Source organism: Dermacentor albipictus, chromosome 4 (genome assembly GCF_038994185.2).
Source record: "Dermacentor albipictus isolate Rhodes 1998 colony chromosome 4, USDA_Dalb.pri_finalv2, whole genome shotgun sequence".
NCBI classification, from domain to species: Eukaryota; Metazoa; Arthropoda; class Arachnida; order Ixodida; family Ixodidae; genus Dermacentor; species Dermacentor albipictus.
Genome location: NC_091824.1, coordinates 143532043 through 143676221, shown reverse-complemented (window position 1 = coordinate 143676221; position 144179 = coordinate 143532043). Strand labels below are relative to the sequence as shown.

At 44.5% G+C, this 144179-nt stretch overlaps 2 protein-coding genes across 2 annotated transcripts; both read right to left on the bottom strand.

Annotated features, from left to right (window-relative positions):
* Positions 1-69424: 69424 nt before the first annotated feature.
* Positions 69425-77936, bottom strand: LOC135915443 (uncharacterized). Its single transcript, XM_065448520.1, has 2 exons — positions 77781-77936; positions 69425-70533 (listed from the first exon to the last, which is right to left on the bottom strand). Exons 1-2 carry the CDS (start codon positions 77798-77800, stop codon positions 70290-70292), a joined length of 264 nt encoding a protein of 87 aa, XP_065304592.1. The 5' UTR covers positions 77801-77936; the 3' UTR covers positions 69425-70289.
* A 794-nt stretch (positions 77937-78730) lies between these two features.
* LOC135915438 (translation initiation factor IF-2) lies at positions 78731-142579 on the bottom strand. The gene is made up of 14 exons (XM_065448515.1): positions 142534-142579; positions 141127-141225; positions 120741-120748; positions 119623-119668; positions 109076-109168; positions 104589-104869; positions 96960-97052; positions 94055-94192; positions 89525-89809; positions 87316-87586; positions 85632-85733; positions 83645-83821; positions 82149-82211; positions 78731-80860 (listed from the first exon to the last, which is right to left on the bottom strand). The coding sequence occupies exons 1-13, from the start codon at positions 142577-142579 to the stop codon at positions 82150-82152; spliced, it is 1701 nt and encodes a 566-aa protein (XP_065304587.1). The 3' UTR covers positions 78731-80860; position 82149.
* Between the last annotated feature and the right edge of the window lie 1600 nt (positions 142580-144179).

Sequence of the window (144179 nt, the reverse complement as noted above, 5' to 3'; positions counted from 1 at the left end):
GAGACAGAATAATGTGCACGCGTGTCTTGAAAGGGTTCTTTTCTACTTGAAAGAGGCACCGCTTCTCTAATCCATGCTGAACTTGGCGGTAAATATATTGGACAAGAACAAGAAGTTTAATGGAGAATTCGAAACGCAAGTAGGCCATATAGGCAGCACACTACGACAGTATACGTTTTGAGAAAGAACGGAAAATGAACATCCTATATAGCTACTGATGTGCTATGCAGGCTTGCTCTTCCAATGTGTATGACATTCAAGTGCTTTATTTCGGCGCTGATCCTCAAGTTTGTGCAAATATGTAGCAAAGCCACCGCGGCGAATAATTTTCTAATTTGTTCTTTTTTCCTTTAGTATTTTTGTAACAGTGCGTGCAGTTGCAATATCGCAGACGGGGCATCACAATATGATAATTTTTTCTGTCTCTTAAATTCAGCTTCACGGAGCATGCAAGTAAATTTTCGAAGCTCTCTGTATGAGTCATTATTCATTGTTAGTGCTCAAAATGAAAGCGCTTGTAAATATTCTAGGACTGCATTTGGTACGATATTCCATGTTATATAGCGTTCAGAATAAAATATTCACCTTCGCAACCAAACGTAGAACTTGCGGATTCGTGAGTTCGCGGACTCGGCCGTGGTGCTGAAGAAGGGCACTGAGGCCGCGAACATCCAAGGTTTAACCGTCTTGCGAAACCAGGCCAGCTCTGACAGCATGATGTTCTGAGCGCACATCAGAGCTCGAACTGTACATCGCGCCTCGGGCAGTTGTTCCCCCATCAGCTGGCGAGAAGCGTCCCACAGACTTTTTCGCTTTCTAAAGACTCACATGCAAACCTTAAGCAGTTACGCGGTCGTACTAGGACCTGCGTAAGCCAGGGGGCTCCGGGTCAAAGTGTTTGAGCAATCTGGTTAGCCATTCTGAAACGATGTTGCGAAAACAACTTAAATTCAAATTAAGGCTGCGGGGGTGGATAACTTCTTCGTTTTGATGCCGGCTGCACGGTGGATTCAAGCGAACTTTCTTATTGCGGCGAGGCAGAAGGGCAAGGAAAACCGAGAGAAAAGCGCAAGCATGCATGAAACAGCGCGCTGTCGTGCTGTGGGCGCCTGCCCACGCATCGCAGAGACAATAGTACCACTTTTATTCGCAGCTGAGTGAACAACTCTTGCCGCGAATTCCAGATATAGAAAGTGTTAAAGAAACGAACACGAAACTCTAATTTATACAACGTCCAGCGCTTGCTACTTCAGAGGGTGACGAAACGTCGAGCATTTGAAATGAGTAATTGGAAATCACGTCAAAAACAAAAATAATTAAGAAAGCACTGACAACTGAGGTGTGTGTACAAATCTATTAGCGATCGTGTTGAGTGCAAATAGACAAGTAGAACGATGGTTACTCAGACACAGCGTGGTTCTTCAGCTGCTTGACGCTGGAATTCAGCTGCTTGACGCTCTCTCTCTCCACGTGTTCTAAGGCATCCTGATCTCGTTTCAAAAAGTAAGGAGCTTCCCTTTGAGTTTTTGTTTGTTGTTCTTATTTGTTTATTGACAAAACAACGCTCAACAGCGGTTTGTTTTGGTGCCAACGCAAAAGGCGGCATTAAAAGCCACCTGACTAAGCCTTTGACACCAGACAGCACGCGCAGCAGACAACCAAGTCGCCTTCCGTCAGCAAACGCGCAGCATCGCACTTAGAACCAGAATAACACAGATGCCAACCACTATGGATGTACAGGTGTGTAGGGTTTTCAGTCCATAGGTTTATCACGACAGTGAATATTTCGAATACACATGACGTTTCAACCTATCGAGCTACTATATCCCACCCAAGCAAGCTTCAAAAATATTTTTTAGGCTTCCTTGACGACACCTTACAAACGCTCTGTTATTTCTCAGGACGTGTGGCGCCGTCTCTGGGAATAAAAGGAAACATAGTGACGAGGTGTTGTGCCTGACCTTCACGTGGCGGGGCGAAGACACGAAATAAGAAAACGTTTTTTGAGCCATTAAAACGTAAGGCTTCCTCTCGCACGCGTGCAGTTTATGAAGAAAATAAAACAATGTTTCATTAAATCTGTAATTGCACATTAAAGTCAAAGAGCAGGTCGCTGTCTAGTATCAGACGGCCGTTTTTTTTTTCGTACACTGCTATGCGGCGTACCTCCCCTTGCAGACAACGCACTGAATAGGGATTTCAATATTCTCCCCCGTAGACGTAGTATCGAAGTGGGGCAATTGCATACTGCGGCGTCCTATATGATGCGCTTCTTCATTAATAATAAACACTACATCATGGCTGCTTGCCGGACTGTTATAGAATGTGAAGCTGCACTTGAGTGTGATCAGCTTCAACGCAGAGCTCGTGGTGGTCGTTTTCGCGTATCAGTGTTGGTTATTAGGGATGATCATGGGGCGGCAAGAATTCGGAGGAAAGAGAGCCCACTAGTTGGGGAAGTGGAGTGTTATCCAGAGCGTAAAATCTGCAAGCGAATAAGAGGAGAGGACAGAAAGAATGCATAAAAAAGCAGAGAGATTAGTCAGAAGCAGTTCTAGTTGGCCACACTCTACGTTGGGAAGGGAATAAAAAGAGATAAAGAAATGTGAGTGCCTAAAAACAACCCACTAGTTGGGGAAGTGGAGTGTTATCCAGAGCGTAAAATCTGCAAGCGAATAAGAGGAGAGGACAGAAAGAATGCATTAAAAAGCAGCGAGATTAGTCAGAAGCAGTTCTAGTTGGCCACACTCTACGTTGGGAAGGGAATAAAAAGAGATAAAGAAATGTGAGTGCCAAAAACAAAGTGAACTACTTACATTATCCAGCGGTATTAGGCAGCGTTTCTAAAGTAGGTTATTATGGCTGATACGGGGGCTTGAAGGAAATTGATCACGCTGGACGTAATAAAAAGTACGCACAAGAAAAAAGATGGTGAAAAGAAAACAATGGGACATATAGGGACAACCTGTTTTCGACAAAAAAATTCACCGGCGTTTACAATACTCTCTAATGCGAAACTTGAGCACAGCGTTATACGTGTTTTTATTTCGCAGGATGTGGACAGACATCTGCTCCATCTCTGGGATACTTGAAGAGGCCTGACCAAACGATGGAAGAGGGAGCGGCATAACCGTAGGCTGAAACAAAGAATCGCCCGGAACACAGCAGAAGCTGAACAATACGCCACAAGCCTCACTAATAACAACTGGCACAACCTCTGCGACCGCCTTATTGGCACACTGGGTACATCCAAAACGTGGCCCCTCCTCGGATCACTACTCAACCCAACGCACACGAAAACGCACACAACATCGTCCTTACTATCATCCATAAAGAACAAATGGTTGATGACGCTCTCCTTCAAACACTGCAACAGAGGTACAGTCGACCAAAAAAGTTTACGGACCAAGAGACCCGACAAAAAGCGGAATATCTCCGCAGCCTCCAAATGCAGCCTGGTATTCCCATTTCCAGCCTTTACTGGTATATGCGAACAACATTGCGATGTACGGTTTTACTGGCTACTTTTAAAGGCAGCTCGTATATTTAGCATTTTCTGAGACCCCATGGTCCGTAAACTTTTTTGGTCGACTGTACATTGCTACAGATCACCGACCTGAGTACAAAGACTATCCACACGAGGAGGAAACACAATTTGACGGTGATAATACAGAGACAGAAATAAGGGCAGCCCTATACCCCATAAGACGTACCACAGCGCCTGGAGCAGACTGCATTCACTATGCACTACTACGCAACCTCTACGATCAGGCCATACGGCAACTCACTGCATACTACAACGACAATTGGAAAAACGAAACGCTTCCACAGGAATGGCGACACACCGATATTAACTTAATTTCGAAACCCGGGAAACCATTGTCGCTCCAAAATCTCAGGCCCATTTCCCTGACTTCGTGTATCGGAAAACTCTTCGAGCACTCAGTTCCAATGCGCCTCAATCCTTGAAGCGAACCAATTCTTCCCCAATACCTCATTAGGCTATCGACCAGGTCTGTCTGCGCAGGACATATTCCTACAACTTAAGGAGGATGTTGTGGATGGTCCGAATTAAGCTTAAACAAGAGCCATTCTGGCGTTGAACTTAAGGGGGCCTTCGACAACGTCTCACATGACCTCATTCTAAACAATCTTGCATCCTCCCGGTGCGGAAAACGCATCTATGATTATGTGCATGCCTTTTTATCTGACCGCACAGCCACCGTCGGCCTAGATGATATTTGGTCAGATATCATAAAACTTTCCGGCAGAGGGACTCCCCAGGGTTCGGTCCTCTTACCCACCCTGTTCAACATGGTGATGGTAAAGCTACCTCCGCTCCTCGACAAACTTCCGATGGTCTACCCATGGCAGCAGCACTTACGCACGGAGTAGAGGAGGTGAGAGGTGTATCACCACGCCGGCTATTCCGTGCTTTTACTCGCCTGCGACGTCATGACTCCACCGCACGCGTGCTCTCGCAGGTGGTTGCTAGACAACGGGAGACGACGCACACCTGGCCTGAATTTTCTCGTAACGCTCCACGGCGGAACTAAAAGCTCCGCTGTTAAAAAAGCAAGCCTACAGCCTGTTACAATGTTGGCCCAGCCAGGTTGAGCCACTTCTCTGGAAAGGGTGGCCTGGCGCTTACAAGTCACTCCGCATGCTAATACACGTGCCATGCCAATTTATTTGATGAATAAACGCACATGCGCAGATTGGCTCTCGCGGAAAAAGGTAAGACTACAGCTCGTTACAATGTTGGCTAAGCTAGGTGCAACGACTTCTCCGGAAAGAGTGGCGGGTCGCATACAAGCCCTTCCAAATGCTAATACACGTGCCATGTCAATTTATATGTCGAATAAACGCACATGCGCAGACTGGCTGTCGCGGATAAAAAAGGTAAGTCTACAGCCCGTTACAACTCTGGCTCAGCAAGGTCGAACCACTTCTGCGGAATGGGTTGCCGGTCGCATGCAAGCCACTCCATATGCTAATGCACGTGCCATGCCAATCTAATTCATGAATAAACGCACATGCGCAGATTGGCTCTCACGGAAAAAGAAGGTAAGACTACAGCCCATTACAGTGTTCGCTCAGCCAGGTGGAACCACATCTCTGGAAAGGGTTGGCGGGTGCATACAAGCCACTCCACATGCTAATACACGTGCGATGCCAATCCAATCGATGAATAAACGCACATGCGCAGATTGGCTCTCATGGAAAAAAGGTAAGCCTACAGCGCGTTACAATGTTGGCTCACCGAGGTGGAACCACTTCTCTGGAAAGGGTGGCCGATTGCATACAAGCCACTCCACATCCGAATGCACGTGCCATGCCAATCTAATTGATGAATAAACGCACATGCGCAGATTGGCTCTCACGGAAAAAGAAGGTAAGACTACAGCCCATTACAGTGTTCGCTCAGCCAGGTGGAACCACTTCTCCGGAAAGGGTGGCCGATTGCATACAAGCCACTCCACATGCGAATACACGTGCCATGCCAATATAATAGATGAATAAACGCACATGCGCAGATTGGCTCTCACGGAAAAAGAAATAAGACTATAGCCCATTACAATGTTGGCTCGGCCAGGTGGAACCACTTCTCTGGAAAGGTTGGCCGGGTGCATACAAGCCACTCCACATGCTAATACACGTGCCATGCCAATATAGTTGATGAATAAACGCACATGCGCAGATTGGCTAACACGGAAAGCAAGGTAAGCCAACAGCGCGTTACAATGTTGGCCCAGCCATGTTGAACCACCTCACTGGAAACGGTGGCCGGACGCATACAACCACTACGGGGCTACTACGCATACAAGGTCGAACAAGTTATCTCTAAAGTGCTGGTGCGGCGCTTACAACACTCCCCACGCACGTTCTGAAGCCCATCTACGCGATCAATAAACGAATGGTCTCGTAATAATTTTCTCTGAAAAATATGTTTTTGAAATGGTGTTTCAGCCTTGTCAAATATGTTCTCTGGTTAAGTCGCATACATCACTCCCCACGCACGTTCTGAAGCCGATCTACGCGATAAATAAACGAATAGGCCCACAATAATTTTCTCTGAAAAATGGAAAAACGGTAAGGCTATAGCCCAGCAAATTACGGATTTAGGTAGGCCCAATAGGTTTTCTCTAAAGTGCTGGTGCGTCACATACAACGCTTCCCACGTACGTTCTGAAGCCGATCTACGCGATAAATAAACGAATAGGCCCATAATAATTCTCCTTCAAGAATGGAAAAACGGTAAGGCTATAGCCCAGTAAATTAGGGATTTAGGTAGGTACAATAAGTGTGCTCTAAAGTGCTGGTGCGTCACATACAACGCTTCCCACGCACGTTCTGAAACCGATCTACGGGATAAATAAACGAATAGGCCCACAATAATTTTCTCTGAAAAATGGAAAAACGGTAAGGCTATAGCCCAGCAAATTAGGGATTTAGGTAGGCCCAATAAGTTCTCTCTAAAGTGCTGGTGCGTCACATACAACGCTTCCCACGCACGTTCTGAAGCCGATCTACGCGATAAATAAACGAATAGGCCCATAATAATTTTCCTTGAAAAATGGAAAAACGGTAAGGCTATAGCCCAGTAAATTAGGGATTTAGGTAGGTACAATAAGTTTGCTCTGAAGTGCTGGTGCGTCACATACAACGCTTCCCACGCACGTTCTGAAGCCGATCTACTCGATAAATAAACGAATAGGCCCATAATATTTTCCATGAAAAATGGAAAAACGGTAAGGCTATAGCCCAGTAAATTAGGGATTTAGGTAGGTACAATAAGTGTGCTCTAAAGTGCTGGTGCGTCACATACAACGCTTCCCACGCACGTTCTGAAGCCGATCTACTCGATAAATAAACGAATAGGCCCATAATAATTTTCCTTGAAAAATGGAAAAACGGTAAGGCTATAGCCCAGCAAATTAGGGATTTAGGTAGGTCCAATAAGTTTGCTCTAAAGTGCTGGTGCGTCACATACAACGCTTCCCACGCACGTTCTGAAGCCGATCTACTCGATAAATAAACGAATAGGCCCATAATAATTTTCCTTGAAAAATGGAAAAACGGTAAGGCTATAGCCCAGTAAATTAGGGATTTAGGTGGGTACAATAAGTTTGCTCTAAAGTGCTGGTGCGTCCCATACAACGCTTCTCACGCACGTTCTGAAGCCGATCTACGCGATAAATAAACGAATAGGCCCATAATAATTTTCCTTGAAAAATGGAAAAACGGTAAGGCTATAGCCCAGCAAAATAGTAATTTAGGTATTTCCAATAAGTTCTCTCTAAAGTGCTGGTTCGTCGCATACAACGCTTCCCACGCACGTTCTGAAGCCGATCTACGCGATAAATAAACGAATAGGCCCACAATAATTTTCTCTGAAAAATGGAAAAACGGTAAGGCTATAGCCCAGCAAATTAGGGATTTAGGTAGGTCCAATAAGTTTGCTCTAAAGTGCTGGTGCGTCACATACAACGCTTCCCCCGCACGTTCTGAAGCCGATCTACGCGATAAATAAACGAATAGGCCCACAATAATTTTCTCTGAAAAATGGAAAAACGGTAAGGCTATAGCCCAGCAAATTAGGGATTTAGGTAGGCCCAATAGGTTCTCTCTAAAGTGCTGGTGCGTCGCATACAACGCTTCCCACGCACGTTCTGAAGCCGATCTACGCGATAAATAAACGAATAGGCCCACAATAATTTTCTCTGAAAAATGGAAAAACGGTAAGGCTATAGCCCAGCAAATTAGGGATTTAGGTAGGTCCAATAAGTTCTCTCTAAAGTGCTGGTGCGTCACATACAACGCTTCCCACGCACGTTCTGAAGCCGATCCACGCGATAAATAAACGAATAGTCCCACAATAATTTTCTCTGAAAAATGGAAAAACGGTAAGGCTATAGCCCAGCAAATTAGGGATTTAGGTAGGCCCAATAGGGTTTCTCTAAAGTGCTGGTGCGTCACATACAACGCTTCCCACGCAGGTTCTGAAGCCGATCTACTCGATCAATAAACGAATAGGCCCATAATAATTTTCCTTGAAAAATGGAAAAACGGTAAGGCTACCCAGTAAATTAGGGATTTAGGTAGGTACAATAAGTTTCCTCTAAAGTGCTGGTGCGTCACATACAACGCTTCCCACGCACGTTCTGAAGCCGATCTACGCGATAAATAAACGAATAGGCCCATAATAATTTTCCTTGAAAAATGGAAAAACGGTAAGGCTATAGCCCAGTAAATTAGGGATTTAGGTAGGTACAATACGTGTGCTCTAAAGTGCTGGTGCGTCACATACAACGCTTCCCACGCACGATCTGAAGCCGATCTACGCGATAAATAAACGAATAGGCCCATAATAATTCTCCTTCAAGAATGGAAAAACGGTAAGGCTATAGCCCAGTAAATTAGGGATTTAGGTAGGTACAATAAGTGTGCTCTAAAGTGCTGGTGCGTCACATACAACGCTTCCCACGCACGTTCTGAAACCGATCTACGGGATAAATAAACGAATAGGCCCACAATAATTTTCTCTGAAAAATGGAAAAACGGTAAGGCTATAGCCCAGCAAATTAGGGATTTAGGTAGGCCCAATAAGTTCTCTCTAAAGTGCTGGTGCGTCACATACAACGCTTCCCACGCACGTTCTGAAGCCGATCTACGCGATAAATAAACGAATAGGCCCATAATAATTTTCCTTGAAAAATGGAAAAACGGTAAGGCTATAGCCCAGTAAATTAGGGATTTAGGTAGGTACAATAAGTTTGCTCTGAAGTGCTGGTGCGTCACATACAACGCTTCCCACGCACGTTCTGAAGCCGATCTACTCGATAAATAAACGAATAGGCCCATAATAATTTTCCATGAAAAATGGAAAAACGGTAAGGCTATAGCCCAGTAAATTAGGGATTTAGGTAGGTACAATAAGTGTGCTCTAAAGTGCTGGTGCGTCACATACAACGCTTCCCACGCACGTTCTGAAGCCGATCTACTCGATAAATAAACGAATAGGCCCATAATAATTTTCCTTGAAAAATGGAAAAACGGTAAGGCTATAGCCCAGCAAATTAGGGATTTAGGTAGGTCCAATAAGTTTGCTCTAAAGTGCTGGTGCGTCACATACAACGCTTCCCACGCACGTTCTGAAGCCGATCTACTCGATAAATAAACGAATAGGCCCATAATAATTTTCCTTGAAAAATGGAAAAACGGTAAGGCTATAGCCCAGTAAATTAGGGATTTAGGTGGGTACAATAAGTTTGCTCTAAAGTGCTGGTGCGTCCCATACAACGCTTCTCACGCACGTTCTGAAGCCGATCTACGCGATAAATAAACGAATAGGCCCATAATAATTTTCCTTGAAAAATGGAAAAACGGTAAGGCTATAGCCCAGCAAAATAGTAATTTAGGTATTTCCAATAAGTTCTCTCTAAAGTGCTGGTTCGTCGCATACAACGCTTCCCACGCACGTTCTGAAGCCGATCTACGCGATAAATAAACGAATAGGCCCACAATAATTTTCTCTGAAAAATGGAAAAACGGTAAGGCTATAGCCCAGCAAATTAGGGATTTAGGTAGGTCCAATAAGTTTGCTCTAAAGTGCTGGTGCGTCACATACAACGCTTCCCCCGCACGTTCTGAAGCCGATCTACGCGATAAATAAACGAATAGGCCCACAATAATTTTCTCTGAAAAATGGAAAAACGGTAAGGCTATAGCCCAGCAAATTAGGGATTTAGGTAGGCCCAATAGGTTCTCTCTAAAGTGCTGGTGCGTCGCATACAACGCTTCCCACGCACGTTCTGAAGCCGATCTACGCGATAAATAAACGAATAGGCCCACAATAATTTTCTCTGAAAAATGGAAAAACGGTAAGGCTATAGCCCAGCAAATTAGGGATTTAGGTAGGTCCAATAAGTTCTCTCTAAAGTGCTGGTGCGTCACATACAACGCTTCCCACGCACGTTCTGAAGCCGATCCACGCGATAAATAAACGAATAGTCCCACAATAATTTTCTCTGAAAAATGGAAAAACGGTAAGGCTATAGCCCAGCAAATTAGGGATTTAGGTAGGCCCAATAGGGTTTCTCTAAAGTGCTGGTGCGTCACATACAACGCTTCCCACGCAGGTTCTGAAGCCGATCTACTCGATCAATAAACGAATAGGCCCATAATAATTTTCCTTGAAAAATGGAAAAACGGTAAGGCTACCCAGTAAATTAGGGATTTAGGTAGGTACAATAAGTTTCCTCTAAAGTGCTGGTGCGTCACATACAACGCTTCCCACGCACGTTCTGAAGCCGATCTACGCGATAAATAAACGAATAGGCCCATAATAATTTTCCTTGAAAAATGGAAAAACGGTAAGGCTATAGCCCAGTAAATTAGGGATTTAGGTAGGTACAATACGTGTGCTCTAAAGTGCTGGTGCGTCACATACAACGCTTCCCACGCACGATCTGAAGCCGATCTACGCGATAAATAAACGAATAGGCCCATAATAATTTTCCTTGAAAATGGAAAAACGGTAAGGCTATAGCCCAGCAAATTAGGGATTTAGGTAGGTCCAATAAGTTTGCTCTAAAGTGCTGGTGCGTCACATACAACGCTTCCCACGCACGTTCTGAAGCCGATCTACTCGATAAATAAACGAATAGGCCCATAATAATTTTCCTTGAAAAATGGAAAAACGGTAAGGCTATCCCAGTAAATTAGGGATTTAGGTAGGTACAATAAGTTTGCTCTAAAGTGCTGGTGCGTCCCATACAACGCTTCCCACGCACGTTCTGAAGCCGATCTACGCGATAAATAAACGAATAGGCCCATAATAATTTTCCTTGAAAAATGGAAAAACGGTAAGGCTATAGCCCAGCAAAATAGTAATTTAGGTATTTCCAATAAGTTCTCTCTAAAGTGCTGGTTCGTCGCATACAACGCTTCCCACGCACGTTCTGAAGCCGATCTACGCGATAAATAAACGAATAGGCCCACAATAATTTTCTCTGAAAAATGGAAAAACGGTAAGGCTATAGCCCAGCAAATTAGGGATTTAGGTAGGTCCAATAAGTTCTCTCTAAAGTGCTGGTGCGTCACATACAACGCTTCCCACGCACGTTCTGAAGCCGATCTACGCGATAAATAAACGAATAGGCCCACAATAATTTTCCTTGAAAAATGGAAAAATGGTAAGGCTAGCCCAGCAAAATAGTGATTTAGGTAGGTCCAATGAGTTTCCTCTAAAGTGCTGGTGCGTCACATACAACGCTTCCCACGCACGTTCTGAAGCCGATCTACTGGATAAATAAACGAATAGGCCCATAATAATTTTCCTTGAAAAATGGAAAAACGGTAAGGCTATAGCCCAGTAAATTAGGGATTTAGGTAGGTACAATAAGTTTCCTCTAAAGTGCTGGTGCGTCACATACAACGCTTCCCACGCACGTTCTGAAGCCGATCTACGCGATAAATAAACGAATAGGCCCACAATAATTTTCTCTGAAAAATGGAAAAACGGTAAGGCTATAGCCCAGCAAATTAGGGATTTAGGTAGGTCCAATAAGTTCTATCTAAAGTGCTGGTGCGTCACATACAACGCTTCCCACGCACGTTCTGAAGCCGATCTACGCGATAAATAAACGAATAGGCCCACAATAATTTTCTCTGAAAAATGGAAAAACGGTAAGGCTATAGCCCAGCAAATCAGGGATTTAGGTAGGCCCAATAGGTTCTCTCTAAAGTGCTGGTGCGTCGCATACAACGCTTCCCACGCACGTTCTGAAGCCGATCTACGCGATAAATAAACGAATAGGCCCACAATAATTTTCTCTGAAAAATGGAAAAACGGTAAGGCTATAGCCCAGCAAATTAGGGATTTAGGTAGGTCCAATAAGTTCTCTCTAAAGTGCTGGTGCGTCACATACAACGCTTCCCACGCACGTTCTGAAGCCGATCTACGCGATAAATAAACGAATAGACCCATAATAATTTTCCTTGAAAAATGGAAAAACGGTATAGCCCATTAAATTAGGGATTTAGGTAGGTCCAATAAGTTTGCTCTAAAGTGCTGGTGCGTCACATACAACGCTTCCCACGCACGTTCTGAAGCCGATCTACTCGATAAATAAACGAATAGGCCCATAATAATTTTCCTTGAAAAATGGAAAAACGGTAAGGCTATAGCCCAGTAAATTAGGGATTTAGGTAGGTACAATGAGTTTGCTCTAAAGTGCTGGTGCGTCCCATACAAAGCTTCCCACGCACGTTCTGAAGCCGATCTACGCGATAAATAAACGAATAGGCCCATAATAATTTTCCTTGAAAAATGGAAAAACGGTAAGGCTATAGCCCAGCAAAATAGTAATTTAGGTATTTCCAATAAGTTCTCTCTAAAGTGCTGGTTCGTCGCATACAACGCTTCCCACGCACGTTCTGAAGCCGATCTACGCGATAAATACACGAATAGGCCCACAATAATTTTCTCTGAAAAATGGAAAAACGGTAAGGCCCAGCAAATTAGGGATTTAGGTAGGTCCAATAAGTTCTCTCTAAAGTGCTGGTGCGTCACATACAACGCTTCCCACGCACGTTGTGAAGCCGATCTACGCGATAAATAAACGAATATGCCCACAATAATTTTCTCTGAAAAATGGAAAAACGGTAAGGCTATATATAGCCCAGCAAATTTGGGATTTAGGTAGGCCCAATAGGTTCTCTCTAAAGTGCTGGTGCGTCGCATACAACGCTTCCCACGCACGTTCTGAAGCCGATCTACGCGAAAAATAAACGAATAGGCCCACAATAATTTTCTCTGAAAAATGGAAAAACGGTAAGGCTATAGCCCAGCAAATTAGGGATTTAGGTAGGTCCAATAAGTTCTCTCCAAAGTGCTGGTGCGTCACATACAACGCTTCCCACGCACGTTCTGAAGCCGATCTACGCGATAAATAAACGAATTGGCCCATAATAATTTTCCTTGAAAAATGGAAAAACGGTAAGGCTATAGCCCAGTAAATTAGGGATTTAGGTAGGTACAATAAGTTTGCTCTAAAGTGCTGGTGCGTCACATACAACGCTTCCCACGCACGTTCTGAAGCCGATCTACTCGATAAATAAACGAATAGGCCCATAATAATTTTCCTTGAAGAATGGAAAAACGGTAAGGCTATAGCCCAGTAAATTAGGGATTTAGGTAGGTACAATAAGTGTGCTCTAAAGTGCTGGTGCGTCCCATACAACGCTTCCCACGCACGTTCTGAAGCCGATCTACGCGATAAATAAACGAATAGGCCCATAATAATTTTCCTTGAAAAATGGAAAAACGGTAAGGCTATAGCCCAGCAAAATAGTAATTTAGGTATTTCCAATAAGTTCTCTCTAAAGTGCTGGTTCGTCGCATACAACGCTTCCCACGCACGTTCTGAAGCCGATCTACGCGATAAATAAACGAATAGGCCCACAATAATTTTCTCTGAAAAATGGAAAAACGGTAAGGCTATAGCCCAGCAAATTAGGGATTTAGGTAGGTCCAATAAGTTCTCTCTAAAGTGCTGGTGCGTCACATACAACGCTTCCCACGCACGTTCTGAAGCCGATCTACGCGATAAATAAACGAATAGGCCCACAATTATTTTCTCTGAAAAATGGAAAAACGGTAAGGCTATAGCCCAGCAAATTAGGGATTTAGGTAGGTCCAATAAGTTCTCTCTAAAGTGCTGGTGCGTCACATACAACGCTTCCCACGCACGTTCTGAAGCCGATCTACTCGATAAATAAACGAATAGGCCCATAATAATTTTCCTTGAAAAATGGAAAAACGGTAAGGCTATAGCCCAGTAAATTAGGGATTTAGGTAGGTACAATAAGTTTCCTCTAAAGTGCTGGTGCGTCACATACAACGCTTCCCACGCATGTTCTGAAGCCGATCTACGCGATAAATAAACGAATAGGCCCATAATAATTTTCCTTGAAAAATGGAAAAACGGTAAGGCTATATATAGCCCAGTAAAATAGGGATTTAGGTAGGTACAATAAGTGTGCTCTAAAGTGCTGGTGCGTCACATACAACGCTTCCCACGCACGTTCTGAAGCCGATCTACGCGATAAATAAACGAATAGGCCCATAATAATTTTCCTTGAAAAATGGAAAAACGGTAAGGTGTATAGCCCAGCAAAATAATAATTTAGGTATTTCCAATGAGCTCTCTCTAAAGTGCTGGTTCGTCGCATACAACGCTTCCCACGCACGTTCTGAAGCCGATCTACGCGATAAATAAACGAATACGCCCACAATAATTTTCTCTGAAAAATGGAAAACGGTAAGGCTATAGCCCAGCAAATTAGGGATTTAGGAAGGCCCAATAGGTTTTCTCTAAAGTGCTGGTGCGTCACATACAACGCTTCCCACGTACGTTCTGAAGCCGATCTACGCGATAAATAAACGAATAGGCCCACAATAATTTTCTCTGAAAAATGGAAAAACGGTAAGGCTATAGCCCAGCAAATTAGGGATTTAGGTAGGTCCAATAAGTTCTATCTAAAGTGCTGGTGCGTCACATACAACGCTTCCCACGCACGTTCTGAAGCCGATCTACGCGATAAATAAACGAATAGGCCCACAATAATTTTCTCTGAAAAATGGAAAAACGGTAAGGCTATAGCCCAGCAAATCAGGGATTTAGGTAGGCCCAATAGGTTCTCTCTAAAGTGCTGGTGCGTCGCATACAACGCTTCCCACGCACGTTCTGAAGCCGATCTACGCGATAAATAAACGAATAGGCCCACAATAATTTTCTCTGAAAAATGGAAAAACGGTAAGGCTATAGCCCAGCAAATTAGGGATTTAGGTAGGTCCAATAAGTTCTCTCTAAAGTGCTGGTGCGTCACATACAACGCTTCCCACGCACGTTCTGAAGCCGATCTACGCGATAAATAAACGAATAGACCCATAATAATTTTCCTTGAAAAATGGAAAAACGGTATAGCCCATTAAATTAGGGATTTAGGTAGGTCCAATAAGTTTGCTCTAAAGTGCTGGTGCGTCACATACAACGCTTCCCACGCACGTTCTGAAGCCGATCTACTCGATAAATAAACGAATAGGCCCATAATAATTTTCCTTGAAAAATGGAAAAACGGTAAGGCTATAGCCCAGTAAATTAGGGATTTAGGTAGGTACAATGAGTTTGCTCTAAAGTGCTGGTGCGTCCCATACAAAGCTTCCCACGCACGTTCTGAAGCCGATCTACGCGATAAATAAACGAATAGGCCCATAATAATTTTCTTTGAAAAATGGAAAAACGGTAAGGCTATAGCCCAGCAAAATAGTAATTTAGGTATTTCCAATAAGTTCTCTCTAAAGTGCTGGTTCGTCGCATACAACGCTTCCCACGCACGTTCTGAAGCCGATCTACGCGATAAATACACGAATAGGCCCACAATAATTTTCCTTGAAAAATGGAAAAACGGTAAGGCTACCCAGTAAATTAGGGATTTAGGTAGGTACAATAAGTTTCCTCTAAAGTGCTGGTGCGTCACATACAACGCTTCCCACGCACGTTCTGAAGCCGATCTACGCGATAAATAAACGAATAGGCCCATAATAATTTTCCTTGAAAAATGGAAAAACGGTAAGCCTATAGCCCAGTAAATTAGGGATTTAGGTAGGTACAATACGTGTGCTCTAAAGTGCTGGTGCGTCACATACAACGCTTCCCACGCACGATCTGAAGCCGATCTACGCGATAAATAAACGAATAGGCCCATAATAATTTTCCTTGAAAATGGAAAAACGGTAAGGCTATAGCCCAGCAAATTAGGGATTTAGGTAGGTCCAATAAGTTTGCTCTAAAGTGCTGGTGCGTCACATACAACGCTTCCCACGCACGTTCTGAAGCCGATCTACTCGATAAATAAACGAATAGGCCCATAATAATTTTCCTTGAAAAATGGAAAAACGGTAAGGCTATAGCCCAGCAAATTAGGGATTTAGGTAGGTCCAATAAGTTCTCTCCAAAGTGCTGGTGCGTCACATACAACGCTTCCCACGCACGTTCTGAAGCCGATCTACGCGATAAATAAACGAATTGGCCCATAATAATTTTCCTTGAAAAATGGAAAAACGGTAAGGCTATAGCCCAGTAAATTAGGGATTTAGGTAGGTACAATAAGTTTGCTCTAAAGTGCTGGTGCGTCACATACAACGCTTCCCACGCACGTTCTGAAGCCGATCTACTCGATAAATAAACGAATAGGCCCATAATAATTTTCCTTGAAGAATGGAAAAACGGTAAGGCTATAGCCCAGTAAATTAGGGATTTAGGTAGGTACAATAAGTGTGCTCTAAAGTGCTGGTGCGTCCCATACAACGCTTCCCACGCACGTTCTGAAGCCGATCTACGCGATAAATAAACGAATAGGCCCATAATAATTTTCCTTGAAAAATGGAAAAACGGTAAGGCTATAGCCCAGCAAAATAGTAATTTAGGTATTTCCAATAAGTTCTCTCTAAAGTGCTGGTTCGTCGCATACAACGCTTCCCACGCACGTTTTGAAGCCGATCTTCGCGATAAATAAACGAATAGGCCCACAATAATTTTCTCTGAAAAATGGAAAAACGGTAAGGCTATAGCCCAGCAAATTAGGGATTTAGGTAGGTCCAATAAGTTCTCTCTAAAGTGCTGGTGCGTCACATACAACGCTTCCCACGCACGTTCTGAAGCCGATCTACGCGATAAATAAACGAATAGGGCCACAATAATTTTCCTTGAAAAATGGAAAAATGGTAAGGCTAGCCCAGCAAAATAGTGATTTAGGTAGGTCCAATGAGTTTCCTCTAAATGCTGGTGCGTCACATACAACGCTTCCCACGCACGTTCTGAAGCCGATCTACGCGATAAATAAACGAATAGGCCCACAATAATTTTCCTTGAAAAATGGAAAAACGGTAAGGCTATATATAGCCCAGTAAAATAGGGATTTAGGTAGGTACAATCAGTGTGCTCTAAAGTGCTGGTGCGTCACATACAACGCTTCCCACGCACGTTCTGAAGCCGATCTACGCGATAAATAAACGAATAGGCCCATAATAAGTTTCCTTGAAAAATGGAAAAACGGTAAGGCTATAGCCCAGCAAAATAATAATTTAGGTATTTCCAATGACTTCTCTCTAAAGTGCTGGTTCGTCGCATACAACGCTTCCCACGCACGTTCTGAAGCCGATCTACGCGATAAATAAACGAATACGCCCACAATAATTTTCTCTGAAAAATGGAAAACGGTAAGGCTATAGCCCAGCAAATTAGGGATTTAGGAAGGCCCAATAGGTTTTCTCTAAAGTGCTGGTGCGTCACATACAACGCTTCCCACGTACGTTCTGAAGCCGATCTACGCGATAAATAAACGAATAGGCCCACAATAATTTTCTCTGAAAAATGGAAAAACGGTAAGGCTATAGCCTAGCAAATTAGGGATTTAGGTAGGTCCAATGAGTTCTATCTAAAGTGCTGGTGCGTCACATACAACGCTTCCCACGCACGTTCTGAAGCCGATCTACGCGATAAATAAACGAATAGGCCCACAATAATTTTCTCTGAAAAATGGAAAAACGGTAAGGCTATAGCCCAGCAAATCAGGGATTTAGGTAGGCCCAATAGGTTCTCTCTAAAGTGCTGGTGCGTCGCATACAACGCTTCCCACGCACGTTCTGAAGCCGATCTACGCGATAAATAAACGAATAGGCCCACAATAATTTTCTCTGAAAAATGGAAAAACGGTAAGGCTATAGCCCAGCAAATTAGGGATTTAGGTAGGTCCAATAAGTTCTCTCTAAAGTGCTGGTGCGTCACATACAACGCTTCCCACGCACGTTCTGAAGCCGATCTACGCGATAAATAAACGAATAGACCCATAATAATTTTCCTTGAAAAATGGAAAAACGGTATAGCCCATTAAATTAGGGATTTTGGTAGGTCCAATAAGTTTGCTCTAAAGTGCTGGTGCGTCACATACAACGCTTCCCACGCACGTTCTGAAGCCGATCTACTCGATAAATAAACGAATAGGCCCATAATAATTTTCCTTGAAAAATGGAAAAACGGTAAGGCTATAGCCCAGTAAATTAGGGATTTAGGTAGGTACAATGAGTTTGCTCTAAAGTGCTGGTGCGTCCCATACAACGCTTCCCACGCACGTTCTGAAGCCGATCTACTCGATAAATAAACGAATAGGCCCATAATAATTTTCCTTGAAAAATGGAAAAACGGTAAGGCTATAGCCCAGTAAATTAGGGATTTAGGTAGGTACAATGAGTTCTCTCTAAAGTGCTGGTTCGTCGCATACAACGCTTCCCACGCACGTTCTGAAGCCGATCTACGCGATAAATACACGAATAGGCCCACAATAATTTTCTCTGAAAAATGGAAAAACGGTAAGGCCCAGCAAATTAGGGATTTAGGTAGGTCCAATAAGTTCTCTCTAAAGTGCTGGTGCGTCACATACAACGCTTCCCACGCACGTTCTGAAGCCGATCTACGCGATAAATAAACGAATAGGCCCACAATAATTTTCCTTGAAAAATGGAAAAATGGTAAGGCTAGCCCAGCAAAATAGTGATTTAGGTAGGTCCAATGAGTTTCCTCTAAAGTGCTGGTGCGTCACATACAACGCTTCCCACGCACGTTCTGAGGCCGATCTACGCGATAAATAAACGAATAGGCCCACAATAATTTTCTCTGAAAAATGGAAAAACGGTAAGGCTATAGCCCAGCAAATTAGGGATTTAGGTAGGTCCAATAAGTTCTCTCTAAAGTGCTGGTGCGTCACATACAACGCTTCCCACGCACGTTCTGAAGCCGATCTACTCGATAAATAAACGAATAGGCCCATAATAATTTTCCTTGAAAAATGGAAAAACGGTAAGGCTATAGCCCAGTAAATTAGGGATTTAGGTAGGTACAATAAGTTTCCTCTAAAGTGCTGGTGCGTCACATACAACGCTTCCCACGCATGTTCTGAAGCCGATCTACGCGATAAATAAACGAATAGGCCCATAATAATTTTCCTTGAAAAATGGAAAAACGGTAAGGCTATATATAGCCCAGTAAAATAGGGATTTAGGTAGGTACAATAAGTGTGCTCTAAAGTGCTGGTGCGTCACATACAACGCTTCCCACGCACGTTCTGAAGCCGATCTACGCGATAAATAAACGAATAGGCCCATAATAATTTTCCTTGAAAAATGGAAAAACGGTAAGGCTATAGCCCAGCAAAATAATAATTTAGGTATTTCCAATGACTTCTCTCTAAAGTGCTGGTTCGTCGCATACAACGCTTCCCACGCACGTTCTGAAGCCGATCTACGCGATAAATAAACGAATACGCCCACAATAATTTTCTCTGAAAAATGGAAAACGGTAAGGCTATAGCCCAGCAAATTAGGGATTTAGGAAGGCCCAATAGGTTTTCTCTAAAGTGCTGGTGCGTCACATACAACGCTTCCCACGTACGTTCTGAAGCCGATCTACGCGATAAATAAACGAATAGGCCCACAATAATTTTCTCTGAAAAATGGAAAAACGGTAAGGCTATACAGCAAATTAGGGATTTAGGTAGGTCCAATAAGTTCTATCTAAAGTGCTGGTGCGTCACATACAACGCTTCCAACGCACGTTCTGAAGCCGATCTACGCGATAAATAAACGAATAGGCCCACAATAATTTTCTCTGAAAAATGGAAAAACGGTAAGGCTATAGCCCAGCAAATCAGGGATTTAGGTAGGCCCAATAGGTTCTCTCTAAAGTGCTGGTGCGTCGCATACAACGCTTCCCACGCACGTTCTGAAGCCGATCTACGCGATAAATAAACGAATAGGCCCACAATAATTTTCTCTGAAAAATGGAAAAACGGTAAGGCTATAGCCCAGCAAATTAGGGATTTAGGTAGGTCCAATAAGTTCTCTCTAAAGTGCTGGTGCGTCACATACAACGCTTCCCACGCACGTTCTGAAGCCGATCTACGCGATAAATAAACGAATAGATCCATAATAATTTTCCTTGAAAAATGGAAAAACGGTATAGCCCATTAAATTAGGGATTTTGGTAGGTCCAATAAGTTTGCTCTAAAGTGCTGGTGCGTCACATACAACGCTTCCCACGCACGTTCTGAAGCCGATCTACTCGATAAATAAACGAATAGGCCCATAATAATTTTCCTTGAAAAATGGAAAAACGGTAAGGCTATAGCCCAGTAAATTAGGGATTTAGGTAGGCCCAATAGGTTCTCTCTAAAGTGCTGGTGCGTCGCATACAACGCTTCCCACGCACGTTCTGAAGCCGATCTACGCGATAAATAAACGAATAGGCCCACAATAATTTTCTCTGAAAAATGGAAAAACGGTAAGGCTATAGCCCAGCAAATTAGGGATTTAGGTAGGTCCAATAAGTTCTCTCCAAAGTGCTGGTGCGTCACATACAACGCTTCCCACGCACGTTCTGAAGCCGATCTACGCGATAAATAAACGAATTGGCCCATAATAATTTTCCTTGAAAAATGGAAAAACGGTAAGGCTATAGCCCAGTAAATTAGGGATTTAGGTAGGTACAATAAGTTTGCTCTAAAGTGCTGGTGCGTCACATACAACGCTTCCCACGCACGTTCTGAAGCCGATCTACGCGATAAATAAACGAATAGGCCCATAATAAGTTTCCTTGAAAAATGGAAAAACGGTAAGGCTTTAGCCCAGCAAAATAATAATTTAGGTATTTCCAATGACTTCTCTCTAAAGTGCTGGTTCGTCGCATACAACGCTTCCCACGCACGTTCTGAAGCCGATCTACGCGATAAATAAACGAATACGCCCACAATAATTTTCTCTGAAAAATGGAAAACGGTAAGGCTATAGCCCAGCAAATTAGGGATTTAGGAAGGCCCAATAGGTTTTCTCTAAAGTGCTGGTGCGTCACATACAACGCTTCCCACGTACGTTCTGAAGCCGATCTACGCGATAAATAAACGAATAGGCCCACAATAATTTTCTCTGAAAAATGGAAAAACGGTAAGGCTATAGCCCAGCAAATTAGGGATTTAGGTAGGTCCAATAAGTTCTCTCTAAAGTGCTGGTGCGTCACATACAACGCTTCCCACGCACGTTCTGAAGCCGATCTACGCGATAAATAAACGAATAGACCCATAATAATTTTCCTTGAAAAATGGAAAAACGGTATAGCCCGTTAAATTAGGGATTTTGGTAGGTCCAATAAGTTTGCTCTAAAGTGCTGGTGCGTCACATACAACGCTTCCCACGCACGTTCTGAAGCCGATCTACTCGATAAATAAACGAATAGGCCCATAATAATTTTCCTTGAAAAATGGAAAAACGGTAAGGCTATAGCCCAGTAAATTAGGGATTTAGGTAGGTACAATGAGTTTGCTCTAAAGTGCTGGTGCGTCCCATACAACGCTTCCCACGCACGTTCTGAAGCCGATCTACTCGATAAATAAACGAATAGGCCCATAATAATTTTCCTTGAAAAATGGAAAAACGGTAAGGCTATAGCCCAGTAAATTAGGGATTTAGGTAGGTACAATGAGTTCTCTCTAAAGTGCTGGTTCGTCGCATACAACGCTTCCCACGCACGTTCTGAAGCCGATCTACGCGATAAATACACGAATAGGCCCACAATAATTTTCTCTGAAAAATGGAAAAACGGTAAGGCCCAGCAAATTAGGGATTTAGGTAGGTCCAATAAGTTCTCTCTAAAGTGCTGGTGCGTCACATACAACGCTTCCCACGCACGTTCTGAAGCCGATCTACGCGATAAATAAACGAATAGGCCCACAATAATTTTCCTTGAAAAATGGAAAAATGGTAAGGCTAGCCCAGCAAAATAGTGATTTAGGTAGGTCCAATGAGTTTCCTCTAAAGTGCTGGTGCGTCACATACAACGCTTCCCACGCACGTTCTGAAGCCGATCTACGCGATAAATAAACGAATAGGCCCACAATAATTTTCTCTGAAAAATGGAAAAACGGTAAGGCTATAGCCCAGCAAATTAGGGATTTAGGTAGGTCCAATAAGTTCTCTCTAAAGTGCTGGTGCGTCACATACAACGCTTCCCACGCACGTTCTGAAGCCGATCTACTCGATAAATAAACGAATAGGCCCATAATAATTTTCCTTGAAAAATGGAAAAACGGTAAGGCTATAGCCCAGTAAATTAGGGATTTAGGTAGGTACAATAAGTTTCCTCTAAAGTGCTGGTGCGTCACATACAACGCTTCCCACGCATGTTCTGAAGCCGATCTACGCGATAAATAAACGAATAGGCCCATAATAATTTTCCTTGAAAAATGGAAAAACGGTAAGGCTATATATAGCCCAGTAAAAAAGGGATTTAGGTAGGTACAATAAGTGTGCTCTAAAGTGCTGGTGCGTCACATACAACGCTTCCCACGCACGTTCTGAAGCCGATCTACGCGATAAATAAACGAATAGGCCCATAATAATTTTCCTTGAAAAATGGAAAAACGGTAAGGCTATAGCCCAGCAAAATAATAATTTAGGTATTTCCAATGACTTCTCTCTAAAGTGCTGGTTCGTCGCATACAACGCTTCCCACGCACGTTCTGAAGCCGATCTACGCGATAAATAAACGAATACGCCCACAATAATTTTCTCTGAAAAATGGAAAACGGTAAGGCTATAGCCCAGCAAATTAGGGATTTAGGAAGGCCCAATAGGTTTTCTCTAAAGTGCTGGTGCGTCACATACAACGCTTCCCTCGTACGTTCTGAAGCCGATCTACGCGATAAATAAACGAATAGGCCCACAATAATTTTCTCTGAAAAATGGAAAAACGGTAAGGCTATAGCCCAGCAAATTAGGGATTTAGGTAGGTCCAATAAGTTCTATCTAAAGTGCTGGTGCGTCACATACAACGCTTCCCACGCACGTTCTGAAGCCGATCTACGCGATAAATAAACGAATAGGCCCACAATAATTTTCTCTGAAAAATGGAAAAACGGTAAGGCTATAGCCCAGCAAATCAGGGATTTAGGTAGGCCCAATAGGTTCTCTCTAAAGTGCTTGTGCGTCGCATACAACGCTTCCCACGCACGTTCTGAAGCCGATCTACGCGATAAATAAACGAATAGGCCCACAATAATTTTCTCTGAAAAATGGAAAAACGGTAAGGCTATAGCCCAGCAAATTAGGGATTTAGGTAGGTCCAATAAGTTCTCTCTAAAGTGCTGGTGCGTCACATACAACGCTTCCCACGCACGTTCTGAAGCCGATCTACGCGATAAATAAACGAATAGACCCATAATAATTTTCCTTGAAAAATGGAAAAACGGTATAGCCCATTAAATTAGGGATTTTGGTAGGTCCAATAAGTTTGCTCTAAAGTGCTGGTGCGTCACATACAACGCTTCCCACGCACGTTCTGAAGCCGATCTACTCGATAAATAAACGAATAGGCCCATAATAATTTTCCTTGAAAAATGGAAAAACGGTAAGGCTATAGCCCAGTAAATTAGGGATTTAGGTAGGCCCAATAGGTTCTCTCTAAAGTGCTGGTGCGTCGCATACAACGCTTCCCACGCACGTTCTGAAGCCGATCTACGCGATAAATAAACGAATAGGCCCACAATAATTTTCTCTGAAAAATGGAAAAACGGTAAGGCTATAGCCCAGCAAATTAGGGATTTAGGTAGGTCCAATAAGTTCTCTCCAAAGTGCTGGTGCGTCACATACAACGCTTCCCACGCACGTTCTGAAGCCGATCTACGCGATAAATAAACGAATTGGCCCATAATAATTTTCCTTGAAAAATGGAAAAACGGTAAGGCTATAGCCCAGTAAATTAGGGATTTAGGTAGGTACAATAAGTTTGCTCTAAAGTGCTGGTGCGTCACATACAACGCTTCCCACGCACGTTCTGAACCCGATCTACTCGATAAATAAACGAATAGGCCCATAATAATTTTCCTTGAAGAATGGAAAAACGGTAAGGCTATAGCCCAGTAAATTAGGGATTTAGGTAGGTACAATAAGTGTGCTCTAAAGTGCTGGTGCGTCCCATACAACGCTTCCCACGCACGTTCTGAAGCCGATCTACGCGATAAATAAACGAATAGGCCCATAATAATTTTCCTTGAAAAATGGAAAAACGGTAAGGCTATAGCCCAGCAAAATAGTAATTTAGGTATTTCCAATAAGTTCTCTCTAAAGTGCTGGTTCGTCGCATACAACGCTTCCCACGCACGTTCTGAAGCCGATCTACGCGATAAATAAACGAATAGGCCCACAATAATTTTCTCTGAAAAATGGAAAAACGTTAAGGCTATAGCCCAGCAAATTAGGGATTTAGGTAGGTCCAATAAGTTCTCTCTAAAGTGCTGGTGCGTCACATACAACGCTTCCCACGCACGTTCTGAAGCCGATCTACGCGATAAATAAACGAATAGGCCCACAATAATTTTCCTTGAAAAATGGAAAAATGGTAAGGCTAGCCCAGCAAAATAGTGATTTAGGTAGGTCCAATGAGTTTCCTCTAAAGTGCTGGTGCGTCACATACAACGCTTCCCACGCACGTTCTGAAGCCGATCTACGCGATAAATAAACGAATAGGCCCACAATTATTTTCTCTGAAAAATGGAAAAACGGTAAGGCTATAGCCCAGCAAATTAGGGATTTAGGTAGGTCCAATAAGTTCTCTCTAAAGTGCTGGTGCGTCACATACAACGCTTCCCACGCACGTTCTGAAGCCGATATACTCGATAAATAAACGAATAGGCCCATAATAATTTTCCTTGAAAAATGGAAAAACGGTAAGGCTATAGCCCAGTAAATTAGGGATTTAGGTAGGTACAATAGGTTTCCTCTAAAGTGCTGGTGCGTCACATACAACGCTTCCCACGCATGTTCTGAAGCCGATCTACGCGATAAATAAACGAATAGGCCCATAATAATTTTCCTTGAAAAATGGAAAAACGGTAAGGCTATATATAGCCCAGTAAAATAGGGATTTAGGTAGGTACAATAAGTGTGCTCTAAAGTGCTGGTGCGTCACATACAACGCTTCCCACGCACGTTCTGAAGCCGATCTACGCGATAAATAAACGAATAGGCCCATAATAATTTTCCTTGAAAAATGGAAAACGGTAAGGCTATAGCCCAGCAAAATAATAATTTAGGTATTTCCAATGACTTCTCTCTAAAGTGCTGGTTCGTCGCATACAACGCTTCCCACGCACGTTCTGAATCCGATCTACGCGATAAATAAACGAATACGCCCACAATAATTTTCTCTGAAAAATGGAAAACGGTAAGGCTATAGCCCAGCAAATTAGGGATTTAGGAAGGCCCAATAGGTTTTCTCTAAAGTGCTGGTGCGTCACATACAACGCTTCCCACGTACGTTCTGAAGCCGATCTACGCGATAAATAAACGAATAGGCCCACAATAATTTTCTCTGAAAAATGGAAAAACGGTAAGGCTATAGCCCAGCAAATTAGGGATTTAGGTAGGTCCAATAAGTTCTATCTAAAGTGCTGGTGCGTCACATACAACGCTTCCCACGCACGTTCTGAAGCCGATCTACGCGATAAATAAACGAATAGGCCCACAATAATTTTCTCTGAAAAATGGAAAAACGGTAAGGCTATAGCCCAGCAAATCAGGGATTTAGGTAGGCCCAATAGGTTCTCTCTAAAGTGCTGGTGCGTCGCATACAACGCTTCCCACGCACGTTCTGAAGCCGATCTACGCGATAAATAAACGAATAGGCCGACAATAATTTTCTCTGAAAAATGGAAAAACGGTAAGGCTATAGCCCAGCAAATTAGGGATTTAGGTAGGTCCAATAAGTTCTCTCTAAAGTGCTGGTGCGTCACATACAACGCTTCCCACGCACGTTCTGAAGCCGATCTACGCGATAAATAAACGAATAGACCCATAATAATTTTCCTTGAAAAATGGAAAAACGGTATAGCCCATTAAATTAGGGATTTAGGTAGGTCCAATAAGTTTGCTCTAAAGTGCTGGTGCGTCACATACAACGCTTCCCACGCACGTTCTGAAGCCGATCTACTCGATAAATAAACGAATAGGCCCATAATAATTTTCCTTGAAAAATGGAAAAACGGTAAGGCTATAGCCCAGTAAATTAGGGATTTAGGTAGGTACAATGAGTTTGCTCTAAAGTGCTGGTGCGTCCCATACAAAGCTTCCCACGCACGTTCTGAAGCCGATCTACGCGATAAATAAACGAATAGGCCCATAATAATTTTCCTTGAATAATGGAAAAACGGTAAGGCTATAGCCCAGCAAAATAGTAATTTAGGTATTTCCAATAAGTTCTCTCTAAAGTGCTGGTTCGTCGCATACAACGCTTCCCACGCACGTTCTGAAGCCGATCTACGCGATAAATACACGAATAGGCCCACAATAATTTTCCTTGAAAAATGGAAAAACGGTAAGGCTACCCAGTAAATTAGGGATTTAGGTAGGTACAATAAGTTTCCTCTAAAGTGCTGGTGCGTCACATACAACGCTTCCCACGCACGTTCTGAAGCCGATCTACGCGATAAATAAACGAATAGGCCCATAATAATTTTCCTTGAAAAATGGAAAAACGGTAAGCCTATAGCCCCGTAAATTAGGGATTTAGGTAGGTACAATACGTGTGCTCTAAAGTGCTGGTGCGTCACATACAACGCTTCCCACGCACGATCTGAAGCCGATCTACGCGATAAATAAACGAATAGGCCCATAATAATTTTCCTTGAAAATGGAAAAACGGTAAGGCTATAGCCCAGCAAAATAGTAATTTAGGTATTTCCAATAAGTTCTCTCTAAAGTGCTGGTTCGTCGCATACAACGCTTCCCACGCACGTTCTGAAGCCGATCTACGCGATAAATAAACGAATAGGCCCACAATAATTTTCTCTGAAAAATGGAAAAACGGTAAGGCTATAGCCCAGCAAATTAGGGATTTAGGTAGGTCCAATAAGTTCTCTCTAAAGTGCTGGTGCGTCACATACAACGCTTCCCACGCACGTTCTGAAGCCGATCTACGCGATAAATAAATGAATAGGCCCACAATAATTTTCCTTGAAAAATGGAAAAATGGTAAGGCTAGCCCAGCAAAATAGTGATTTAGGTAGGTCCAATGAGTTTCCTCTAAAGTGCTGGTGCGTCACATACAACGCTTCCCACGCACGTTCTGAAGCCGATCTACGCGATAAATAAACGAATAGGCCCACAATTATTTTCTCTGAAAAATGGAAAAACGGTAAGGCTATAGCCCAGCAAATTAGGGATTTAGGTAGGTCCAATAAGTTCTCTCTAAAGTGCTGGTGCGTCACATACAACGCTTCCCACGCACGTTCTGAAGCCGATCTACTCGATAAATAAACGAATAGGCCCATAATAATTTTCCTTGAAAAATGGAAAAACGGTAAGGCTATAGCCCAGTAAATTAGGGATTTAGGTAGGTACAATAAGTTTCCTCTAAAGTGCTGGTGCGTCACATACAACGCTTCCCACGCATGTTCTGAAGCCGATCTACGTGATAAATAAACGAATAGGCCCATAATAATTTTCCTTGAAAAATGGAAAAACGGTAAGGCTATATATAGCCCAGTAAAATAGGGATTTAGGTAGGTACAATAAGTGTGCTCTAAAGTGCTGGTGCGTCACATACAACGCTTCCCACGCACGTTCTGAAGCCGATCTACGCGATAAATAAACGAATAGGCCCATAATAATTTTCCTTGAAAAATGGAAAAACGGTAAGGCTATAGCCCAGCAAAATAATAATTTAGGTATTTCCAATGACTTCTCTCTAAAGTGCTGGTTCGTCGCATACAACGCTTCCCACGCACGTTCTGAAGCCGATCTACGCGATAAATAAACGAATACGCCCACAATAATTTTCTCTGAAAAATGGAAAACGGTAAGGCTATAGCCCAGCAAATTAGGGATTTAGGAAGGCCCAATAGGTTTTCTCTAAAGTGCTGGTGCGTCACATACAACGCTTCCCACGTACGTTCTGAAGCCGATCTACGCGATAAATAAACGAATAGGCCCACAATAATTTTCTCTGAAAAATGGAAAAACGGTAAGGCTATAGCCCAGCAAATTAGGGATTTAGGTAGGTCCAATAAGTTCTATCTAAAGTGCTGGTGCGTCACATACAACGCTTCCCACGCACGTTCTGAAGCCGATCTACGCGATAAATAAACGAATAGGCCCACAATAATTTTCTCTGAAAAATGGAAAAACGGTAAGGCTATAGCCCAGCAAATCAGGGATTTAGGTAGGCCCAATAGGTTCTCTCTAAAGTGCTGGTGCGTCGCATACAACGCTTCCCACGCACGTTCTGAAGCCGATCTACGCGATAAATAAACGAATAGGCCCACAATAATTTTCTCTGAAAAATGGAAAAACGGTAAGGCTATAGCCCAGCAAATCAGGGATTTAGGTAGGCCCAATAGGTTCTCTCTAAAGTGCTGGTGCGTCGCATACAACGCTTCCCACGCACGTTCTGAAGCCGATCTACGCGATAAATAAACGAATAGGCCCACAATAATTTTCTCTGAAAAATGGAAAAACGGTAAGGCTATAGCCCAGCAAATTAGGGATTTAGGTAGGTCCAATAAGTTCTCTCTAAAGTGCTGGTGCGTCACATACAACGCTTCCCACGCACGTTCTGAAGCCGATCTACGCGATAAATAAACGAATAGGCCCATAATAATTTTCCTTGAAAAATGGAAAAACGGTAAGCCTATAGCCCAGTAAATTAGGGATTTAGGTAGGTACAATACGTGTGCTCTAAAGTGCTGGTGCGTCACATACAACGCTTCCCACGCACGATCTGAAGCCGATCTACGCGATAAATAAACGAATAGGCCCATAATAATTTTCCTTGAAAATGGAAAAACGGTAAGGCTATAGCCCAGCAAATTAGGGATTTAGGTAGGTCCAATAAGTTTGCTCTAAAGTGCTGATGCGTCACATACAACGCTTCCCACGCACGTTCTGAAGCCGATCTACTCGATAAATAAACGAATAGGCCCATAATAATTTTCCTTGAAAAATGGAAAAACAGTAAGGCTATCCCAGTAAATTAGGGATTTAGGTAGGTACAATAAGTTTGCTCTAAAGTGCGGGTGCGTCCCATACAACGCTTCCCACGCACGTTCTGAAGCCGATCTACGCGATAAATAAACGAATAGGCCCAAATTAATTTTCCTTGAAAAATGGAAAAACGGTAAGGCTATAGCCCAGCAAAATAGTAATTTAGGTATTTCCAATAAGTTCTCTCTAAAGTGCTGGTTCGTCGCATACAACGCTTCCCACGCACGTTCTGAAGCCGATCTACGCGATAAACAAACGAATAGGCCCACAATAATTTTCTCTGAAAAATGGAAAAACGGTAAGGCTATAGCCCAGCAAATTAGGGATTTAGGTAGGTCCAATAAGTTCTCTCTAAAGTGCTGGTGCGTCACATACAACGCTTCCCACGCACGTTCTGAAGCCGATCTACGCGATAAATAAACGAATAGGCCCATAATAATTTTCCTTGAAAAATGGAAAAACGGTAAGCCTATAGCCCAGTAAATTAGGGATTTAGGTAGGTACAATAAGTTTCCTCTAAAGTGCTGGTGCGTCACCAACAACGCTTCCCACGCACGTTCTGAAGGCGATCTACGCGATAAATAAACGAATAGGCCCACAATGATTTTCTCTGAAAAATGGAAAAACGGTAAGGCTATAGCCCAGCAAATTAGGGATTTAGGTAGGTCCAATAAGTTCTCTCTAAAGTGCTGGTGCGTCACATACAACGCTTCCCACGCACGTTCTGAAGCCGATCTACTCGATAAATAAACGAATAGGCCCATAATAATTTTCCTTGAAAAATGGAAAAACGGTAAGGCTATAGCCCAGTAAATTAGGGATTTAGGTAGGTACAATAAGTTTCCTCTAAAGTGCTGGTGCGTCACATACAACGCTTCCCACGCATGTTCTGAGGCCGATCTACGCGATAAATAAACGAATAGGCCCATAATAATTTTCCTTGAAAAATGGAAAAACGGTAAGGCTATATATAGCCCAGTAAAATAGGGATTTAGGTAGGTACAATAAGTGTGCTCTAAAGTGCTGGTGCGTCACATACAACGCTTCCCACGCACGTTCTGAAGCCGATCTACGCGATAAATAAACGAATAGGCCCATAATAAATTTCCTTGAAAAATGGAAAAACGGTAAGGCTATAGCCCAGCAAAATTTTAATTTAGGTATTTCCAATGACTTCTCTCTAAAGTGCTGGTTCGTCGCATACAACGCTTCCCACGCACGTTCTGAAGCCGATCTACGCGATAAATAAACGAATACGCCCACAATAATTTTCTCTGAAAAATGGAAAACGGTAAGGCTATAGCCCAGCAAATTAGGGATTTAGGAAGGCCCAATAGGTTTTCTCTAAAGTGCTGGTGCGTCACATACAACGCTTCCCACGTACGTTCTGAAGCCGATCTACGCGATAAATAAACGAATAGGCCCACAATAATTTTCTCTGAAAAATGGAAAAACGGTAAGGCTATAGCCCAGCAAATTAGGGATTTAGGTAGGTCCAATAAGTTCTATCTAAAGTGCTGGTGCGTCACATACAACGCTTCCCACGCACGTTCTGAAGCCGATCTACGCGATAAATAAACGAATAGGCCCACAATAATTTTCTCTGAAAAATGGAAAAACGGTAAGGCTATAGCCCAGCAAATCAGGGATTTAGGTAGGCCCAATAGGTTCTCTCTAAAGTGCTGGTGCGTCGCATACAACGCTTCCCACGCACGTTCTGAAGCCGATCTACGCGATAAATAAACGAATAGGCCCACAATAATTTTCTCTGAAAAATGGAAAAACGGTAAGGCTATAGCCCAGCAAATTAGGGATTTAGGTAGGTCCAATAAGTTCTCTCTAAAGTGCTGGTGCGTCACATACAACGCTTCCCACGCACGTTCTGAAGCCGATCTACGCGATAAATAAACGAATAGACCCATAATAATTTTCCTTGAAAAATGGAAAAACGGTATAGCCCATTAAATTAGGGATTTTGGTAGGTTCAATAAGTTTGCTCTAAAGTGCTGGTGCGTCACATACAACGCTTCCCACGCACGTTCTGAAGCCGATCTACTCGATAAATAAACCAATAGGCCCATAATAATTTTCCTTGAAAAATGGAAAAACGGTAAGGCTATAGCCCAGTAAATTAGGGATTTAGGTAGGTACAATGAGTTTGCTCTAAAGTGCTGGTGCGTCCCATACAACGCTTCCCACGCACGTTCTGAAGCCGATCTACTCGATAAATAAACGAATAGGCCCATAATAATTTTCCTTGAAAAATGGAAAAACGGTAAGGCTATAGCCCAGTAAATTAGGGATTTAGGTAGGTACAATGAGTTCTCTCTAAAGTGCTGGTTCGTCGCATACAACGCTTCCCACGCACGTTCTGAAGCCGATCTACGCGATAAATACACGAATAGGCCCACAATAATTTTCTCTGAAAAATGGAAAAACGGTAAGGCCCAGCAAATTAGGGATTTAGGTAGGTCCAATAAGTTCTCTCTAAAGTGCTGGTGCGTCACATACAACGCTTCCCACGCACGTTGTGAAGCCGATCTACGCGATAAATAAACGAATATGCCCACAATAATTTTCTCTGAAAAATGGAAAAACGGTAAGGCTATAGCCCAGCAAATTTGGGATTTAGGTAGGCCCAATAGGTTCTCTCTAAAGTGCTGGTGCGTCGCATACAACGCTTCCCACGCACGTTCTGAAGCCGATCTACGCGATAAATAAACGAATAGGCCCACAATAATTTTCTCTGAAAAATGGAAAAACGGTAAGGCTATAGCCCAGCAAATTAGGGATTTAGGTAGGTCCAATAAGTTCTCTCCAAAGTGCTGGTGCGTCACATACAACGCTTCCCACGCACGTTCTGAAGCCGATCTACGCGATAAATAAACGAATAGGCCCATAATAATTTTCCTTGAAAAATGGAAAAACGGTAAGGCTATAGCCCAGTAAATTAGGGATTTAGGTAGGTACAATAAGTTTGCTCTAAAGTGCTGGTGCGTCACATACAACGCTTCCCACGCACGTTCTGAAGCCGATCTACTCGATAAATAAACGAATAGGCCCACAATAATTTTCCTTGAAGAATGGAAAAACGGTAAGGCTATAGCCCAGTAAATTAGGGATTTAGGTAGGTACAATAAGTTTCCTCTAAAGTGCTGGTGCGTCACATACAACGCTTCCCCCGCACGTTCTGAAGCCGATCTACGCGATAAATAAACGAATAGGCCCACAATAATTTTCTGTGAAAAATGGAAAAACGGTAAGGCTATAGCCCAGCAAATTAGGGATTTAGGTAGGTCCAATAAGATTGCTCTAAAGTGCTGGTGCGTCACATACAACGCTTCCCACGCACGTTCTGAAGCCGATCTACTCGATAAATAAACGAATAGGCCCATAATAATTTTACTTGAAAAATGGAAAAACGGTAAGGCTATAGCCCAGTAAATTAGGGATTTAGGTAGGTACAATAAGTTTGCTCTAAAGTGCTGGTGCGTCCCATACAACGCTTGCCACGCACGTTCTGAAGCCGATCTACGCGATAAATAAACGAATAGGCCCATAATAATTTTCCTTGAAAAATGGAAAAACGGTAAGGCTATAGCCCAGCAAATTAGGGATTTAGGTAGGTCCAATAAGTTCTCTCTGAAGTGCTGGTTCGTCGCATACAACGCTTCCCACGCACGTTCTGAAGCCGATCTACGCGATAAATAAACGAATAGGCCCACAATAATTTTCTCTGAAAAATGGAAAAACGGTAAGGCTATAGCCCAGCAAATTAGGGATTTAGGTAGGTCCAATAAGTTTGCTCTAAAGTGCTGGTGCGTCACATACAACGCTTCCCCCGCACGTTCTGAAGCCGATCTACGCGATAAATAAACGAATAGGCCCACAATAATTTTCTGTGAAAAATGGAAAAACGGTAAGGCTATAGCCCAGCAAATTAGGGATTTAGGTAGGTCCAATAAGATTGCTCTAAAGTGCTGGTGCGTCACATACAACGCTTCCCACGCACGTTCTGAAGCCGATCTACTCGATAAATAAACGAATAGGCCCATAATAATTTTACTTGAACAATGGAAAAACGGTAAGGCTATAGCCCAGTAAATTAGGGATTTAGGTAGGTACAATAAGTTTGCTCTAAAGTGCTGGTGCGTCCCATACAACGCTTGCCACGCACGTTCTGAAGCCGATCTACGCGATAAATAAACGAATAGGCCCATAATAATTTTCCTTGAAAAATGGAAAAACGGTAAGGCTATAGCCCAGTAAATTAGGGATTTAGGTAGGTACAATGAGTTCTCTCTAAAGTGCTGGTTCGTCGCATACAACGCTTCCCACGCACGTTCTGAAGCCGATCTACTCGATAAATAAACGAATAGGCCCATAATAATTTTCCTTGAAAAATGGAAAAACGGTAAGGCTATAGCCCAGTAAATTAGGGATTTAGGTAGGTACAATGAGTTCTCTCTAAAGTGCTGGTTCGTCGCATACAACGCTTCCCACGCACGTTCTGAAGCCGATCTACGCGATAAATACACGAATAGGCCCACAATAATTTTCTCTGAAAAATGGAAAAACGGTAAGGCCCAGCAAATTAGGGATTTAGGTAGGTCCAATAAGTTCTCTCTAAAGTGCTGGTGCGTCGCATACAACGCTTCCCACGCACGTTGTGAAGCCGATCTACGCGATAAATAAACGAATATGCCCACAATAATTTTCTCTGAAAAATGGAAAAACGGTAAGGCTATAGCCCAGCAAATTTGGGATTTAGGTAGGCCCAATAGGTTCTCTCTAAAGTGCTGGTGCGTCGCATACAACGCTTCCCACGCACGTTCTGAAGCCGATCTACGCGATAAATAAACGAATAGGCCCACAATAATTTTCTCTGAAAAATGGAAAAACGGTAAGGCAATAGCCCAGCAAATTAGGGATTTAGGTAGGTCCAATAAGTTCTCTCCAAAGTGCTGGTGCGTCACATACAACGCTTCCCACGCACGTTCTGAAGCCGATCTACTCGATAAATAAACGAATAGGCCCATAATAATTTTCCTTGAAGAATGGAAAACGGTAAGGCTATAGCCCAGTAAATTAGGGATTTAGGTAGGTACAATAAGTGTGCTCTAAAGTGCTGGTGCGTCACATACAACGCTTCCCACGCACGTTCTGAAGCCGATCTACTCGATAAGTAAACGAATAGGCCCATAATAATTTTCCTTGAAAAATGGAAAAACGGTAAGGCTATAGCCCAGCAAATTAGGGATTTAGGTTGGTCCAATAAGTTTGCTCTAAAGTGCTGGTGCGTCACATACAACGCTTCCCACGCACGTTCTGAAGCCGATCTACTCGATAAATAAACGAATAGGCCCATAATAATTTTCCTTGAAAAATGGAAAAACGGTAAGGCTATAGCCCAGTAAATTAGGGATTTAGGTGGGTACAATAAGTTTGCTCTAAAGTGCTGGTGCGTCGCATACAACGCTTCCCACGCACGTTCTGAAGCCGATCTACGCGATAAATAAACGAATAGGCCCACAATAATTTTTCTGAAAAATGGAAAAACGGTAAGGCTATAGCCCAGCAAATTAGGGATTTAGGTAGGTCCAATAAGTTCTCTCTAAAGTGCTGGTGCGTCACATACAACGCTTCCCACGCACGTTCTGAAGCCGATCTACGCGATAAATAAACGAATAGACCCATAATAATTTTCCTTGAAAAATGGAAAAACGGTATAGCCCATTAAATTAGGGATTTAGGTAGGTCCAATAAGTTTGCTCTAAAGTGCTGGTGCGTCACATACAACGCTTCCCACGCACGTTCTGAAGCCGATCTACTCGATAAATAAACGAATAGGCCCATAATAATTTTCCTTGAAAATGGAAAAACGGTAAGGCTATAGCCCAGTAAATTAGGGATTTAGGTAGGTACAATGAGTTTGCTCTAAAGTGCTGGTGCGTCCCATACAAAGCTTCCCACGCACGTTCTGAAGCCGATCTACGCGATAAATAAACGAATAGGCCCATAATAATTTTCCTTGAAAAATGGAAAAACGGTAAGGCTATAGCCCAGCAAAATAGTAATTTAGGTATTTCCAATAAGTTCTCTCTAAAGTGCTGGTTCGTCGCATACAACGCTTCCCACGCACGTTCTGAAGCCGATCTACGCGATAAATACACGAATAGGCCCACAATAATTTTCCTTGAAAAATGGAAAAACGGTAAGGCTACCCAGTAAATTAGGGATTTGGGTAGGTACAATAAGTTTCCTCTAAAGTGCTGGTGCGTCACATACAACGCTTCCCACGCACGTTCTGAAGCCGATCTACGCGATAAATAAACGAATAGGCCCATAATAATTTTCCTTGAAAAATGGAAAAACGGTAAGCCTATAGCCCAGTAAATTAGGGATTTAGGTAGGTACAATACGTGTGCTCTAAAGTGCTGGTGCGTCACATACAACGCTTCCCACGCACGATCTGAAGCCGATCTACGCGATAAATAAACGAATAGGCCCATAATAATTTTCCTTGAAAATGGAAAAACGGTAAGGCTATAGCCCAGCAAATTAGGGATTTAGGTAGGTCCAATAAGTTTGCTCTAAAGTGCTGGTGCGTCACATACAACGCTTCCCACGCACGTTCTGAAGCCGATCTACTCGATAAATAAACGAATAGGCCCATAATAATTTTCCTTGAAAAATGGAAAAACGGTAAGGCTATCCCAGTAAATTAGGGATTTAGGTAGGTACAATAAGCTTGCTCTAAAGTGCGGGTGCGTCCCATACAACGCTTCCCACGCACGTTCTGAAGCCGATCTACGCGATAAATAAACGAATAGGCCCATAATAATTTTCCTTGAAAAATGGAAAAACGGTAAGGCTATAGCCGAGCAAAATAGTAATTTAGGTATTTCCAATAAGTTCTCTCTAAAGTGCTGGTTCGTCGCATACAACGCTTCCCACGCACGTTCTGAAGCCGATCTACGCGATAAATAAACGAATAGGCCCACAATAATTTTCTCTGAAAAATGGAAAAACGGTAAGGCTATAGCCCAGCAAATTAGGGATTTAGGTAGGTCCAATAAGTTCTCTCTAAAGTGCTGGTGCGTCACATACAACGCTTCCCACGCACGTTCTGAAGCCGATCTACGCGATAAATAAACGAATAGGCCCACAATAATTTTCCTTGAAAAATGGAAAAATGGTAAGGCTAGCCCAGCAAAATAGTGATTTAGGTAGGTCCAATGAGTTTCCTCTAAAGTGCTGGTGCGTCACATACAACGCTTCCCACGCACGTTCTGAAGCCGATCTACGCGATAAATAAACGAATAGGCCCACAATAATTTTCTCTGAAAAATGGAAAAACGGTAAGGCTATAGCCCAGCAAATTAGGGATTTAGGTAGGTCCAATAAGTTCTCTCTAAAGTGCTGGTGCGTCACATACAACGCTTCCCACGCACGTTCTGAAGCCGATCTACTCGATAAATAAACGAATAGGCCCATAATAATTTTCCTTGAAAAATGGAAAAACGGTAAGGCTATAGCCCAGTAAATTAGGGATTTAGGTAGGTACAATAAGTTTCCTCTAAAGTGCTGGTGCGTCACATACAACGCTTCCCACGCATGTTCTGAGGCCGATCTACGCGATAAATAAACGAATAGGCCCATAATAATTTTCCTTGAAAAATGGAAAAACGGTAAGGCTATATATAGCCCAGTAAAATAGGGATTTAGGTAGGTACAATAAGTGTGCTCTAAAGTGCTGGTGCGTCACATACAACGCTTCCCACGCACGTTCTGAAGCCGATCTACGCGATAAATAAACGAATAGGCCCATAATTTTCCTTGAAAAATGGAAAAACGGTAAGGCTATAGCCCAGCAAAATAATAATTTAGGTATTTCCAATGACTTCTCTCTAAAGTGCTGGTTCGTCGCATACAACGCTTCCCACGCACGTTCTGAAGCCGATCTGCGCGATAAATAAACGAATACGCCCACAATAATTTTCTCTGAAAAATGGAAAACGGTAAGGCTATAGCCCAGCAAATTAGGGATTTAGGAAGGCCCAATAGGTTTTCTCTAAAGTGCTGGTGCGTCACATACAACGCTTCCCACGTACGTTCTGAAGCCGATCTACGCGATAAATAAACGAATAGGCCCACAATAATTTTCTCTGAAAAATGGAAAAACGGTAAGGCTATAGCCCAGCAAATTAGGGATTTAGGTAGGTCCAATAAGTTCTATCTAAATTGCTGGTGCGTCACATACAACGCTTCCCACGCACGTTCTGAAGCCGATCTACGCGATAAATAAACGAATAGGCCCACAATAATTTTCTCTGAAAAATGGAAAAACGGTAAGGCTATAGCCCAGCAAATCAGGGATTTAGGTAGGCCCAATAGGTTCTCTCTAAAGTGCTGGTGCGTCGCATACAACGCTTCCCACGCACGTTCTGAAGCCGATCTACGCGATAAATAAACGAATAGGCCCACAATAATTTTCTCTGAAAAATGGAAAAACGGTAAGGCTATAGCCCAGCAAATTAGGGATTTAGGTAGGTCCAATAAGTTCTCTCTAAAGTGCTGGTGCGTCACATACAACGCTTCCCACGCACGTTCTGAAGCCGATCTACGCGATAAATAAACGAATAGACCCATAATAATTTTCCTTGAAAAATGGAAAAACGGTATAGCCCATTAAATTAGGGATTTTGGTAGGTCCAATAAGTTTGCTCTAAAGTGCTGGTGCGTCACATACAACGCTTCCCACGCACGTTCTGAAGCCGATCTACTCGATAAATAAACGAATAGGCCCATAATAATTTTCCTTGAAAAATGGAAAAACGGTAAGGCTATAGCCCAGTAAATTAGGGATTTAGGTAGGTACAATGAGTTTGCTCTAAAGTGCTGGTGCGTCCCATACAACGCTTCCCACGCACGTTCTGAAGCCGATCTACTCGATAAATAAACGAATAGGCCCATAATAATTTTCCTTGAAAAATGGAAAAACGGTAAGGCTATAGCCCAGTAAATTAGGGATTTAGGTAGGTACAATGAGTTCTCTCTAAAGTGCTGGTTCGTCGCATACAACGCTTCCCACGCACGTTCTGAAGCCGATCTACGCGATAAATACACGAATAGGCCCACAATAATTTTCTCTGAAAAATGGAAAAACGGTAAGGCCCAGCAAATTAGGGATTTAGGTAGGTCCAATAAGTTCTCTCTAAAGTGCTGGTGCGTCACATACAACGCTTCCCACGCACGTTGTGAAGCCGATCTACGCGATAAATAAACGAATATGCCCACAATAATTTTCTCTGAAAAATGGAAAAACGGTAAGGCTATAGCCCAGCAAATTTGGGATTTAGGTAGGCCCAATAGGTTCTCTCTAAAGTGCTGGTGCGTCGCATACAACGCTTCCCACGCACGTTCTGAAGCCGATCTACGCGATAAATAAACGAATAGGCCCACAATAATTTTCTCTGAAAAATGGAAAAACGGTAAGGCTATAGCCCAGCAAATTAGGGATTTAGGTAGGTCCAATAAGTTCTCTCCAAAGTGCTGGTGCGTCACATACAACGCTTCCCACGCACGTTCTGAAGCCGATCTACGCGATAAATAAACGAATAGGCCCATAATAATTTTCCTTGAAAAATGGAAAAACGGTAAGGCTATAGCCCAGTAAATTAGGGATTTAGGTAGGTACAATAAGTTTGCTCTAAAGTGCTGGTGCGTCACATACAACGCTTCCCACGCACGTTCTGAAGCCGATCTACTCGATAAATAAACGAATAGGCCCATAATAATTTTCCTTGAAGAATGGAAAAACGGTAAGGCTATAGCCCAGTAAATTAGGGATTTAGGTAGGTACAATAAGTGTGCTCTAAAGTGCTGGTGCGTCACATACAACGCTTCCCCCGCACGTTCTTAAGCCGATCTACGCGATAAATAAACGAATAGGCCCACAATAATTTTCTGTGAAAAATGGAAAAACGGTAAGGCTATAGCCCAGCAAATTAGGGATTTAGGTAGGTCCAATAAGATTGCTCTAAAGTGCTGGTGCGTCACATACAACGCTTCCCACGCACGTTCTGAAGCCGATCTACTCGATAAATAAACGAATAGGCCCATAATAATTTTACTTGAAAAATGGAAAAACGGTAAGGCTATAGCCCAGTAAATTAGGGATTTAGGTAGGTACAATAAGTTTGCTCTAAAGTGCTGGTGCGTCCCATACAACGCTTGCCACGCACGTTCTGAAGCCGATCTACGCGATAAATAAACGAATAGGCCCATAATAATTTTCCTTGAAAAATGGAAAAACGGTAAGGCTATAGCCCAGCAAAATAGTAATTTAGGTATTTCCAATAAGTTCTCTCTGAAGTGCTGGTTCGTCGCATACAACGCTTCCCACGCACGTTCTGAAGCCGATCTACGCGATAAATAAACGAATAGGCCCACAATAATTTTCTCTGAAAAATGGAAAAACGGTAAGGCTATAGCCCAGCAAATTAGGGATTTAGGTAGGTCCAATAAGTTTGCTCTAAAGTGCTGGTGCGTCACATACAACGCTTCCCCCGCACGTTCTGAAGCCGATCTACGCGATAAATAAACGAATAGGCCCACAATAATTTTCTGTGAAAAATGGAAAAACGGTAAGGCTATAGCCCAGCAAATTAGGGATTTAGGTAGGTCCAATAAGATTGCTCTAAAGTGCTGGTGCGTCACATACAACGCTTCCCACGCACGTTCTGAAGCCGATCTACTCGATAAATAAACGAATAGGCCCATAATAATTTTACTTGAAAAATGGAAAAACGGTAAGGCTATAGCCCAGTAAATTAGGGATTTAGGTAGGTACAATAAGTTTGCTCTAAAGTGCTGGTGCGTCCCATACAACGCTTGCCACGCACGTTCTGAAGCCGATCTACGCGATAAATAAACGAATAGGCCCATAATAATTTTCCTTGAAAAATGGAAAAACGGTAAGGCTATAGCCCAGTCAATTAGGGATTTAGGTAGGTACAATGAGTTCTCTCTAAAGTGCTGGTTCGTCGCATACAACGCTTCCCACGCACGTTCTGAAGCCGATCTACGCGATAAATACACGAATAGGCCCACAATAATTTTCTCTGAAAAATGGAAAAACGGTAAGGCTATAGCCCAGTAAATTAGGGACTTAGGTAGGTACAATGAGTTTGCTCTAAAGTGCTGGTGCGTCCCATACAACGCTTCCCACGCACGTTCTGAAGCCGATCTACTCGATAAATAAACGAATAGGCCCATAATAATTTTCCTTGAAAAATGGAAAAACGGTAAGGCTATAGCCCAGTAAATTAGGGATTTAGGTAGGTACAATGAGTTCTCTCTAAAGTGCTGGTTCGTCGCATACAACGCTTCCCACGCACGTTCTGAAGCCGATCTACGCGATAAATACACGAATAGGCCCACAATAATTTTCTCTGAAAAATGGAAAAACGGTAAGGCCCAGCAAATTAGGGATTTAGGTAGGTCCAATAAGTTCTCTCTAAAGTGCTGGTGCGTCACATACAACGCTTCCCACGCACGTTGTGAAGCCGATCTACGCGATAAATAAACGAATATGCCCACAATAATTTTCTCTGAAAAATGGAAAAACGGTAAGGCTATAGCCCAGCAAATTTGGGATTTAGGTAGGCCCAATAGGTTCTCTCTAAAGTGCTGGTGCGTCGCATACAACGCTTCCCACGCACGTTCTGAAGCCGATCTACGCGATAAATAAACGAATAGGCCCACAATAATTTTCTCTGAAAAATGGAAAAACGGTAAGGCTATAGCCCAGCAAATTAGGGATTTAGGTAGGTCCAATAAGTTCTCTCCAAAGTGCTGGTGCGTCACATACAACGCTTCCCACGCACGTTCTGAAGCCGATCTACTCGATAAATAAACGAATAGGCCCATAATAATTTTCCTTGAAGAATGGAAAACGGTAAGGCTATAGCCCAGTAAATTAGGGATTTAGGTAGGTACAATAAGTGTGCTCTAAAGTGCTGGTGCGTCACATACAACGCTTCCCACGCACGTTCTGAAGCCGATCTACTCGATAAGTAAACGAATAGGCCCATAATAATTTTCCTTGAAAAATGGAAAAACGGTAAGGCTATAGCCCAGCAAATTAGGGATTTAGGTTGGTCCAATAAGTTTGCTCTAAAGTGCTGGTGCGTCACATACAACGCTTCCCACGCACGTTCTGAAGCCGATCTACTCGATAAATAAACGAATAGGCCCATAATAATTTTCCTTGAAAAATGGAAAAACGGTAAGGCTATAGCCCAGTAAATTAGGGATTTAGGTGGGTACAATAAGTTTGCTCTAAAGTGCTGGTGCGTCCCATACAAAGCTTCCCACGCACGTTCTGAAGCCGATCTACGCGATAAATAAAAGAATAGGCCCATAATAATTTTCCTTGAAAAATGGAAAAACGGTAAGGCTATAGCCAAGCAAAATAGTAATTTAGGTATTTCCAATAAGTTCTCTCTAAAGTGCTGGTTCGTCGCATACAACGCTTCCCACGCACGTTCTGAAGCCGATCTACGCGATAAATAAACGAATAGGCCCACAATAATTTTCTCTGAAAAATGGAAAAACGGTAAGGCTATAGCCCAGCAAATTAGGGATTTAGGTAGGTCCAATAAGTTCTCTCTAAAGTGCTGGTGCGTCACATACAACGCTTCCCACGCACGTTGTGAAGCCGATCTACGCGATAAATAAACGAATATGCCCACAATAATTTTCTCTGAAAAATGGAAAAACGGTAAGGCTATAGCCCAGCAAATTTGGGATTTAGGTAGGCCCAATAGGTTCTCTCTAAAGTGCTGGTGCGTCGCATACAACGCTTCCCACGCACGTTCTGAAGCCGATCTACGCGATAAATAAACGAATAGGCCCACAATAATTTTCTGTGAAAAATGGAAAAACGGTAAGGCTATAGCCCAGCAAATTAGGGATTTAGGTAGGTCCAATAAGATTGCTCTAAAGTGCTGGTGCGTCACATACAACGCTTCCCACGCACGTTCTGAAGCCGATCTACTCGATAAATAAACGAATAGGCCCATAATAATTTTACTTGAAAAATGGAAAAACGGTAAGGCTATAGCCCAGTAAATTAGGGATTTAGGTAGGTACAATAAGTTTGCTCTAAAGTGCTGGTGCGTCCCATACAACGCTTGCCACGCACGTTCTGAAGCCGATCTACGCGATAAATAAACGAATAGGCCCATAATAATTTTCCTTGAAAAATGGAAAAACGGTAAGGCTATAGCCCAGCAAAATAGTAATTTAGGTATTTCCAATAAGTTCTCTCTGAAGTGCTGGTTCGTCGCATACAACGCTTCCCACGCACGTTCTGAAGCCGATCTACGCGATAAATAAACGAATAGGCCCACAATAATTTTCTCTGAAAAATGGAAAAACGGTAAGGCTATAGCCCAGCAAATTAGGGATTTAGGTAGGTCCAATAAGTTCTCTCTAAAGTGCTGGTGCGTCACATACAACGCTTCCCACGCACGTTTTGAAGCCGATCTACGCGATAAATAAACGAATAGGCCCACAATAATTTTCCTTGAAAAATGGAAAAATGGTAAGGCTATAGCCCAGCAAAATAGTGATTTAGGTAGGTCCAATAAGTTTCCTCTAAAGTGCTGGTGCGTCACATACAACGCTTCCCACGCACGTTCTGAAGCCGATCTACGCGATAAATAAATGAATAGGCCCACAATAATTTTCTCTGAAAATTGGAAAAACGGTAAGGCTATAGCCCAGCGAATTAGGGATTTAGGTAGGTCCAATAAGTTCTCTCTAAAGTGCTGGTGCGTAACATACAACGCTTCCCGCGCACGTTCTGAAGCCGATCTACTCGATAAATAAACGAATAGGCCCATAATAATTTTCCTTGAAAATGGAAAAACGGTGAGGCTATAGCCCAGTAAATTAGGGATTTAGGTAGGTACAGTAAGTTTCCTCTAAAGTGCTGGTGCGTCACATACAACGCTTCCCCCGCACGTTCTGAAGCCGATCTACGCGATAAATAAACGAATAGGCCCATAATAATTTTCCTTGAAAAATGGAAAAACGGTAAGGCTATAGCCCAGTAAATTAGGGATTTAGGTAGGTACAATAAGTTTGCTCTAAAGTGCTGGTGCGTCACATACAACGCTTCCCACGCACGTTCCGAAGCCGATCTACGCGATAAATAAACGAATAGGCCCACAATAATTTTCTCTGAAAAATGGAAAAACGGTAAGGCTTATAGCCCAGCAAAATAGTGATTTAGGTAGGTCCAATGAGTTTTCTCTAAAGTGCTGGTGAGTCACATACAACGCTTCCCACGCACGTTCTGAAGCCGATCTACGCGATAAATAAACGAATAGGCCCATAATAATTTTCCTTGAAAAATGGAAATATGGCAAGGCTATAGCCCAGCAAAATAGTGATTTAGGTAGGTCCAATAAGTTCTCTCTAAAGTGCAGGTGCGTCACATACAAGGCTTCCCACGCACGTTCTGAAGCCGTTCTACACGATAAATAAACGAATAGGCCCACAATCATTTTCCTTGAAAAATGGAAAAACGGTAAGGCTATAGCCCAGTAAATTAGGGATTTAGGTAGGTACAATAAGTGTGCTCTAAAGTGCTGGTGCGTCACATACAACGCTTCCACGCACGTTCTGAAGCCGATCTACGCGATAAATAAACGAAAAGGCCCATAATAATTTTCCTTGAAAAATGGAAAAACGGTAAGGCTATAGCCCAGCAAATTAGGGATTTAGGTAGGTCCAATAAGTTTGCTCTAAAGTGCTGGTGCGTCACATACAACGCTTCCCACGCACGTTCTGAAGCCGATCTACTCGATAAATAAACGAATAGGCCCATAATAATTTTCTTTGAAAATTGGAAAAACGGTAAGGCTGTAGCCCAGTAAATTAGGGATTTAGGTAGGTACAATAAGTTTGCTCTAAAGTGCTGGTGCGTCCCATACAACGCTTCCCACGCACGTTCTGAAGCCGATCTACGCGATAAATAAACGAATAGGCCCATAATAATTTTCCTTGAAAAATGGAAAAACGGTAAGGCTATAGCCCAGCAAAATAGTAATTTAGGTATTTCCAATAAGTTCTCTCTAAAGTGCTGGTTCGTCGCATACAACGCTTCCCACGCACGTTCTGAAGCCGATCTACGCGATAAATAAACGAATAGGCCCATAATAATTTTCCTTGAAAAATGGAAAAACGGTAAGGCTATAGCCCAGCAAATTAGGGATTTAGGTAGGTCCAATAAGTTCTCTCTAAAGTGCTGGTGCGTCACATACAACGCTTCCCACGCACGTTCTGAAGCCGATCTACGCGATAAATAAACGAATAGGCCCACAATAATTTTCTCTGAAAATGGAAAAACGGTAAGGCTATAGCCCAGCAAATTAGGGATTTAGGTAGGTCCAATAAGTTCTCTCTAAAGTGCTGGTGCGTCACATACAACGCTTCCCACGCACGTTCTGAAACCGATCTACGCGATAAATAAACGAATAGGCCCACAATAATTTTCTCTGAAAAATGGAAAAACGGTAAGGCTATAGCCCAGCAAAATAGTGATTTAGGTAGGTCCAATAAGTTCTCTCTAAAGTGCTGGTGCGTCACATACAAGGCTTCCCACGCACGTTCTGAAGCCGTTCTACACGATAAATAAACGAATAGGCCCATAATAATTTTCTCTGAAAAATGGAAAAATGGCAAGGCTATAGCCCAGCAAAATAGTGATTTAGGTAGGTCGATTAGGTTCTCTCCAAAGTGCTGGTGCGTCGCATACAACCCTCCCCACACACGTTCTGAAGCCGATCTACACGATAAATAAATGAATAGGCCCACAATAATTTTCCTTGAAAAATGGAAAAATGGTAAGGCTATAGCCCAGCAAAATAGTGATTTAGGTAGGTCCAATAAGTTCTCTCTAAAGTGCTGGTGCGTCACATACAAGGCTTCCCACGCATGTTCTGAAGCCGATCTACACGATAAATAAACGAATAGGCCCATAATAATTTTCTCTGCAAAATGGAAAAACGGTAAGGCTATAGCCCAGCAAAATAGTGATTTAGGTAGGTCGAATAGGTTCTCTCTAAAATGCTGGTGCGTCACATACAAGGCTTCCCACGCATGTTCTGAAGCCGATCTACGCGATAAATAAATGAATAGGCCCATAATAATTTTCTCTGAAAAATGGAAAAATGGCAAGGCTATAGCCCAGCAAAGTAGTGATTTAGGTAGGTTCAATAAGTTCTCTCTAAAGTGCTGGTGCGTCACATACAAGGCTTCCCACGCATGTTCTGAAGCCGATCTACGCGATAAATAAATGAATAGGCCCATAATAATTTTCCTTGAAAAATGGAAAAATGGTAAGGCCCAGCAAAATAGTGATTTAGGTAGGTACAATGAGTTTGCTCTAAAGTGCTGGTGCGTCCCATACAACGCTTCCCACGCACGTTCTGAAGCCGATCTACTCGATAAATAAACGAATAGGCCCATAATAATTTTCCTTGAAAAATGGAAAAACGGTAAGGCTATAGCCCAGTAAATTAGGGATTTAGGTAGGTACAATGAGTTCTCTCTAAAGTGCTGGTTCGTCGCATACAACGCTTCCCACGCACGTTCTGAAGCCGATCTACGCGATAAATACACGAATAGGCCCACAATAATTTTCTCTGAAAAATGGAAAAACGGTAAGGCCCAGCAAATTAGGGATTTAGGTAGGTCCAATAAGTTCTCTCTAAAGTGCTGGTGCGTCACATACAACGCTTCCCACGCACGTTGTGAAGCCGATCTACGCGATAAATAAACGAATATGCCCACAATAATTTTCTCTGAAAAATGGAAAAACGGTAAGGCTATAGCCCAGCAAATTTGGGATTTAGGTAGGCCCAATAGGTTCTCTCTAAAGTGCTGGTGCGTCGCATACAACGCTTCCCACGCACGTTCTGAAGCCGATCTACGCGATAAATAAACGAATAGGCCCACAATAATTTTCTCTGAAAAATGGAAAAACGGTAAGGCTATAGCCCAGCAAATTAGGGATTTAGGTAGGTCCAATAAGTTCTCTCCAAAGTGCTGGTGCGTCACATACAACGCTTCCCACGCACGTTCTGAAGCCGATCTACTCGATAAATAAACGAATAGGCCCATAATAATTTTCCTTGAAGAATGGAAAACGGTAAGGCTATAGCCCAGTAAATTAGGGATTTAGGTAGGTACAATAAGTGTGCTCTAAAGTGCTGGTGCGTCACATACAACGCTTCCCACGCACGTTCTGAAGCCGATCTACTCGATAAGTAAACGAATAGGCCCATAATAATTTTCCTTGAAAAATGGAAAAACGGTAAGGCTATAGCCCAGCAAATTAGGGATTTAGGTTGGTCCAATAAGTTTGCTCTAAAGTGCTGGTGCGTCACATACAACGCTTCCCACGCACGTTCTGAAGCCGATCTACTCGATAAATAAACGAATAGGCCCATAATAATTTTCCTTGAAAAATGGAAAAACGGTAAGGCTATAGCCCAGTAAATTAGGGATTTAGGTGGGTACAATAAGTTTGCTCTAAAGTGCTGGTGCGTCCCATACAAAGCTTCCCACGCACGTTCTGAAGCCGATCTACGCGATAAATAAAAGAATAGGCCCATAATAATTTTCCTTGAAAAATGGAAAAACGGTAAGGCTATAGCCAAGCAAAATAGTAATTTAGGTATTTCCAATAAGTTCTCTCTAAAGTGCTGGTTCGTCGCATACAACGCTTCCCACGCACGTTCTGAAGCCGATCTACGCGATAAATAAACGAATAGGCCCACAATAATTTTCTCTGAAAAATGGAAAAACGGTAAGGCTATAGCCCAGCAAATTAGGGATTTAGGTAGGTCCAATAAGTTCTCTCTAAAGTGCTGGTGCGTCACATACAACGCTTCCCACGCACGTTGTGAAGCCGATCTACGCGATAAATAAACGAATATGCCCACAATAATTTTCTCTGAAAAATGGAAAAACGGTAAGGCTATAGCCCAGCAAATTTGGGATTTAGGTAGGCCCAATAGGTTCTCTCTAAAGTGCTGGTGCGTCGCATACAACGCTTCCCACGCACGTTCTGAAGCCGATCTACGCGATAAATAAACGAATAGGCCCACAATAATTTTCTGTGAAAAATGGAAAAACGGTAAGGCTATAGCCCAGCAAATTAGGGATTTAGGTAGGTCCAATAAGATTGCTCTAAAGTGCTGGTGCGTCACATACAACGCTTCCCACGCACGTTCTGAAGCCGATCTACTCGATAAATAAACGAATAGGCCCATAATAATTTTACTTGAAAAATGGAAAAACGGTAAGGCTATAGCCCAGTAAATTAGGGATTTAGGTAGGTACAATAAGTTTGCTCTAAAGTGCTGGTGCGTCCCATACAACGCTTGCCACGCACGTTCTGAAGCCGATCTACGCGATAAATAAACGAATAGGCCCATAATAATTTTCCTTGAAAAATGGAAAAACGGTAAGGCTATAGCCCAGCAAAAAAGTAATTTAGGTATTTCCAATAAGTTCTCTCTGAAGTGCTGGTTCGTCGCATACAACGCTTCCCACGCACGTTCTGAAGCCGATCTACGCGATAAATAAACGAATAGGCCCACAATAATTTTCTCTGAAAAATGGAAAAACGGTAAGGCTATAGCCCAGCAAATTAGGGATTTAGGTAGGTCCAATAAGTTCTCTCTAAAGTGCTGGTGCGTCACATACAACGCTTCCCACGCACGTTTTGAAGCCGATCTACGCGATAAATAAACGAATAGGCCCACAATAATTTTCCTTGAAAAATGGAAAAATGGTAAGGCTATAGCCCAGCAAAATAGTGATTTAGGTAGGTCCAATAAGTTTCCTCTAAAGTGCTGGTGCGTCACATACAACGCTTCCCACGCACGTTCTGAAGCCGATCTACGCGATAAATAAATGAATAGGCCCACAATAATTTTCTCTGAAAATTGGAAAAACGGTAAGGCTATAGCCCAGCGAATTAGGGATTTAGGTAGGTCCAATAAGTTCTCTCTAAAGTGCTGGTGCGTAACATACAACGCTTCCCGCGCACGTTCTGAAGCCGATCTACTCGATAAATAAACGAATAGGCCCATAATAATTTTCCTTGAAAATGGAAAAACGGTGAGGCTATAGCCCAGTAAATTAGGGATTTAGGTAGGTACAGTAAGTTTCCTCTAAAGTGCTGGTGCGTCACATACAACGCTTCCCCCGCACGTTCTGAAGCCGATCTACGCGATAAATAAACGAATAGGCCCATAATAATTTTCCTTGAAAAATGGAAAAACGGTAAGGCTATAGCCCAGTAAATTAGGGATTTAGGTAGGTACAATAAGTTTGCTCTAAAGTGCTGGTGCGTCACATACAACGCTTCCCACGCACGTTCCGAAGCCGATCTACGCGATAAATAAACGAATAGGCCCACAATAATTTTCTCTGAAAAATGGAAAAACGGTAAGGCTTATAGCCCAGCAAAATAGTGATTTAGGTAGGTCCAATGAGTTTTCTCTAAAGTGCTGGTGAGTCACATACAACGCTTCCCACGCACGTTCTGAAGCCGATCTACGCGATAAATAAACGAATAGGCCCATAATAATTTTCCTTGAAAAATGGAAATATGGCAAGGCTATAGCCCAGCAAAATAGTGATTTAGGTAGGTCCAATAAGTTCTCTCTAAAGTGCAGGTGCGTCACATACAAGGCTTCCCACGCACGTTCTGAAGCCGTTCTACACGATAAATAAACGAATAGGCCCACAATCATTTTCCTTGAAAAATGGAAAAACGGTAAGGCTATAGCCCAGTAAATTAGGGATTTAGGTAGGTACAATAAGTGTGCTCTAAAGTGCTGGTGCGTCACATACAACGCTTCCACGCACGTTCTGAAGCCGATCTACGCGATAAATAAACGAAAAGGCCCATAATAATTTTCCTTGAAAAATGGAAAAACGGTAAGGCTATAGCCCAGCAAATTAGGGATTTAGGTAGGTCCAATAAGTTTGCTCTAAAGTGCTGGTGCGTCACATACAACGCTTCCCACGCACGTTCTGAAGCCGATCTACTCGATAAATAAACGAATAGGCCCATAATAATTTTCTTTGAAAATTGGAAAAACGGTAAGGCTGTAGCCCAGTAAATTAGGGATTTAGGTAGGTACAATAAGTTTGCTCTAAAGTGCTGGTGCGTCCCATACAACGCTTCCCACGCACGTTCTGAAGCCGATCTACGCGATAAATAAACGAATAGGCCCATAATAATTTTCCTTGAAAAATGGAAAAACGGTAAGGCTATAGCCCAGCAAAATAGTAATTTAGGTATTTCCAATAAGTTCTCTCTAAAGTGCTGGTTCGTCGCATACAACGCTTCCCACGCACGTTCTGAAGCCGATCTACGCGATAAATAAACGAATAGGCCCATAATAATTTTCCTTGAAAAATGGAAAAACGGTAAGGCTATAGCCCAGCAAATTAGGGATTTAGGTAGGTCCAATAAGTTCTCTCTAAAGTGCTGGTGCGTCACATACAACGCTTCCCACGCACGTTCTGAAGCCGATCTACGCGATAAATAAACGAATAGGCCCACAATAATTTTCTCTGAAAATGGAAAAACGGTAAGGCTATAGCCCAGCAAATTAGGGATTTAGGTAGGTCCAATAAGTTCTCTCTAAAGTGCTGGTGCGTCACATACAACGCTTCCCACGCACGTTCTGAAACCGATCTACGCGATAAATAAACGAATAGGCCCACAATAATTTTCTCTGAAAAATGGAAAAACGGTAAGGCTATAGCCCAGCAAAATAGTGATTTAGGTAGGTCCAATAAGTTCTCTCTAAAGTGCTGGTGCGTCACATACAAGGCTTCCCACGCACGTTCTGAAGCCGTTCTACACGATAAATAAACGAATAGGCCCATAATAATTTTCTCTGAAAAATGGAAAAATGGCAAGGCTATAGCCCAGCAAAATAGTGATTTAGGTAGGTCGATTAGGTTCTCTCCAAAGTGCTGGTGCGTCGCATACAACCCTCCCCACACACGTTCTGAAGCCGATCTACACGATAAATAAATGAATAGGCCCACAATAATTTTCCTTGAAAAATGGAAAAATGGTAAGGCTATAGCCCAGCAAAATAGTGATTTAGGTAGGTCCAATAAGTTCTCTCTAAAGTGCTGGTGCGTCACATACAAGGCTTCCCACGCATGTTCTGAAGCCGATCTACACGATAAATAAACGAATAGGCCCATAATAATTTTCTCTGCAAAATGGAAAAACGGTAAGGCTATAGCCCAGCAAAATAGTGATTTAGGTAGGTCGAATAGGTTCTCTCTAAAATGCTGGTGCGTCACATACAAGGCTTCCCACGCATGTTCTGAAGCCGATCTACGCGATAAATAAATGAATAGGCCCATAATAATTTTCTCTGAAAAATGGAAAAATGGCAAGGCTATAGCCCAGCAAAGTAGTGATTTAGGTAGGTTCAATAAGTTCTCTCTAAAGTGCTGGTGCGTCACATACAAGGCTTCCCACGCATGTTCTGAAGCCGATCTACGCGATAAATAAATGAATAGGCCCATAATAATTTTCCTTGAAAAATGGAAAAATGGTAAGGCCCAGCAAAATAGTGATTTAGGTAGGTCGAATTGGTTCTCTCTAAAGTGCTGGTGCGTCGCATACAACCCTCCCCACACACGTTCTGAAGCCGATCTACACGATAAATAAACGAATAGGCCCATAATAATTTTCTCTGAAAAATGGAAAAATGGCAAGGCTATAGCCCAGCAAAATAGTGATTTAGGTAGGTCCAATAAGTTCTCTCTAAAGTGCTGGTGCGTCGCATACAACCCTCCCCACACACGTTCTGAAGCCGATCTACACGATAAATAAACGAATAGGCCCATAATAATTTTCTCTGAAAAATGGAAAAATGGCAAGGCTATAGCCCAGCAAATTAGGGATTTAGGTAGGTCCAATAAGTTTGCTGTAAGTGCTGGTGCGTCACATACAACGCTTCCCACGCACGTTCTGAAGCCGATCTACTCGATAAATAAACGAATAGGCCCATAATAATTTTCCTTGAAAAATGGAAAAACGGTAAGGCTATAGCCCAGTAAATTAGGGATTTAGGTAGGTACAATAAGTTTGCTCTAAAGTGCTGGTGCGTCCCATACAACGCTTCCCACGCACGTTCTGAAGCCGATCTACGCGATGAATAAACGAATAGGCCCATAATAATTTTCTCTGATAAATGGAAAAACGGTAAGGCTATAGCCCAGCAAAATAGTGATTTAGGTAGGTCCAATAAGTTCTCTCTAAAGTGCTGGTGCGTCGCATACAACGCTTCCCACGCACGTTCTGAAGCCGATCTACGCGATAAATAAACGAATAGGCCCATAATAATTTTCTCTGATAAATGGAAAAACGGTAAGGCTATAGCCCAGCAAAATAGTGATTTAGGTAGGTCCAATAAGTTCTCTCTAAAGTGCTGGTGCGTCGCATACAACGCTTCCCACGCACGTTCTGAAGCCGATCTACGCGATGAATAAACGAATAGGCCCATAATAATTTTCTCGGAAAAATGGAAAAATGGTAAGGCTATAGCCCAGCAAAATAGTGATTTAGGTAGGTCCAATAAGTTCTCTCTAAAGTGCTGGTGCGTCGCATACAACGCTTCCCACGCACGTTCTGAAGCCGATCTACGCGATAAATAAACGAATAGGCCCACAATAATTTTCTCTGAAAAATGGAAAAACGGTAAGGATATAGCCCAGCAAATTAGGGATTTAGGTAGGTCCAGTAAGTTCTCTCTCAAGTGCTGGTGCGTCGCATACAACGCTTCCCACGCACGTTCTGAAGCCAATCTACGCGATGAATAAACGAATAGGCCCATAATAATTTTCTCTGAAAAATGGAAAAACGGGAAGGCTATAGCCCAGCAAAATAGTGATTTAGGTAGGTCCAATAAGTTCTCTCTAAAGTGCTGGTGCGTCGCATACAACGCTTCCCACGCACGTTCTGAAGCCGATCTAGGCGATGAATAAACGAATAGGCCCATAACAATTTTCTCTGAAAAAATGGAAAAACGGTAAGGCTATAGCCCAGCAAAATAGTGATTTAGGTAGGTCCAATAAATTCTCTTAAGTGCTGGTGCGTCGCATACAACACTCCCCACGCACCTTTTGACGCCGATCTACGCGATAAACAAACGATTAGGCCCATAATAATTTTATCTTAAATATGGAAAAACGGTAAGGCTATAAAGGTAAGGCCCAGCAAAATAGTGTTTTAGGTAGGTCCAATAGGTTCTCTCTAAAGTGCTGGTGCGTCTCATACAACACTCCCCACGCACGTTCTGAAGCCGATCTGCGCGATAAATAAACGAATAGGCTCATAATATTAACGCTTACCGTTTTTTTACAGCGAAAGTCAATCTTCGTATACTTATGTAATTATCGCGTAAGGGGTTGTCAGCACGTGTATTAGTACAAGGAGGCATCTATTCTCTGAACCGGCGCGTTTTTGTAGGAGCGATTGGAACTGGCTACGCTGACATAGTAACTGGCTATAAGCTTACCGTTTCTTTACAGCGAAGGCCAATCTGTGCATATCCATTGATTTATCCCGGAAGAACAGATATGCGAAAGCACGTGTGCGCCGAACCAGTTCGTTTGATAAAATTGGGCTGGCTACACTGATATTGTAACGGGCTTTAGGCTTACTGTTTTTAACAGGGAAAGACAATGTGCGCATGTCCATTTATTTATCGCGTAAGTGGGTGTCAGCACGTACATTAGTACAAGGAAGCATGTATGCCCCGAAGCAGCACGTTTCAGAGAAGTTGTTAGACTAGGCTACGTTCATATTCCAACTGGTTATAGGCCTCCCTTGAATAAATGAAAAAACGGACATCCACCCGTTCTTAGGAATTGCTACAAAGGAAACCCATGCGGGTTCGTCGAAAGAAAAGCCTCAGAGTTGAAGAAAAATTCGTCCTGGTCCGGGACTCGGACCCGGGACCACCGCCATTCCGGGGTAACCACTCTACCATCTGAGCTAACCAGGCGGCTAGCAGATGGCAGGGCGAAGTCGAATTTGTCGACAACACGAAGCATAGGCAAGAGTTTGACGTAGTAGTTCTGCGGAAACCCTAAAGGTGGAGAGAAGTAGTGAAGCAAGGGGAAAACGGACATCCACGCGTTCGTAGCAATTGCTACAAAGGAAACCCATGCGGGTTCCCCGAATGAAAAGCCTCAGAGTTGAAAAAAAATTCGTCCTGGTCCGGGAGTCGAACCCGGGACCACCGCCTTTCCGGGGCAGCCGCTCTACCATCTGAGCTAATCAGGCGGCTAGCAGATGGCCGGGCGAAGTCGAATTTGTCGACAACACGAAGCAAAGGCAAGAGTTTGACGTAGTCGTTCGGGTTCCTCTTTCGAGGAACCCGTATGGGTTTTCTTTGTAGCAATTGCTACGAACGGGTGGATGTCCGTTTTTCCTTTTATTCATTACTTCACTCCACCTTGTGAGTTTCCGCAGAACTACTACGTCAGGCCTCTCTTATATTGTTGCAGCGAAATGTGCGAATGTCTACTTATCCGTTAAAAAGGTGTCAGCACGTGCACTAGTACATGGAGACAAGTACGTGTCGAGCCAGTGCCTTCCAGAGCAGTGATTGGACCTACGTTGATGTTCTAAGAGAAAATATGTTTACTTTTTTTTTCGCCAGTGCCAATCTGCACACATCCATGTATTCATGGCGTAAATTTGCGTCAGCATGTGCATTAGCACAACGAATTTTGTATCTACGCCGAACCCGCGCTTTTCAGAAAAGTGATTTATCCTGGCTGTACTGAAAGTTTAACAGACAATAAGGTTATTTTTTTGTCTGGGAAAGTCAGCCTTCGCGTTTTCATTTATTCATCGCATAAATTGGTGTCAGCACGTGAATTAGTAGTGGGAGAGATGCACGTGCCGAACCAGCTATTTTAGAGAAGTCATTGGACTTCCTAGTGCAGACGTTGTAATGGGCTATAGGCTTGTGTTATTTTACCGTCAAAGCCAATCTTCGAATATTGATTTATTCCTGGCGTAAATCGGCGTCAGCACGTGCTTTACCACAAGGAGAGATGTTTGCACCCAACCAGCGCTTTGCAAAGAGGTCATTGGACCTGGATGCACTGACATCGCAATGGGCAATAGACTTACCTTTTTTCGCGGCAAAGCTAATATGCGCGTATCCATTTATTCTGGCATAAATTGGCGTCAGCGCGTGCTTTAGTACATGGATGTATGTTTGCACCGAACCAATTTTTGCGGAGAAGTGATTGGATCTGGCTGCACCGACATTCCAACGGGCTTTAGGCTTACCTTTTTTTCCAGCAAAGCCAATGTGCGCGTATCCATTTCTTTATCGTGTAAATTGGTGTCAGCCCGTGCTATAATACGTGGAGGGATGTATGCACCAAACATAGCTTTGCAGATAAGTGATTGGACCTGGCTGCACTGAAATTGCCCCCTACCTCTTTCTCCCAGTGAAGCTAATGTGTGCGTATCCATTTATTCCTCGCGTAAATTGGCATCACCGCGTACTTTCGTACGTGGAGGGATGTTTGCTCCGATCCAGAGCTATGCAGAGAAGTCATTGGACCCGGCTGCACTGACTTTGCAATGACTTACCTCTTTTCCCCGGCAAAGCCAATAGGCACCTGTGCATTCATTCCAGCGTAAATTGGCGTTAGCGCGTGCTTTAGTACGTGGTTGCCAATTGGACGTGTCATGGTGTGCAATAGTGAGTGGACGTACGTTTGCACCAAACAAGAGCTTTGCAGAGAAGTGATTGGACCTGGCTGCAAGGACATTGTAACGGACTACAGACTTACCTCTTTGTCCCAGCAAAGCCAATATGTTCGTATCCATTTATTCATCGCGTAAATTGGCATCAGTATGTGCTTTAGTACGTGCAGGGATGTTTGTGGCGAACCAAAGCATTGCAGAGAAGTGATTAGACCTAGCTGCACAGAAATTGTAACGGGCAGCCAGGTCTTGCTTCTTTGTCCCAGCAAAGCCAGTATGTTCGTATCCATTTATTCCTCACGTGAATTGGTGTCATGGTGTGCAATAGTGAGTGGACGTATGTTTGCACCAAACAAGAGCTCTGCAGAGAAGTGATTGGACCTGGCTGCATGGACATTGTAACGGACTACAGACTTACCTCTTTGTCCCAGTATCCGGTTATTCATCGCGTAAACTGGCGTCAGCATGTCCTTTAGTACGTGCAGGGATGTTTGCGCCGGTCCAAAGCATTGCAGAGAAGTGATTAGACCTGGCTGCACAGAAATTGTAACGGGCCGCCAGGTCTTGCTTCTTTGTCCCAGCAAAGCCAATATGTTCGTATCCATTTATTCCTCGCGTGCATTAGTGTCATGGTTTGCAATAGTGAGTGGACGTATGTTTGCACCAAACAAGAGCTTTGCAGAGAAGTGATTGGACCTGGGTGCATGGACATTGTAACGGACTACAGACTTACCTCTTTGTCCCAGCAAAGCCAATATGTTCGTATCCATTTATTCATCGCGTAAATTGGCGTCAGCATGTGCTTTAGTACCTGGAGGGATGTTTGCGCCGGTCCAAAGCATTGCAGAGAAGTGATTAGACCTGGCTGCACAGAAATTGTAACGGGCAGCCAGGTCTTACTTCTTTGTCCCAGCAAAGCCAATATGTTCGTATCCATTTATTCCTGGCGCGCATTGTTGTCATGGTGTGTAATAGTGAGTGGACGTATGTTTGCACCAAACAAGAGCTCTGCAGAGAAGTGATTGGACCTGGCTGCATGGACATTGTAACGGACTACAGACTTAGCTCTTTGTCCCCGCAAAGCCAATATGTTCGTATCCATTTATTCCTCGTGTGAATTGGTATCATGGTGTGCAACAGTGCCTGGACCTATGTTTGCACCGAACAAGAGCTTTGCAGAGAAGTGATTGGCTGCATGGACATTGTAACTGACTACAGGCGTATCTTTTTTTCGTGGCACAACCTATACCTGCGCATCCGTTTATTCATCGCGTATGTTGTCATCAGCGTATGCTTTAGTACGTGCAGGGATCTTTGCGCCGAACCAGAGCTTTGCAGTTGGATCTGGCTGCACGGACATTGCAACGGACTACAGGCGTACCTTTTTTTCGGGGCAAAGCCTATACCTGCGCATCCATTTACTCATAGCGTAAGTTGGCATCAGCATGAGCTTTAGTACGTGCAGGGATGTTCGCGCCGAACCAGAGCTTTGCAGAGAAGTGATTGGACCTGTCTGTGCTAACACTTCAACGAATGTAGGCTTTCCTTTTTTCTTTTTTTCCGGTGCGAAAGTCAATCTGCGCGTATACAATTATTAATGGGGTAAATTGGCGTCAGCGCATGCATATTTAGGGAGAAGTTCGTATGCGCCGGACCGGCCCTTCTCATTGAAGAGATTGGACTTGGCTTCGCTGGCATTGTAACGCTCTATAGGTTTGACTTCACCGATAGGTTTACCTTTACCTATAGGTACCCGCACACGTGCGTTTATTCATCGCTTGAATAGACGCCGGCATGTGTAATAAAGCTTAAGCATTCTTTGGCCATTATCACAGCCAAATCTGTCCATAACGCAAAAGGTGTCCCACCCTTTATGGGCAAGTGCATAATTGGCGAAGTTTAGACATTTTTCCCTTATAATAGTGTAAATGTATATGATTTGTAGCTTTATAATTAATTAGGAAGGACGACAAAATGAAAATCAACATAAAATATAAAAACGATAGTCGTTCTCGTCATGCCTTTATGAATCCTTATTTCTTCGCATTACTGCAGTGGTCTGCGTGCAAAGAGGCCTGCTTTGGGAGCGCAGAGTATAACAATGATAGAATAACTGATTGATAGATATGATAATAGTGTAATAGTAAATGATCGGTAGCCTTAAAGAAAGAAGAAAAATGGTGACGTCTCCGTTGCCACGTCAAGGCTGTATAAAAAAAGGATAGTAAAAAAAGCTGTGTTATGATAAAAACAAACATTCGTAGTGACTGCGTTTTGGCTGAGTCGATGCGATATATATACAAAGGAAACACATAATTCGTCAAGTTAACACATGTAGTCGTTATAGTAGTGTAATAGTAGATGATTGGCGACGATAGGTAGACATGCATCAGCTAGCTAAATCTGTAAGCGAAAGCGAACTAGCTCCCGAGCCAAAGAATGCCTGCGCATTAGTATACAATTCTCACAATTTCTGTAGTAATTTTAGCATGGGGACGTATTTGTGCGCTGAACCAGCGTTTTTCAAAAGAAATAGTAGACCTGGCTAGGCCAACATTGTAACAGGTTATAGGCTTACCTTTTTTTCCGGGGAGGAAAATCAGCGGATATCCAGTTATTCAGCTCGTGAATCTGCTTCAGCAAGTACGTTAGCAATGGTGGTAATGTATAAGCATCGAGCCAACGCTTTCCAGAGTATTGAGCGTACACGGCTCCCACGGCACTTGGCGTCGACAATATTTGCAGAGCGTCGAAAACGACACAGAAAGCCCTAGCAGCCACCAACGCGTCATAGTGATTACCATTTCGCGAGGCGCTGCCAACGAAGATGAGCATTCCTGCATACCTTAAAGCAATTTAAAATAGATTATAGGCAACGCTCAGCATTAATACTCCGTAAGATGTACTTACGTTGACAACAGAATTGAACAACGAGAATAGCTAGAGTTTAAAATCTTCATGTCAGCCTTCCTTTAAACGCACACGAACATTCCTTATATCCTATTCATCACACTGTCTTGTAAGAAACAAACATGTATGACGCGCGCTCTGGACTGCTCTTGCGTTATTTTGTTCAAGGACAAAATGTAGTAATGGTATCTGTAAAAAAATACGGAAATTCCTATTCCTGCCTGTGCATTTGGGGCGCACATGCGTGCCGCTTTCCTGTGCTTTTGTGCAGCGCGTGCGTGCATTTTTGGCAGCACAGGATGAAAATCGGCGTTTAATTTCTGGCTCTATGCGTTATGAAGGCCTACCTCATGAGCAAAAGTAGACGCTTCTAAAATTTTGCGCAAAGGAAACGTAACTTTACGTAGCGCCATGTTTTAACTTCGATTGATGTCACATCTGGAGGTCCAGCTGTTTGTTTTGCTTTTACTGCGTAGCTATATACCTCAACCTCCAAGGAAATTTTCGTGTCATTGTTGGCGTGGTGAGCAAAAAACTTCCCACACGTGAGCCAATCCCGGAGATAGTGCAATGTCGGGCCGACCCGCGGCGGATGTGAAGCAGGCGTTAAGTACTCCCCATACGTGGGCTGATCCCGAACATAGTGCAATACCGGCCCGAGCCGCGGTGGAGGTGAAGCAGGTGTTAAGCATTCGCCATACGTGGGCCGATACCGAAGATAGTGCAATGCCGGACCGACCCTCGGCGGAGGTGAAGCGGGTGTTAAACAGTCCCCATACGTGGGCCGATCCCGAAGATAGAGCATTGCCCGACCGCCTGCGGCGGAGGTGCAGTTCGCCATTAAGGGGCCCACGTACACAGCTTTCCCTGGTCATCCTTCTTCACAGAGTGGAAGGGCACTGAGTTTTTTTTTTATTTGTCGAACATGGAGCTAGGCACTCAGAATTTCGGAAGGCCTGGTTTGTCAACAAAATAAACAGTATATTTGTCTATTACACGCACACTTTCCACCGGCGCAGATGCGCAGTTCCAGCATTGACTCTACTGATATTCATATTTGCTCTCAATCGAGCTAAACGCGAGCACCAAACACTGAGGAAGAAAAATAACTACGAGGGAGTGTCACATGAGGATCTTGAAGCCTAGCAAAAAAAATAATAATAATGGAGAGGCTCTTGGGAAAATAGGCACTGATCACGTGATACGCACGCAGAAATTTCTACCCGCTGAATGCGCGGACTGAACGCGTGTGAGTAGACAGTAGAGCATGTGACTACCGTAAATTGTAATGAGGGTGCCACTAAGAGCTACCGCAAAGCACAGTGTCGTGAAAAGGCCTGGTAACCTTGGGGAACCTACGCTAGAAGAGTCATCGTGCAGATAGGCCTCGTAGAGAAAGTGGTGGCGGGGCGATATCAGAGGTGGCTGGCTTGTCGAAGCTAGCTGCTTGGCCTCATGCTCCTTCCTAGTTTTATTGCCCTCCTCTCAGGCGCCAAATTGTCCACGTTCAATCGAATGACGGTTCAGGAGAGCACTGCTAAAATTTCAGCTCACTTTGTTGTTCTTCAAGGTGGCACTGGTCACTGAGCATTTCCAAAGCCAAGTCGCTCCGCAAAAACAACAAGAATATCAGTCAACATAGAAATCGCAAGTGTAAAGGCACAGGATGATCAGCAAACCAGCAGTGCCGTAATGTCAGTGATCAGAGGTGCTGAAAGCCCGCAATCACCGCTTCCACATGAGAGTTTGGGGGTACAGTATGAGTCAGGCTATGAATGAGCATGGTAACTGAGTCGACCAAACCTACCAAGCATCGTGCAACAATGATGGCTGCGTATTCCCGTGTTTTTATGGTTGCGTTTCTTAGACTTGTATAACGTTTCTTCTTTTTCCTGCTGCTTTTTGCTAGTGTACATTGAAATGTATCACTCAATCTTCACATTATTAAACTAGTTACCGTTTCCAGGATTGATATCAGTTTTTTTTTTCTTTTGGGGTCTTGTTTATGCGCATTTGGAAATGTGTAATATTTATCTCGTTGCGCCTGATTTAAGTATGAATAACATTCTGAATGTGTCATTAACTTAATGAGAGCAGCATTCCGGGCAAGTTGGTAATCCATTGCTTAAATGATATTGCGCGACAAAAGAACGACACGGACGTGAGAGAAGACGACACACCAAGCGCAAAAAGGCCTTTGCGCTTGGTGTGTCGTCTTCTCTCATGTCCGTGTCGTTTTTTTGTCGCGCAATATCATTTAAGCAGTCGTTAACTTGCTTTATACCACGGTGTTTACCTTTTATCCAATTCAAATCTATTTTCTCTTTCTTTTTCTTTTGTTGAGATATTTCTACACTTAACATAGTAATGTTGTCTTACGCCCTCCCCCGCCCCCCGCCCCACTTAATGACCTCAAGGGCCTTTTGGGTACGTAAATAAATAAATAAATAAATAAATAAATAAATAAATAAATCCTAAACGAAAACCTTCTGAAATATGGCCTGGGAGGCACGCAGTTCACCTACATCATCGTCCTTTTCACTGCACGCCGTGGCGTTGTGCTAGTGGGTTTAAACTAGCTGGTGGACACATCCATCGATGGATCTTAATACTACGAGTATGCTGTAATTATGGCATCTACGCCTTCAAGGCACTTCAAAATTACTACTTACCCGGTAGAAACGGGTACGCTTGGGGCGTCGACATCGACTTGCCCTCGGGCCTCGTCTTCCGAGTCGAGCTGGCACTGGTTCAGCTTGCCACGCCAAAGGCCTCGTTCGTCGGCCTTCTTCCTGGTATCTCAGTCAGCATGACCTACGTCTACAACGCCATCATGCCCACCTCCGACCTCGCCTGAAACCTGCTCGGACTGCAACCCATGCACCTGACGCGACCGCCCCGCGGCTCCTACGACCGTCGGCGTGAACCAGCAGTTTGCCGGGTACGATGTCGTACGTGACGATCGGTGCGTCGGTGGCACTGGTCGCGTTGCATGCAGACATGGTGCCCCGCGAACTGAAGCAACTCGTGAACAGCCCGTGTGTCACCTCTGTGCTCGTGATAGACCACAGCCAGTGGACGCATTTGCTCCTACCTGCACTGCACTCAGCGGACACTCTCCACCTTGCCTACACTGTGCTATCGTTGCTCGGCCTCGGCTACTACCTCGAACACAGGATGGGCAGCGTCCGCTTCCTAGGTGCTGTCTTGGGCCTCACGATCATCATTAACCTTGCTTTCTGCCTGATGACATATTCCATCTTGCCAAGCTTCGAGGAGGTTGCCGGTGTACGCGCCTTTGAGATACCTTATAAGTGCTTCATAGGCTTGACGCCGACGCTGATTGCCATGAAGGGCCTCTACATGGTTCATTACCCTACGGGCGATTACTTGTTTTTGTTCAAATTGGTTCCAGTCCCCAAACTATTAGGTGCCTTTTGTGAAGTTGCTATACTTCATTTAGCATTGCCACATGTGTGGATAGTGGGAAATGTAATAGGCTTTTGCGTTGGGCTCTTGGTAATATTATCATAATTTGATTAGGAACTACTGTGTTCTTGTTTTGTCGTCTGATTTCTTCTGCTCCCTTCAATGTAAATAGTAATTTATGATGTGTTAGCTATCTACATGCCCTATACAGTACAAATGAAACACGAACAAGTTAAAGCTTTCCAGGATACACACTGTAATTTCTTGCCCCGCAAGATTTTGTGACGTTGGTGAGATTTTGGTTTGACATCTTGTTCGAGGCCTACACCATTTCAATGCAGGATATGTAGCGGTACCAAATCACATGCTTGAGGTTTTCATTAAATTAGGTGCTTGATCAAGATTGCGCTATTTGTGCTTCAATTAACGAAATTGGCCAACATTTCCCACTTTTGACTGACATACGAAATTTTTTACACTTGTGGGTTACACCGTGAACAAAGTATTACATCTTGCGATTGTTTAATCTGTGATGCATATTATCATTTACATTGGCAAACATGTCATTAGTGAGTACAACTATAGAGCCTACGTCTATTTATCTAATTATTTGCTGCAACTTGCTTGTCAAACTGGCACTTTTCATTTGCATTTATGTTATTATTATAGCCATATTCGGCCCTATAGATTAGAGAGACCCTGATATCATGCATGAAGCCTAGCAACATGAAGCCAAGACAATAATTTATTATCTGCAAAAAAGTGAGTTAGTAGCAAGGAGAATATCATTTGAAGGGTGCGTCAATTTCATTCATAGCGAAGTTAGTGGTAACGAAGGCAGTCTTGTTGCATGCGTGACTTTACTTTTTTCAGTGGGTCGCTTCGCACGTCAAAATAATGAATGCTGCCTAAATGAAGGGTGACAGCTATGTAACATCACAAAGTCACTAGAATGTTTTGGTCTGTTCTCTTACATATTACATTTTGCGGAACACGGGAGGCTAAAATCCCTTCATACACGCTTCCACCAACACGGCGTCGCGTGAATGGAGGGATGGATGAAGGAGACGACAGCATGGATGGATTGATGTTATGAGCGTTCCCTTTGAAACGGGGTGGTGGGTTGCGCCACCAAGCTCTTGCTACTATACTGCCTAATCTGCTACCCAGGTTAAACAATGCAAAACAGAAAAAAAAGAGAAAAAAGGGAAAAAAGATGAAAAAAAAACAGTATGAACTACCACGCCCAAATTTTCTGATCCCGTATTGCGAACTGTGCTTTTGTACGACTCCGTCTTTCGTCATTTCCCTACTTTTCTTCCACCAATCCTCCAATCGCCGCTTACTAATGTTTATTGCGGGCACGTTTGCTTTACCACTGCTCCCTCTGTACCCAATGGCTTCAAGGAGGCCTGTGGTGCCTAAATCGACCGCTGGGTAGACGCCTTCACATTCTAATAAAACATGCTCCGTCGTTTCCCTAGCTTTACCGCACCAAGCACATGCTTCTTCTTCCTTCTTATATCTCGCTGTATAGGTGCATGTTCTAAGGCATCGCGACATCGCTTGGAAAAGTAATGAGCTTCCCTTTTAGTTATCATAAATGGTTTCTTTCCTGATTTCGTTTTTTCCTCTTAAGTAGTTACTCATGGCAGGTTTCTTTTCTATTGCCACCACCTATGAGATTAATTTAGCCTCTCTGACTTTCCGCTTGACCTTCTTTGTCGCTGTGTTGCCCAAAAGAACAAAAGAATAAAGGAAGAACAGTTTCCGAGGACCAGAACGTGTCACCGGAGTCGCACAGGACCCCGGACTGTGGTCTGGCCCCGCGGCGGACCATGGCCCATCTCTTCTGGGAGTGACAGCATCACACTCTGCACCGTGATCATTACCTCAGGGTGAGGCGAATGTCATACTGCGAGGCATGGGTTCGGCTAGATGGCCGGATCGGTGGATCGACTCCAACAGGGTCATCTCGCAATCGCTCTTGGCTTTCGCCGAAGATGTGCATAACTAGACGTCTCTGGATAGGCCCAGAGCTTCCTAAAATGCACCGTCTGATTGGCCGACCCAACCTAACGGACCGAACCAGCCGCACACAGCAGTAGCAATAACCACGCCAAAAGCAAGGAGGGTAGGCAAAGAAAGCTTTTCTTCAAAACTGGGTTCTCCACGAATGTTCTCACCCGAACTGTCAATTTGAACTCGCTGCCTCTAATACCCGCCCACTAACAGCGACTGCCACTTCGGCATCGCTTGTGTCACGTCCAAAAGTGCGGGGCCAGAGTTGTGTCATTTGCTGCAAAGCAACGCAACGAGGGTTCTCCTCGTTGACGGGGAGTGACGGGTAGTCAGGGTAGCGGAATATATATACATATGCCCCCTGCGCGCCCGGCGTGGTGCACGGTCAGAGGCGTCGTGTATGCCCCGTAAAGCGAGGCTTCTGAAAGGCGGTGTGCACCAAGTGCACGCTTGGGATACGCGGCTGGTGTGCTATGCGAAGTGCAAGAAGTTTGGGTGCGAGTCTCTGGGTGTCCCCCGCGGATGACAGACGGTGCACGACGCTAGCAGAGAGTTGCGACGGGTGCGAAGCAGTTCGTCCGTACGCGGTGGTTTTCGTATTTCAACTTCAGGCATCGTATCGTGTTCGCGGCTGCTGACTCGCGTCTTCGTCTTCCTTCGTTTCTTGGTTCCTCCAGGAGACACCACGAGCTCACTATGGAAGCGTGGACTTTCCGTAATTTTCTTACTCATTCGGTCGTTAATTTATATTATTGCTTGCTTCCTAAATATCCTCTCATTTCCGCCTTAAACCGATTTACGCATGCCGTTCTCTCTGCCTTTTGTGTTTTGCGGGAAAGTGGAGCGCTCGAACAGAAAGTTTAAATCTCGCGCGGTCGTGCGGGGCCAGAACCATCTGTCGGGGGTTGTTTGAGGCACAAAACATGAGAGGTGTGCCAGTAGCGACAGCGAGAGCTAGATGTCGTCTTTGTAGCGTGCTTGAAACGAGTGAACACTCTTTTATTAGCTGTACATATGCCGTTTTGTTCGGGGATGTTCCACATAAAGGTTTGTAGAAAAAATCTGATGTAAATTCTCGCAGCATCCGATATCTTGTTGTTACCGTTCCATGGCGCAAATTTCATATTCTCAGTGATAACGCAGCATATGTCATGGAGAAGTCGTATACAAGACCACAAGCAGAAAGAATACCCTGAAGGGTACATTTCACTCAGACGATTATGCAACCGAAGGACATTTACAATCAAAATGAATGTCCGCCCGATTGGTATACACTTTTGAGTAGGTGTTTAGATTCTCCTTTTTAGTTTATATTATGATGAATGTTGTTGCCTTGTATGACGCTAATTTTCTTCGTATCTGTTGCTCCTTGCACTGTAATTGGTTATGACCATCAGGTGTTCACAATATTTTATATAGTTTCTCTATGTATACCAGTTTATTCATTGTAATAAACACCGTGCAAAATATAAACAAATATATTTACATAATATATGTACAGATCCAATCATTCAGTTAGAAGCTCTATCGAGTGAATCTTTCGTTGAGCGGTTACTTAAATTCTGTACAACTGTTAATCTTCTGCACAGAGTTTCGCAGCATGCGAGTACATGCCTGCCGGGCAAGACTCCAAGAAGAGGCTCTGCAGCACACGAACGACGCGACCGCTGATTACGTTGTCTCCAGGGTCTGCCCACTTTACTATTGCGCTATCTCAAGAAGCTGCCCACTTTAGAGACTGATACAGCGACCCCGGAAAAGAGGGGATTGAAAGCTAGACCTTAAGAAAGAAACTATGCGCTTGAAGGCCTATATTTGCTGCAGTAAGTATAGTTGGATACCCTCTTGCTTCACTTGGAAATATGTCAAAGAACACATGTGGCCACCCGTATATCTATAAGGGGTAAGATTTGAATTCAAGCTCCCTGGCACGGCCACCCCGGTCAGCATTCGGCCGCCCGCCAAACGTTCTGGAAAATTCCTTAAATTTTAAGCACGCTCAAGTTTCCTCGTGTCGTAGACGTCATTGCAAAGGAATGCAGCACTTGAGCTGCCTGCTGAGTTGCGCGTTGTCAGGAAAGGAATGCTTCAACTACCAGCTTGACTCCAGCGCACATAAATCATTTCCGAATACTATCTCGCAACAAATAATATCCAGAGCTGGTGTAATTATTCTTATGCTTGGGTGATGCACAGTGACATTATGTCAAGCGATTGTGCAGAAAAAAAACCTGCTTTGTAGGTTTCTTCTGACAGGTAATATTTCAGACGGTTACGAGTGTATGCTGTGAAGCCAGTCCACAATAATTGACTGGCCATGGGCTACTCATTGGGCGGACCCACCGCATTGACTCAATTTACATAACAGAACTTGGTGTCGCTGGCCGGTTTTGCATCCGTGACAGCCGCATAGCGTTGAGGATGCAATGCAAAATCGCCCATGTACCGAGCTTAGGACTCTCGTAACGGGACACTAACGAGAAAAACTGCTAGAGCTGTATCAGTAAGGTACACTTCTACAATATCAAAAGATGGCACTCTCAACGTGATAGCAGGCTTGATCGATTACCTAGAAAATGCGTAAGAACGAAAGCTATGTGGCGTCGCCCCATAGAAGTTCCCGCACAATGGCGCCATGACACGTCATGGATTTTCATATCTTCTGCTCAGGCCTGTATAATCATCTTATCGCTTAAGATGGACTACATTGCGTAATAAAGTAGCAGAAGAGTGACCTCAGCAAGTTTCAGGCAATTTTACTGCACTACAACGGCCTACATACGAAAAAATACTTTCAAATCCGTGACATCACACTGACGGGCCGGGGTTTCGGCACGAAATTCAAGAAATGTGAATTGCCCTTCATTTTCTTTCCGATCATTCAACCTCTTACGGTGAAACTAACGAAATTATATTTTGAAAGACTAGTTTATAAGTACAAACTAATTTAGTGTTTCTCTTCAATACCCCCTTGTAAACTCCTCCGCGGTAAAGGTAATCCAGGACCCTCCATTGCATTGTCTCTTCAAGCATTTCTGTCGCTTTGGTATAGCGAGCTAGCAGTCATGCTGTAAATATAGTTTACTCACACAATCAACTAATCTTAAACTTCAAGTTAACTTAAACTACGTTAACTTAAAGTAAATGACCCATATTTCACATCTAAAGCAAAAAATTGGATATGGTATCCGGATTCCTATAAAAGCACGTCCATACTTTAGTCTACCAACCTTGCTTTCTCTTTATCATGCATTCATTCATAGCCACTTCACCTACTGCATTGCGACTTGGGGCAACACATATAGCTCTCATCTCGTTCCTTTACAATACGTCCAGAACTAGGCCATCCGCATTATTACTTTCCAGACACGCCGATGTAGTGCACCTGCTCTTTTGCAAGAGCATCGCATTCTCACAATACATAAACTATTTTAATTAAACATGGCAATCCTTGTCTATAATTCCCTTCATTCAAACATTCCCCAAATAATCTTTAACACTGAACAACTTGCTAATCATAATAATACTCGATTTGCATTACCTAACTTCTTATTACCTAAAATCAGAACTAATTTTGGTAAATTCACTTCTGTGTTCAGATCGATGTCTTACTGGAACTGTATTCCAACGGACATAAAGCTGTCTCCTAGTATAGACAGCTTTAAAAAGCTAAAATGCTTTTGTTCTTATATTTACTTAACTTGTGAATTCTGTGATGTAATTTAACATATTCTGGTTGCTTCATTCTGTGTAAACCATTCTATCTCTTTAACATCCTACCATATCTCAGTCCACTTATTTCCTTGTGTCAGTTCTTGTTAGAACACTGCCTCTTGGCTACATTTCACTTCCTCTGACTTGTTTTCCTTTTAATTCACTACATGATGTAATTCAGCACAGCGTTATGCCATGTTTTCAGTTTACTTGTTTTCTTGCATTAATACATGTTAACAATTTTACCTATTTGCTGTATTTGAATTAACCTGAATTATATCTGCTACATTTATTTGTTCAAAACGCAATTCTGTGTACTGTTTTATAATGTTTCAGTTCTTTTGCTGTCATGTGTACTTATTTGTAGACAACTTTACAACTTTGCTGCATTTGCTCTAACCTAACTTGTTTTGATCTTTCTAATTAGAACAGGAGGTCCCTCTACAGCCTTGAGCTTTCGCACCTCCTTCAGTATATCTAGTTAATGTGCTTTTATTTTCGTGAGTGAATAAATAAAATTCTTCTTCTTCTTCAGCATAGTTAAGCACATTCGGCTTCTTTTTAGGCACTATTTCCAGAGCGTCATCGCTCAAAACAGCTCTTCAGATGTTATCACTGACACTGCCAGTCAATGTCTTATTTCGAATCCTCTTCAAGTCTTCAACGTCTTCAAGTCTTCAAAACATGGTTTGAAACAGGCGACTCACACGGTGCTACTGCACGTAGCTAGCGAATACCGGTAAACATGGAATATTGCCTGTAGAAACCTACGATTCAAGTTCAATCATTTTGCTTACATTTGAAACCGCGACGATGGTATTGAAAGGGGCTTCATCGCTTTGTCGAAGTGTATTAAATGTTCGTCAGACCACACGGCACGGCAATAGTGAATCGATCACATTTTATATCTTATACTAGCTATAGCTCAAGCAGTTGACATAAGGATACAGAGAGGTTTATCTATAAATTCAGATCATTCCCTCATTGCAGAGCGGAAGCTCAGCTATTCAGCGATGTACTTTCATTGGCAAAACAAAATAAAGACTCGCATTATGCATAGCACTGCCGATCACTCCTGTTTACAGGGTGTACCATTGAATGACTGTTCGTTGTTCGTGTTCTTGGTAAATCTCGAACTGATTAACAGCAAAAAAGCAAGAAGATAAGAAAAAGGAAAGAGAACAGTCGTCCCTCTAGGACACCTAGTGATCCAGTGGTCAGTGTCTGCAACTTTCATGTTCGGCAAGTTGGCAGCTAGCATCAGGTTTTCTATTTTGGCACATACTGTCGCGTCTCAACACGGCCCAAGGTGTTAATGAGACGTTTGCCATGAGGCAAACAGTCGTCGGCGGTGATGTCCGTATGAGAAAAATCATCCTGAACCACGCATCCCGATCCTCGCAGGCCCCCCGCGTGGTACATAGGCGTTACTGAACTAGTTGAATTTCTCAAAGTAAAGTGATTCAAGATTCAAGATTCATTTATTTCTCCAAGAGAAAAAGCCCGGGGACAAAAAGCTGCCTTGAAGCAGCTTGATGGGGTCCGGGGCCCAAAAGTAAGAAGTGCATAAGTGCGTAAAAGTAAGTGCGTAAGAAAATTCGTAAAGCGCGACCTACACAGAACCTATAGACATGATAGCGTCGGATTGAAGTTTGAACATACGAGAAAACATAATTCTGTTGCGGCAGCTGGAAAAGCCCTTTTCCACTTGCCGTTTGAGGTCTGTCTTAGTATATAGGAGCGGCGAGCTCGCTCTCTTCCTTGCAACGCCATTCAGATGGTGTTGTAATGGTATTACAAGGAAAAAAAAAACCAGAAAGCTGACATTCGTGGATAGCGTTTGCCGACAGCATTTCCAGGCAGATATTGCGGCTACAAAAGGTGCAGCTGCCAGGAAGCGTGTGAAGCAATCAGGAATCCTTTAATGCTATCACGTTCCACTCTTAAAGGCGAAGCTTAAGCACCATCCAAATTTTTCCTGAAGGCACACGGAAACACTTGTTTAGAGAGAAAGAAAACCGCAGAAAACCGAAGAGCATTTACACCTGCTTGTGGTTCAAACCTCCATGGTGGGATCACTCGCCAAGAGTAGATGGTGTTGCAGAGGCCGTGGGTCGGGCTTGTACTCCGGCCGTCTGTGGCTGCCTTCTGGCCGCAACAACGACGCTGTCTATATGGTTCTTCCTGGCTGTTTCGTGACGCCATTATTCCATATGTGAATGTAACGTACCTGCTGTGAAACTATCCCAGACTTCGTGAAGTGCGTCTTCGCCATTTTCGCGCGCCAGGCCAGCGCCCTGGATACCCTCAAAATGATAGAACGCTGGATACATGACTGCTACTACTGTTCTCTATTGGACTACCTACACGGAACAAATATCTTTGTGTATCGATAACCACACATTTATTATGTCTCTAGGCAAACTTCCGAGAAAAAATGTAATCGAGAGGCGCTTCTGTTGCCAAACGTCACTGACTAGCGATAGCGCAAGGATTATGACGCGTACAGTGCTTCGCCCGCAAACGCAAATCTGTCTAACGGTTGCAACGTGACTAACATTTTCCAACTTGTAGAATGGATGATCCCTTCCAAAATCTTAAACTGTTAGTAGCACACGAAACATTTCAGCAAGAAGAAGGCTGCGCAAACGGAACCCTCGATACTTTTTTTAATGTTTAAGCGCAGAATTTGCGCAGAACACTTCGCTCTGTTATACAGAGCCTACCACTTGCACTTCCCTTTGGATTCCGGCTGTGCTGTGTTATTTGCGCAGCTGATTCATTCGTAAGTTCCACTTAACGCTAGAACGCGAACAAATATGAGAATCATGTTCCGTTTACTCTGAACAGACATTGGTATACCATGAAATGTAAGTCACGTATAGTTCCTTCAGTCGAACGTTTATGAGCTGCAAGAGGAAAAGTATCGCAGCGGCTTCTTTTGGGCGCATGGTTATAGCATAGGCGTCTTTCATCTGCTGCAGCGGCAGAGGCAGTAACACTTTGGATTAGGCGCCACTGTCAACTACTGCTCGCTTCCAAGTTCAGACCCCTGTCAACATAAGGGCGAACAACGATTCCTTTCTTGCTGTGGTTACCCTGTATGGACACTGTCTGGCCGGCAATGTGCCGGGGCGCGTTCAGCGCCGGCGAGAGACAGTCATTTGGGTGAGTCAATGCGCGCAGCGGTACTGTCCGTTATCACAGCGTTTGCGCAGCCTCCAGGAGCCGGTAGTGGCGCGTGTCGTTCTCCAGGCAGCTGTACTCCATAGCCACGTTGGTCTCACCGAGAAAGACGTACCCTTCCTGGACGTGTTTGGCGAGCAGCTGGCGCTTCCGCGCAATGCGGACCATCTGCGCCACCTTCCAGGCGATCAGGAGGACGCAGCATGCGGCCGCCGAGCCGGCAAGCAAGAGCAGCACGTGCCATGTGTCGAAGAGCCACCTGCATGAGTGGAACAGAAGGATTTCTATAGTGATGAGCTTTGCACGCACAAACTCAATCAAACCGGATAGCGTGAATGAAATGGTCTGACACTGCCGCGTTTATACTAGTTATGCGAGCTCGCTTTTGGAAGGTCAAAATTACAATGGCAGCGAGAGTGGTCAGACTACAGAGCGTGTGGGTAAAGCATGCGCCCATCAGCGAATAATGACGCACGCGCTCGAAGATACGTTCTAATTGTCGAGTAACCATGTCCCATTGTACTAACTCATTACAAAATATCGAGACCTCATTGCCTCTTATTCATCTTGCTAATATCATAGTTATGGACTCTAATTCAGCTGCACTGATTGCATGAGGTCCAAACAAGACAGCGGTTCTCAAGAAGATGGAGATAAAGTGATAAAAAAAGATCCAACACTCTTGGCCGCTTGATGTCAGGGCGTGGCGTACGAGAGTTCATTGCTCAGTGACCTGCTCCAATGTCGACGCCAATGGTTGAAAGGATATTTCACATCTGCAGTCATTGTCGGGAGTGGCATTGGCTAATATGCTCATGGCTAGATCTAGTACAAATACACAAGTGTCGACGATAGGGCAACAGAGGACAGTCGCTGCGGTACCTGAATGTTGCCGTATCGCACACGATATCCTGGTAATGTGGTTTCGCCCCCCGTCGGCGGTGGGTTGCCTTTTCTCACATTTACATTTCCCTTTTAATTATTATTTTTACATTTCAATAAAAAAACAGACAAGTCTCCTACACTTACAATCAATGCCTCTTGGCGTCATGTGTTTGTTATAGTCGATAGCAAGCTATTCTTTAACTGGTTCATGCGATATGAAAGTATTATTGCTGTCGTTGTTGTCGCTGCACAGATATCGCACGCCAGTAGGATAGAAGGCACTTATGTTTAGTCTTCGCCTCATGATGGTACCGATGGACATCAATGGAATAGCGAGCCGTTGGAGCTAAGTTGAGCGGTAGATCATCTGTGGCCAGTCTGCCCGCAGGTTCCGGAAAACGAGGACGATGCCCTTAAGCCTGAAACCTACCAATGAACTGTGGAACTTGAGATTACCGCCAGCGGTCCGAAGCGCTCGAACACATATTGCATGTTTGCCTTGCGCAAGGCTGTTGTGAGCTGCATGCAGTCGCTGACCAAGGTTGTACAGGCAGCCGTAGGCCGAGGGCACCTGCCATGGTGGGCAAGTGGCGCTTCGCTGCTTAGCACAAGGTCGTGGGTGCGATCCCAGACGGCGGCGGCAGCCGCATACTGAGAGGCTCGAAATGTAAGAACCCCAAGTGATCAAAATTAACTACGTGACTTCCGCTATACAGACTCTCCCATAGCCCATGTGTTAATTGGAGATGTTGAAAAATGCGCCATGAAATCGTTCTAACGCGTTATTCTGGGATTGTGGGCAGTGCTACGAACTGCTGTTTATGAAGGTACTGTCTGGATCTTTTCAAGCGTGAACACGGCAGTGCGTGGCTTTTATACTACGAGCGCAGCCTAGCGGTACTGCAGAGTCGATGTAATACGCATGTGCGGCGAGAGTAGCCTCCGTTCTCCGTTCGCGCGCATCACGTGAGAGCGCGGCTGTCACCTGCTAGCTTCTTTGCATTTAGTTCAGTGCGGGACGCAGTTCGCTAATAAGCTAGGCAAACGATGCGTGAGATCAAACGTTGCGTTCCTGAACTTTGGTGTCTGGTATCAGTACCATGAAGCATAATTTTCGCTGTCACTTCTACCCACAAATGTATCCACAGTGCAATTCAAGAAGAGCGAAACGCAAACAGGTTACGCGAAAGTGGATACTGACCATTTTCTTCATTTTTATGCGAAGCATATTACGAGAGCTCAACCCAGCTCCTCAGGCGCGGCGGTGTCGCCATGAAATCACGTGACACCGTGACGTCACGACAGAGGAGAAGTGGCTTTGGCTCAACTCGTGCAAGACGGGCTGGGTGGAAATCGAACCAGGGTCTCCGGAGTGTGGAACGGAGACGCTACCACTGAGCCACGAGTACGATGCTTCAAAGCGGTATAAAAGCGCCTCTAGTGAATGCGGTGTTGTCTTAGAAACGAGCTGTTTCTAAGGCGTGCGTCTCTTGCTCAGGCGCACATTTCGTTGCCGCGCCGAACGCTGCTTTGCTCGACGCTCACCGCGTCCAATGCGGGGCGCGTAGTCGCTGCCCTGTAGCCCATTGTCTTACACCCCTTGGCGGGTCGACGAGAACGCTGTCGCGTTCCACTCTTGAAGGCGAAGAAGTAATGCATGAGTTGTTTCTTCGTCTAGCCGAACCAAATATAGCCAAGCAACAGCAGTTCACCAGGCTAAACAGTGGTTCAACAACTAAAATAAAGGCTAGTATGCTTCGCATCCTGGGCTTAACCTTACCTAAGCCACAGCCATTTTTTTACGCGTAAACTAAAGATTTTAGGCACAGTCAGGATCTTAATGTCCGCTGGCGTTGATTAATCGCTGTTTTGATCGAGATACACAGAAATATTCTTCGGTCTGAACAATTCCTGGCACGCTACATGGGAATAAATTGTAGACAGCAGGCACGAAGCTTCTGTCTGCTCTAATATTTCACCGCTTTTCAGAAACAGCTGCTCATTGATACTCAGCAGTACTAGAACAAATTGACGTTTCACCACGGTTCTTTCATGCGCCCCGATATGCATTCTCCAAAGGCTAATACTCCGTTTTTCGGCTGCGAGAGCTTGGCGTAGCAGACACCGAGCGCGATGACGTGACGTCATGCGCTCGAAGTATTACGCTGGATTTACTCTGCACCTACTGAGCATACGCAAAAGTTTCGTCACCACCATTAAACTGCGCTGATAATACTTAACGCCACGGACTCTCATATTCACGCTGCAAAAGATGGAGAAAGTATGGAGTGCCAATTCATAAATCACGAAGCTCGTTGCCAAGGAAGGTAATAGGAAAGCCCACTTTCAAAGGATTGCGACTTCGCAGAAAGCGATTGCACGCGAAACCCACTTTTGAAATCACATTATGTTTATTGGCACCTTAGTAACTTCGAACACAATTGGACTTTTGTAGCCAGCACCATTACCACTTAGCAATGACCCGATTCCTTCTTTTCTTTCTCCTTTACAAAGAAGCTGTTTATAGATAGGTTCTGGCATATCTAGTCTCCGTGGACATAGACCAACTCTTCTGCATAAGTGAGCCGTTCCCGGGCCGACCCATGGGCCGACCCATGGCGGAGGTCACGCAGGCGTTGAGAACTCTCCATACGTGGGCCGAGCCACGGCGAAGTGGACGCAGGCGTGAAGCGTTCCCCCTACGTGGGCTGATCCCAAAGATAGTACAATACCGGGCCGACCCGCGGTGGAGGTGACGCAGGCGTTAAGCACTCCCCATACGTGGGCCAATACCGAAGATAGTGCAATGCCAGGCCCACCCGCGGCGGAGGTGAAGTGGACATTGAGAACTCCCCATACGTGGGCCGATCCCGAAGATAGTGCAATGCCGGGCCCACCCGCTTCGGAGATGACGCAGGCGTGAAGCATTCCCCATACATGGGCGATCCCAAAGATAGTGCAATGCCGGACCGACCCACGGCGGAGATGACGCAGGCGTTAAGCAATCCCCATATGTGGGCCGATCGCAAGATAGTGCAATACCGGGCCGACACGCGACGGAGGTCACGCAGGCGTTAAGCACTCCCCATACGTGGGCCGATCCCGAAGATAGTGCAATGCTGGGCCCACCCGCGGCGGAGGTGAAGTGGACGTTGAGAACTCCCCATACGTGGGCCGATCCCGAAGATAGTGCAATGCCGGGCCCACCCGCTTCGGAGATGACGCAGGCGTGAAGCATTCCCCATACATGGGCGATCCCAAAGATAGTGCAATGCCGGACCGACCCACGGGGGAGATGACGCAGGCGTTAAGCAATCCCCATACGTGGGCCAATACCAAAGATAGTGCAATGCCAGGCCCACCCGCGGCGGAGGTGAAGTGGACGTTGAGAACTCCCCATACATGGGCGATCCCAAAGATAGTGCAATGCCGGACCGACCCACGGCGGAGATGACGCAGGCGTTAAGCAATCCCCATATGTGGGCCGATCGCAAGATAGTGCAATACCGGGCCGACACGCGACGGAGGTCACGCAGATGTTAAGAACTCTCCATACGTGGGCCGATCCCGAAGATAGTGCAATGCTGGGCCCACCCGAGGCGGAGCTGCAGTTAGCCATTAAGGGGCCCACATTTACAGCTTCGCTGGTCATCCTTCACAGAGTGGAACGGCACTGAATTTTTTTGTGGAAAGCTACCCTCGCGATCTGTACAAATGATAGTTCTTTCAGCGCATTGTACTCCAAATACATGGCTACAATGTTTGCATTCATCTGTACTTGCGCAATTTTCATTTCAATCGGGTACCGGAGTAAAAATATGGTGATAGGTTGCACTCTTGTGATAACGCACCACGAAAAATTGGAAGCGCCGAGTCAATATTAACATGAAAAAAAAAAAACAGGCGATCCATGTTCGTATTGCGTAATCAGCATTATTTATTTATTATTCATTTCATGTGCGCGTCAGTCAGGTTTTAATATCACAATTTTCAGCCACTATACTTGTTTCGATTTATATCCCTCTATTTTGTTTTATTTCCTTAAACCATCACGATGCCTGATTCATGGCCAATCACCCCGAGTGGGCTGTACCATTTTCCTGATGAACAATCGACCAACCAACATAGAAAATAAAAAAAATTATTATGGATAGCACAGACGGCGCATTAAATTAATAATATACATCATTATATTGACGCAACTATATTGCTGCGGGTATGTGCCAGTGGGAACGAGGTTGAAATACAGCGCGGGTTATTACGTTAAGGGTGGAGACAAGAAAGACATTATTTTTTTTTTCTATTTGAAAGTGTATTTGTGGGTGGTGCTGCTCCTCATCGTCATCGATCCCACTTCGTCGCACTGGTATAAAGATATATACTATGCTTTTAAATGTCAAAATATTATGAGTTCAGTTACAGCTGCCCCACAAGTGACCGGGGCGCCGACAAGTGCATGGATGGTTGGATGGAAAAACTTTATTGAGAGTCCTGAGATACGCGATTATCGCAGAGCGGGCCGCTCCCACGTTGGGACGGGCAGGCCGAGCCTAGCCGCGGAATCGTGGGTGTATGGCGTGCAGGAATTTAGTGACCGTGTACTTCGTATACAGGGCGATGCTCCCTTGCATTATTCTCACCGGGCCCAGCAGTAAAGGGAAAGCTACGGGGGCTCAAAGTCTGCGTTAGTGCGCCAAATAGAGCGACATAGCTTGATGGTGGGTATGGTTTCTTTGAACCGGTATAACTGAATCAGCTTAGCGTCCACGGGCTATGGTTCCGCATTTGCCCAAACTCGGAGGAGAAAAGCGGGAAAAGAACTCAAATTTATTACTCAATAATGTATTTTGTGTTATTGTGCTGTTGTGAAAGATATGCTTATTTTTATTTTCCGATTTTAAACTGACGGAGGTGAGATTGGGGCTCTATTTTTCAGGAGTGCTATGCCTTGTGCGTGCTTTACCTTGTATATATCACTTAATTGACACAGAAAGTCGTTCCCTAGTACAGTGCGTTATCGTCCATCATGGTTGTCCATGGATGGCATTGGAACCGTTTTGAAAAGAGCATCTGGTACATACTAACTGCTTCAATCGTATCTGCGCCGAGCAGCATCATTTTGCTCCTCAGACAAGCTGCAAGAATGATGGCGCTATAATAAAGATATTTGGCGGGATGACTGCCTTATCGCAACGCTAGCCGTCTCCCCGCCAACCTTTAAACTTCATGCGATGTAAATGTATAGAACACCCATGTGGAAAATAACGCGAAGTGTGACGTGTATGCGAGGGGGTCGCACATGTGCGTGAACTCGGGACGTACGACACTTGTGATCCTTCTTTTTTTTTTTACTTCTAAACTCTCTATGGCATTGAAATGCAGTACAACTGCTACGCTTTCTGCCGTTGCCCTCAACACATTTCCGTAGCGATTGCATTCTTAGCCTGTGTTGCGATGTGACTACCGCTGCAGGCATCAATTGTAGTTGTCGACAGTTCTTATAGGCCATTCCAGAACCCGTTGAGTCGAGTAGTAGCAAAATAGATATTCTTAGGTAAGAGACAACGAGATTGAAACGGAACTTTCTCGTTTTTGTAACGCTTTAAATCAGTAGAGAGTGTACACTTGCGCTTCATAAACTTTTGATTTTTGACGTTTGTGCGCGAGATGACCGAAGCCACCTAGTCATGGGTAGATGCAAGCTTATCTTTCGGCGTTTATATACTGTAGGAACCTTACTACTGACCTGATCATGATAGCGTGCCTGAACATGTTGCAATAATTCAGCGCGAGAATTGGTTGCAACAATCGAGCACTGAACACGCCTATAGTGCCAGGGTCCATGGGCGTGGGCCGACTGGTGCGCTTTTGTGGTGTCTGGCCAATTTTATTCAAGTTGAAAGCAGTTTCCTTTACCGAACGGCACATTTAAATGCTCAGGCTTCACTGGTAGCACCTGTTTAATTTAGAGTACTACAAATAGTGTAGCGAAATGATATACTTCAGTGAAAGTCCATGTCTGGAGTGTTTTCGCAAGGTTTCTACCTCGTGTAAACACAACTGATTCGTTATCTATGTAGATTTGCCAGCAATAACAACCGTGCGGCGACACCTGGTCCGGGATAGGCAACGGCACATTGCCGCTTTCTGTCTCGACCGCACGCTCGCATTTAACGTTCTATGCCAGCAAATACAGGTGGTGGTCGACCACACGTGCAATCGCCGCAAGCACCTAGTTGTGTGATTTCGCGTGTTCTAGATGTCACCGAACAAGAGTTTTTTTTTTTTTTAAACTTGATATCAGGTTGAAAAACGGCAAAAGCTAAAGCATTTCCAGGTACTATCTCCTTTCATGCCTTTTCACTGCCTTTGCAAGGTCACCCTCCAGCGCACTATAATCGCTGAAGCTCGGATCATCGAATTCAAGCGCCCCACTTTAAAAGCAACATGGCATTGCTGGATTGCTATCTGGCGAGGGCGCCGAACCTGTGTATGGAACATATACTATATAAGCAGCATTTTCATTTCACGTTCCAGTTGTACTCAAACGTTTCGTCGTCTGCGCTTCGTGTCTAGAAACGAAGATCGGCCCTTTACCTTAGCTATCGTAAGGTGACTTACCACTCACTTGCCGGTGTCATATCGCTGCTTGCCTTCGTACGGGTATCCTTCGTTCTAGCACCACCTCACACTCCACGCCATACTTCGTGCTGCGCACCGTCGCTCTGTCGCACGCGCTTCTGAGCAACGCTGGTGCAGCGGTTTGTTCGCGTGCGCAGCGCAGCCGACGTGGAGGCGAAAACGCAAGTATAAAACAAAAAAAAAATAACCGTGCGGAACAAACACCGCAAACTCTAGCTTCGCAGCTGCGGCACATCTTTATCAGCGTTGCAAAGGGAGCGCACGAGCGACGGCGGGAAAAAGAGAGGGAGAGAACGCGAGAGGGCGAGGAGAGCAGCAGAAAGGTCGCCGCTGCTACAGCAATGCTGCTGTGTATACCTGCTTGCTCCGCGGCGAGTCTTGTGTGGGCAGCTGTAGTTTGAGCGAGGGAGTCAGCATGCCGCACAGCGGGCAGTGTACAGAAGCTCCCATTGTTAACTTGTCAACACGAGTTATCTCTTCAGGCGTTCTCGTACACCGGTCAAGCATGCGCATTGTTTTGCTCTTTTGTGTGTGTGTATGCTTGGCTTCTGTATTCATATGTGTTTTTATCGCCTGAATAGAAAACTTAGCCTCATGTGTGTGTGTGTGTGTGTGTGTGTGTGTGTGTGTGTGTGTGTGTGTGTGCGTGTGTGTGTTTGTATGTGTGTGCGTGTGTGTGCGTGCGTGTGTGCGTGTGCGTCTGTGTGTGTGTGCGTGCGCGTGCGTGTGTGTGTGTGTGTGTGTGTGTGTGTGTGTGTGTGTGTGTGTGTGTGTGTGTGTGTGTGTGTGTGTGTGTGTGTGTGTGTGTGTGTGTGTGTGTGTGTGTGTGTGTGTGTGTGTGTGTGTGTGTGTGTGTGTGTGTGTGTGTGTGTGTGTGTGTGTGTGTGTGTGTGTGTGTGAAGCAAGAACCAACAGCAAACGTGCGGAAATGCTAGAGGGAAACAGGGTTCTTTTCGGTGACTTTATTTTAGCCGAAAGTGCACAACATTCATGATATGACCAGTGTCAGTGAAAACAGTGAGCGACGGCTCGTCGGCGGCGCCGCTGCGGGAGAGAAAACAACCGCTAAATCAATCCTACTACGTTTACAAAATACGCACGAGTTTACGATATAAGCCTCAGGAGGAGCTGCGTGAAAAAGGTTTGATGTCAACGTGAGTTCTCCTTTCCTCTTTATCTACATGTCTCGCTTCAGTGGAACCGCGTCTTATCAAAGCGACAAAGCCACGTGGGACGTATTTCCGACATGTCTCCGGCGTGGCATCGTCCCGGCGCCGGAACGCTCATGCTGCTGTGAGCGAAAAATGTGTTTAACATGATAATTGCTTCTCCATGGTTCACATATTGACCCCCGGTCGATATGTGAACCATGGAGAAGCAACATTGTCAAATTTCTCCATATTTTCGAATTTGCCATCTTCTCCTGATTGGCTAAGAGGGCTGCCATACGACCTGCCTGATCGAAACGTCAACGTTGCGCAATTTTACGGCATTCGGAATAGCACCCCTGGTCATCGTAACAACGTTGTTGGCGCTCGGCTTGAAATAGGCGCTCGCCGATGCCTGGTGACGTCACGCCGAAAGCTTGCCAGATATACGCTTCGTTTGGTTGCCGCTTTACCGTCGACCACGTTTTCAGGTGGTCAGCAAACAACATTAGCGTCCTTCCATCAAGGTCAACAATCGCAAAAAGGTTCTAAAAATAGCATTCAACCAACAACAAAGGGAAGGAATTGCTTTTTTTATCTTTTTCATAAGCATATCAACTGTGTAGAACGTGTATCGATTATGTTTTGTTTCTTTCATTACTATGGGTCCTTTGAGTAACAGTTTGGTTGGAGTCCTGACTGTGCCTTGGAAAAGAATTACTTAACCTTGTAAAACTAGGTGCGCTATATATATATATATATATATATATATATATATGCTTGCTTTATTTCGTTTTTTCAACGGTGAAACACAAGCTGAAATTGCGCCTAATCAAGAACAGCTTGCCCACGTTCTGGCAGTCGCTTGACAAGTGAGATTTACGTGCTTTAGATAGACAGAACAAAACACAAATATTGATAACCATGGGGTCTTTTGTGACTAAAGCAGGAAGATAGGAATAGAGTTGTACAGTACACATATATGGCACTTCCCCTATCAAGATACACGAAATCACCCGCTTCACCTCTTCGGTGTTTCTTTTCTTTGCCAAAAGCATCAGCCATCCACCATTCTCCAGCCACCCGCTTTTTTTTGTTTCATTGCGCAGAACACTGTGACGTTTACTCACCGACTAGTTACGAGCACTTAACTGTGCGTTTGGAATAAATTTGATATTCACAGTACCTATTTGCGTCGAGAGCCTAAGTGCTTCGAAGGGTAATCAATGAGATAGGCAGCGAAGGCTAGTTCGAACGGTCTTTGATTTGCAAGAGGATCTATACTTTTAATGGGTACATCAGAAGCGAACGAAGACACTGCACAGCGCGTGTTTACGTAAGCAAAGTGAAGGAAAAATTTCAAAAGAAGAACATAGCCTCGCGACTCCCCTCGAAAAAAGACAGGCGAGAGAAAATTCTCTTCGGGAATTTTTTAACAGTGCATGTCGCTAGCAACAGTGCATAACACAACCACAGTAGAGGTTTATAGATATATCACGCACACCGTTGAATGATACGGAGGTGTTCACGAACACGACTTGTACATCTATACAGAAGCGACAGGTTGCTTCTTTTAGTCGACTGGTCGTAGTCCCTTTTTTTTAAATACTTTTCTCATTTTCTAGAAAAAAAATACAGGTTCAAGTTTAGCGTAGTCAGGGAGAGGGTGCCAGATGGCAATGGAGCTATCCTGATATTTCAATACATTCTGTCGAATATTAGCTTGTGTACAGGCAAACGATGGAAGGGGTTTGGAGTTGGCGTAGGGGTTCGAGCACGCTTAGAGCGTCGGCTGGTTACAGGTCAGAGATCGGGTGTGGGGTGATTCGGAAGATTTGGTGAAGTGTTGTCACGGTCATCAACGGTGTCACGGTAAGCACTCCACACAGCTGGCCTCTTCACAGCATGATTCTGCAAGGATAAAAAAGAAACACGCACACATAAAGAACTGAGGCGTGACTTACGTTATAGCACCACCCTAACTCATAGACTATGTTCTCTGAGACAATTCACTCTTAACAGCCCAATATGTTTCTGATGAAGGTACTCCTACAGAACTTGAATAATGCAGTCAGCATAGAAGATAACCCGACAGACCTGTGAAAGTTTCGAGATATGTTAGGACTGAAAATGAAACGTAAGGGAATACTTCTCTCGTTGGGCCTTTCCTAATCCATTAATAGCCGTAGAGGTGATAAACAAGGCCGGTGCCTTCTTTTTGATAGAACATTGTAATCTGTAAACGGCCACATTTTTTGTTTGTCGACGAAGTGCACGTTAGGATTATTACGTATAATGTTTAGCGCCAAGTATAGATTAAAAATTGCTCTCCTACTTTTCTGACGCCATGAGAACTAGTTTCTTCTTCATAAATTTTGATATTTTGTTGCGACATGACGCGCATGAAAAAATGAGAAACTATGGCTCGGAGGTTCCGAGATGAAACGACAGTCACCGCGTAACTTACCAAGAAACCAACAATTCTTTTAAATAATTGTGTCGAAGAAACATTGGAGAAACATAGACGACGACACGAATCGTCTATGTTGCTTCCTTTTGTGTGTGTCTTAATTTGCGGCAAGAAATGCGTCCTTCAGTAAACACCAACTAGGCCAACAGACAGGCTTTGAAAGAACGCGAAGTTATTTGGAAATATGTTCCGTGTACTCATGACTGTTTATATGAACCCAGTAAACGTCAGCGACAACAGCAGGACGAAAATGCAAAATCAAGCACGCCCTTTTCACGTATTTAGATGCAATAATTGTCCACACTTGCCTTCTTCAATTAGCAGCGCTTAACGCCACGAATTTGTTGGTTTAAACTAGAAACAGAGTCTAAATAGGAGCTTTGAAAAGATTGTTTTATCAGCTTATCTTTCACCAAGCTCTCTACTTGCTCAATAAGCTTTTAATAGGCAGAATAACAATGGTGAAACGCCCGAGCCTACAGCGAGTCCTTATTGCAAGTTTATGATTACCGAGTATATTATTTAACACGGACATAACAGCTTGCTTTCTGCCGCATTTCCATTCCCTGGAAAGAGGACCGAAAGAGGCATAGTTTCCTCGTGTGATATATCAGAATGTGTTACACTATCAGTTAAGGAACAAAGACATTCTAAAATTTTCTTTAAAAATTCCAATCCCGTGTCAGGTAGACAGGTACAGGAAAATGTTAAATACTATAGAATGCTTACCTTAAGACTTCTGAGAGGCTGTGGGAACTTCCTTGTGCTTGATCACCGCTGGAATGGTCTTTTCTGTAACGTAGTAAAATAGTTGCAAACATTTACGAGAAAGTGACTTTGGTTGGGAGCATGCAATAATATTATCGCTATTGTGTTAAACCTGTAGTTGTGGTAAAGTTCTACGAATTACCAACAATCACGCTATATAAAAGTTCAACGTAATTGAGGGTTCATTAGCTACTGCATACTTCAGAAGTTCGCGGTGTCGTATGTCGTATGTGGATTGGGTGTACATTATGCAACAATCGTGCTATATAGATGCTCAGCATGACTGAGACTTTATTTGCTACTCATGCTCCAGAAGTTCATAGTGTCGTATGTTTGGAGGTAACACACACACATACGCAAACATACACACAAGCGCACACGCACATAGCCGAATGATATAATTGGAACACGATCGATAAATTATATTTAATAACGTTTCGGCCGTGGCACAGCCTTCGTCAGAGTGCTACTATTATAAAGGCCATGGCCTAAACGTTAGTAAAGGCACTTTTTCGTACGTTTGCCAATTATTTCATTCTGCTACACTAAAACGAGATCCATTTGCATATTGTCAATATCAGATGTCAGTATTGTTGATTTGTGCTAATAAATCGGTGTGGTAGTTTGGGGTTGTCCATATTATGTCCATATATGTTCATTCGTGGGTGTGGGCAGCCTCGAGGAACAAATTTTGTGTATAGATTTCCACCATCCAAATGATATCAGGTAAACGTGAGTACTCGCAAAGATCAGCTGACTATTTCTCGTGGTTACGCATCGGCACTTGTTTGTGGAAGACTGCAAAATTGGCCGGCATTTGTGTGCCTAACAAATAAAGGAAGGTCTAGCTAGTCACAAAAGTGTACAGAAACATTGCAATTATGCAAGCCCGTGATAGCTGCAATAAAATCCAATTTTCACTATGTAAATCTAATAAAAAGTGAACACCTTATCGCTTTCATGGGCTAATTAGAGGAAGAGGGGGGTGGGGGTGCTGAATAACACGACTAAACGCGGATAAGGATGGCAGGGTTTCTGTAGTGCAGTCTTTAGCTGTACAAATTGAAACAACTGACCAGCACGTTTATGTGGAATAAATTAGACAACTACTCGCCTATTAACAGAGAGAGGAAACGCAAGAAGTTCAACGATACGCAAGTTTTGAGTTTGCCAGTCTGCACGAGAGTGGAGGAAAAGGGCTTTTAGAAGAAGGCAGTAAGAGATTTAAAAAATTTTGCATTAAAGAAAAGAAAGACGTTATCTAGCAGATGATAGATGACGTAATAAGGATGATCAAATCACTCCTTGATTGATCCTACATACATGCTACGTCGTGTTACTGCTAAACCATGAAATGTGTCATATTGTGACACACCCCTTCTGACAATCTTACCAATTATATCACATTTTGTAGCATTTATAACCTGTTATCTCGTGCCTGCCCTAATGCCGCTTACTCTTTTCTTCTCGGAGCCGGATGGCGGCGTTCCTAACCCTGGCGTTGGCGAGCTTGGCCGCCTGATGCTCGGTGGCCTCTGGAAAGAGCCGCTGAGGAAGCTGGTTCGACACCGGACCGCTGTACTGAGAGCTGGGAAACTCGCGAAGCATGTCCACCAGGGCAGCGAGCATGATGTCTGCGGAAAATATCCAAAAGAAACATTTCAAACATTTCCCTAAATACCGCATCTTTTCTTGGTTGCCGAAAAACGTTAATTGAAAGAATAGAACTCTAAGTTGTTTAGGTCTACGACGACTTTCCAGTTCTATATGCATAGCGTAGAAAAGAACCCCTCCAAAAGAGAGAGAGGGAAAGAGAGAGAGAGGGGGGGGGGGCAGAGGAAAGACAGGGAGGTTAACCAAAGATTGTCTCCGGTTGGCTACCCTGTACTGGGGGTGGGCCAAAGGAATGCGATAGGTGAGAGAGAGAAAAGAATAAAAAAACGAAGAAAAAAACATACACTCATACACGTATACACGATACACACGAACTGCTTCTGTGGTGTTAACAGGTCTAACAGGTGTTACATCTTCGCAGACTGCGTAACACCTGTCACGCAGTCTGCGAAGGCGTTCCTAGTGTTACGCACTGTCACCGTCTAATCCTACGTAACACAGTGTGCAGTCACAATTTGTCATAAAGTGCCGCGTCTTTTAAGTACTGCAGTAGCGCTTTCATAGGGAGGGGATCGCGCTGATGTTCGCCTAGGCCACTTTCCAAAGGATGTTGTTTTCTATTATTGGGCGCTTGTCCAGCACGTCTAGGGTGGCTGAGAGGGCTGCTCTTTGCGGGTTGAAACTAGGGCACTCACAAAAAAGGTGCGCGATTGTTTCATTGCACCCGCAGAAGTCACAAAGTGGGCTGTGGACCATTCCAATAAGAAAGAATTGCGAATTTGAAAATGCTACTCGAAGCCCTAGACAGACTAGAAGGGTGCAGTTACGTCGTGGAAGGTCGGGGAGGAATACGGAGCTGTAAATTAGGGTCAAGGGTATGAAGGCGTGCACGTGTGAACTCGGATGAATTCCATTGAGCCAATGTTAATTCATTCAGGCGCAAGTGCGGAAAGTTTTTTCGCTGCGTCGGCTCTCGAAAGAGGAATGGCAACGCAGTTGACGCCGTCATGGGCAGATTGGGCAGCTGCGTCTGCTCGATCATTGCCATGTATGCCACAGTGACTAGACAGCCACTGATATATTATATCGTGTCCTTCGTCAACTATGCGATGGTGGACTTCTCTGATCTCTGCGACGAGCTGCTCATGTGATCCATGGCGCAGCGCTGAGAGTATACTCGGTAGGGCTGCCTTGGAAGCCCTCCAAAATTATGCAAGTACCGATAGGGGCTGCACAACCCTATAGAAGAAGACGGCAGCACAGTCGTGAAATCGTCAAAGATGGTAAACCTTAGTAAGGAAGCACGGTAAAGTAAGAATTGATGACTCGTTTGTCTTAAAAGGGGTGCCTGTTGTAACTTTTTAAAGCTATGAGTCAGTTTTGTTATACGTAGGATTTTGTGAGGACCGCCGGAAGGGGACTTGCATTTTGTCATTATCTGATGCCAGTATAGTTTCCTTGTGCTAATAAAACGGGTGTGGTATTTTCAGGTTGTCCATATTATATTACTGCACAAATGCTTTCAGTCCTTAAAAAATTATTTTCAATTTTATGCAACGTCTTTGTCATACTTTTGCCTTAGGTTAAGTTCATTGTCATTACCAAAGAACTTCATTAGCTGCAAACACCATTCCTTCACTGATATGTGGTAAGACATGATGAGATTCGCTGGAAAATAATACTTAATTCCGATCTAATGAACCTAAAAAATAATATGTTAATCTTATTAATCTATTTTAACTTTATAATGCTTGCCAAGAAGGGGTAACCTTCAAAATTCTAGAACAAATAAAACGGAGAAAACTGAATCGAAGGTACAATCTCACTTACCGAGAACTTTCTTCTCAACTTCACCAGACAGCTTGTTTTGGGACACCTCGGTTTCCACAAAGTTTGCAAACCTCGCCAAAGCTTCTTCGGCGCTCTGATCCCCTGCAAAGAAGAAAAGTTGGATCAGCGCACTTTGCAAAACTACCGGCTCTCAGTTATTGCTTCATCAGCAGGATCTCGCAGCTAAAAACGGCATTTTCTCAAGAGCACCTCTTTCGCGATGAACACAGTGCCGCTTTGCCCGCTAGCTACAGTATTATCTGTCGCTGCCTCCGAAATACATGCATAGACGTCACCAGTCTCAGAGTCTGTGTGGGCGCCAAACCCTTCGCAAGTTGCCGGGCGTCAACGCTGCGTGGCAGTCACTGTACATCGCTGCAGGGGCACGAATTCGAGAACAAAATTGAGCAGCTACAATACACATGTTACAATCTATGTCAATTGGTTAAATAAGGTTACATTATTTACCCTCTACACGGCGCTCTCCCGATACTTCTCGTGGAGAAATAAAAGTCCGATTGATTGATTGATTGATTGATTGATTGATTGATTGATTGATTGATTGATTGATTGATTGATTGATTGATTGATTGATTGATTGATTGCCGATCCGGAAAGATGGCAAGACGCGGAGACCCACATCACGGGCTCGCCGTGGTTGCTATGGTGTTGGGCTGCTAAGGAGGTCACAGGATGGAATCCCGTACATGGTGGCCGCATTTCGATGGGGGTGAAATGCGAAAACACCCGTGTTGTTCGGTTTATGTCCACGTTAAAGAAGCCCAGGCCGTCCGAATTTGCGGATTCCCCCACTACTGCGTGCCTCATAATCAGATTGTGCTTTTGTCATGTAAAACCTCATAATTTAACTTTTATTTAACCACTTCCCGTGATTCACGTGCCCCACGCGACCGCAGATAACACTGCCTCTGGGATCAGCCCACTTTACGCTGCGCAAAAGCGACCGATCAGACGCGCCAAATTGCGGGAGAGAAGGCACAAAAAAAAAACTCGCCCTTTTAATGAATGATGCGCTTGAAGGCATGTATTTGTTTCAGAAGGGTTATTTGGGTACCATTTGCTGTTTCATTGTATAATTCAGTAGAGAACCGAGCCGGCCATCGGCACCACCGTAGGGGTAGACAGTACAAGTGATTATACTGCATAAGCAGATTCGCTATATGACTGTTGCGTTGTGTATGAGCTATTCGGCGAGACAGCAGCAGCAGCCACGGTTAGTAAAGTACTGGAACTTTTGCAACACGTGGGAAGATAAAGCTGGGAGAGAGCGTCGCGTAACACAATTCGTGCCAAAACTTATTGGCCCAACATGTGATCGCCACACCAGAGCTCGCAGCAGATTTTAGTGTTCTCGCTTTGCAAGTTGAGCTACAGCACCGCAGCCGAACAAGTGGACATCGTTAAAAACTATCGGCCGCCAGACGTAGTCGGCGAACACGCTGTGTCTCAGAGGTCAAGTATAGTGGGCCGATGCTGCTAGAGAAAAAGCGAGGAGAATGGTGACACGGACAGTTCGCTTGTTAAGGCTGGCTTGGCTGACGTAATGCTCTCTCCTAATTTATTTCCTTCCTCTAAGATCTGAAAAGAAAGCCTCGTTTAAAAACTGGCACAAGAAAGAAAAAAAGCTCAGCGCGTTTCAAGCACCACGTCGTCAAAGCCTCACCCTTGACGATGCTGTGGGCAAACATGTCCTTGGCGAGCCAGTAGATGATTTCCTCGAGCGTGTACTCGTCATACAGCGATGAGCCTCGCAGCTTCTTCAGCGCGCCCAGCACATCTTCCTCGGCCTGCTGCTGCGCCGACCGGACTCGCTGCTCTTCTGCCAGTCGCTCGAGCTCGAGCACGCTCAGCTTGTTGGGCGCCAGACCGCCAGGCAGCATCACCCTCTCACCGCCGCGCTTCCGAGCTTGTGTTCCGCTTGACGACGCCGAGGCCTGGGAGGTATTTGTGTCCGTGACCGAAAGGTCAACTTCAGATTGTAGAAACAATGCGAAAATGGTATTGCATGCCGACAATGAAATGAAGTAACTCTAAGAGTGCAATTAATTTGTAAATGGTGATTTTTATTTTCCGACTTTTTAGAATCACACTGTACGCTAACAGTTCAAAAATATTTCTCCTCCCCGTCCCCGTCCCCGCAGTCTGTCCAACCAATGCCATTCGCTCACATGACTGGCTGATTATTTACACTAAGGGGCTTAACCCGATCCTGCATGTCGATTTAGAGTTAAGCACTACTACGCAATACGCCTTCTTAAACTTTATATTTTTAGAGCGCAGCTCTTAGGCGCCCGTTGCCGTGTTTCACGTCGCCGTTGGCCTCGCCATCATGCCTCGTCGTAACGAATGTAATCATCCGCGCACGCTCCTGCTGCCAGCTCTCGCTCGCGGCGCGAGTCTTGCTCTCCTCTTGTCCTCCAAAGCAGAATCACGTGTACTCGCCTATCCTCTCGACCCCTTCCGCCGCGCAGCGCTGTTGCGGTGACTCTCGCCGCTACCATCCACTCCGCCCTCGCCGTCCCTTCTCCCGCTGTCGCGGCACTGCCGCGGTGCCGGCGGCGGGCGCTCCTTGCCGCCTCGCGCGTGATCCACTGCTCTCTGCTCCTCCGTCTACGCGTCGTGTGGCTGTACGGCTCTCAGCCGTGTCTCTAGCTTCCCCGTTCGCGCGGCGCGTTCCTCAGTGGCGTTTGTCGCCTCTGGTAGTACTTGCGCCTGGCTGTACTTTTCCCGCCTCCACTCTTGCCCCTTACCTGGCGCAGTGCCATTGTGGTGACTCGAAAGACAGTTATAGCCTTTCGTACCCTTACGTCTACTTCCAACCCCTACCTTGTGCGGCCACATCGAGTCCTGCCTTTTAGTGAATCAATGCGTGACCTCTACTTAATACTCCTGTTCTCCACCACCCGTTTCCTCATCCTACCTCAGAGAAAATATTAAATAATTTCTAATCTCCCTCTCCCCAACCTTCGCGGTGGTGACCCAATATAACATAGCGCGTCGCCGGAACGCCGGCCCGGTAGCAGCGGTTCGCGGTGTGTGCTACCCAGCCGGAAACGCAGAACCGCCTCCGTTTGCGACTGCGTGTTCTGTATGCGGTCGCTTTTATGCGAAGCATATTACGAGGGCTCAACCCAGCTCCTCAGGCGCGGCGGTGACCATGAAATCACGTGACACCGTGACGTCACGACAGAGGAGAACCGGCGCTCCAACTCCCGCCGTCGCTCGCGGCGTCGCGCCCCGCATCGGACGCGGTGCGCGTCGAGCAACGCAGCGTTCGGCGCGACAACGAAATGTGCGCCTGAGCAAGCGCCGCACGCCTGAGCCGACGTTATGCGAAGCATATTACGAGGGCTCAACCCAGCTCCTCAGGCGCGGCGGTGACCATGAAATCACGTGACACCGTGACGTCACGACAGAGGAGAACCGGCGCTCCAACTCCCGCCGTCGCTCGCGGCGTCGCGCCCCGCATCGGACGCGGTGCGCGTCGAGCAACGCAGCGTTCGGCGCGACAACGAAATGTGCGCCTGAGCAAGCGCCGCACGCCTGAGCCGACGCCGACGACACCGGCTTTTCTGCGACACGAGCTCCTTAACGCTGTCGCGTTAAAATAAAGGCTAGTATGCTTCGCATCCTGGGCTTAACCTTAGCTAAGCCACAGCCATTTTTTGTTGAAACAAGGCAGCAGCTGCACTCAAAGATCGCATTACCAAGAAGCGTAATTGTCAGCCATTTTTCTTCCTTTAATTCATAGGCAGGCCACCCTCATCAATATTTGCGGACACAGGCAATCCATACACATTCCGCAATAAGGAACTATGCACCATCTATACGCAGTTCATACACGGTCAATATCTACGGGAAAAGGGAAACACCTGGTGCTGTGACGCCTTGTTCTTGTCTTCTCCGGCGGTCTTCGCAGGTGTTGAGAGGCTCGAAGAACCGGCTGCCTTGCTGCTTCCTCCGGCCTTTGACGACCCTTGCGGCGTCGCTTCCTTAGAGGCTGCGGGCTTGGCGGCGGGAGACTTCGGTTTTTCTGCCGCCGCCGCCTTGTCATTAGGAGCTTGGGCCGCCTTCTGCGATGATTTGGAGGCAACTGGGACTTTGGGCGAGTGCTCCATTTCCCGTGTGCCAAGAGCCTCAGCCGGACGACGCTGTGACTGCAGATGTATGCAAGAAGAAAAGCCGTAAAGCGTGGAGCCACAGACGTGTGCGAACGCGACTGTTTTATATCATTATCAGTAAAAAAAAAGGAGGGAGTCAATATAAAAGAAAAGCAGGGAGGTTAGCCAAGACCATGCCTCGCTGGCTACCGCACACTTGGAGCAAGGGGAAGTTAAGGAGACGGAAACAATAATAATAATAAAGAGACAGTCAGCGCGCACACAGTCGCACACCCACACACGAACTGCACTGCCTTGGTTGCAAAAACGCACATAGTATATGTACAGGGAGGTTAACCAGGTCAAAATATTCTGTTTGCTACCCTGCGCTCGGGGACTGGAAAAAGCGGATAAATGATAAAGAAAGAGAAATAGAGAATACAAAGGCAATCAGGGAGACCAGAAGACATCAAAGCACGCTGAAGGGTGTAGTCTTCTTTTTTAGTTGAGATAAAAATAATCAGGCAAGTTCTCGCCGTTTGCTGGCGACAGCAACTCCGTTTCACCTAATGCTAGTCTGTGGTCGTTTGCTCAGGCAGTTGTCCGCAATGTAACCCCGATAACCTTGATGAAGCCAATGAACCAAACAAATAACAAATTAGTGATTAGCGTGGGCTTTATTCTTGATTTATTTATTTATTTATTTATTTATTTTATTCTTACCATGCACGATATTTCATTGCTGCCATGGCACTGGAGATAAAGGAAAGGAAATATGCATGACATGTCTCCTAGCGCCATGGTAACGCAGAACACTGTAAGAAATACAAAAAATGCATATATACCGAAAACATCATACATTGGCAAAGCTACACGCAGTACTTTGCATAAAATAAGCAATCAAACAACACAATTTTCCGCTGCAGAAAATAAACTATTCAGCGTACAAAACGGAGTGATTGGTGATCGCTATTATTTTTATTCTTGACACCGCACTGTTTATACTCCTTATTGAAGCGCTTAGTCTCTGGATGTGCGTTTAAGAGATGGGCACTCTAGGTAACCATGTTGACACCATTTACGCCTTAAGAGAAGCTTGACGCTCCTCTCTCGTGGCGAGTACCCTTAAGGCTATTGTACTGTGTGCTGAAGGTGTCTAGATAACGTCGTGTACGATACCTATGCGCCAAAATGTGAACTCGAAACGCAATTTGCAAGAAATACGTGAAAGACTTTCGGGGCACCCGTTAGTCCTAGACTATGCTTCGACAACCCTAAAGGATAGTGTTTTGCTATGGGTCGCACACAGAAAACATGTAAATACAACACGGCAGTCTAAATCCTGGTTGGGTCAATGCGTCAGCATTGACAAAACCGAGTCTCAGGTTCTTGCTCATTCGTTCCGCAACAGACGCAAGAAGGTGCGACGGGTAACCAGCCCAATAAGGCAGTCAGCCTGTCCAAGAAAACTTTGTTCCATAGCGTGGATGCACGATTTTTTAAGCGCATTTGCTAGACCCAGGTTTGCAATGGTTGTCTTCACCAGTTTTGAATGCGTTGATTGGAATAGCAGTGGCGCCTTGTCGCCTCTGCGTGCACAGGTACAGCAGACCTTCCCCTTAGAGACTTCGAGTCTCAGATCAAGCAATCTCAAAGACCCTTGCGTGGGGACCTCGTGGGCAACAGCAAGCGGCCTAAGCGCATGAATACAGCACGTTACTGCCTTCAAAACTGCGTCATCTGAATTCGTGCCACGGCCATGAGAGAGAACTAAGTAATCATCAACATAACGAAATACTTTTCGGACGCTTGTTCTGATTAGGAAATTCTAAGGTAATCTATCTTTCTGGGCAAGATATAAATCTCTAACTGCTGACGCCAATACAGGACCCTATACACACCCTGCCTTTCTGCAGGTACATATTCCCCTCTGATATAACATGAGTGGAATTCAAATATACAGAAAGAAGTTCCACGAACCCACCAGTCGAAACCCTGCAGGAATTTTGAAAAGCGACAGCACCGTGTGCATCTATACATTTTTCCACGCACTCCAGAATCTCATCTTCTGGGATCGAATTGTATTTGATTGCATTTGCATGTACAACCATTGTCTTGAGTGTGAAAAGGCGCGTGTTTCACGTGAAATGCAATGACGTGTCTGTGACAGGTGTGGGCAAAGGTATAAGAATCCGTGTTTCTTTCAAATAAACGTTGTTGAAGATCAGCGCTTGTGGTGTCGTCTTCTCGTCTCGTATCCCGTCTACGTTTTGCGCTGTTAACACCAGGATGTAAAACCAACAAGCCCAAGCTGCTATTCTAGGATATACCCGTGTGCCTGATTTATAAACAAATGGCAACGGCAAGCCAAGGGAAGTAGAGCTAGTTGTATTGAACAAGAATGCCCTGCTATGCCGTTAACAGCGCAAAGAGCAGCTGTCACACACAGTTTCCTGCTCTGAGCAGTTGGACGCTGTTCGCCAAGAAATACTGTTCATACTTCTACAACGGCCACTTGATACCTATATTTCGAGTTGCTCATACAGAGCAGCTAATTAGCAAGTATAAGGCAGATAAATAATTGCCAGTCGCTTCTAATGTGAGGCCCCTGGCGTTAGTCTAGCAACTATGCAAGAACTGAAATGTCACTGACGAAACTTACCATTCATTGCACTGTCTGCACAAAGCAAGTTCGTATTCCGGCTTACTTTGATCTTGGAGAATTACCGGCACATAAAGAAAGGATAAACATTCCATCGATGTTCCTATCTACGGTCACTATGAAAAAAGCTAATTAGGTTGTTCGTGAAAGCAATCAAAAAAGAGATGGAACGCACAACAAATTCGTCTGCTTATACGTAATCTCCTTCCCTGACCCTGACCCTGATCCTATATTACCCTGACCTATCACAGAGCTGTTTTTTAGCCTGGTTGGTTGCTTAATAAGCTAAGCTACTCTTTCCAGGGTAATAGAACTGACGATACTCTTTAAAATGTGAACCTCCGTAAGACCAACCTCGGATAGACGCACGCGCATGAGCATATTTGAGTAAGGATAATTTTGAAACGTATTGAATTCAATAGCTTAATAAACCAAACGCAATAAAACAACGTCCAAAGTAACGTATCGTTTTGGAACAAAACACCTAATGGGTAAAAAACACTAGAATGAAACCCCTAAAATAATAAATAGTAAGTTTGATCAGATAAAAAACGATTGAGTATGCCCGAAGAAAAAAAAATAGATAGATAGACAGACAGACAGACAGACAGACAGACAGACAGACAGACAGACAGACAGACAGACAGACAGACAGACAGACAGACAGACAGACAGACAGACAGACAGACAGATATAGACAGACATAGACAGACATAGACAGACATAGACAGATATAGACAGATATAGACAGATATAGATAGATATAGATAGATAGATATAGATAGATAGATATAGATAGATAGATATAGATAGATAGATATAGAGAGATAGATATAGATAGATATAGATAGATATAGATATAGATAGATATAGATAGATATAGATAGATAGATATATAGATAGATAGATAGATAGATAGATAGATAGATAGATAGATAGATAGATAGATAGATAGATAGATAGATAGATAGATAGATAGATAGATATAGATAGATATAGAGATAGATAGATATAGATAGATATAGATAGATAGATATATAGATATAGATAGATATAGATAGATAGATATAAATAGATAGATATATAGATATAGATAGATATAGATAGATAGATATATAGATAGATATAGAGATAGATAGATAGATAGATAGATAGATAGATAGATAGATAGATAGATAGATAGATAGATAGATAGATAGATAGATAGATAGATAGATAGATAGATAGATAGATATAGATAGATAGATAGATAGATAGATAGATAGATAGATAGATAGATAGATAGATAGATAGATAGATAGATAGATAGATAGATAGATAGATAGATAGATAGATAGATAGATAGATAGATAGATAGATAGGAATAGGACACATGGGGCATGGAGGCTATTTGCTGAATAAAGGAAGGGAGAGTAGAGGAAGGGAGAGCAGCCCATGCCCTTTTAACCTAATCTCGGTGATTGCCAAATGAAAAAAAAAAAGAACCACAGAAGTTATGCTGGATGCTACGTATCGAAAAAGATTATTCGATGCGGCCCAACGGAGGACAGTTGGAGAGTCCGCGAAGAGGCAGTGGGTGCGTCGTGACCACGCAGGAGTAATAAGTTAATAAAGCTTAATATCCTCGAGGCTCGCTATACCTTGAATTCGTCCTTCTTCTTCATGTTTATTGCCTCACGCAGCTCTTGGATCTTGCGCAGCTTCTCCTGCTGAGCGCGAATGTAGTTCATCTCGGCCTTGACATCTTGCAGGTACACGATGGCCTCCTCTCGCGTCATCTGCGCAAGAGAATGGAGGTGGGACATTGTGAGCTACGCCAGCGGTTGCGGAAGAAGAAAATGTGTTTGGTTATACCTCGAAGTGATACAGGCGTTTCAATGAATGAATGAATGAATAAGCGCGGCGGCAACTTTTATGACGCGTGAAAAAGTAGTTGGACGGCATGGATTTTAGTTTACTAGCACTACCGAAGCTCCAGACACGAAGCTTCAAAGTGTTAAAGTGCTCCTGGATAGATACAGCTTCCGTATGAAATATTTTCGGCAGCCAGAGCTTTTTTCCGTGAAAGATGTGAAAGATGAGAAGCACGCATACAACTCTTTTTTTTTATTTCCTTTAGGCATGCGACAGACAAACGATAACACCGCGCTGGATTTGAAAGCTTTATATTTGCGGCGGAGTTTGCTCAACAAAGTAAAGAAATCGAAGCCGCGTTTTGAAATTTCCCGCTGACTCGGCGAGGCGCTCTCTCTCTCTCTCTGCTGAATTTACATCACTGACAGTTATTGAAAGCAACAGCGTCGCTCGCTTTATGTCCCACGAGTATTCCGTGTTGTGAGTTTGTATCTGTATGTGCGTGCACTCTTGTATCTTAATCATTTACCACTCACCACTTTGTCAAGTGCACTGTGCGTCCTAACAAATGTTCTTTCGTACACTTGCACAGTTATGGATTTGGATAAATCATTGTTCCTCATCTCTCGTTCCTGGCTTTCCACTTTCATTATCAACAAGATTGGATGGCATGTTCTGTTCGGGCCACATCTGTGTGGGCGTGTACCTTTTTTTTCTATATCGACCCTTTCGCATCCACACGTTCTAGTATTCTATTTTCTATCACAGGCAACTTACTATATATATCTAGTATTGCAGTTTTGCAGCGTTCAATTTAAGACTGAATTCTGGGATTTTACGTGCCAAAACAAAGATGTGATTATGAGGCACGCTGTAGTGGGGGACTGGGACTAATTTTGACCAACTGGGATTCTTTAACGTTCACCGAATGCACGGTACGTGGGCGTTTTCACATTTTGCCCTCATAGAAATGCGGCCGCCGTGGCCGGTGTATGACCTCGCGACCTCGGGTTTGACAGTGCAACGCCAAAGCCCCTAGGCATCCACGGCAGGTGTTTGACATCGTCCACTAAAGCAGGGACGTTGCAAGGGCGCCAACTCCGTCATAGGGAGTGCGTGTCCTTTGTTTTAGCGGAGAGAAGTGGTGCCGTTTCCGCAAACTATCGCTTATGTAAGTGCTGTAGGTCCTGCAAAACGACACTTTAGCACGCACAAGAGAACTCGAGCACGCACAAGAGAGGAAGAAAAAACGAAAGATGAAAAACGAGCTTGAGTGACTGCCTAAAATCGACCGTAATGTTTTAAGCACCACCTCCGTACTGATAAAAAATATTTTACTGTTCTTCCAAGGCCACTTACTGACCATCATCCAAGTATTATCCCAAGTGAGAATAAGTGGTTGCTCAGAGTGCTAAATTTGTAGCGTGGTTGCTACCTTTTTTGTGCACTTAGGGGGTATTCCAGCAACACGTGCATTATTATTTCTACAGTGCAAATGCCGAAGACTAGAGGACACATAAAAAAGGGAAAAAAATGATAGTACCATGCTCTGTGTCTCCTCTACTCTCCGTCCTTAGCGCTTGAACGTGCTTTTAAGCTACAGCTGTATTTTGAGTAGTCTATAAACTAAACTAGCATAAGCGAGCTTAGAAAGGCAGGCAAACTTTAACGATGTCTTTAACGTTATCTACATTCAACGTTTTACGAGTAGCACTTGCAAAACTGTTTTGTGGTATATTCCTGAAGCAGAAAACCCCCAATTTGTTCATTTTCTTTTGCATAGTTTTTATGTCCTATTGAACAATATCTTCAATGTCGGTGGGGTTTTGCCAAATGGTACTTTACTGTACCAGTAAGAAACGATAGAAACATACTCGGGTGGTCACGTTACCAGCTATACATGTGTGTCGCGGAAGCATGAAATGAGGCAGAGCGAATATATTTACTAAAACTGGAGAGGTTCGTCTTTTAGGACGCCTAACATTCTACTACCGATTAGAACGGTGACAAAAAATATTGTGACAGAAATCTTCGAAGATGACTGTCGACGACAGCGATAGCTTTCTGGAGTAGTGCTGCATATCTCCACGTCATCAATTAATTCCGAACTCTTATGGGCACATCAGCAGACACACCAAGTGGAAATCGCGCTTCCAACAACTATGTCAAATGATACAACAACACAGCATAATCGCCTTGCAATAGCAGCACACTTGTGTCACAATGTGCCACCTTATGCCACCCCTTGTGTCACCTTGGAGCATCCATTCTGGGGTAGTGGCCAAGAATTCGCGCATACGAATATCGCATATGCAGTGGCGAAGTTGTCTGCTCGATCACATGCCCAACAGCACGTACGCAGTGACCCAAGTTGTCTACTGGGCAAGACAGCAGTGAGGGCCTACCTAGTGATCTAAGATGAATCTCCTCTCGGCTTTCGTTGTGCTAGACTGGCAGACTTCCATCCAAAGTGGGTGAAGTAGCTAAAGAAAGCTATCGCTTTAAAATTATGAGAAGTGGACGCGCCACTGCTAGAAAAAAAAACTCAGGGCCGTGTATAACTCGGTAATGTATCTGTTTGAGACCAGTGCTGTGCAGGACAGATGTGCCTTCGTATCACACTGCACACTTATCCAGCGCTATACATGTGAGGCTCACTCCGGTTTCTTTACTTGATATTCAGCCTCTTACCATTCCTTGCCTGAGCAGCTCTTCCACAGCAATGGCAACTCCTTCTTCGTCTCCTGTCCTCAGGATGTATTCAGCCAGGTCAGTAGGGGTGTACTGCATGGGAGATGCAAGACAAAGACAACGTGTATTTATTTTCTTTGGAACTGCGAAAGCTGAGAGGTGTGTCCTTCAGCTCGCTTATAGTAGGGCCTTAGGCTACAATTGATGTGTACTACACGGAAATCGCGAATGGCCACAGCTACACATTAACAGCTGATCATAATATATGATAGCTGTAAATATGCCTAACTTTATTAAAAGTATTAATTTACCTATTGGTGGCAATGGCGATAGCATCACCTTAATACACCTGCTTTTACACGATTACAACGAAGGCGTCAAATAAAACAACGGACGAAGGAACGAGACACAAGACAACCACGTCCTCGTCCTTTGTTTTATTTGGCGCCTTCGTTGTAATCATGCATAACCAACTCGCCCAGCAGCACGTGTTCAATGCTTTTACACGCCTAGTACTACACAGTTTCCCACAAGAATTTGAACAGTGAGCGTGGTACAGTGTCCCAAGTAAAATACAACAACGCAAAACAGTGTCTTTGAGCCACATCATAAGGCATTCTTATCATTGTATTGCCATGACAGTGCAGGCTCAGATGGCATTAGCACCAATCACGACACTTCGTGATGCTGTGATCAACCGAAAAGAACAGAATGCTTATAGCAATGACCGACTGTGGTTTGCATCAGATGGCATGTAGATATCGATAGTGATATTAATCTTTATAACGGTATTTCTGGATTATTTTTTTTTCGCTGGGCAACATTCGTATACCTTCAACCCATTATCTTTTACCACGTCGTCGTAGTATGTTTCTACCAGCCCAGATATTCCCGTATACGCTATCAGTATCACGGTGACACATCGGCGATGATACGTTCACCTTGAGAGGAAGCTTTAGCTCGGGGAAATGAAAATAGTTTTTCTCGTCAAACATTGCACCAAATTTGATGAGGTTTGTTGCATTTCAAAGTAAAGGTTAAAATCTAGTGACTGTTGTTTGCAAATTTTTTTTATTTAGACCACCGATTCTTAAATAAAAATTGTAAACCGCAAGCTTTTAAAAAAAGGAAATTATCAAGTTTACAACTCTGTAACGCTTTGATGACGACCACGCGCATCCTTTCGGTTTCCCAAGAAAAAAAATTTACAGGCGAATCATAGTGGCGTTTCATGTCAGAAACATGAGTGAGGCATGTGTAAATCAGCCCACCATCACACTGTCAGATAAATAATTTGCCTTCTTGCACAACACGTATCGCGACTTCCGTTTAAGTTGATTAACAATTTTGTAGCTTTGGTCCAGTCGAAGGTAGATAGCGTTTCTTTTATGTTTATTGTTTCTTTGTGGTTATGATGGTGGTGGTGGTGAATTGTAGCAACAGGCGGGTTTAGCCTGGCGAACAAGGCCGGCAATTGCTCCGCCCGAGCGTCTCGCACAATACCGCTGATGGGTTTCACCATATGTCCATCAAACCGGTCTCTCTTAAGAAATCGATGAGGAGACGTGAAGTTTCTTTGCGGGCCATCACTGATCCCTCGGGAAATATAAGGTGTTGCAGGCGCGCATGCGGAAGGTCCTTGTTTTGCAAATTCTTCAGGAGAGTGTCTCTTGCATCTTGGAATTGCTGGCAGGACCACAAAAAGTGATCAATGTCTCCTGTCTCGTTGCATGCCGTACAGTTTGGAGAATTTATTCGTCCCGTTTTAAATAACCAGGTCGGTGTGCTAGCAGATCCTGTCCTTATACGATGTAGAAGTGAGGCTTCCTCTCGGTGCAATCTCTTGGTTACGCAGGGCATATGCGGTGGAACCCAAAGCGACGCAAAGTGATTTCGAATTTCAGATTTTTGCACTTGATTACTCTTTGGAGCCTTGATTTTGGGAGGATGATATAGCGCTGCGTATGCAAGCGCATCAGCTTTTTCGTTTCCTGAGATACCAATGTGGGAGGGAATCCACTGAAACTTTACTGTGAAGCCTTTGTTGTTGAGGTCTTTCACGATGGCTAGGGATTTGCGTGGGAACTTGAGGGATGGCAAACCACGGTATACTTGTTGTAATGCGGCCTTTGAGTCCGTAAGGACAACCACATTCTGCGGAGGCAAAGTCTTTAATTTGCGCAGAGCAGAAGCTATCGCTACGCCTTCCACAACTGTCGACGAGGCTATACAGTCCAGACGCCCAGACCACGCATATCTTAGAGAGGGAATGTAGTATGCAGCTGCACAGCGGTCTTCGTCTGCCTTGACAGAGCCATCTGTGTATACTTGTAGGTGATTCGGGTAAGTCGTGTTCAGGTGTTCCAGGACTAATGCCTTGGCTTCTGCAGATGGAATGCAGCTCTTTGATTGCAATCGTGGTACACTTAAGTTGCATGTGATGTCCTCGAATGTCCAGGGTGGTTCTATCCTTTCTCTCGGTCTCGAGCAGCGCAATCCTAATACGCGAAGCGTGTTCAATGCTGCATAAAAATGTGAGCGCGGTCTGTTACCTATACGTCGTAAGAGGGCTCTACCGGGCGTAGACTCACTCAATCGTAGAAGCTGGATCATCAGAGCCTCGGAAGCCTGAAGTCGTAGAGGGCGTGACTCAGCTTCGTAGAGCACTTTCTTGTTTGACGCTGGCTGTGGGACTCCAAGGCAAAGTCGGATACCTTTTCTGTGGATGGCTTCTAAGCGCTCGTATTGGCTGTCTGAGGGTGACATCAGAGGTAGCTGATACAGGACTCGACTGGTAACCAACGCTGTATGTAGCCGTAGCATTGACGTCGGGTGGTTGCCCCAGCGTATGCCAGCGACTCGCTTGAGCACATGTAGCCTGGGTGACGATGATGCCACAACGTGGTCAACACCGCGGCGCCAGAGTAGCCTGTGGTCTAAGGTAACGCCCAGAAATCGGACGTTGGTGACCTGTCGAATCTGGTATCCGTCCAAAGTCAGCGTCAAGCGTGTAGATTTTCTTTTCAGTCCAGGAAATAGTACGAATGATGATTTCTCTGCTGATAGTGTTAATCCAAGCGTTGCCAAGTGACCCTGAATTGCTTTTACTGCTCCCTGGGCTATTCGTGCGAGGCGGCGATGCTGGTAGCCGGAGACCCATATGCAGATATCATCGGCATATATAGACATCTTCACTGGTGTTCGATGGTTTAGTACTGTTGGGAGGCTACTCATGGCAATGTTAAATAATAAGGGAGATAAAACACTCCCCTGTGGCACACCACGAAATATACGTATTTCATCGCTCAAGGTGTCGCCAAGACGAACTCTGATGCGACGATCATTAAGGAACGTATGTATGAAGTGCAAGAGATGACCCGTGACGCCTATAACTTGTAACTGGCTGATGATGGCTCTTCGAGACACGTAGTCGTAAGCCTTAGAGACATCCATAAAAACAGCAAGTGTCGACAGGCCGTCCACACTGTAATGTTCTATGTGGCTTAGCAGGTCCAGCACATTGTCTTGAGCGCTTAGACGCTGCCGAAACCCAGTCATGCACGATGGTAGTTTTCGACCCTGCTCGACATACCAAGTGAGTCTTGTGCATGCCATCTTCTCGATTAGCTTCGCTGCACACGAAGTCAGTGATACCGGTCTGTATGAGTCCAGAGCTGCAGGATTCTTTCCAGGCTTCAGAACCGGCACCACCCATGCTACCTTCCATAAATGTAGGATAGCCCCACTGGCCCAGACTTGGTTGAAAAATGCCAGCAAATCACGCCGCCTCTCAACCGGTAGGTTAGTCAGCATCTGATTACTGATAAGGTCAGGTCCCACCGCACAGCGACGTCGGAGGCTGCTCATGGCTAGTTCCAGCTCTCTGAGTGTAAAAGGAGCATCCATTAGGGACGAGGATAGCGGCGGAGGCGGGTCGGCTGTGCTGGCTGACCTGCCAGAAGAGTATATTTCAGCGAACGCATTCGCAAGACAAGCAAGTGTCTTGCCTAACTTCAATGCTAGGGCTTCAAATGGCTTGTGTGGTCGAAAGTTTCCAGCAAGGTTATTAACGACCCACCATATCCTTGGAACTGGTGTGAAGACCGATAGGCTTGCACAAAATGATGCCCATTGATCTCTTCTTAGTTTCCTTGTATACCGCCGAATCACTGCGTTAATCCTGTTGTATATAGTCTTCATTGGCGGGTCACCCTTCGTCCTCATCAGCCTCCGTTCCGCTCTTCTACGGGCAGCGCATAGATTTTTGAGCTTTAGATCCGGAGCGGGGAAGTGGTCGGGTAGCTTCAGCTCAGCGGTAGCCAAGCTCTTGCTACGTAGCATGTCCGTGAACAGGTCTCCAGATGATTCGCTTAGGCCGTCCCTGTACGTATCCCAATGCGTCACAGGACAGGATCTTCGGCCGTTGGTTCTATATCCAGCAATGTTAACGAAGACAGGAAAATGATCACTGCCCATTCTATCTTTGCTAGTGGTTGACGATGCGAGGATGTCCGTTGAATGTAACGTCAAGTCAATGACACTGTAAGAGGCCGGTGGTCGAAAAAACGTCGGCTGTTTGTCATTTGCCACGCAGAGTCCCTCGGTGTTTAAAGCTCTAACAATTTGCTTTCCACGTGCGTCAGTCGTCTTGTCGCCCCAGAGAGTATGGTGCGCGTTGAAGTCCCCACATATAATCCTCGGAGCTGGGCAGCGGCTGCAGAGGTCTCTTATAATTTCTCCCATCGGGACCTTCTGACGAGAGCTCACATATACGGAGGCCACGCTGAGACTTCGGTTTCCCAGCCGCACTTGTACAGCAGTGACTTCCAATGCACTGCTGCAAAGGTCTTGAACTGGTAGAACGTAATGTGGTATTTCCCGTCTCACATATAGCATGGCGCTACCGTTCGGAAATGTCGGAATACTTTGGTTTCCATGTGCGACATAACCAGCAATTGATCTGGAACTTGGAAGACCAGCCTCGGACAGGGCCAATATTGGCACAGGCATGTTGCGTAAGAAAAGCGACAGTTCAGGTAAGTGGCACGCAAGACCCGCACAGTTCCATTGCATAATAAGTGGCACTTGTGGACGAGATGGTGAACATTGTGTCCTGACCGCATCCATATTGCTTGGTGCTTTAAGAAGAGGCAGAGCTTACAATCACTGACTCGAGAGCCAGGACTACTTCGAGCATTTCCTTCATCGAGCTCGCCGGCATCTTTTCTATGTGTGATCGCAAGGCCTTGAAGAGAGCACGTAGCACCTGCTGGCAGTCCTCCTGTTGATTTTTTTCATCGCAACGCGATTCGGGTCGCTGCAGTGCAGACACATAACTTCGCTGCTCCGGTTGTTCAGCAGTCTTGTCTTCGACGGGGCCTCTGTTCACTGATTTGACTGCTTTAGCCGGTCCGCTGCGCGATGGCACCAATGTGTCCTGGATTCCTGGAGAAGGCTTCAGGCTTGGAAAATCAGTTTCACTCTTTGAGCTCCATTTGATTTCGTCCGACTCTCTGTGACTTTCTGTCTTTTTCTTCGTCGCATTTTTCTCAGCGTTTCCTGTTGGCCCCAAGATAAACGTTTTCTTACGCTTTATTGCCGCTGCACGCGTAGGACACTTGCTATAACTAGCTGGGTGATCCCCACTGCAGTTTGCACATAGAAAGTTCTCGCTGCACGCGCATGTTTTGAAATCGTGCGGTCCTCCACATCTCTTACACCGCTGCTCACCACGGCAGTACTTGGCCACATGTCCATAGCGCTGACACTTGAAGCACCGAGGTGGTGTCTCAACGTAGTCAATGGTCTCGTGTCTTGTGAAGCCCAAGTTGATCTTCTCTGGACGGTCTGTATTTGGAGCGAACGTAAGGACCACGGAGCTGGTTCGCCTGGACTCCCAATCGGTTTCAGGAATTTGGACGCGTCGCGTGACTCTCCTTGCATGATGAACACCTTGTGGTTTTAGGTATAGCAGCAGTTCCTCGTCAGTGTACCACTTCGGTACTCCTCTAATAATGCACGTGTTTTGCATGTACGAATTGGGCACTCGTGCTGATATTGCAGTCCCTGAGATTGACTTGCAGCTGAGAAGGGAATTCACATGCTCTTCTGTCTGTACATCTAGAAGCAGGGCTCCTTGAGCTGTAAATCGGCTCCTAACTGGCGATGTGCCAAGAATTTTTTCAATTTCCGTAGACAGAACAATTGGATTTACTTTCTTCAGGTCGGCTCCTTCTGTGGCAGGGGTAATAATCACTGGGATTCCGACGGTCCTCTTCTTGCGGTGACGCACAAGCCTGAAGCCTTCATCGTCCAGATCTGTGATGTCAGCTATGTCACAATCGTCAATAAGCGTAGACTCGTCGTCTGTTTCTGAAGTCTGGTATCGCTTACAGCCACGGGTGCTCTCAGGGTCAGTCGGTGGCCTCTGGCCCGGTGTCAGGTCTGGCGTAGTCATGACGGAGCTCTCACCGCTACCAGATCGGGCTCTTCTGCAGGCTCCTATCGAAGCGGCGGGAGGCGAAGGTCCCCCCGGCCTCCGGTAGGGAAGGTACCTTGGCGAGTCGTCCGACGTCTTCGACAAATATATTTGGCAAAACCTCGAAAAAATTCAAAAACACTCGGGAGCGAGACAGCAGTGCGACTGTGTCGAACCAAACTTCTTCTTCTTCCTTCTTTGTGGTTATGAGTTCCACCAGCAGGGTAGTCATGTGACGGTAAAGTATTTAAGTGTTAATTCTTTTTCCTGAAACAAGCTAGTTGAGAATTGCGCTTGTGTCGCTTGTTCCTTATTTGTTCCCGTTTAGTTGCGCAGTTAATATGGATCAATACCAACTCGCCCAGTTGTCAGTACTTCCACTACAGCTCTGTAACTCAGCAAAGAAAAGCGATATCGCAAATCTGCAAATGACATCTAATAGCAGATCTAAAGCGGGCAACATTAATGCATTATATATGGCTCTCAAATAGACCACCAATATGTCACTAGGAATTTTGCTATACTATTGTAAACAATGTAAAACATTCACCTATGGTATAAATTGATAGATCAAATTCGTCCGGTTTGGATTCTCTAACGGATGCAGTTAAAGCACTACAACATCTGTTCTTGGTACAGAGCCATGAATTTGTGAACTTCGTGCTTCCATTTTCTTTTTAAACTTACCAATTTTTATAAATTCCTTTTAAAGTATTCAAGCCCTAAATCAAAATTCCACTTAAACGAATGACAAGAATCTTACTTTGTTTCCAATGACAAAAAATTTCATTAACATCGGCCCAGTGGTTATCTCAGAAAAGCGTTTCTGCATTTTACATCTATTTGGCATCGGAAATGGGCCCGAGCTAAAGCTTCCTGTTGAAACTCTCTAAAACATGAGCTACATAGAACGCAGTTTAATCTTATTTGCAGTCTCACGTTCCTTGGCGGCTGCGCGTCTTTATTGTTAACTACCTACCTCTCCAGTAACCACGTCGATTACATTTCTTCCTAATGAACATCACAATTAAACGCGTCGACGCCTGCGGCGCCGTGGTGAAAACACGCCGGATATGAGTTCCATCTGGTTGCAGAGCAACGAGCCAAAGAATGAGTAGTGAACATTTCCACCACCAGGGGGTCACACGCACGTCGGTACGGTCGGGTTCCTCAGCATTCCAGGAGTACGGGACATAGTTCTTTTTCTCGGCGAGGCCAGGACCAGGGAGAAGCTGCTGCTGCTGATGCTGCCGTTGCAGGTTGTTGTTGTTGTTGTTATTGGAGTCCTCTACCTTGGTTTCGTGGATGCCTAGCGCCGGCACGTCGAGTTGCGTGCGTGACACGCTGTGAGGCCGTTCACCTGGGCCGCGCTGTTCCAACTGCGACGCTTCCTTGACGCTCGCGAGCGTCGCTCCGGTCTGGGCGTCTTTCACTGCAAGCCAATGCGATGGAAGAGACAATTTAGCAAAATATGTAGTTTTATTATCACTGCCGATTTCAATTTGACAAGGAAACTTCTCGTAGAATATATAACTGGATATTGGCTTCGTTAACAGCAAGGGAAACATATGGTGCATTAGGAACTCACTGCCTTCCGGTAGAGTAATGCAACTGTCCAGCGAGTTCATCAAACGGTACGCGTTTAATGGTGGCTGCTCATAGTCAGTAGAAGGTGGGGACAGCTCCACTGGGTGTGTTGGAAATTATGCACTCAAACAGAACAATCTTGCCTGACTCCTTATTATGTGCGCGGCGGTGTAGGCAGAAATCTTTTCTTTTTTTGGGGTGTTGGGAGGAGAGGGGGTGGCGTGCGCGCGCGAGAGAAGAGGAGGGTGAAGGCAAAAAACAAAGGCTAGACAAGCCGCATCGCAACACAGAAATTTAGGGGCCAGACACGTGCCCGTTGTGCCCCTCCAACTTCGCTCCCCCCCCCCCTCCCCTTTACACCCACTTTGCTACGCTGCTGCATCTGCTGACCTCTGGGAGTGCTCAACTTAACGAATTTGCCACGTACTGTGCTCAGTATGATGCACCTTCTTAAGTTCATTATGGCTTACGACATTTCACGACAACAATGTACATTGGTGCATACGTTAAACCGTGCATTGAGCAACAACATTTATTTAATGATCACCATATTACTATTTCTTAAACCAATCCAGGACATTGATTTTAAACAAGACATATTAAGTATTCACTGAATCAAACACTGAATAGTCTGTGGAAAAGGTGCCCAAAGCCTTTCGAAGCCACTTAATCAGCTTTTGTAGGAGTTCCACAATTCAGGCCACATTAAAGTAAATGATGAACGCAAAATGTCAGACTCTATCTTGGAAAGTCATTCAAACTGATTTTAGCGCGACAAACACTGAAAAACAAGTCGCAGTTGTTTTGTTTGTCACTGTACATCCACCACACCATACATTCCAGAAGGTCGCATTGCTACTACATCACGTGATCTGAAATGCCTGTTATGTGGACAACGTTTTAGTAAAGTGTTTCTTGGCCACACGATTGATGCAACGTATTTCAAATAATTTCTATCCCAAATGGAAAGTAAAATAAGAAGACACAATACAATGATGACGGCTGCTCCTTTTCGTGTAGCAGTAACTAATCAACAAGATAGTGCAACATAGAACAGCAGAAGTTAAAAAATGAAGTACTAAGGGACGACACGCGCTATCAATCACGCATTAACTGACACATTGCTCACGGCCGAAAAGTAGGCTGCGTAGCCTATTTGCACCGCGCAGAGTAACGGGACTTCCGCCGTGTCTACACCACATGAAGTCTGGTCTTGGAATATCCAATGCATCGACTACATGGGACATGTTTCGGATGTGTCGTCAATGGACCACCGGCATGCATGCGACACAGTTCACGCAGGAACCAAGTAAGAAATTTGTAGCATATGATCGCTACTCTAAGCATTGGAAGATCCAAAAGGAAGGGCATTCTGGATCCGCCAGAAAGGCGTTAAAAGAAGATGTGTCTTTATTTTTTTTTTCATGCTGGTGTTGTAATCGCCTGTTGGTGTTTTACCTTCCCCTTTCCGTAACTTTTACATTTCTCGTTTTCTTCGCCCTACGAGCAGAGTAGAAAACTGTGTGTTCCCGTTTGCTCGCACATCCGGCCTTTCTCCTTATATCTTTGTCTTTCTGTTTATCTACACATGTATGCGCTTTCTAAGGGCAACTCCTAGGGGAACCTTCCCTTTTAAAAACTGCAAGATCTATAATCCCCATGCCTTCTTAAGCAAGCAAAACTCATAGAATACCCGTGGGTTATGCATGCACTCTTCAAACGCTTTTTGGTCCGGTGATGCGGGCGGCTGCAACAATGGAAAGCCTCTATGGTGTGTTTATCTTCCTTCCCTTCGTGTAACCTTGATTTCCAGAAATCCCACGCGCGCTGCGCGCATGGCGCAAACACTAATGGGGTAGGCCCCATTTTCTTACCCCTGTTGTACAGTGTACACTCACTGTCACTCTGTGTCGTCAGGTCCTAGCAAAAAAGACAAACAGCAAAGAAACTCTACCCTACGCGTTCGTCGACTGCCACACTGTACAAGAGAAGTGGGTGATATAAAGAAAAGTAATCGCGTGAAGCACACTTGACATATTCTTGCACACAAACCCGAAAGAATCTAACACTTCTGTATGTCAACAGTTTGAACATCCAGGAATGCAGATTTTTGGGCTAGTTGGTTCGTTGCATCAATTGAAGTCATAGCGCTAGATTGACAGGGAATTGAAAGACGACTGACAGGGACATGAAAGACATGAATAGGGCACGTCCTGTCGTCTTTCATGTCCCTGTCAATCCAGCGCTATGACTTCAATTGAGTTTGAACCTCGCAAGTTTCTATGGCACTTTTATGCCACTCATACGCGGAACGGCACAGTGTTAGGCAATTTACATCCCTGACGTACGCTGGGCCCTTCGGCAGGCATCTAGGGCACACAACTCGTCAACATGTGGATAGAGGTGAAAGATTACACTACTATAGAACAGATTTTTCAGGGTCCGAATGCACAAACGTTTCATTCGTAAATTCTATTCGACATTGGCCGGCCGCCTTCGCTATCAACGTGTACGACACCATGATTGGCTGCAATCTGCTCTCACGAACAGTTTTAGCGTAACAGCTTTTTCGTGAATACAGGCTGCGGTTTTCAAAAGTACGGAGTCTGTCGCAACAATACATTTAAGCTACCTTTTTTATTTCTTTTTCAGCAGCTACAAGATGCTTGACTTCAAGATTTCCAAAGAATTCGGGATCAAGTCATCCTTGCAATGAACAAGTTCTACGACAAAGACTAGCCAAAAGGAAAAGTTCAAGAGTCAAAGGAAAGCACCAGTGTATTATAAGGCCATGCAATATATGTAATGCAAACACCAATTCAATACAGAGCAACAGCCGTGGTAGAACTCCCTTTTTTGCGCTTTGTTGTATTTCTATAAGGGCTCCTATTTCTGATGGGTCTTCGGACCTCAAGGACCTCAGATGTTCGTTTTAACATAAAATGGGACAAAGTTTAAAGAATTACTGCTATGGTGAATAGAGGTGAAATCGCCCTTGTTTTTCGCCTCCTACAAACTTTCACACTCAAAATGGCTACGGCTGAAACACACAAATATTCACGCTCAACAGGTGAAAACTAACTGTTGCGAGTATTTTGAGGGGCTTCGATATGACATTGGGCATAGCTAAAAGCTCGCAAGCCAAGTACAGAATTGATATATATGAATGATTTCTTTGGTTTCCTGAGAAAGAAAAACTGATATTTAACGTTTATCATTCATCTGCTTGGTCAACGAAATAAGAACTCACAGTGCTTGTCCGCATTCGATGACCGAATATACTGGAGCAAGCTGTGCATAAATATCTATGCGCTTATTACACTTTTGAAAGCAATTCGAACTTATGCAATAAATTTGCAAATTTTTCATTCACTTGAGCTTATTGCTGTAGACCAACAGGTATTCTCCGTAGACCTAATATTCCCTGGGCCCCCATCTATGCACGTTATCTTGCGTAAATGCCGTGTGCGGTGGTCCGTCGCACTCTCGTGGCAGTCTCGTTATCGTGTCTATAACTAGCATCACTGGTAGCCGCTCGAACGAAAATGGCATCTTAAAGAGCCGCCATATTTTCTACTCTATAAACATAATACTTCTAGCCTAATATGTTCTTGTGTACATTGAACCGTTCCATCGTTACTCTAGCCACCCAGATTCAAGAAAACAACATTAAGCAATCAGCATACCACAGACATTCTTACAAATTACAAATAAACGACCCTGTTAATCGCTTGAAGTGGCATGTGCTGCCTCACAAGTATTTCCCAGACCAAGATGCCTCTAACTGGTAAGATGAAAGACAAAGATTTGGTCACTGGTGCCCAGCTGATTCTTTAAATGTAAGCACCGAATGCATATGTACTTCACAGCGCCAAATACTTCGGGGCAGTATCGGCAATCTCCAGTTGCGCGATCTCTATGTAGCCTGAGTATTGGCATTTCTTTAAATTAATGAATGCCCCTAAATGACCAAAGACATTCTTTACTTCGACTTCTGTAACGTTCATTCTTTCTTTAATTATGAAGAAAAAGTATACGAAAGGTATCTCACCCGCTTTCTCCTTGTTACTTGAAGCTTGCACCTGGCCATCCACGTTAACGATGCGAGACGACTCCACCTCAACCAGTTTCGTCGCCTTGGCTCCTGCGAAAATTGAACAGCTTCACTATAAAGCTATCCAGTATGCAGTGAAAAGCTGTAACGACCAACCTGCTCTTACTCGTTATTGTGCCAACAACTGCTCTTACAAACGCAGGGACTTTCAATTCAACTTTCAAGAACATAAGCAGCAGCAGCTACACTTCGCTCCATGGTACGTGATCGTACATTAGCCTTGTGGAACTCAACTAGTTTCACGAACAGTCGCCTACATTCATAGGTTTGTGATTTGAAGAGACGTCCTCCGCCTGCGCTACTGAGGCCTTGAGAAACTGTGGTACCGGCTACGAATTTGTATCCCGTTCATAAAGTCATATTTGTTTCTTATTGGATGGGCCGACCGCTTTACCTGTGATGGTTATGATGAAGCAATCGCATATTTTTGTCTGTCTATGTGACAATATGGAGAGGCCGGTGATGTGTAATCCTCTAAACACAGTAGACAGCCTGGCGATTGCCAGAACAAAATATAATAATGGAGCAGTTACAACGGGCGTATGCATTACAAAAGCAGCCAGAACGCTGTTTACAGGCCTGCGCGATGGACTTTGACAGCGACATGCACTGCCTCAGAATTCTGTGCCCTCAATTTCCGCTTCTCTATTCATATTTGCCGATCATTTCTGCTATTCTCTCTTCCTGTCGTGTGACTTTTCTACCGCTATACCCTGTTTCTGACCCCCGTTCTGGGGTAAGCAGCCAAAGATAGACAGTTGCAGTGCGGTCAGTGCTAATTTCCCTCTCTTCATTTTCTTTATTTACGTATACCTTCCTATGTTTTTTACATCACTATAGTTCCTTTCCACCCGTGCAGGGTAGCCAACCAGACTTCTTTCTGGTTAACCTCCCAGTCTTTCCTCTGTCTCTATCTCCTTGTCCAGAGAGTCAGAGAAAATAACTTGGCGTATGCAGTAATGCAACAACCGAAGCACAAAACACGTGAAATAAACGCGAGAAGAAAAAGAAAGGGATATTCCGTATGCAGTGCGTTCACCGCGCTTCTCCTGCCCCGTCGAAACGTTAAAACACTCCGCTCACGTGGTTATGCACAACGTGCCGATCTTAAGGTTCGCAAGAAATTCTGGGGAAATCTCATGCGCTAAAGGAAACCTTACATGGTGTGCAAGTGCGATTTCTCCATATTAAATGCTGCATATGAACCAAAGAAGCTCTCTCATTAAGCAACTGCTTGAACTATTTCAAATAAATACATTTTGTTGAAGAGAAAACTAGAAATTATAGTAAATGACGGAACGAGCATTTCCGTGCTCGAACATATTTTTTTATCACAAACAACTTGAGCATTTCGAAGCAGAAAGTGAAGCGCCATATGTTCCTTGATCACTTCACAATATCGCCAGCAATGTTAAACGGCCCTTACGAACAAACACCTTTATGAGTTTGGCACCGGCATGGTTGCATGTTTAACGGCTAAGATGTTGTGTTGCAAAGCCCGAGGACGCGGGATCGAATCCCGGCCGAGGCGGGCACGTTTTGATGGGGGCGAAATGCAAAAAACTCTCGTGCCCTGTGCATTAGGGGCACGGTAAAGGTATGCGTGTGTGTGACAACTTTCGTTGAAATGAGGTCCACAGGCTTGACTTTTTAATTCAAGGCGGGCCGCTCCCACGTTGGGACTGTCAGACCAAGCCCTTCAGCGACATCATGGGCCCTCTGGACGGCCCTTAGTTGGTCTTGAAACAATGGGGTTCGAATCCTTTTTTTTTTCACTGTGTCCATTCTCAACGAAGTTGGGAAGAGTCGCGGGACACCCTGCCAGCATATATCTGATTCCAGTGATGTCATTAAAATCGTTGCAGTCCATCCTAATCTCCCTCTGTGGATATATTTTATTATTGTGGTACAGCGTGGCACGTACCTGTTTGCAATAAACGCTGTGATACTTCTTGAGGCCTGTTCAGTTTTGAATGTGGCAATGGGAATTGCCTGCGTCCCAAATAGTAATGTTGGGTAAAGTCATTGTAAGTTATTAAATGATCTCTATATACCATGTCCTGATGGTGAACGGCTCGGTTGTGACTGTCACGGTTAGCAAGTCCTCGTGCCAAGTCATGCGCAACCTCATTGAGGTTCGCCCGAGTCTCCTCCACTTTCTCCATATTTTATTTACTTATTTAGAAAGACCTCACAGGCCTGCGAAGAGGCATAGCTTTAAGGGGAATATGGTACAGTTTATCACAATATACAATCGGTAAAAAGATATCATTGCACAAAGGGATTCAAACATCGGAAGAAAGTGATGAAATTTACATATGTACAAAAAGATGTCAAAAACAAAGAAAAAAGGAATGAACAAATAAGCGTTGCCTAAAAACAGCAAGAACAGCAAGAGGTATTACATAAAAGCAGCAGGATACTTTGCGTTTAGACGTTATACACAGCTAAACATGTTAAAATAAACAGAAAACAAACATATGTCAATAACGTGTGCCAATAAATTGAAAACGTAAACGTATTGGGATTGATAAGTACCCGTGTACTAACTCAACCCTACGCACAGTGTGGAGAGAAATGTTTGACCGAATTACTACAAAAGGTACCATGATTTCTGAGCAAAGCAATGCTATCCGGAAGGCTGTTCCAGAGGGATATCGCGAGGCAGTGGTGAAAAGTTAAATGCTTGTGTGGCTCCATATACGCGGACATAGCTGAGTTTCAGGTATGGTAGGGATATTCCGTCAGAGTGAATGCATTTATGGAATAATGACACCAATGCAATATCACGGCAAGTACTCAGCGACAGCAGCGATAGTTCGGCTTTGATCATGCGTTATGCTAGACTGGGCGGTGTAATTGCGAGTAATGAAACGATTTGTCCTATTCTGAGTGATTTCCAACGCTTCAATTAGGTAATGTTGTTGTGGAGACAAAATTGCAGACGCGTACTCAAGCTGGGGTCGCACGAACGTTAAGTAAGCCATTTTGCTCAAGGCGGATGGAACAGTGCGCAAGTTCCGGCGCAAAAACTCGAATGATTTCGATGCATTGGCAGAGACACACGTAATGTGCTCAGACCATGATAGGTTAGGTGTAAGATGCACGCCAAGATACTTATATTGAGTAGTCGGGGATATATTACTATGTTTAATGTGGTAGATAAATTGCAAATTAACAGGTTTACGGGTGAAAGACATTGTTTTACATTTAGACACGTTAAGTATCATGAGCCATGTGGTACACCACTGGTTCACTATCTCTAAGTCTCGTTGTAGCGCTTTATGATACTCACTTTTGGTTACTGGATGGTAGATGATATCATTGGCGAATATTCGTATACAAGACGATATCTTGTTATGCAGATCATTTATGCAAATAAAAAACAACAGAGGTCCAAGGACGCTTCCTTCTGGCACACCAGAAGTAACGTTAGATTTGGGGGAATTGAAGTCGTTAACCAAGGTAAATTGCTCTTGATTAGATAGAAAGTCACGTAGCCATGACGATTCACAGGAGTCTAATTTTAACGCAGATAATTTCGATATGAGGCGACAATGCGCGACACGATCAAACACTTTGGAAAAGTCAAGGAATGAGCAGTCAGTCTGTAAGTAGTGATTCATGTTAAGATGCATGTCTGTTGTAAATTCGAGTAGCTGTGTCTCGCACGAAAAGCCTTTTCTGAAACCGTGTTGATTGCGGAAAACGAAACTGCTAGATTCGATATGGTTATAAATATGCGAAGCGATGACATGTTCGAGCATTTTGCAGCAAACGCAGGTAAGCGAGACAGGCCTGTAATTTTCACTCGAGTTTTCACTTCCATTGTTGTAAATCGGTGCAACTTTTGCTGTCTTCCAGCCGGAACGAAGCATACCAGACATTAGAGACTGCCTGAATATATGAACCAGGATGACGCTTGCTATATGTCCATCAATGCCACAAGAAGAGGATACGTTAAGGTTGTTTATCAACGAAGCAATGCTTTACACCCTGATGTTTCTCGGTGTCATGCAATCGCAATCTAAATCCGGAACGAAGGGTACATTTCAGCTATCTTTACTTGCGAACACAGATGTGAGAAAGGAATTAAAAACGGTTGCACACTCACTCTCAGATAGAGCGATTGCGTTACCATCTTGTAGTAGAATGCGGTCACTCTCGTCACTAAGGCTTATTGTTTTCCACAACATTGATGGATTGTTTTTTGAGTAATTGTGGAAGGTCATTAGAAAAATACTTATCCTTTGCTGTGCGTAGGGCAATGCGCAATATTACTTAAGGTAGGCTTTGTACTCACTCCATGATGAAGGCGTTCTTAAGCGCCTGGCGCACTTGTAGAGCCAAGTTTTTAAATTCTTCATGCACTTAAGAGTTTTTGTGAACCAAGGATTCGATATATTATTACTGATTTTAATGCGAGGAATGTATATGTCAATTAACAAGGACGTTTTTTTCTTCAACACTAACCAATTTTCTTCAACGTATCGGTCGTAAATTGATGGTAGCATCTGGTGCTTCCCAAACGTTTTTAGTTCAGTGGTGATGACGATGTAATTTCTTTTATTTTAATTGCGAATTAGTTTCGGTGACATATCAAAAACAGGAGAAGGTATATTTAAGGTGAGTTGAAGCAAATTATGATCACTAAAGCCGTCTAAATGTTCTATGTGAACTACTGTTTCAGGATTGTTTACAAGTGTAAGATCTAGTATGTTAGAGCCACGGGTTGGCTGCGATACAGTTTGGGAGAGGTTGTAGTCAAGGGTCAAGTTAACGAATTCAGTCGACATGTTGCACGATGATGCGCATGATGATGCGCAAGAAACCATTGGATCTCAGTTCTCATAATTCCATTGTTGCCAAAACGTTTAGCCGCAACTCCAGCTACGTAGCCTTTATCAAAGCCCTTTAGAGCGGATTTCGAATCACGGTAAATGCACACCCACTTATTACTCCTGATGGCTAGAGCAATTGCCGCTTCTTCCGCCACCATGGGGACCTTCGTAAAAATAGTGATAGCACCTTGCACTTTCCCTTGGGAATTTGATACAATGGCCGTATGTGCTTCTTTACCTTTCACCCAGGCAACATCAACTATAGCTGCCAGTTGGTCCTGCTGCTCAATGTCCTGCAAAGTGATTCAGCTCTTGCCTTTCTCCTTTTTATATTATATTCTGGATGCATGTTTCTGGGGAGAGGGTTGGTTCTGATTTTATTCCTAACTTCAGTCCTTAATTCTGCTTCAGTCTCTATTGGGCTCCTTGATCTATGAAGTTCTACACCTATTATCTGTAATATGTTCCTGCCAGCTCTTGTTTTTGTCAATATTTCGTGTTGCGCTAGCTGTTGGGCCTTTGTGATTTCTTCCATTGTGTTGTGCAAACCCTAGACTCATGAGTTTGTCGGTTGCACCATTACTCGGTATCTTTAGGGCTACCTTAGCAAGCGTCCTGAGCATCAGATTAAGTTTATTAAAGAGACACTAAAGGCAAATATTAAGTTAAGCTAAACTGATGGATTAGTGCTCAAGAATCTCTAAGGCGGCAATATTATTGCGAACAAAAACTTAATAACAGAGAAATTGAGGTAAATGCAGGACATGGTTAGAGACTTCCCCGGGACACTTAAGTACTCTCCTCAGTTAAATTCTGGCACTAGTACTCAACCACTCGAAAAAAAAAACATCTTTGTATTGTATTATAACATGAAATAAAATGCTAATTGTCCAGCTATATTTCATATTTAGAAAATAGAACTAATTGATATTACCCTTCACAACGGCGCGGGTGGTCGAAAGGTTTCTTTTTCGCTTGACTATGCGCCGTCCAAGCTTTCGCGTTTCAGTAGTTTCGTTATCGCGTAGTGCTGCGCTAGTTTTGCTGGCTCGCGAGATGCCCGAACGGTCTACGCCACTTGACCAAAAAGCAGCTGCAGCGGCAAACACACCGCTCAGTCTTGGCTCGGTACCGTCGTCTGTCGGACACCGTTTTACTCACTGACGGAAGCAAAGGGCGGTGATGGCGTATGCAACGTCACCACTCCCCGATTGGATGGCGGGTGATTTGAATTTCGAAAAAGGTATTCGGACCCTTCGGATGCAATTTTCTCGTTAACTAAGTCTTTTCTTGGCACGAAACAAGCGTTACGAGGTTTCTGGAATGGTATTTAAACACTCCACGCCGGCTTAGTATTTGCCTTTAGTTCTGCCTGCTTTCGTTTGAATAATGCAGCCACATAGGTGAAGTGACAGAGAGCAAAGGCATGTATTAGCCTCAAAGCGCTGTCTTCCCCTAGGCCTTTGTATCTATCGGTAATTATACTTAGTAACCTAACGACTTCATCTGTTTTATGCGAGACAGGTTGTATTGCTCTATAGTTAGCATTATTCCCTTCTATGTGATTTCCGCATTTGACGTTAGGAATATTGGCCGGTAGGACTTGCGGTGTCTTGCAGGGCGTTCGGGTTTTAAAATTGGTATCACCACGGACGGTTTCCATTCAGCAGGGATTACACCAGTTCTCCAGATACTTCATTATACTCGTTCAATACAGGGTCATGAAAGCTCTTTTCAACGTTCCGCAATGTTCAGTTAGATAAGAAATTGATTCATCATCCAGATTTCTTAATATCTTGTTAGTTATTCCGTCAGGTCCAGCCACCGATCTACCATTAAGACTGTGAATACAGGCGGGGATACTCGCCACTATATCCCAATATCCCAAAGGATGAATTGCGCTGCATTATAAGGACAACGTCTCTCAAAATGTCTAGAAACACTTGGTTTGACCAGAATTCTAAGAGCTCGGACTTATACCATATTGATCCATTTATTGAATTCAAATTTTCATTGTCATTAGATAGAACTATGGAAACCCTTATTCATCGATTAAGGCTAGGCACTGCCTACACAAAGCATTTCTTACACAGAATTGGCCGTGCGGAAACCCCCGAATGTGATTGTGGATTTGTAGACGAAGATATATATCACCTCCTTCTAGATTGCCCACATCACGACACACCAAGAAGCCGACTTAAATCAGCGCTAATTAAATTAGACCGCAGACCTTTCAGTTTAAGGAAAATTTTGGGCCCATGGCCAACAACGGCCTTGCAGAAGAGTGCTTTAAAAGCACTAAAGAGTTTTCTTGAAGACAGCGGCATTGCTGGAAGTTATTAGCGCTTTCATTGTTCTCTTCATTTCATTGTCACTGTGTATATCCATCTGTTTGTGAATTATGTTATGTTGACTGTTCTGTTGTGACTGTATGTGATATTGCATTTACATAATGTATGTGCCACCCGCTGACTAGACAATGTGTTATTAGGCGGAAATATCTTTTGTACTTTTGAGACTTTCATCTACATAAGTGTGGAGACATATACATTGTATTTTGTATGTACCATGTGTTCCTTACGTCATAGTGTTCCTGTGGAAACGCTGCGTGATAAGTCATGGTGCTTGTGTGAAAAGACTATTTGATATGTAACCTTGAACCTTGTGCGATGTGTGACGGAACCACTCAAGAGATGAGGAGTAGCCGGCGCCTCAAATTGTGCGCCAACATCTCCTTATATCATATCAATAAAAAAAAAAGACTGTGAAGAGCTGCCCTGACTTCACTCTTAGTGAAGTCCCGGTCGGTTTCTTCACATATGCCTCCCGTATATTCAGGGCTCTCGTCTCCTCCGTTTGGTAGATATTTGGCTGCGAGTCTATCCATGATTTCTCCCTCTGTTTTATCCTGGCTTTCCTGACGAACCAACTTAGCTGCAGCTGTTCTCTTGCTTGTCCTTTTTTCATTCTCGTTCAGCAAGTGCTTGAGCAGGTTCCAGGTACCTCCGTGTTTGAGTCTACCATGAGCCGAGTTACAAATCTCATCCCACTGTTGCCACACGAGGGTCGACAAGGTCCCCTGGTGGCTAAAATCACGCCGGAGCCCCTTCCTACAGCGTGCCTCATAATCAAATCGATGTTTTGGCACGGAAAACCCCAGAATTGAATTCAATGTTTGCCTATGTCCACATAGTAAAGATAGCGATCAAAGTATTTCATTTTACGATGCTTTCAGCCTTTCTTTCGAAAGTAAACCGCTCTCAATTCGAAGGGGAAGGCGTTATCGGGTACGTACGTCTTCGCGCATTCGGACGGGCTCCGAAGCGAACGCTGTGCGCTTAAGTAAATGAGATTCGCGCGACCTTTTTAAGTCCGCGGAAAATGTCGTGCCTAGTCGCACTCCAGCAATGAATGCCCTTTTGTTTTAAAACGTTGTTTGCAGTGCACTCGAGCAAAGCTGTGCTAATAAAAATCGCCGCTGCTCCTTTGTGTCGAGTGTTAGTAACTCTGCTCTCGGCGTGAGTGGCGCCTCTCCCGGCTCAGTTCGACTTCCGTCGATTGATTTCGGCAAACAATGAAGGCGTTCCAAGAACAGCTTTTCTTAATCAACGCTCCGCTTCGTCGCACGCTTTTTTATACCTTCGGAGAATAAATTACGCCGGCTTCTTTATGTGGCTCGTTTATATGCCTTTTGCACTTTCCTTCTTACTTTGACGTTACTAAGAAAACGTTGCTGATTCAAATTTTTAGGAAATCTGCCTTTAGGCTGGAATTCTGAGGTATTTTAGTCAAATCCAGCGAGAATACACAGGTACTTAACTACGGCAGGGCAGATGCAGAAAACTAAAAAAAACATAGAAAGAAAACTGCGTAACTATGTTTTTGAGAGCAAACGAAACTACGATAGTCATGCGACATCGTTGTTTCCTGCTATAACTATGCTTACGCAGGCATTTCAGGACAATTTCACGTTCATTATAATGTGTTGACATGATACTACGATGTCTATAGAGACTGCTCATTCAGTGAAATTTTCTCTAACGACCGTTTCAGTGGAACCCCGGGCTCTAGACCTCTGCAATGTAAGCCCAAAATGGTATACTGAAAAAGTTTGCGCCCAGACACGAGGACCAGCCGACAAAAAACAAGGACGAGTGCTAATTCACAACTGAAGTTTATTCCAAACACATGCACGAATAAATAGGGCAACCGAAACAGAACAAAACAAGGATATCATCTTAGACATTACGTGTTACCTTGTGTACCCGATCGATTTGGCATAATAATTTATTTGGAATAATCGAAACTCCCCATCAGAGAAGCGGACTGAAATCTTACCGAGGCACGTATCTCTTCCGTTGTGAGTTAGCGCTCGTCCTTGTTTCTTCTCGGTTTGTCTTCGGGTCTCCGCACAAATTTTGTCAGTATGCATTTGAACCAACTAGCCCAACTTTCTGCACTTGAAAGTAGCATGTTTAATGACAATGAGATATTGCGTCGAGTAGCGAAATATAGTTCCATAATCCGTCACTTTAACCGAACAACCCTGAGCAGTAGTTTTACCGCGTTGGAATCGAATTGAACGTCGTGTCTTTGAACGCCACTCAGAGAGAATGTTTTCTTATTTTTTTGCTCACCGACAGCTTAAATACAGAACAATCTGACAGCTGGGCAACTTCAGCGAGGATCAGAACACTGATCTGAGAAGTTGCAGTAATTACCATATTTGATTATAACTTATGGGCCCATATTCCAATTTACGAATTATAGCTGTTGTGCGCAAGGCACATCCACTTGGAACAAATTCTCAGGATTACAGCTGTTTCCAGGCACATATTTTCAAAGTGTGCGACAAAATACATTGGCATTTAGTCATTTTTGCACTTCATTGCATAAAACATCGTTTTCTTTTAAAAAAAAGGAAGTGGAAAAACAGTGCATTTCTTACCGCAAGTATGACGTTGCATATCTGGAATCCGGTGCCATCCGCAGAAATAGTTTCGGCTTTACTTTGCAAGCTCACCGGTTAAAATTCTTTAATTGTAATTAGCACCTTAAATTATTTAGTAAAAACCTAATTACGTATATTTTGTTCATGATTTATTCACGCGTTTGAATGCTCGCTTAAGGGATGTCTGCCTCATCAAGTAATTTAGTTCACGAGTTATAAATTCTGCTATCTGCCACAGGCGATTTTTAAAAGTTTAGTGGTGCTAAAAATAACAAAGAAAAGCAGCCTAAATTTCTAACAGGGCAACACAGGCGTAAAATGTCCTGTAACTTTAACTTGTAATGGCATATCCAAATGGCTGTTTCAAGGCGCACTGCCTGTGATTCGCTCAAATCTGCCTAAATCGGCGCCCTCGTGCAGAAGAATGTACATCCCGTCTCTGAGTGCAACATCTTCAATTTACTCAAGGTAAGTACACTGCCACAGTGGCAATAATTTTCATTATTGCGTCGTAATTGCAGAAGCCGCAAACAGAACTGCCAATGCGGAAGTATAATAACGACGTTTCTAGTGAAACACAAAAAACGCATGTACATTGCCACAGAGAGTCCTACCATAGCGCACGTGCTGAAGTGCTCTATGTAATACGGGCACCCAATGACACATGCGCAGAGATTCAAAACTCCACTTACCTGTTGCTTTTCTAAGCTGATCTAACTGTTCAACTTCGTCAGGAACCTGAAAAAATTACATGTTGAATCATTTCTACGGAGTTAACACGACAGCTTTTCATGCAGTAATTGACGAAAATATACAAAGAATATTTTAAGATATAGATGACAGAAGCAATATTTTTTGCGGGGAAAAGAAAAATAGATTTAAGCGACAGAAGTAACGTGAGTGTATAGATATCGATAATTTTGGATAAGGAGGCTTTCAGGGGGACGTGCTTGAGTGTAAGTTCTACTGGTGCTACACGCCAATCTTTAGTAGATAAACACATGTCAGCGTATGCAATGGCATGTAAAGAAACAACGAAACTGTAATCAAGTGACTTGGGCAGAAAACACAATACTTGTCGATGTTTCATTGGTCAATTTCAAACAAAATCTGTTCGAACAGAACGTCGCACTGTTTTCCTTGTTCTTTATTGTTTACATGCCAAAACCACGATGTGATGATGAGGCACGCCGCAGGAGATGGGGGGGGGGGAGGGGAGGAACTGCCGATTAATTTCTACCACCCGGGCTTCTTAACGTGCACCCAATACACGGTACTTGGGCATTTTTCTTTTTTCTTTTCTTTTTGATCATTTCGTCCCCATCAAATGCGGCTGCCGTGGCCAGGATTTGATCTCACGCCCACGGGCTTAGCTAGCAGAGCAACGCCAAAGCCTCTACGCCAATTCGGAACGTCGCACTATTTTAAACACCGCGACAGAACGCTGGACAAAATGTAACCTTATACATTCAGGGCACATTCAGCACAATGATTCCATGCGGTGGATAACATTCTAGTTTACCAGTGCCTTGAGGAAATTAAATTCCAAACGCGCGATTTCGCTAAATCCGCGAGCACGCGCTCGCCTCTAAGGCGTACTATACAAAGGTAAAAAAAGAACACAGAGGCATTTGCGCACTAAGGTAAATACTGGATGAGGCACTCCCGAAAGAACGTCATTTATAAATATGTGTCATTGTTCTGCATGCCAAACAAATGGTGAAATATGTATCTCAATAAACTTTTAACAACGCTCTGAACAAAAAAAGATATTTGCAGAAACGCAACGGTGGTCAAGAGGAGTACTCACGTGCTCTCCTGCACCAGATAGCATTGAATAAAAAATACATATACATAAACCTGTGAGCAACAATCTCCAATACCAAGTCTAAGGCTAAAGTCACCGTTAGTGTATCAATTCAAACACAGCGAGAAACCCACAACGTTCTTTTTTTTTTGCCCAAACATGGTAAACAAAACATACGTTGGCTCACGAATATGGGGCCAGCTACTGTTCGTCTTATAAAGGAGATGTGTTTTCCCATATGATCACATATGCTCTTGTCAGTGGGGTGGTTGTGTGCATCAACCCTACGGTACATGCTCGCTTTATTCGTTTGTTTGCTTCTACAAGTGAACAACAGTGCTCGAGGAAGTGGAGAGGCAATAACAAATCAGGACTTCGAAAAGTGTAGGCGCTCAGAAAATCTCATTTTACATGCTCGTCTCAAAAAACCAACTTGTCAGTATCAATACGATATGTGTGAAACCGTTGCGTGCAGTCAGACAGCACCGTTAGTGGTCTCCGGTATGATAACATGTATAATGAATAAAAAAAAAGAATACTACACTTTGAATGCAATCTTTTCTCCTGTGCTCTGAAATACCACGTAAACTGCGCATGTATAGAAATCACAAAGTTGTGTTACGCATCTAAATATAACAGCCATCAACAAAACAGCCTGCTGTGCACTTCCGTGGTGAACACGCCTTCCAAATTCCGCAGCTTTTTTTCAGTTTTTCTCTTTTCAGACTCCGCCATAGCGTTTTGGTCTGTTCAGGGCGCAAGTTTTCAGCGCGGCGTTTAGGTGTGTTATTTTACATTGATTTTCCTTTTCTGGGAAGCAATCACTATTAGTGGTTTGCATCAGAAAAATATTGCAGCGAAGGCACTTTCAATCGGCAGTTCACGGTATACTCCTACAAATTGGGATAAATAAAAAGATGAGATAAATAAGAGATAAATAAAAGATGAAAAAAAGAATCGTAGGGCCCTACGTCACCAAAAAAAAAACGAACATTTTGTCCTTGTTGGTTGAGCGTCTTTCGTAAGTTTCTTTTCTTTTTCGCAGGCGAACAGCGAGCAAAGCTTTCCTGCGATAATAATTAGGCCGTCCTTGCACAAGAGCTAGAGGTGACAGAAGTATTTATTACATAACGCTTTCAACTCAGCTGAAAATACGTGAAACTAAGAGGCTTATGTTGCACGTATAAGTGAATATTTTCCGCAGAAGAAGCGATTTCTGTTGATCATACTTCCGCCTTTGAATTTCATGCGTACCACCTATTTCCAAATATATTTATTTTATGCGAAGCATATTACGAGAGCTCAACCCAGCTCCTCAGGCGCGGCGGTGTCGCCTTCAATACCACGTGACACCGTGACGTCACGACAGAGGAGAAACGGGGCTCCAACTCGCGCCGTCGCGGCGGTATATAAGCAGCTGCGCTTGCCTCTGCTAGACACTCACGAGGTGAGATGCCTCCTGGAGACAGAGCTGCTCGTTGGAATGAGAAGCGAAGGTTGCGGCGTGCTACAGAGACTGATATTCTAGGTGGCTTTGGCTCAACTCTTGCAAGATGGGCTGGGTGGGAATCGAACCAGGGTCTCCGGAGTGTGAGACGGAGACGCTACCACTGAGCCACGAGTACGATGCTTCAAAGCGGTACAAAAGCGCCTCTAGTGAATGTGTTGTTGCCTTAGAAACGAGCTGTTTCTAAGGGTCAGGCGTGCGTCGCTTGCTCAGGCGCACATTTCGTTGCCGCGCCGAACGCTGCGTTGCTCGACGCTCACCGCGTCCAATGCGGGGCGCGTAGTCGCTGCGCCGTAGCCCGTTGTCTTACACCCCTTGGCGGGTCGACGGGAACGCTGTCGCGTTCCACTCTTGAAGGCGAAGCAGAGTAACGCATGAGTTGTTTCTTCGTCTAGCCGAACCAAATATAGCCAAGCAACAGCAGTTCACCAGGCTAAACAGTGGTTCAACAACTAAAATAAAGGTTAGTATGCTTCGCATTCTGGGCTTAACCTTAGCTAAGCCAGATCCATTTTTATGCGAAGCATATTACGAGAGCTCAACCCAGCTCCTCAGGCGCGGCGGTGTCGCCTTGAAACCACGTGACACCGTGACGTCACGACAGAGGAGAAGTGGCTTTGGCTCAACTCTTGCAAGACGGGCTGGGTGGGAATCGAACCAGGGTCTCCGGAGTGTGGGACGGAGATGCTACCACTGAGCCACGAGTACGATGCTTCAAAGCGGTACAAAAGCGCCTCTAGTGAATGCGGTGTTGCCTTAGAAACGAGCTGTTTCTAAGGCGTGCGTCTCTTGCTCAGGCGCACATTTCGTTGCCGCGCCGAACACTGCTTTGCTCGACGCTCACCGCGTCCAATGCGGGGCGCGTAGTCGCTGCCCTGTAGCCCATTGTCTTACACCCCTTGGCGGGTCGACGGGAACGCTGTCGCGTTCCACTCTTGAAGGCGAAGCAGTAATGCATGAGTTGTTTCTTCGTCTAGCCGAACCAAATATAGCCAAGCAACAGCAGTTCACCAGGCTAAACAGTGGTTCAACAACTAAAATAAAGGCTAGTATGCTTCGCATCCTGGGCTTAACCTTACCTAAGCCACAGCCATTTTTTTTTATCTAAAGTGCGCACGCTGCTACTTCCAATATAAACGGGAGGTAGTACAAAAGTAAGCTGAAGAAACGTAAAAGCGTTTCTTTTTTCACTTTTTTTTAAAGTAGCGCGCTGTCAGCTATAACCTGCTTGCCAAAGAACATCCCAGTCAGTAAATGAAAAAGAGTCGGCAAGAAGTTAGCTTGAAATCATTGTGAAGTTTTCTTTCTCCATCATTTCAATTTAACTCTGAGAATGTCGACTGGCGGAATAAGGTCCTATGGCGTCTCTTTTCAGCGGAAATTAAGAGGATAGGCGACTGGCTTCTGTTAAAATTCTATTTCATGATATTTCGTTATCTACTTGACGAACACTCACAATTTACCTACCGCATGACCTACTTGTAGCCTTCAGAAGGCTACAAGACTACAAGAGCGCTGCTGCGATTCTTGAAGGTAACCGGGTTGAGTAGTTGTCTGTGACACAGCGCTGAGATTTACAATAGTGACACTCCAATGCACATCAACTCTTTCTTGCCTTCTCTAAATTTTCTCCGACCGTTCACAGGGCAACCAACTCAATGCAGTTCTTCGGTAACCTCTCTTTCTCCCTCTCTCTCTCTTATTTATATTTTTCTCAATGTGCAGTGAATCCTTCGATATCCGAAAGTTGGGCGCTTGCTCAGTTTCAGCAACACTGTGTATTATTTATTGCAGCAGTCACGGAACGCTGTCAATTGTACTTGCAGCGCATGTATTTATCAGTGACTGTGTTATTCCTTTTTCTCGAAAGCTTTTTTTTTAGTTTTTCGTGGTACTAATTTCTTACTATACGTCACAATTTTTCTCTTTGTCTTTTTGGTTTTTTCTTGATCGCTGTTCTTGCAAATGGCAAACTGCTTTCATTGCCTCTTTACGTTCTTAGATTTCACATGCTCGATACGACACTGATTTTTGACGTACTAGTTCTGCGGACCTAGTAGTTCAAACACTTGCCTTTGCCTCGTATTGTCGACAAATTCGACTTCGCCCTGCCATCGGCTAGCCACCAGGTTAGCTCAGATGGCAGAGCGGCTGCCCCGGAAAGGCGGGTGTTCCCGGGCTCGAGTCCCGGACTAGGACAAATCTTTTCTTCAACTGTCAGGCTTTTCTTTCGAGGAACCCGTATGGGTTTTCCTTTGTATCAATTTCTAGGAACTGGTGGATGTCCGATTTTCCTTTTATTAAAGACACTGATGTTTCAACCTCATATATTGCGAGATGACTTTTTCTTTTTTATTTATTATATGTTTCTTCGTTTTTATTTCACAGCTATTTAAATGGTTTTGATCCTCTATTTCTGATATTCCCATGTTGTACGACAAATTAAAACCCGTCCTGCTCTCTGTTTGCGTAAATTATAGGCTATTTCTATATATTTTGTCAAATTGCATTTTTTTCAATAAGTATGTTTACTTGTTTCCCATTCACATTTATTTATTTCTATTTATTAGAAGTTGTTACCGCGGTTCACTTGCTGCTGGACTTTGTAGGGGGCCGGAGTCTTGTCAAGCTGCAGTTAGCGGCTTTTTTTTCCGTCACGCCCACATTTATCGTGGATAAATATGGGCGTTGATTGATTGATTGATTGATCGATTGATTGATTGATTGATTGATTGATTGATTGATTGATTGATTGATTGATTGATTGATTGATTGATTGATTGATTGATTGATTGATTGATTGATTGATTGATTGATTGATTGATTGATTGATTGATTGATTGATTGATTGGGAATTACTTCGGGTTATGCCTGCCCCATACTTATAGATATAAGACTCGTTTGAGTCTGCGATAGGCATGCAAGAAGCATATATTATTTCGTGCGCAAAACAATTTCATTGCCGAAGACGAGGGGCTGCATGAGGCACCTTTCAAACGCCAACAGTAGCATTAACCAAGCGTACCATATTTTTTCGAAATCTGTTTCGTCCCCTCAGATGTTATTTAAAAAAATATATTTTTTTATATAGAGCCGTTCACGTAGTTCCTTTAAAAAAAATATTTCAAATGCAGCTGCTTTTTTAGAGCTGTTCGAGAAAATAGTCGTTGGTCTGACCTTATAGCTAGCGCAATATTTAGTCAAGGCAACCAGGCAGTCACGAACATTTCTTATGAACACACGTTCTGCTACTTTCACTACATTTCCTTTTTCTCTCTCGGGGATAGTGTATTCTCCAACTAGACCTCGTAATGTACAAAATAAGCATAACAACGTACAGCTCAATAAAACTGTAATCAATTAACGGTAATCAATTAAGATGCGCTTATCGGTAGCCATTGCGGCAATCACTAATTACCTTCGAAACGGTCCGCCTTGCTTGGCGTTGCTAGTCGGCCCAGTCGGTCGCCGTTTCATGCGAGCGGCGCGACTACCGCACTCCCAGTTCTGACGCCAGACGCGGTACGTGTTCCCCTACGCTGTTCCTCTTCGCGGACCCGCTTCGATGGAGGCACTCTTACCAAATCACGTTACTGCACTTGGTGATCGACGTCGAAGGTCGCCTTGTAAAGCTCTTTTCCACTCTTCATGCTGTACGGTCCCACTAAGCCCCGTCGTGTCCCTTTCCCAAAATATTTCTTTCCCTTCGATCCAGGCATCCGTTTCGTCTCATCGCTGTGGAACGAGCCATGCAACCAACGCCGGGAGACCTAATAACGCTCCCATGCGGACCCGCAGACTAGTTAGCAGGCCTTGCAGGATTCGAGCGTCGATCGTTAGTCCACCCGCCCTCCGTCCTCTCCCGCATCACGCTGCCGCTCTCCGCGCACACCCAAAATGAGACTGGATGTATGGAAAGCAAAGCCCGTCGTCTCCTCATGCCGCAGCGCCGACGAGCCTTGCATCCGAGGTCGAGAGTGCGGTTGATTATTCTGCAGAAATGTCGGTCTTCGTTTCAACCGCACGAGGGCTTAGTGAGTAAATGGAAGCTCTCATCTTTTGAATAAGCCTCGCCAAGAGTTATGTGCGAATAAAGCGTAGGGTACTGCGGCGTAGCGCGGGTGCAATCGTGCGCGGGCTCGCTGCATTCACAGCTGTTTTGAATCTCATCTCCTCTCTACCCCCCCCCCCCATTTCCCACCCTAGATATGCGCACACGCTACCCGCTCGTAATTACAATTGCACCGAACAAAATAAAAGTAAGAAGGTAAAAGTTATGTGGACGAAGTAACGTGAGAGCTTTACGTGCCGCGATAGGCAAATCTACTCCAGCCACATTGGGCAATTCCACACCAACCGCAGCAGGCGATTAACTCTTCCGCCTCCAAATTATGCATTGAAAGTATCGTAGCTAAGAATAACGTTGATAACATAGTACCCTCGAAATAAAAGGCTGTTTTTCTACTGAGTGAGTGCTGCCTTAATAGCACGCCGAAGGACCAAGTGAAATGCTACAGGCAATTTTGTAATAATTAGTTTTTCTGTTTTCTTCCATACTTCCACACAGTACATTTATTACTTTTCACAAACATTTTTCCTACTTTATTCAGAAGAGCTGAACCTTTATATGAGTGTTCTGTTGTGACGTCCGTTACTGCTCTGCCCTCTGAATGTCTCAACGTGGTGCGAATGGCAAGCATTTCATCGTCAAAGAATGAGCTGTGCGAGGAAGATTCGAGATTGTTCATGAAGTTATTAGCTGTCCTCCCAGTTGTTTAAAGAGGTTTTCCAGGCCGCGTTTAATGCAAATGCTCGGCGCAAAAGGTTTGGACGCTGAAAGAAATATGACATACACGAGGAAAATAATTCTGGGGCTGAATTCACAAATATTTTTTTGTGAATTCAAACCTTCTTTTGAACCAAGGGGCCTATAACGTAAAACAATTCCAATATGTTTTTATTCCAATCTACTGACGTCAAACTTGCATAACCGCTGACGCAGGCATCGGGCGGTGACCCGCAGGGTTGTCTGAACAAACCAATCAAACGCGCTCCTCGTTTATAGGCAGTCACTTTTGTTTGTTTTAAAAACAAATAACTTATTGCCCACAGTGAGCGGCTTGTTTTATTAAGTGACTGACAAGAGGCTAGGAGCAGGCGCAAGTGGAGAGGGATTCGATGTGGTTGAGCCAGTGCACTGAAAATCGATAGCCCGACGAAGAGGGTGATGCCGGCGTCTGTGATTGGTCCGCTTTCTCTTACTTTGGTTGAGGTGGCTGGTCGAAAATCGCTGCGGCATGCAACGGAAGGCTAAGAATGCCGCTAAAACGGATCCTCAGCAAGGAAGAGTTGGCAGAATGAGGTCGTAAACGTGCCGAAATTGCTCGAAAACTTTACACGGCCAGGCAAAAAGTTTTATGCACGCAAATAAATCCATGCTCTCCGGCATGTGCGAGTAGCCACTGCCTGAGTGATCGGCGGCAGCCATCTTTTATTCCTTTTGGAACGGGGCAGCCTGTGGCTATTCAGAACAAAATTCAGTTTTGTTCGGCATATTAATGCATCTTTAATGCATACACGTCATTTTGACGCGTGAGTTTTCGCGGTTTTGTGACGTCGCGTGACAGGCAAGTGAAGTGGGCGCAGCACAAGAACTTTTGACCGATAGCCGAGGTCTAATGGCGAAAAGGCGTTGAATCAGAAATAACTATTTTTATTTTATTTGCTCCAATGATGCATAATCAGTGTGTAGACATCATATCAGATGGGGAACGATCGCGGTATTCGTGACGTCGCGTGACAGACAGGCGAAGTAGGCGTGTTTCAAAAAATGTTTTTGACCAATCGCGGAAGGTTGATTGCAGAATTGCAATAGAAAAGTTTGAAATAGTTTTAGTTTATAGCGCCCCAAAACTACCGGACCATTCTTATTATTAAATTTTATTTTCTTCTTCTCCTTCGTAAGTACTTTTTGCCTTTGGATGGCTCCCAGCGCTAATAATACGTTCAGCATAAGCACTGGCTGCCAGTTGCTCTTGTGAACGACTTTAGCTCAAACGTTTTTTTTTTTTTGTGTACGTGTGTGTGCGAATGCGGCCCCCTGATGTTGAGAGATTAATTTCTGGCATTTACTCAGTCGGCGAGTTGCATACCCAGTTACTTCGCGCAACATATGGCGCATTTGATAACAGAAGAGATTGACAGTTGTTCTGAATGATCAGTTAAAGTGAGTTCCGTTTGGAGCGTGCAAAAAATGGAGATTTAAAAAGAATTGTGAAAATAAAATTTGTGCCATTTCAAAGTTGATTCCGACGCGGTTTCTAGTAGAACGAAAGACCAGAAAGCTTCCTCGCGATGATTGCTCATGTGTATATATATATATATATATATATATATATATATATATATATATATATATATATATATATACAGTGAAAGCTCGTTAATTCGAACTTCAATAATTCGAACTTATGGATAATTCGAACTGTACGATTTGGTCCTGCCAAGCTCCACAGAAGTCTATGTATAAAAAAGTCCGTTAATTCGAACGCGAGAAGGTTCCCTCACGGATAATTCGAACTACGCTCGCCTGGCACACGGCCAGAGAAACGCGCCTACTGCCTACACACAAGGCTGTATTGCCTCCGAAACGGAGAGAACGGCGAGAGAAGGCAAAATCGGAAAAAAAATCTAACCGACGCGGGGTCAGCCAGAAGGCAGCGGCGGCTGCCGCCTCTCCGTTCTACGTAACCTCCGAGACTTCTTGCCCGTTGCAAATCTCGGAGGCTTTGCAAATCTTGTACAGCTGCTAATATTGTGCGGAGATGGCACGGCGAGCGCCAAAACACAGCGAATCAAGTACGTCGCAGCTGCGCTTGTAATCAAGAACCAATGAATCAGGACCTTCGCCACCTTCACATGTTCAGCGTCTTTGTCTCGGCAGTCTTCATCGGTTGTGCACCTCTGTTTTCAGCTTAGGAGGTATCGGCCGTCGCGATTCATTGTGATGGTGTTAAGCCTCGGCTAACGTTAGTTTCGGTGGACATCGGTGGTGTGGCACAGTCGGACCCAGAGCTTCGACTTGAAGATGGCGTGTGCCCGCGGCACACGCCATCACTTTCTGACTCGCCGCATTTCTGGCATGCCCTACTGCTTCCAAATCGCAGTGTACTGTTGCTCTCCTTCACTTTCGTTAGTTCGAACTTTCGTTAATTCGAACTGAAGCGACTTCCCCTTGCGGTTCGAATTAACGAGCTTTTACTGTATATATATATATATATATATATATATATATGTAGTGTATTTATCCTCATTTTTCTTATTTCTATCTTTCCGGGGAGAAAATTCGAAGCCGGGAGATCGCTGAATCTACAGCATTGCCGCGTAGTGTGTCTTCGCCGCATAACACAAAGCCATGCAATGAAGACATGAAACGAAGCACAGTTGGAAAATCAAATCAAGCTATTTCTGTTTTTATATTTCTTTCATTCTCTCTCTTTCTTATGCAAACAAAATCACTTCTAAATCATGGCGGCTACTTCTTTTCACGCAATAGTAATAACAGTAAAGGAATAGCGTAAAATGAGAAGTAACGCCCCAGGTTCGGAAAATCTAAAGCGGGAGTTAGGAGAGTAAATGAAGTCCACATATATATCCCTACATACACTGGAACGTACACAGACAGCCGGTTTTCTACTTATATCTCTTCGTAGTTAAAAGAAAACTGACTACTTGAAATACCTCTAGAGTAAATTTCAATTTACATTCTTTGCGCGATAATGTTAAGACATGCCAGGAAGAAACTAGATGATGTCAGAACCTGTGCTGCACAGCAATGTGGCTGAATTCATGTCATAATCACGTTTTGCTTGACGCAAAGAGCGAAACACCTCCCCGTGTGTGCTACGGCTCGCCTTTATTTTTCCTTCCTAGCGGGCATTCTTTCCGACCCACGCGCGGCGACGATCGAAGGAGCTGCTTGCGTCACCAACGTGATTGCGCGGAATTCTGGGGAAACTTCCCTCTCAAGACTAAACGAGCGGCGCTCAGCCCGCCGAATGGAAAAGCAGCAGCACTCGTTCCAAACTGTTTGTGTTCCTCTGCGGCTCTAACTAAGCCTGCAAGTCTGGCGATATACTGCGCAGCCTCACCGTAGCGTGGGCAGCGAGTGACTTTCGCAACCTTTTCTTTCTCATCGCCGTCATTGAGCTCACGAGCGCGTGGTCAGTGTCTCCGGCGTACGGTCTCATTGCCACGAACGGCTTTCGTCACGACCGAGCCGACATCCCTTCAGGAGCGGGACAGTTTCGGGTGCGCCTCTTTATCCACGCTGACGCGCAGTGGTGCCGTTCTTTATAGCTGACCGACTGTTATGAAATGACGTGCTTAATGTGCAGACGGCAATGACAAAAGGGACATGCCATTTTATAGCCGATCACGCCCTTTAAAGGGAAGCCGTAGAGGCTGCTGATTTTAAAGAAACGTACCCTGCGTTTGAAGGCTGCAGCCTATAGGATGGTGCTACTATTGCTTCGAGATACGAGAGTCAGCCGTTATTTTTTATGACGTGCATGATTTTGCTACTGATCGTTCCTTCTTTCTTTCCGATGTCGAAGTTATCTTTTTTCATCAGGAAATACAAAAACAGCTCAGGAGAAAAAAGAGGTATTACTTTAATAATGTAGTTATTGGCTCCGCCAGCCGAAACCATAAACTGCAATATCATGAAATCTCCAGAGTAGCGTGAATACATGTCACGAAAGAAATAAGATAGGGCAGAAAAGAAAATAGCAATGTCCAGAAAACACGAGACACCCCAGCACACTCTATTTATACTGTTTACAATATGTAAACCGTCTATGTTGGCTAATGCGCCACAACAGAGCTATACCATATAGCGATGGCCGCTTAATTGAGCCTGACGACCGGCATGTGTGTAGTCCACGAACAAAAGTGTGACTGTCTCAGATTTCCGTAGCCAAAAGGAAGTTCCTTACAGGGACCGGTCATTTAATTGATACTGACTGTCATTGCTCGGGCTCAGCAATTTTTTTTTCTTTTTCTGTTGAGAGAGAACTATTAAAAACCGCCCCTAGTTTATTGCCCAAAGAAATATCATTTCGAACTCAAAGTTTACGCAATCTCCCACCAAATACAACAGACCCTTTCACAAAGTTGGCGACCATGAGAAAACGAACACACAGAGAACGTAAAGCTACTGTGATTCACTAGTGACAGCTTATACCTCAAATGCATTATCCTAAAAAGATTCAGAGTCATGAACGGCAATCGAAAGCCACGTTCCAGGCAGAGCTATTGTATGGGCTGAACCTGCGCCCATTGCGGATGGCAATTAGTTCGTAGACTCCATTAACGTGAGCATATTTGAAAGAGCTTCTGCTTCTACCTACGCTTTGTTAATATATATTCTGAAGTGTACGCGACATATTGTGCATTCGATTACACTTGAGCAGCAACTAAACCGGAATCAAAAGTGGGACACTTTGTGACAATTATGTATGCATTACGTAATGTGCAATCGCAAATCCAAGCCACAACATGGACGTGTGTTTTATGACCGTCCAGTTTATAGATGAATGCTTTGGTACAGGTGCTACGTTTCGCTGCGGAAGTACGAAACCAATGCGGTCTCCGTGCGACCTCGCAGCTTTGCTAGCACTGTAGCGAACTACCGAAATCGACTGTTTCACCCCTGAGTGGCGTTCAGGACACTGTTTCGATCAGCTTGGTTCGCTGCAACGATGGCAATCAGCTGGCCCGACGTCAGAAAATTCTGAATACCGTCCTAGAAAGGAGCTTGCGCGTGCCTCCTGAATCTGTCATTAAGACGATTCAGGCTGCAAACGACCTCTATACAACCATTACACGTAGTCCGCGCGCAGGCATTCGCCGTTATCTATTGTCTTCGTGTGGAGACGAACTGCAGAACAAACACTCGCGAGATGAGCTTGCTCTGCGACACGTGCGTATGGGCTGTCGAGAAGGCACCGAACAGGAACGGTGCGCTTCTAGGAAATGCCGCAGGGTGGCCGGTGCGCGAACCTTGATCGATTCTGTTCCAGGGCCTGCAGCGGCAGTCATTGCGTGAGGGGCTCCTTCGCCCCTCGCCCTTCTGACCGTGGCGATGAGCTGAGCCAGCCGCACTTTAATTGCGTTGGTCGCAAAGAACGGCCCGAGTATTCGGTTAGAATAAGGCGAGAGATTTCTGTAGTGAAATTGGAGGCTCTATATTGGTTCTTTATTCCTTTATTGTTTTTATTTTCTTCTTCAGAAGAGGGTGCGCAGGGTTTCTGTCCGAGACGGCGTAGAAATTGGCGCCAGCCAATTTCCTTGCAATCGTTACTCCCCTTAATAAGACAAGCTGAGCACTGGAAATATGTGTGTCCTGCATTCGGTCTGGTCGATGTCTGTGCTATTGTAGCAGTGAAGTGAATGATTAGGCTAGTAGAGCGTCTGCAAAAAATGAATGCCATTTATATTACCCTGGGGCTCTATAACGTAAAACTATTCCAATATGTTTTTATTCCAATCTCCTGACGCCAAACTTGCGTAACCGCCGACGCAAGCATCGGGCCGTGACCCGCAGGGTTGTCTAAACAGACCAATCAAACGCTCTCCTCGTTCATAGGAGGTAACTATTGTTTGCTTGAAAAACGAATAACGTTGCCAATACTGAGCGGCTTGTCTTATCTAAATGGCTGACAAGTGGTAAAGAGCATGCTCAAGTGGAGAGGGATTCGACGGGGCCGAGCTACTGCACTGAAAATCGATAACCGAGGGAAGAGGGTGGTACCGGCGTCTACGATTGGTCCGCTTTCCGTTACTTAGCTTGCGGTGGCTAGCCGAACATCCCAGCGGTATGCAATGGAAGCTTATGAATAACGCTAAAACGGATCCTCATCAGAGAAGAGTTGGCAGAGCGAGGTCGTAACCGTGCCGAAAGCGCTCGAAAACGTTACACGGTCCCACAAAATGTTTTATTATACGCAAATAAACCAATGCTCTCCGGCAGGTGCGAGTAGCCAGTGCCGCAGCGATGGGTAGCAGCCATCTTTTATTCCTTTCGGAATGGGGCAGCCTGCGACTATTCAGAAGAAAATGCAGGTTTTTTTTTCGGCATATTAATGCATCATTAACGTGTACACATTGCTTTGACGTGGTCAGTTTTTGCGGTTTTATGACGTCGCGTAAACGGCAAGTGAAGTGGGTGCAGCCCCAAAACTTGTGACCAATAGCCGAGGGATAATGGCGAAAGGGGTGGAATCAGAAATAACCATTTTTCTTTTCTTCGGCAAATGATGCATAATTAGTGTGTACACGTCATATCAGATGGAGAGCTATCGCGGTTTTCGTGATGCCGCGTGACAGACAGGTGAAGTGGGGGTCATCCAAAAAGTTTTTGACCAATCGCGGAGGGCTGATTGCAGAAATGGAATAGAAAATTTTGAATAGCTTTACGTTATAGCGCCCCTGGTCCTGTGCTTGTGTGCAGTTGGCGCCGGTGATTCCAAGTATCTCACTGAATAATGAGGTGACCAAATGCGGTTGCCATATATTTATAAAGCACGATCAAAAGAAATGAAGAGGCGGCGATTTTAGCCGACCGTGGCCTACAGCAGACTAATGCAACGAAGACGAAATGGTGAAAAAGTTGTTGCAAACAGGCTTTTCGGATGGATAGCAAGCATTTTTTATCAATAGTACCCAGAGAACAGTGACAATGAAAGCAAAATAAGTGCTTTTCTTGCTACATAATAATTAGGCTGGTAGAGAGTACAACGCCTGTAACTGAAGTAGAGGTCCGATGTTTACTATTGTCACCCCACATTCGGCTCAGTATTACGCTGTCAGAATTACTGGTGTACTCATCTATTTTCGTTGGCGTCTAACATAATCATTTATTCACACGTGTTTGTTTATTTGATGCATAGTCAATGTGAGCACCAGCGAAAGTGTCTCTTTTATTATTATTATTTTGTATTATATCCTATTATTTCTGTCGTTATTAAGAATGCGCTTTCCGCCCACATGCCCTATAGCTCTTTAAGCACGTCCTCTTGCTCATAACACTGCGCATTAGTTCTCAGTGTTCAGGCGTCGTAATACGCGCAGTAAGGACAGCAAATATACAGCGCGGGGTGTCAACTCTCGAGGTAGATAAGTGGGAAAACGCGCTTACGTCACTGCGTTAACGCGTAAGCCCCATTACTTTTCCTGACACAGCATTTTCACTTCGTGTGTCATTTCATGCAGTTCCCCGCGGAAGCGCAACGAACTCGGACAAAGCGACGTGTGAACTCAGACCTCCATCCACTGCAACAAAAAGAGGCCCATACAATGCCTCTCACAGAAACAACTGAAACGTTAACACTGTATCTTTTCCGTGTTTTTTTAATATTTTGTTGTTATTGTGTTTTGCTTTGTTTTTGCAATGAGAAGCGATGAACAAGCTGAACGAAACTATGGCCAACGTGAGAAGGGCGAAAATAGAACGCGTCACTCTCCTTTGCGCGGCTCGATGCCTTCTTTTACTTCGACATCTCGAAGCAACAAAAATAAATTCGCGCAAAGGACAAGCAAACCCGCGAGGTAAAGTGTCGTGAGATAAAGATTTGTTGGCCCAGATTATTATTTGCGCACAGCCAGAACGCCTTCTCCCGTCGACTCGGCTGCGCCTCGCACCCTTTGCTGCTTTGAAAAGAAAATCCAGCGGCCTATAGCTGACCGTCACTCGGAACGAGTTTCTTCCGTTTCACTTCTGACAACAGGGTGCCGAAAACTTAACGAAAAAGGAACACCGAATGACTGCGAACAACGACGTTGATGATTTCTGCCTTCGTCCCCTCTCGTTTCGTGCAAGTTTATTTGTTATTTTGTAGACGCCATTTCTCGACTTTCGGGAAGCAAAAAAAAAAGGGGGGGGGGGGGGGGGGAAGAAGGAAGCGCCCTTCCCAACCTTTCTAGAAAGGGCGGAATGTCCGCGCTGCATCGTCAGCTCTGCTGCCAACGGAAGTGGTCGTTCCGCGCCTGAAAATGGCAGGAAATGTCCTTGAGTCCGTCGAAATCTTCCGCTGCCGTATTTCTTTCGCTTTTGCGTTTCTTTTTTTTTCTTCTTGCAATTCTCCGCAGGCAGCGTTCTTACCGAGCCGTCCGCGCGTTTACGCGTTCGAAAGCAAGAATGCCTCCAGCGGAGAACTGATAAACGAAAGTGCAAAGAAGCGACTGTGACGAACCAGTGCAACTGAATTCCTCGTTAACGACGTCGGGGCGCGCATGTAATGACGTCCGGACGCGACGACGTTTTCGGGGCATAATAAAATGTCGATTGCCCTCTTTTTCCTTTTTGTCTTCATGCGTAAATATTAGGCACAAATACATGTATACGCTTAAAGCTGCCCACGCACAATAAAAATGAAGTCCTTCATTTCAAGGACAATTTTCTTTTTTTTTATTGATTGATCTGTTGTTATGAATGCCTATATATATATATATATATATATATATATATATATATATATATATATATATATATATATATATATATATATATATATATTCTACCGGGGTTGTGGCTGACCTACAGTGATTTCTCGCATTATGTCCAATGCTAGCCGTAGAGCGTATGGTTCTAAATATTTTTCTATGCCTGTTTTTGGCATTGTACAATACAGGACTATTTGATTTATTGATTGTTGTTGTCGGCAACATGGAGGCATACAGCACACAATTTTTCCGGCGGCCTCACAACGCAGCACAAAGGAGTAACGCGCTGTGCGGAAGCAAACAAATGACGCAGCATAAACCGAAGTGTTGGTGAATGACGTAAGTCTGTCCATGGCGTTAAAATGAAACAGCGTTGCAGAAAAGAGCGAGAGCATGAGGCACACTGTAATTCAATTACCTGACGCTACTTGCTAGTGGTGAGCTAGTGGTGCTAGTGGTGCTACTTTTGCTAGTGGTGAGCAGAGTGGTCTGTAAGGGCGCATTTTGTTCTAGCGATGATGCTCGTTTTTCGTTGCCGATTCCCGCTTTTGTGTGCCCGTGATTTCGTGAATCCGAGCGCTAAGTAAATAAACCATACTTCTAACCTGTAGACAACAAGGCTCCACTATGGCAGCTTAACATAATAATTTGATCATTCTATGGAACTGCGCATATACGCGAGTAACACGAAGAGCTTGCCGAGCACTGTGGGAATTCCAGTAATGAAATTATGAACGGTGATGCGGACCCAGGTATATCTGTTAATCTATATTTTACTACAGCGACAGAATGTATATTGTCCATACATTGAATGTTTACTTTTAAATCTATCTCCAGAACCTAGCACCTAAAAATTCGTGGCTGCTGCTAAAAAAAAAAGGAAAATGTTGGAAAACGTGTTTCTATGCCTGTGCCAAAGGCATGCAATACGCTGTCAGAAATGAAATCCGACAAGAAAATAAAGAACTCCGGCATACACTGAAAAATTAATTGAGAAACCGGAATCCTGCACGGGGGCAGCTTTGTCAGTTATAAGAAAAGCAGCGACAACGAAAAAGCCCGTGTGTCCGTCGCTGTCGCCGAAGCGCGCGCAGATGTTCTCGGTTCGGCGCAATTTCGAGACGTAGAACTTGATTAACTTCCATGCTTCTCGCCGTTCGCGTAGTTGACTCGCGTCTCTCTCTTATTCTTATTGTTATTATTATCGCGGTTATTACTTGATGATTCGGTCTTTGTTGCTACGACGACGGCAGAGCTGGCGGTCCAAGGGATGAACGTATTCACTTCGCCGGAAACTGCGGGATCGAACATCACCTTCTTTTCCCAAAGACCGGTGGACGGCCGCCTCTCGGATTGTTTACACCATTTCGCTTGACAGATCCGCATATTGCCGTCGTCATATCACGCGACGACGGCGCCGTTTCGTGTTCCTCAAATCAAGTTGCACCTCTTTCGTATAGCTGCAAATTTCTCCTGCGTAGAAAAAGCAGGCGAAAGACGAAGGGCGACGAGAAGAATGAAAAGTACTTTCGAATGATCCATCGGCGTGGAATAGCTTCCACAACATCGGAAGGAAAACAAAAAGAAATAATAAAGGAAAGAACAAGCTGGGAACAGCACAAGAAAAGAGAAGAACTGTTCCTTTTCGTGTGTGCTCACAGAAATGAAGGCAGCGTCGCGTACTGAATTGGAACTGGCAATGCGGCACCGAAGCTTCTGCTCAGATGGCGTGTGGGAACAGAAGAACGAGAGCGAGGTAAAGGGAGGGCGCCTGTCGGGAACCCAGAAAATCGGCAAAGCATCGACGGTAACGGACAGGTGTGGTCCCTCTTTGTTCGGCCTGTGCCGTCCGTAGCAAGATCCTTATTCATTCTCGCTCACCGAACCCTCATTTGTGCCTCCTCCCCTGCCCTGTCACTACAGCAGGCGGCGTATAGGGCCCCGAGTGAACGAGCGAGCCAGCGAGCGAGCTGCGTACACGCCATATCGACGCGTTTCGTGTGGCGCCGCAGTGAAACTTGTGTTTGTTTACGCGTTCTCACGCACATCGCGTGCTGCACGTATCCTCTGGGCCTGCTGCTCTGGGTCGACTGAGAGAAAGCGTCCAGCTATTGTGGCGCGGCATGGGCGTCCGCTTCCTTCGCGTGGAGCCGCCCAGCGTGCTCGTCATCGCACGACAATGCGCACGGGCGCAAATCGCCCAGCCAGCGCCTCGGTATTGCCACTACTTTTTTCATGGACGATGATTGTGCAGTGCGGTTTGCGAGCTGGATGACGGTGCTGTAACGCATGATTCAGCTGGGGAATAGAGTTCTGGATTCACTTTGACCGTCCGTACCCTCACCGTGCTCAGATATAGATGAATACGCGGTAGCTCTTATCTTTTACTCATCTGCTTTGTTGCATACCATAATATTAAAACGTGTGCTGCCTGGAGACTTCGTAGCTCCACGGCGCGTGCAGCCACTGCGGCACATAGCACCGGCGTCTGCAGCTATTTAGGGAAGTTGTCAGAACTGAGAATCCACTTGCCGTCTCCCCCGCTCCCTCACCCAGATTTTGAAGGATGCGGTAAAGGGATATTAACATATAAATTTTCATGTGGCTTGAGTATCCAGTTGCTAGGCGAAGTGGATAATGGCACAGTGTTTATGAATACAAACTTTTGTACCTTGCCTTCTCAAAGCTTTATTGCGCAACAACGCTTTCTCGTTGACCACCGTTAAGTCGTCCATCACTGGTTATAGGAATCGAGTGATAGTGATCTTGTGATCACACCGAAATCTAATGACGTGCGTTAAGTAAGAGGTTTTGTGAACACGAGCCCTGGCCTCACCATGCGTTCACCTCATGCACATAGTAAGGGTGATGACTCATCCGAGTTGGTTGTTTGGTTTGCAATGGACTGTCTTTACAAGTGAAATTCAAACGCGTGTTCTATCGTACGCCATAGCAAGGACAAATGCACCAGAGAAATTATAGAAGCCATAGCGATCAGACAGTTAAGTAGTGATTGTGTGGATATGCTTTCCTTCTCTTTTTTAAAGAAGGAAATTGATGACCTGGAAAATCTGCGCACAGAAAGTGCGTATACCGTGTACTGTATACAAGCATTCGTTTATCTCAAAACAAATTTTTTGAAAGTAGCGATTGGTTTGTCACGTGCCCATTCTTGTGTCAGTGTCTGTCAGTGCGAAAATAATTTCAATATGCGCCTCACAGAAAACTGGCCTTGAGAGCTTCGATTAGTCACACCGAGTCGTGGGTATACGTAATGGCCATCTTCTTCCGGTTCACTTTCGAAGCAATTATTTCAGAGAATATTTGAAGGCTAGGTTGAAAGATTTCGAGCGGGTAAACCGCGCTAGTGACATTTGTCGTTTAACGATGACATCGCCACTGCGTTTACTTAAACCGAATGACGGCGGTGCGCGAACACACGCGCGCGGCTGTCGACATGGACGTCCGTGCACAAACGTGCCTCGCTGGCAGCACAGCCCCCCGCTGGCGCCCATCGCCGCCGGCAAGCTACGGCGAACGCGATGAAGGAAGATGGGGAACGCCAGGATTTATCGTCATTCGCCCGAGAGAGGAATGCGTATTGCGCCTTGGGAGCTTCCGGCCGTCGGGACGCGCGGACGCTAATTCAATTTGCACGGAACGCGTTTGCGCAGCTATTTTGTGCCGGCCTTGATAGCGCGTGACGAGACCGTGCAGGCACGACGCGAGCTGCATGCCCATGGGCCGCCCACGAAAAAGAAGAATGCGCAGCAATGTGCGCGGCGAGTCAGGCCAGGACGCCATTAGGTGCGCTCTTGCTCATCTTGCCTCGCTTCGTTTCCCCCTCTCTCTCTCTCTCTCTCTCTCTCTCTCTCTCTCTCTCTCTCTTTCTTTCTTTCTCTCTCTCTCTCTCTCTCCATTCGTGCCCGCATCGTTGCTTTCGTTTGACGTGACGTGAATGCGATTGGATTTGTGCAACTAAGGCTCTTTCCTAATTTAGGTATGGCTAGACTCGTTGTCCTCCATGATGACTAACTCTTTTTCGTGCCCACGGCACATCAACTTCACGAGACTGAACTTCCGCTCGGTATTCGAATAGCTGGTGCGATTGCCATTCGTTTACTCACTAAGAAGCACGTGAACTGCATCCCAATTCTCGGGAATAAAATTCTGGGCGTGAACTTCGTCTAAGAGATGGCGCACGACGCAGAACTGCATGTTTTTATATTATCTTCAACATGAACTTTTTAGCAAACATTCTATTCTTGTTAATCAACCATCATCATTTGCAGTTTCGTTCTTGCAGTGCTTACATCACAATAGGCTAAATTGCTGAGCCGCTATAGTGAGCATAACAATAGCGCGAAGCGCAAAATCGCACCGAAAGGCGGGAGGGCCACCTCGAAACGAAAACAGCGCATGCATGTGTATTAGACACTGCGAAATTTCTATACTTGTCCATCCACCTTCACGTTTCTCATTTTTTTTTTCCAGAGAGCCATGGAATACGTTCTTGAGCCGTGTCTGCAAAATACTCGGAAACGCTACATTTCGAGCCTGCATAAGCGACCTGAGCCGCAGTATGCGTTTAGAACGCAAATTGATTGATTGATTGATTGATTGATTGATTGATTGATTGATTGATTGATTGATTGATTGATTGATTGATTGATTGATTGATTGATTGATTGATTGATTGATTGATTGATCATACCAATGCGCACCAATTTCAACCACCCGCCTCTGCGGCGGACATATCCCCCCTTCTCGCATGTTTTCATGGGCGCCTACGTAGTCCGCTCATATCAGAATGTGAGATCTGCAGCGAGGAACAGAACGCTCGACGCCGCGCTCCCAGCAGCGGAACGCTGTATTCACTCGCTCACCGAAGCGGACGTTAGAGAGCTTACAGCTCAGCGAGTCAGTGGGGCCCAGCGGGGCCCAGTGGGCCAGCGTAGACACCACTGCGCATGTTGCACCGCGCATGCGCACTGGTATCTGCGCTGGACCGCTGGGCCAGTGCCTCTTAAATAGCAGGCCTGTGCACTCCGATTCGTGAAGTCATGCGACTTGGACCGAAATTTCCATTGCCAAGCCCAGCGGGACGAAGGCGATGACGCCAAAATCACTGCGGCTCGATCGGGTGCGTCCCCATTAAATTCTATGGCAGTCGGGCAAGGTAGCATGACGTCACGGATCGAAGTGCACCGGCCTTGTGCTATCTGGGAGGCATTGGCTGGGCCCACTGGCTAGCTGAACCATAACTGTCTCTTTTTAATCACGCAATCATGCATGGTTGAGCAAGTTTAGGCTAACGCTAAGTAGCTTGTACAGAGACACGTATTCTGTTCGAAGGAGTAGGCAGCGGAGCACACTTACCGGCCTTGTGGCCCGTCGGTAGCGACTGGACGATGGCGCATAGAAACAGCGGCGCCAGCACTATGAGGCTGGAGCAGCCGACCTTCATAGTGATGAGTCCTGCGAAAATAAAAAGGACATCGAGTTTTGTTTTCGGTCGATTCATTTTCGTTTGGCCCGCCATGCCTTCAGGCAGTGTCAAATGAAATCTTCAACAGACAAGATACACCTCCAAGAAGAATAGGAGCAGCGTACAAAGAGTTTAACACGCGTAAAAAGACAAAGAAAGGAATTGTTGCGATGCGTTCGGCGAAGAGTTGCTCACGCATTCCCTTACGATCGCGCTGGTCTCGCAACGTGTGTCAAGAATGACCCCTCTGAAAGCGATCGTACACACCCTTCCTTTGGTACAATCTCTTTAGCGACAGTGCAAGCAAGTATTATTCTTCTATTTTTTGTGTGACCGCACTGTTTACAGTCCCTCGGCCGATAGTGACCTGACGCAAGTTACCAGTATCGCCCAGATACCCGCCCACAGGAATTCGACAAGCCTGTACGGTAAAGAAGAACGAGAAGGGTTGTGCTGGTTGCCTTGCGCAAGAGCAAAGAAAAAAGCGAAGGATAAACTAGTATCTAGTCCAGCTTCACAAAGATGATTCTGTAAAAAAAAAAAAACATTTTTTTATTGTTGCCAACGTCGTTGTTCTTGAGCTTCCCAAAAAACAATCTGACCGAATAGGTGGCACGAGGTAAAGTTGGAGCAGAATAAAAAACGAATTTCTTGGCGGCGTGCCTTCTATAAAGGTGCGGAATGCATATTTAAGCGAGAGCAGGAGGCACGTTAGAATGGAACGCACGGAAGTGACCGGCAATGAATAAAACAAAACACAACAAAGAAACAGACAAACAAAAGAAAAACGCGGAAGAGAACAATTGCAAGGCGATGACCCACTTTCTTTTATTTTATCTTTTTAATTTTTTTCAACACCGACAGGGCGCGCACCGCCGCCTTCTCCGTTTCGTTTTGTTTTTTCGCTTCAGGCCCAGTCGCGTTCTCTTCTCTGCATTGCAGACGGGATCGCATAGGCGCTAGCTGTTCGAGCAGGCCAGCGAGCGAGAGCGCGTTCACGCTCTGTGTTTTCGCTTAGTTTGATGCCGGCCGAGCCGTGATCGTTGGGGGAAACGCGAACACGTCGTCGTCCCCGGGCCCAGGGCTCGGCGGCCGATGCCCGGGTCCTTCGCGGAGGAAAGCAGGTCGATGCCCCCTTCTCCACGACAGGCACCTGCTGCGTTGTCGTCGTCGACGACGACGAAGGCAGCGACTGATGGCTCGCTGGCAAAGCTGGCTGCGGCTCGGCTATATACGGCTGGTTCGCGTTTGATGGGCTTCGCTGGCCTGCGCCCTCCCTCCTCAACACTCCGTTTCACCTCTGTGGTAGCCTGCTCCGAACAGGGCCACCGAAAGCGCCCTCATCCCCCTCCTCAACTGTGGCTTTCGCAAGAGTCCTTTTATTGGTGCTCGCTTGTCTCCGTTCATTGGCGTGGTTGGTTTGGGTTGGACGCCCTCTTTCCTGCCACATTTATATTTCTTGCTTCCTGCCGCCAACGGCGCAGTCGTTCCTGGCTCTCTTTTACCGCGGATTTTCTTTCGCTCTCGAGCTTGATGCACTTTCTGCCCCTCGCCATCGACTCTTTAGTTGGGCATCGCAAATGCGCTCTTCACTTCCGACTCTAACCCTCCCCTTTTTTTTTCTCTAGCACCCTAATTTTTTGCACCTGACGCTCTCCCCTGTTGTACTATTTTCCTTGCACTTCACTCCTCTTTAGTTGCGTTCCTTCTTTTTTTTTGTACCTTGATTACATACCTGTTCTTTTCTGTTCCTTCCAGACTTTTCAAACTCACTCGTGAGTTAGGTGAACAATGGTTTTGCGGCCTTTCTTTTAGTCAATGGCATGCGCTTACGTTTCCTCCACCAGTCGCATTTCTAATTATTTCTTTTCAGCTTTATGCGTGTTAAGCAAAGATCTAGCACATAATTTTCTATTGAGCAACAGCTCCTCTCTCCTTGCGCTTTTATTCTGCATAGCAATTGCCCCCATCTGTGATTAACGAGGAAAGACTAAAAGCGCTGCCCGAACTTTTTGGAAATTAGGAAACCTCCGGAAACTACTTGATTCTCGTGGAGTGGCTGTCTGCGTGGGAGTTCACTGAATAGGGGGGCGATGGAGACGTACAGTATATAGCCAGCGTTGAAATTGAATCGGCTGGGTCGGAGAGCAAAGATGAATATTAGAAAAGGAGACGGTGTACAATAAGTTAGGTAACTGTGCCCCACTATTGGGAGCTAGACTTGGGGTCGAATTCACAATGCTATTCATTCGTAAGCGGTCTTCGACATTTTTTCACCACCATCATTAATAATATTTCCTGCGTCAAAATTGACTAGTATTTTCTCTTACGATCAATTCTAGAGTACGAGCTTTGTGAATACCGCTCCTTGGTCCTTATTCACGGCGACAGACAGACAGGCAAGAAACTTTATTTGGTCCTAAGGGACTACGTTGTCGTAGTCGCGGGCCGCACCCGCGCCGGGGGTGGAAGGCCGTGATCTTCGGCCCTGTCGCAGGCCCTTTGGACAGCCCGAAGCTGGAAAATAGCTTACGCTAGAACTATTCGTAAAAGCCATTGCCAGCCAGTCCAGAGGTTGGACATGGTATATATCAGCGAAGGTGGCCGGCATAAGACAAATCGTACTTGCGAATGAAAACCTTTGTGAATTCGACCCCTGATCTGCGATTGTGACTAGCTGTTGACAGGTGAAAGACTGGTTGGTGTATGCGGCGACGCAGGAAACCATGCGAGAAACATTACATGCTGTGCTCAACTTACCCATCTGTATAGCTACATTACTTCGACAAATAATGAATCCAAGGAAAGCATGGGAAAATTATTTGTTGTTTTGTATGAATTGCAAAATTGATAAGCTAAAGGGAAATGAAAGCAGCCTAGTAGCCGGCAAGCCAACAACATCCGTATTACGCGTGCGTTGCACTATACCAATTGTGCTTTGCAG

Excerpts from the sequence above, each read along its gene's own strand:
- LOC135915443 (XM_065448520.1), bottom strand. The coding sequence starts at position 77,800 with ATGACACCGGCAAGTGAGTG. Across the intron at positions 70,534-77,780 it reads ATGACACCGGCAAGTGAGTG|GTGGCTCTTCGACACATGGC; the intron begins GTAAGTCACCTT and ends CCACTCATGCAG.
- LOC135915438 (XM_065448515.1), bottom strand. The coding sequence starts at position 142,579 with ATGAGGGCGCTTTCGGTGGCCCTGTTCGGAGCAGGCTACCACAGAG. Across the intron at positions 141,226-142,533 it reads CGGAGCAGGCTACCACAGAG|GACTCATCACTATGAAGGTC; the intron begins GTGAAACGGAGT and ends TTATTTTCGCAG. Across the intron at positions 87,587-89,524 it reads ACAAGGCGTCACAGCACCAG|GCCTCGGCGTCGTCAAGCGG; the intron begins GTGTTTCCCTTT and ends AATACCTCCCAG.